The sequence below is a fragment of the Balaenoptera musculus genome, chromosome 11, assembly GCF_009873245.2.
Source record: "Balaenoptera musculus isolate JJ_BM4_2016_0621 chromosome 11, mBalMus1.pri.v3, whole genome shotgun sequence".
Classification (NCBI taxonomy): Eukaryota; Metazoa; Chordata; class Mammalia; order Artiodactyla; family Balaenopteridae; genus Balaenoptera; species Balaenoptera musculus.
Genome location: NC_045795.1, coordinates 2,052,761 through 2,193,869, shown reverse-complemented (window position 1 = coordinate 2,193,869; position 141,109 = coordinate 2,052,761). Strand labels below are relative to the sequence as shown.

The 141,109-nt window shown below is 48.0% G+C and overlaps 5 protein-coding genes and 2 long non-coding RNA genes across 15 annotated transcripts; 4 read left to right on the top strand and 3 right to left on the bottom strand.

Annotated features, from left to right (window-relative positions):
• The first annotated feature begins 17,790 nt into the window (after nt 1-17,790).
• Nucleotides 17,791-20,859, top strand: LOC118903431 (tubulin beta-2B chain). 2 transcript variants are annotated; one of them, XM_036868541.1, is made up of 4 exons: nt 17,791-17,973; nt 18,722-18,830; nt 19,088-19,198; nt 19,540-20,859. In XM_036868541.1, the coding sequence occupies exons 1-4, from the start codon at nt 17,917-17,919 to the stop codon at nt 20,598-20,600; spliced, it is 1,338 nt and encodes a 445-aa protein (XP_036724436.1). In that variant the 5' UTR covers nt 17,791-17,916; the 3' UTR covers nt 20,601-20,859. The 2 variants fall into 2 exon arrangements, with proteins under 2 accessions (XP_036724436.1, XP_036724437.1); XM_036868542.1 differs by lacking the exon at nt 19,088-19,198.
• A 26,192-nt stretch (nt 20,860-47,051) lies between these two features.
• Nucleotides 47,052-48,138, top strand: LOC118903432 (tubulin beta-4B chain-like). The gene is made up of 2 exons (XM_036868544.1): nt 47,052-47,425; nt 47,757-48,138. Exons 1-2 carry the CDS (start codon nt 47,224-47,226, stop codon nt 47,873-47,875), a joined length of 321 nt encoding a protein of 106 aa, XP_036724439.1. The 5' UTR covers nt 47,052-47,223; the 3' UTR covers nt 47,876-48,138.
• An 8,704-nt stretch (nt 48,139-56,842) lies between these two features.
• LOC118903942 lies at nt 56,843-59,545 on the bottom strand. The gene is made up of 3 exons (XR_005021904.1): nt 59,115-59,545; nt 58,794-58,933; nt 56,843-58,297 (listed from the first exon to the last, which is right to left on the bottom strand). It is a non-coding gene; the product is annotated as an uncharacterized LOC118903942 (long non-coding RNA).
• A 316-nt stretch (nt 59,546-59,861) lies between these two features.
• TUBB2A (tubulin beta 2A class IIa) lies at nt 59,862-64,121 on the top strand. Of its 2 annotated transcripts, XM_036870703.1 has the most exons (4): nt 59,862-60,007; nt 61,534-61,642; nt 61,970-62,080; nt 62,805-64,121. In XM_036870703.1, exons 1-4 carry the CDS (start codon nt 59,951-59,953, stop codon nt 63,863-63,865), a joined length of 1,338 nt encoding a protein of 445 aa, XP_036726598.1. In that variant the 5' UTR covers nt 59,862-59,950; the 3' UTR covers nt 63,866-64,121. The 2 variants fall into 2 exon arrangements, with proteins under 2 accessions (XP_036726598.1, XP_036726599.1); XM_036870704.1 differs by lacking the exon at nt 61,970-62,080 and having other exon boundaries at nt 62,805-64,118.
• A 481-nt stretch (nt 64,122-64,602) lies between these two features.
• Nucleotides 64,603-90,725, bottom strand: BPHL (biphenyl hydrolase like). 3 transcript variants are annotated; one of them, XM_036870706.1, is made up of 8 exons: nt 90,549-90,681; nt 89,677-90,033; nt 84,699-84,802; nt 82,195-82,361; nt 80,704-80,857; nt 76,272-76,403; nt 73,084-73,207; nt 64,603-64,959 (listed from the first exon to the last, which is right to left on the bottom strand). In XM_036870706.1, exons 2-8 carry the CDS (start codon nt 89,694-89,696, stop codon nt 64,836-64,838), a joined length of 825 nt encoding a protein of 274 aa, XP_036726601.1. In that variant the 5' UTR covers nt 89,697-90,033; nt 90,549-90,681; the 3' UTR covers nt 64,603-64,835. The 3 variants fall into 3 exon arrangements, with proteins under 3 accessions (XP_036726601.1, XP_036726600.1, XP_036726602.1); XM_036870705.1 differs by lacking the exon at nt 89,677-90,033 and having other exon boundaries at nt 90,549-90,713; XM_036870707.1 differs by lacking the exons at nt 76,272-76,403; nt 89,677-90,033 and having other exon boundaries at nt 90,549-90,725.
• A 188-nt stretch (nt 90,726-90,913) lies between these two features.
• Nucleotides 90,914-98,880, top strand: LOC118904500. Its single transcript, XR_005022004.1, has 2 exons — nt 90,914-91,040; nt 98,500-98,880. It is a non-coding gene; the product is annotated as an uncharacterized LOC118904500 (long non-coding RNA).
• Nucleotides 98,881-100,896: 2,016 nt separating this feature from the next.
• Nucleotides 100,897-138,252, bottom strand: RIPK1 (receptor interacting serine/threonine kinase 1). Of its 5 annotated transcripts, XM_036868383.1 has the most exons (12): nt 137,939-138,252; nt 137,371-137,572; nt 126,265-126,487; nt 125,312-125,468; nt 122,868-123,005; nt 120,470-120,695; nt 118,353-118,502; nt 113,422-113,498; nt 107,254-107,344; nt 105,808-106,371; nt 104,435-104,587; nt 100,897-102,440 (listed from the first exon to the last, which is right to left on the bottom strand). In XM_036868383.1, the coding sequence occupies exons 3-12, from the start codon at nt 126,414-126,416 to the stop codon at nt 102,154-102,156; spliced, it is 1,995 nt and encodes a 664-aa protein (XP_036724278.1). In that variant the 5' UTR covers nt 126,417-126,487; nt 137,371-137,572; nt 137,939-138,252; the 3' UTR covers nt 100,897-102,153. The 5 variants fall into 5 exon arrangements, with proteins under 5 accessions (XP_036724278.1, XP_036724277.1, XP_036724280.1 ...); XM_036868382.1 differs by lacking the exon at nt 137,371-137,572; XM_036868385.1 differs by lacking the exon at nt 137,371-137,572 and having other exon boundaries at nt 138,112-138,251.
• Between the last annotated feature and the right edge of the window lie 2,857 nt (nt 138,253-141,109).

The following is a 141,109-nucleotide window of genomic DNA, read 5'->3' as shown; positions in this document are numbered from 1 at the left end:
GTGCCTAGAGACCTCTAACTTTACAAGGGTCCCCCAGGAAGCCTGCCCCCCACCCCCGTTGTCTCCCCCCTCGGAACGCGGCCCCTGATTTGTAGGTGTTCAGGCATCTCCCTCTCACACCTGCGTCTCCCTCTCACACCTGCGTCTCCCTCTCACACCTGCGTCCCCCTCTCACACCTGCGTCCCCCCTCACACCTGCGTCCCCCCCTCACACCTGCGTCCCCCCCTCACACCTGCACCTCCCCCTCACACCTGCGTCTCCCCCTCACACCTGCATCTCCCCCTCACACCTGCGTCCGCCTCTCACACCTGCGTCTCCCTCATCAGCAAATCCTACTAGCTCTGTGCGTCACCTCCGCCGTCGCCTGCTGTCTGGACTCAGGCGCTAACCTTCTAAATGGTCCCCCTGCCCCACCCTCATCCCCTTACCATCTATTCTCAACGTGACAGAGTGAGTCCTTTAAAGTGGCTTTCCTCTTACCTCATTTTTGAAATAGGAGGATTAGATTCTCCAACCAAAATTGCCTAATATGAGCAGTCTGTTTCCAGGGAAGTCTTCCAGAATGTTCCCCTTCCTGGGGGCTATCAGAACCGTTCCTATTTCTTTTTTAATTTCCCCTGTCAGTCCTCGAATCCTCCAAAAGCTATATGCCCAGTGCGTCCACCTCTTCCCTGGTCTTCCCCGCCCAGTCTCCACAAGTGCAGACAAAATATTTGTGCTGGCAGCAGCTGTCCCAGAGCTTTCCTTAGCTCGCAAAAGAAACCCCTGCCCAAGTCCTGATGTCATCAGGCTCTGGCACCAAAGGAAAATTAGATATTCCTATCAGTTTGCTCCAGAGGGAAACAAACCTTAAAGTGGGCAGACACAAGTTGTCACTGTGATCACAGAATCATCCGCCCTGAGATTTTTCTGTAACTCTTTGAAAGATGTCAATACAGTTTGTTTATCAACTACGCTTCAGTACAGCCCCGCCTGCCCCCACCCCCGAGGTTAACCTGCTCAGCGCCGGCCGCAGACCGGCCTCCCACGCCCTCACTCCACGCCGGACTCGGCAGGAGCCCCAATTCCACCCTAGGACGGAGCAGGTCTGGTCCTTGCCTCTGACTGACCCATGAGCGACGAATAAAAAGGTTCCCCCCAGTCCGGCTGGCCAGGGGAGCAGCCACGTGGGTGCCCACAGTCCCCGGGAAGGACGACACAAGCCCAGGATTTAGGGGAGCAAAGCAGGAAAGGGGGTTCCAACAAGGGGCGTGGCCGTGTGTCCTCACGCCACTGACCCCTGCTTCTCCCAGAAGCTTCTAGGGCGCACGGAGCTGGGGGAAGAGCATTTCATCTTGACCCCCAGGCAGACACCAGACGATAATTAACAATGGGGGGGTGGGTGCAGGGCCGCACTGTGCGGGGAGCTGGGGGCCAGGTTAGTCCGGGCAGGGCGCCGGGCCTGATGGGGGACAATCAGGCGGACAGGGAGAAGCTTGTGAGCCAGGCCGGGGAGCGTGTGTCCTGCAGGCAGAGAAGCCCAGCCGGCGGGAGGGGGTCATGAGTGGGAGACCCTCACGACGATCCTGTGAGGTGGGTGTTGTGACTCGAGTTTTCAAACAAGGGAATGAAGCCCAGGATAGACAAGAGGCCCAGAAGGCACTTGGTCACTGCGGGCGGAGCATGGCCTCTATGGGCACCACCGGGGCCCCCTCCCCCGTCAGGGGGCGGGGCTGAACGCCGCGGGGAGCCAGGGTGGAGGGGGTGCACAGGCTGCGGGGTGTCGGGGTGGGGGGCTGCTCCACGCCGCCCTCCCACGGCAGCTCCCACAGCTGGACATCTGCTGTGGCCCTGAAGGCGGACAGCGACGCTGGGGCCGTGTCACCAACGTCAGTGGGACCTGCTGTCTCTCCTCCCGGACCTCAGAATTCCCCACAATCCCGGTGTTTCCTATTTCAGTGAAGTAAGTGTTGGTCTCAATGTGATTTTACTTTGTGACTCAGCACTTTTCAGATAAGCAAAGTCACACACCTAGAGGGGGACCCTTTTCACGGATGGCGTGTACCCCCTGGGGCGGGGAAATGTGGTCGTCGTGCGTGTGACTGTGTTGGGGGGGGTGACCTGAAGGCTCCGGGGCGCAGGTGGGGTCGGTGGCACTATGAGACTCGCAAGGAAGCAGAGACACAGCTGCCGGCGGAAGATGGAGCTTAATCCCTATGCCCAGCGCCGGGCCCGCCTCTGGGCGCAGCCCCTGAGGCTTTCGCAGAATCCTCGCCCACACTTCAGAGCTGAGCCCGCCATCAGCAGACACGGAGGACAGGGAACAAAAGCCTGCGTGTGTGCGCGTGTGTGCGTGCGTGTGTGCGCGCGTGTGTGTGTGCGTGTGTGTGTCTCCTGCTGAAAGGATCATGTGATGCAGGAATCCATCCGCAGAGGCCCTGCCGTGGGAGGGGCCGATGGGACTGGCTGCTCGGCACGTTGGGGGGTGTCTCAAGAATGTCAAAGCCCCTTCCCCGCCTTGGTGCCCGGACGCTGCGTGAGTCACGGCCCGTGGGCCAGCCCCTCGGCCCCGAGCCCCCTCCTAGTGTGTAGACGGGTCTGCTCTTGGCACAAAGGAGACCTCCTTTGCCCGGAACATGGCTGCTGGGCGGGTCCGTTTCTGGTGTTTTCTTCCTGGCCCTGAAGACGAGCCCAGCGACCCAATAAAGGAAGACGCGGCCCATGAAAGCAGCTGTATTTCAAGGAGAGCGGGGAGCAAGCCAAGGGAAAAAATGAAAAGATCCAGAGACAAAACGCCCATTCACGGGTTCACTCGGCAAACATTTACTGAGGCCATCTGTGCTCCAGGCCCCGCGCTGAGTGCCGGGGGCACAAAGATGCCCTTGAGCGCGCGCCCCGCCCCCGGCTGCCCACCCCGCTCCCCGGGCCGCGAGCAGAGGGAGGGCGGCACCCCTCCATCCACGCACCGCGTCGCAGGGCCGGGAGCGCGGGTGTGTGAACGCGCATCGCACCGGGATGAATGGACCTCACAGTGAGGGGCGCAGACGCATCCAGCGCCGCTGGATTCCTGGTGCCACGGGTCAGGACCGCGGTACTGTCTGGGGCGAGGGACGGAGGCCACCAAGGGGCTCTGGAAGGTGTGCAGTGTCCGCTAGGACAGCCGTGGAGCCGTGCGCTGTGCTCTGAGCACTTTCTGAATCTATCCTTGAATAGCTTAAGAATCTGTGTGTCTCTACAGATGTTTGTGTACTGACTCAGAGAGCAGGAGGCCTTTAAAGGCAGCTGTTCTACATACTACCTTTGCGCAGAACCAGATCTAAACGGTACTGGTCCCTTCCGTATTCACCCCAGACTTCATCAGTCTCCACCAAAAAGGTCTTTATCTCAGTCCATAAAATGCAGCAATTAAGCCCATTGATCCTAATGATGGCCCCTGGCTTGCACAGAGGTGAGTTCCCAAGCAGTTTTTCACTTATTCATGCATATGTTTATCCTACAAACAATTATTGAACGACTACTTTGTGCCAGGCACCAGGGGAACAAAAAAAAAAAAAAATGAGGAAGACAAAGCTCTTTCTAGAGAAAGAAATGGAAAAGCAAATAGCTACAATGCAGCTCAGTAAGGGCTGGGCTAAAAGTAAGCAGAGTGACTTGGGCGGTTCACCCAGCGCAGACTGAGCCCTTAGGAGGGCTTCCTGGAAGAGGTGGAGTGGAGTGGGAGGATGCAGAGGAGTCAGATGGACCAGGTGGGAGGCCTGGGCTGGGCACAGGCACCAAGGGGGGGAAAGTGCAGGGCGCTCAGAAGGTGGGGTCAGCACTGAGGACACAGCTGGGGGCATAGGACAGAGCGGGCTCAGAGCCTGTTAAATGGATAGGGAGAGAGATGAGCTGAGAAAGGGCAGCGAGACAGAGGAAAAGGGAGGATTAAATTCAGCCAGATCCCCCCAATGAAAAGCCTCATCTGAGCATCCGGACACCCACTTAGAGTGGTGACCTTGCCTTAAAACGGGAGGACATTCCGACACAGGCTACAACACAGAGGAACCTTGAGGACATGGTGCTCCAGTGAATAAGCCAGACACAAAAGGACAAATACTTGATGGTTCCACTTCTATGAGGTCCCTAGAGGGGTCAGACTGAGAGAGACAGAAAGTAGATGGTGGGGCAGGGCCCCATGAGCGAGAGGAATGGGGAGTTAGGGTTTAATGGGGACAGAGTTTCGGTTTTGCAAGATGAAAAGAGTTCTGTGGATGGACAGTGGTGATGGTTGCACAACAGTGTGAATGCACTTGATACTACATACCTGTGTGCTTCAACATGGTTAAGACGGTAAATTTTACGTTATGTGTGTTTTACTGATATTAATTTTTTTTTAAAAAAAGGGTGACCCTAGCTCAGAAGGTCAAATACAGTCACACGATGTATTTAACCAAGTCTCATCACCCTAAGAAGCCTCCACACACACTGCTGCCCAAACTATACCAGGTCCTCTTGACACAGCCTGGGACCTGGGACCCTTTGCTGCAGTGCTTGCACCTGAACAAACACCTCCTAAAGCACCAAAATACAAAGACACTATAAGGGATGAAAAATGCCCAGCATGCCCAGCTGGGGCAAATTATGAACAACAAGGCCAAAACCCAGCTGCCACTTCTGAGGTGCCGGGAGCAAAAGCAGGGTCCTGCGCATGCCCCCTGCACACGGCGTCACCAGAGGGGTGGGCAGTCCACCTAAGCTACACCTCTGATCCGCCCCATCTGCAGCCCATTTAAGGGACCAGCCTGCCCTCCTCAGGGAGCAAGCAAGGGCACCTGCTACTTGTTTTCGCTCCCTCGTGCTGCAGAGTCCTAATAAAGCCTTGCCTGGAGTTCTCCTCTGGCCTCTTACAGATTTCTATTGATTAAAGAGTCCAGGGCATCCCTGGTGGCACAGTGGTTAAGAATCTGCCTGCTAATGCAGGGGACACGGGTTCGAGCCCTGGTCCGGGAAGATCCCTCATGCTGCGCAGCAACTAAGCCCGTGCGCCACAACTACTGAGCCCGCGCTCTTGAGCCCGCGTGCCACAACTACTGAAGCCCGCGTGCCTAGAGCCCGTGCTCCGCCACAAGAGAAGCCACCGCAATGAGAAGCCCGCGCACCACAACAAAGAGTAGCCCCTCTCTCAGCAACTAGAGAAAACCTGCGTGCAGCAGCGAAGACCCAATGCAGCCAAAAATTAAATAAATGAATTAAAAAAAAAAAAAAAAGAGTCCAAGGACTCAGGTTGGTAACACTCCGAGAATCCAGAGCAAATCACAAATTGTTACTAACGTTGCAGTTCTCCTGTAAACTTCTGCATCAACTTCACTTCCAAGGGCCCCACTGGGTCAGTCGCCCCCTTTCTGGGCACTGCTCTCTGGAAGCTGCTGCTAAGAGCACCTCCCCCCCCAGCAAGGCTTCCCAGCCCAGAAGTACCGCTGTTCAGCCATCGCCCACTGCTTGCCCAGGCCTGCCCTCCCGCCATCACCAGCCCCACAGCGAGCCCACCTGAAGCCTCAGCACCAGGCTGCGGAGGCCAAGGCTGAAGAGCCACCTCCTTGCCCACAGGATTCCAGGCGTGAAGTCTGTGCTTTGCCCACTTCCACCTCGCAACTCCTTGTACTTTCCTTCCAGTTGCAGCACGGCGGTGCGATTCCGGGTCCCAGTTCTGACGCTGGGTTCTTCCCAACCATTTTGGCACAAGGTCCTATGCCCTCCCATCCCCTCATCTACCGGTGACAGTCGTTCCCAAGTCGTTCCCCCCACTTGGCGCTGGGGCCCGCTGCCTGAGCCTCACGTCCACACGTCAGCAACCCGGGGGAGCGTCCGTATTCCCTAGTTTCTCCGTTTAGGTCGCAGTTTGAGCCCAAACTGGACGTTCTTCCCACTCTGCTCTCCCGCTTCGTCTGTGCGACCTGGGCTCCCCTTGGTGGCGTCTTTAAGGCTTCGCTCCAGGTTCAAGAGGACGTCACCACACGTCTAACTGCGTCACCGGCTCCCTGACCCGCGCTTCTCCTGTATCCCGGCCCTGGCCTCCGCACGGCCCAGTCCAGCGACAAGAGCGACAGCAACGCAACCCCTGTGCTCGACGGGCCCGCACCCGCCTGCGGCCCTCCAGGGACCTGCAGGATGGCCGCTGAGGCTGCGGGGCGAGCGCCCCGCCCTCCGAGACCATCCCTCCTGCGCAGACACCGCGGACACCCTGCAGCCCGTGGAGGAAGGAGCCCGGGGGGGGGGGGGCGGGGAGCCGCAGGCCTGCAGCTGCCCCTCTCACCGCTCAGACCCGCGTGGGGCTCGAGGCAAGGAGAACCAGGCTTACCTGCCAGCTTCACAGAGCCCCGTGGGCTCTGGAGACTCTCACAGCTGCTACAGGCCTCAGCTAAGGGGCCGCAGACGGCGGGGGTCTTCAGTGAATCGCCGTCTCGCGGCTAAAATGAAAACCCTCCACGGGGGTCACGGAGCTCCCCACGCCCAGCCTCCCACCCCCCTGCACCCCACCCCGTCTGCCGCTCACGCACACTTTCCCAGACAAGGCCCCTCCCTGGCACCCTGGCCGACACCGCGGTGGGCTCCTGGCGTGCTCGCCCAGCAGACGTGGAGCCTGGGGCCACGCGGAGTCCCTCTCCCAGGAGTTTGATTGGGGCCCTAGGGAGATTCAGTCTCCCCTTCTCTCTCTCTCTCCCTCTCTCTCTCCCCCCCTCTCTCTCTCTCTCTGTCTCTCTCTCTCTCTCTCCCCCTGTGGCTGGTCTGTAGCAAAAAGGCTTCAAGGTGACAACGGAAAGTAGGTTCACCTTTGCCTTCGGCCTAACAGTCACCTTCGTGATGACCCTGTAATGACTAAAGATGCCAATTTTTAGGCGGAGAGTTTGCTTCCTTGTTTTTTATTTTTTTTTCCAACAAAATCCCAGACTCAATCGCTTGTTTTCTCACACCAGGATCTATAATCATTCAGAGAGAAACAGAACAGGGGTAGGGGGGTGGGAGGAGATTGGAGGATGGGTTAGTGTCGTTACCGCGAGTGTCAGCGTGACGCACCTGACCGCACCTCGTCTCACAAGCCGTCCCAGACTCACTGTCACCAGGTGTCTGCAACCTTTAATTACCCATCTGACCACACACTTGATTTAACAGAGAAAAGAAAGGCTTGGAGAAGCATAAAAACAGGATGAACAAAACCAATGAGGGCAAGGAAATAAGGAAGAAAAAACATCAAAAACCAAGAACCATACTTTTCTAACTTGACAACTTCGGCTGCAGCTTAGCTCCAGGAGGGCAGGGGTTTCTGCCCGATTCATTCACTGCTGTCTTTCTGGGCCTAGAACAGGGCCTGACACACGGCAAATATTTGTTGGATGAATTCGGTGGCCTCTAAGTCCACTTTAAAGGATCAAGCTGGGTGTGCCAGCTGCAAGACAGCACCTCCAGAGGCCAAGACCCTGGCCCTGACCCCACCATGGGGGTCCCAGCTCACCCTCGGGAGGAGGCCAGAGCCGTCCCGCTCTCCCCTCCCCGGGAAAGGCCCACCAGGCCCTTTCCTCTGCCCACCTGGGGAAAACGTCAGAACCGGAGTGGCTTTGGGAAGCAAGCTCTGTTTCCTCACCCTCACCCTCCACTGTGACATAACCCACTCTCCCCTGTCCTTCTGGTCATGAAAAAAGCTGGGCCTGAGAAGTCTGTGCACCTTTCAAGTGGCAGAGTGCTAACCCGCTCGGGAACACACCTAATTTCAATCGGTTTCCAGGATGAAGGCAGCGACTAGGACAAAGGAACAGGCCCCTGTGGTCATTCCAGATCATCTGATTCCCAAGTGAGGAAATTGTTACGATGCAAAGGTGGGCACCTCACTACACTTCAAAGTACAATGAGGTTTTTTCTTTCTCCCTCTTAAGGTACCTTGACAACAATTCTGAACTTTAAAAATATTTGTTAAAGGTATTTCATTTTCATCATATTTTCATAATGTTTAAAGTAATTTGCCAACTACTTGAATTGTGGTAACCAAAATAAAACAGGTACTGCTGTAGGCGGCGGCATCTGCAGAGTCTTCTTCATTTGTGGCTCAGAGGGCACAACTTCAGGTCAGCCTGGGAAAATAAAAAATTCAATACAAAAGAGAACAATAGAAATGGGTTTGAAGCACAGGGATGTTTCCAGCAGCCCGTTCATCGTCACGACGAGGGTCTGGGAGACGCCTGACAGTCGTCCTGTGAGCAGCCACGAGACAAGGTCACCTCTGGAGCCTGAAGACATTCCTGAATCTTGCAAAAGGTGGAGGCAAGCAGTGCAGGGCTCTGGGATGGGAGGAGGGCGGGGGAGGCTGCCTGAGGTCAGAACAGAGCACTGAGGGCCTGGGATTCTAGAGCCGGGCTCTGCAGGGCCTCCCCCCATGTGAGAGCCTGCTCCGAGGGGGCAGTGTTCCCTAGGCCTGGAGGGGGAGCCCGGTGGGAGCAAGGGGTGGGAGACGGCGCAGAGGCCGGAAGCCACCCACGGTGAGGAGGTGTCCAAGCGGACCCCGTGGGCACCCTCCGTCCTCCAGTTGAAAGCCGGGGTTCTCTGAGGCCAGCCTCACCTGTGACATCATCACTGTCAAAGGGAAGAGGTTTCTGGGTTTACTGATGATGGCTCCTGGAGCCCGTGGCAGAGGCAAATTTGTTCCAGAAACTGCATATGATCCCCTTGGCCCATCCGCAGATCATTTGGGGCGTATCTCTTCCCTAAGAGAAGAGAAATCCAGAGCTGTGGGTACCGCGTCCTCGTGGGTGTGAGCAGAGCAGCGGGGAGAAGGGGATTTCTCTCCGGAAGTCACACGTTTGACTGCCTCAATTTCTGTCCTCAGTTGGCATATTTCCCCTCCACTCCAGCGAGAACAGCGGGCCAGCTATCACCTGCTTCCCCCACGAGGGTCAGCCTGGGGTTTTGTGAGATCTCTCTGCTGCCATTCTGCATTCAGTGTGTCTTCTTCCTCTGCTTGTAAGGTTTCACTTCCTCTGCAGCCGGCGGCTTCTGCGTTTCTTTTCCCATTTATACCAGTCGTGAAGCAGCTGCGTTTTCAGAACCCTGTATGGTATTTCTTTTGAGAGAGGTCATTACAGATCTCTGCTTTGTGCTGCAAGGTTTTTTCTTTCATTTTCCAGCAGAATTTCGGCCAAATGTCAGTCCGACTGACCTCTCAGCAGTCAGCTTATGTTGGAAACAAAGGATTTAGCAAAGATTTGTCTGTGAGCTCTTCATCTTCCTCCTTCTCTGGTTTCTTTAAAAATAATGTCACTCCAGTGATTGGCCTGTGCTTCCACTGCAAAATGCAATGATTTAAAACTTCAATTTCCTTTTCTCTGCAAGCGAGCCTCCTCACACATCTTTCTAAGAGTTTCCACGTAATTTTATTAGTTCACTGAGCTCAGAGCATTTCTCATTCCTCCATCGCTGCTCCGCGCTGCTCTTAAATTTAGTCATTTTCTTCGTAAGCCTGGTGGACCTTAGACTTCATCTTTGCTAATTTAGCTTCATTACAGCATTTTGCTGGGGAGGGCCTCTGTGAGTTTTACAGAATTCCTCATAAAAACTGTGTTATTTCCATAGAATTTTGACTTCCCAATAGCTTGTCCTGTTTCTTTCCATGGCATTTATCCTTAGTCATCAAAATAAGAAGCGGATTTTCTACTGCAATCTGGTTCCTTTCTTCAAGGCCCCGGCGTGTCTCTAAGCCCACTCACCTCCTCAGACAGACTCTTATTTTGCATCCTGAGTTCTTCAAGAGATACCTTTGTTGCTTTGATCTTCTCTCTAAAATCTTACAATTTGTTGAGAATTTTATATTTTCATGGGACATTTTTCAATGTCTGGGCATCTGTTGTTCCATCACTTGAAATCTTCTACTCTTTGTAGCAGAGAAGCTTCCAGAATAAACTGGCAAACAACCAATTCCCTGTAAGGAGGTAATAATTCCAATTTACAGGGAACTTGATGATGATCCGGCAGCCTCAGGTCCTTGGCCAGGGTCACTACCAGCATCTTGGAAGAGCATTTCCACAGAACTCCTCAACTGAAGGGCTTCTGTATCTGTTTCTGGGCTATATTCAGAGATACCATTATCTCTTAGGTCACGTGCTTTCAAACAGTCAAACTTTCTAACATTTATTTCTATTTCTACATTCTCTGGATCCTTTTTTTTTTTTTCTTTCCAAAATGACTCACAGAAACTACATTTCCTCAGTTCTTCTACGTTCAAAAATATTTATTTGTTACCTTTAAAATTAAAAGGCAATGTAACTGGATATACAAATATTTGGGCACACTTTCCTTGAAAATTTTATAGGAATTGTTCTATCATCTTCTAGTATTGAATATTGTTTTAGAAAAGTCTGGACAACTGTGATTTTTTTTTCCACCTGTATAAATGACTTGGTCTCTTTTCTGTCTCTAACCTGCTTCCGTGTGGGTTGGAAATAGCTGGGTTCTCTGGTTGCCATATATTCGGGGTATTTTCTTTACTGGAGGAATATTTACTGTTTGCCTGCACTTAGTTTCAGACAATGGGGGCGATATAAAGGCTAATAAGGCATGGCTCCTGCCATCAACAGAGGCCTCGATGGGATGAACTCTAATCTCACGCAGAGGTGTTGAGGTGGGACAGGCAGCCTTTGCAGTGTGGGAAGAAACTGTGAGAACTCCTCTTTATACTTATTTCCCATAAAAATAAAGAAATGATACTTTAGTTAATGTTCCCAATAATGCTGGCGCCTCGCAGGACCCTGCATCCTGTGGTTACGTGTTGTGAATCATTCCCTGGAAAGGAGGAAACAACGATGGGTTTACCAACACGTTATCTAGATTTTGTTCCCCTGACCCTCACAACTGGGCAAGGGAGGGGCTCAAAACACTACAACAAAGAAATTGCAAAGTGAAGATGATATTAGTGATGCAAACATATAAACAAATAAGATCGCAGAGCTGACACTCTGCTCCTTCCATGGGCTCTTAGTCAAGCCCATTGCCAGGTAAGAAAACCATGAGGACCTCAAGTCTGGCGAGATGTTCGCCAGAATAAAATTAAAAGTTATACAAAAGTGTATTTGAGAGGTTGATTAACTTCTGATATCATTCACAGTACAACTCATACTAAGTATATGGTACCTTGAGATACAGGCTCATAAAAATAAGTATAGGGTACTTCGCTGGTGGCGCAGTGGTTGAGAATCCACCTGCCAATGCAGGGGACACGGGTTTGAGCCCTGATCCAGGAAGATCACATGCCGTGGAGCAGCTAAGTCCATGTGCCACAACTACTGAGCCAGCGCTCTAGAGCCCGCGTGCCACAAGTACTGAGCCCACGCGCCTAGAGCCCATGCTCTGCAACAAGAGAAGCCATGGCAATCACCGCAACGAAGAGTAGCCCCTGCTCCCTGCAACTAGAGAAAAGCCTGCGTGCAGCAACAAAGACCCAATGCAGCCAAAAATAAATAAAATAAATGTTTACAATAAATAAATATATACAATTTTGGATAAATAAATATACATATACAGTATTGGGCAATATGCATTCTCAACTCTTTTTTTAATGGGTGGAGGTGTGCAATGAAAAAGCCCAGTGATCACTGCTTTAATTCAACAAATGCAAAACTGGCATTAACCACGTGAAGAAGCCTCTGGCGGAGCAGAGCATCTTCAGTTCGTTGTTCCTGGCAACAGGGGGACGAATCACAGATAGCTGAGCTGCAGCATGAAGAACAACTGAAATGTCACCGGATGAAGAAGAGGAGAGGGTAACTCCAGGTCGATGGCACAGCATGAGCAGAGACGCAGAGGCTGAGAGAACACGTCCTGAAAGGAGATGGGCGGGCAGGTCCAAGCCTCCTGGGATGTACTGTAGAGGCAGAGGATGCAGGTGACCCAGGGATGGCAGATCACCCGGGCTGGAGCAGCCTGAACTCTGCGCTAAGACTGTGGACCACAGGGAGTCCGTGGAGACGAATGAACAAGGAGAGCCAGGAGCCAACAGTACTGAGATGCCTGACACCACTTTCGGGGCAGAAGGAGGAGCAATAAATGATGAAATTGACACTGGTTTTTAAAGTATCTATCTATTGTCTATCTATGTATCTATCATCTATGTATCTATCTATGTTTCTGTCTATCAATCATTGAGAAACTTGGGGCACCATATTAGCATCAAGACAAAAAAGGTGCTACTAGAGGGGCTTCCCTGGTGGCGCAGTGGTTGAGAATCTGCCTGCCAATGCAGGGAACACGGGTTCGAGCCCTGGTCTGGGAAGATCCCACATGCCGCGGAGCGGCTAGGCCCGTGAGCCACAACTACTGAGCCTGTACGTCTGGAGCCTGTGCTCCGCAACAAGAGGCCGCGACAGTGAGAGGCCTGCGCACCGCGATGAAGAGTGGCCCCCGCTTGCCACAAATAGAGAAAGCCCTCTCACAGAAACGAAGACGCAACACAGCCAAAAATAAATTAATTAATTAATTAATTTAAAAAAAAAAGGTGCCACTAGATATTTCATAGATAGTGAGGAACTAATTCTTTATTTTTAATTGTGGTAAAATGCACATAAACATAAAATTTTCCATCTCAACCATTTTTACACACACAGGTCAGTGGCGTTAAGTTCATTCACGTTGTCGTGCAATCATCACCACCATCCTCTCCGGAACACTTTTCATCTTGCAAAACTGAAACTCTGTCCCCATTACTTACTCCGCATCCCCTCCCCCAGCCCCTGGCCCCCACCATCCTGCTGTCTCTATGAATCTGACTACTCTAGGTACCTTGTATACATGAAATTATACAGTATTTGTCTTTTCATAACTAGCTTATTTCACTGAGCATAATATCTTCAGGGTTCATCCATGTTGTACCAGGTGTCAGAATTTCCTTCCTTTTTAAGGCTGAAGAGTATTCCATGTATGTGTAGACCACACTTGGTTTTTTTGTACATTCGTCTATTGCTGAACACTTAGGGTTACTTCCACTGTGGGCTATTGTGAATAACGCTGCTGTGGACAGGGGTGTACAAATATCTCTTCGAAATTCTGCTTTCAATTCTTCAGGAGATATGTGATAAACCAAATCTTTTGATACGTTTCCTCTCCAGTGGTTATTTTGAAAGAGGTAGAGGGTTCTCCCAGAGGTACTCTTAATGCATTATTTTCTTGAAAATGTACCATGAATATGTGGTGGCCACTAAAAAGGAGGCTGGACACGTCAAGCCAAGAGCTCCTGCTCAGAAGGTGACCTGTTTCTGCAGTGAAGACATCGTTAATGGAGACCAGACATCTAAATCCAAGAGGCCAAGGGTGTTAACTCTATGTATTTGTGTGCATCTATCTGAATACATGTTTTAATTCTATTTAAGTGGCAAGCAAAGGTCTGGGGCAAATGGTGAGCTGCCTGGATCCCCATGAGCACCAGTGGCTGGTGGACTGGTTTCTACTGGGGGGTCGGGGAGTGGCAGCCCCACAGTCACATCAATACTACAGCGATCTGGGCTGAAACTTGAAATGGCTCCCCTCATACCTTCTGTGTGTAGCATTCATTTCATAAGGAGTTTATTTCTACGTTTGTTGATTTCATGGGCTGCACCTGTCAATCTTAGTATGCTATAGTGTTCCCATTCAAGGGTGGTTTCTACTCTGCTTCTATTTTCCGCCCAGTCTGACTCTGTGTCACGAGATGCCGTTCACCTAGGATTCACAGAGCCCGCATCCTCTGGCCTGCCCTCCCCCAGCCCAAGAATCTTACAAATCCCTGATAGTGTAGGGGAGGGGAGGCCGCTTATAAAAGGGAAGCTGTGCCCGGGAAAGCCGGGGTCCGACTCCCTCTGCCGATCTGTAGGACAAAGAAGGCAAAGCTCTTCGGTGAAAGCTCAGCGCTCTCAGTCTGGACTGAGGCCATTTTAACCCAGATTCAGTCACCGGCCATGGGAAAACAGCCAGCCTCACGGCGGAACAAAAGTAAATGTCGCCGCACACCCTGCATTCACGGCCTCGGAATTTTCTCTGCTCATCTTCGTCTTTTGTTACCTGGGCCTTCTGGTCCCCATAGAGCCCCACGACTGCGGAAGGACAAGGGCTTGAGGCTCCCACCCAGGCAGCCCTTTGATTAAAGAGCCCCCGGGGCAGCTCTGCCGGGAGCTGCTGGCTTCTCATGGGGGGAGGGAAGGCCCGGGAGGAAACGGGGGACAGTGGGACATCAACAGGGGGAGTGACAAAGCTGAGAAAGCACATGTCTCGGCGAGTCCCGTGAACCCCCCTCCACCACCCCCTCCCCGCAGTCACAAGACAGGGCTGGACCCCTTCCTAGGCCCAATTCTCTGGGCATTTGACTCCTTTGCATAAATGTTAGGGTTGGTAGCTTTCCAATATTTCTAGCTGGAGAGCATTGAGACGAGTAAAAAAGGAAATAATGATGGATTTGCAGTCTCTTTCTTTCGATTCCTCTTCATTCATTGGCTAAGTGTCGGTTGCCTAGGAAACCGCGTGCATCTCGGCTGCAGAGTCTGCTGGCAGGCTACCGGGCCTGTGAGCTGTGTATTAAGTGGTGAATGCAAGCAGGCAGTGGGAAAATCCGAAAGCTACAAGTCTTGCAATTTCAGTGTGTGTAAAAACATATATCTTGCTTGAAGAAAACAACGCTTTAAAACTTTACTACCAAATCAGCTATGTAATGTCCCCTTTCTATCAGACTTCAATTAATTAACACAAGCCTGTGGCCACTTAAGAGATAAATGCAAAATCACTTGAGAATGTGCCCTTGAAAATACTCTGAAAAGTGTGAGAGCAACTGGGATTTTAATAGCTTAGGGGGAATCTTACTCACCTCAGCCACACAATGCTATTCATAAAATAAAGGTTGGATTTTATTTTACATGTGTAGTTTCTACAATGGTCTCAGGAAGGGAAAATTTAGAAATATTAGTGCATCATTAAAGTTAATAGCATGTAAGTGACGATGAAATATACTGTTCTGACGCCTTCATGTCTGATGTACAACGACCGAGATGGAGAGGAATTGTGTGTAATACACAGACAAAAAGAAATGCTTGGATGCTGGAGGACCCAACTGAGAGCGATTTGGTTTTTTCTTTGAAAGCCCTTCACCGGCCTCTTCTCTGAGAGCTACGCAGAATAAGGGTGATAAGGGTTGGCAGGTAAACTGAAAACTTCGGGGAAAGATTTGGCTGTCATCAACACATCCTTCCGACGCAAACCCAGCTCCTTGCGAAAATTAAAATGCGCAGTATCATACATCCAAGTTGGGGAGGGGCCGTGGAACGGTTAACGAGAATGCCCGCTCGGTAGAGGCGGGGATGCGGGACAGTGCCGGCAAGTGGTCGGAAATGACGGCAGGCCTTGAGCCGAAAGTGCTGAGTCCTCAAGGGCATTCAGGCTTTCGGAAGGATGAGTTCCAGCCTCGCCTTATCCTAAGCCCCTTCCCAAAAAGAAACCCTGGAGGAAAGGGTCCTTTTATCCACATAATCTTGAACACGCGTTTCCACGCCGGGCACTCCGCGGAAATCTGGCGGTGAAACGAGAGCTGAGAAATAAACCGTTAGGTGCGGGAGCTGGTGGGGCTCAAGGTGCCGGGCGAGGAGCTCATCCCCGGGAGCGCTGCCCTCGGCGCCCGGGCGGGGCTCTAGCCGCTTGGCGCGCGTCCACACCCGCAGCGTGTGTGCGGCCCTCGCTTGGGTCCTTCCCGCGCGGCTCGGTCCCACCCGAGCCGCCACCCCCAGGTCCGATGCTGACACCAGGCACAGCCCTCTCTGCCTGGACGCGGTCCCCTTGCCCAGGGCTGGGAGCCGGGAAGCGGGATTCCGACCTGAGTCCTGTCTTTAACTTGCTGTGTGACCTCGGGCATCACTCGCCCTGGACGCTTCTGCATCTGTGGGAGCTGGATTAGTAACTCGGGGCCAGGCCCCAGGTCCTTGGAGCCCCGCAAGCGGGCATGTGGACCGACCTTCCGCCCCTCTGCCCCCCGCGCCACCCCTCCCAACCCTGGCTCCGGCCGCCGCGTCTGGGGACCTCTGTCCCGAGCTGCAGTCGGGCACAAGGGGTGTTTGGGGGCGGCTGGGCTTTTGTTCTCTCTGTCTCTCTTTGTGCGCAGGGATTGGGTTGAAAGCCCCCCTTCCACCCGCAGCGGGAAGGGAGGCGATGACAGCTTGCTGATACTTCTGGGAGGCTCTCACTCAACAGCTGCGGGCTCCGCTCCGCCGCGGGAACCCGGGTCATTCGGGCCCTCGCGCCTGAGGATGAAAAGGGGTCACGTCACCTCGCAGAAGACCCGTCAAGGGTCAGGGTGGAGGAGGGGAAGCTTCACCCCCGGAATTGCAGGAGCCAGGTTCCAGCGCTCGCTCTCTCTCTCTCTCTCTCTCTCTCTCTCTCTCACACACACACACACACACACACTCACACACACACGAAAACTAACAAAGAGATCAGCTCCTTCTTGGCCTCTGTAGAAATTGTGGGTTTGAAGGAGTGTCTGGGCTGCGCGTCTGCGCACGCGCGCGGAAAGCGCCTCGGGGTCTCGGGTGACCTCTACCTCGCGGTGCCGCAGTTTTCAGGCGTGTCCCTCACCCACAGCAGCAGCAAGAAGGCTGGGGACCTCGGGGCCGCCTCGGGGTCCGGCGCCTGATGGATGACGAGAATGTTAGCGGTGGGGCGGGCGATGACCTCCCTTGGAACCCATCCCCTTTCTGGACAATAGATGGACTGAACCCAGTGCTTTTTAAATGCTCAGCTCTGGGAGGGCAGCCCACGCATTTTCCAGCTCTTTGTTCTGCCGCAGCCCCGCCCCCGAACCGCACCCTCTTCTGACCGCTGGACAGTCCAGCCCGCGCGGCCGGCCACACCCACCCCATCCACTCCCGAGGAGCAAAAGTCGACCCGCGGGGTGGGGGGGTCCTGGGTACCAGCCGGGGAGCTGTGGACTCTTGGAGAGGGTCGCGCAGGGCGGAGGAGGCGCGGAGGTCGCCCCACCCCTGGATGCTGCCGCCACAGAGAAGGGGCCCTTGGCAGAGACAAAAGAGAGGATGCGCGGATGCTGGGGGGCGGGGCGGAGGGCACCCTGGGGCTCTTGGGTCTTAGGTGTCCAAGGTCACCGCCTTCAGACCCCAACAAACTGATCACACAGGACTTTCTCCTGGGGCAGCCTGTCCTCTCCCAAGACTCTGTGCGACCGAGGTTCGGCCGCAGGACAGCCGTTGGCCTCTAAGGGCTGGGGAAAGGGGCAGTGGTCTCACCAGGGAGGGTGGCTTAGGGGTCTCCGGCCCTGGGCGGAGGAGGGCCGCAACCCTCGCTGGTAGCGAAACCTGCGCCACCCCGCCACCCCTGACACCTGCCAGCACCCGGGGCACAGCGCTCTCCTTTCCGGCGCACCTGACAGCCTCTCCACGGGCTCCAGTCCCCTGGCTCCCCCCCGTTCAGTGCCAGCTCTCCCCCCAGACACCCGGCCTGCCACCCTGGTCGCCCTCGCGTCGCCGCCCTCCGCCCTCGGTTCCTCCACCCACCCCGCAGTCGCAGTGCCCAGCTTTTCCACATCCCCCCCCATCCTAGACAATGCGCACGCCCCCATCCTACCCCCCGCAGCCCCCGTGCCTCGCCCGGTCCGCAAGCCTGTGCTGATTGGCCGCGGGCCCGTGGTCCAGCCCCTTGGACGGTCCCTGGGGCCCGGAGCATTACGTCAGCGGGGCCTGGAGAGCGCCAGCCCGAAGGGGACTGGGGTGCTCGGGCTGGGGGCGCGGCCTGCGCGGGGCGCCCCACCCTCCTCGCATAAAAGGCCGAGCCCGCTGGGCGGACGCTCTCAGCCGGCTGGTTCCCGAGCGCGTTCCCGGTGACCCCGCAGTGGGTGTGTAGGCGGACGGACAGACTGACCAGACGCCGACCGGGGCCAGAAGAAGCGAGCCGGCACCATGCGCGAGATCGTGCACATCCAGGCGGGCCAGTGCGGCAACCAGATCGGCGCCAAGGTGGGCGCGGCGCCCGGGTGGGGTCGGGGTGGGGACGGGGACGCCGGCCTAGCGCCCCTCGGGGCTGCGGGCGCGAGCGTGGTCCTGAGCAGGCCCGCGGCTCGCCAAGTGCAGTTCTTCCCGGCTGCTTTGGGCCGCAGAGCGGGACGTGGGCCCGAGGCGACTTTCGGGGGGGATGGGGAGGAACCTCTCAACTTTCTGCTGTAACTCGTTTGGAATCCCGGTCCCTCGGCCCCCCTTTCCTCCCAGCTCTTCTCCTAGCCCGGCACGCGGGCCTGGAGAGCGCGGCGGTGTGTCCGCCGGGCTGTGTGCGCGGCTTTGCGGGCGGGGCCCCGACGCCAGGAGAATCGATTTGACGCGCTCGAACCCGAGTCGAGCTGCGGGGGGAGGGGCGGAGAGCGAGCTTCCCGAGGTCTCTGGACGTGCTTTGAACCTAAAACCCCCCTCCTTCAGCCCCCTCCGGGCCCTGTTCCCTGGCCCGCCCCCTCGGCGCCGCTGGGGTCCCTGCGCGCCCGCCCCTCCCCGCCAGACCCCCGCCTCCTGCCGCGAGCAGCTGTTCGCCCGGGAAACGCCCAGTTTCAGCTCCGTGACATTGCAAAATGCAAAAGCCCTGCGGCTGTGCAGGTCCCGCTGCCCTAAAGCTCCTGAGAGGTTGGGTTATCGGAACTGAGTCGGGGCGTTTCCCTGTGAGTCACGGCCTCTCTGAGGGGTGGGGCGAGGCTAAATGCAAGGTTTTTCTGTGTCTCAGTTTTGGGAGGTCATCAGCGATGAGCATGGGATCGACCCCACCGGCAGTTACCATGGAGACAGTGACCTGCAACTGGAGAGAATCAACGTGTACTACAATGAAGCCACTGGTGATTGCCTTTACCCCTTCCCCTCTCCCCCGGGGACTTACCCCGGGCGTGTGGCCCCAGGGGAGGGTAGACTAGCGGATTTAGGATTCCCATCTTTCCCTGAGGTTTTCCCGCGGGCGCCCCTTTGAGAATCCTGTCATCCTATGTCCTTCTTTGTTTGGGGGAAACAAGCAGCGCCTGCAAAAAGGAAGCTGGTACCAGGCCCTCCTCTCCCAAGCTCCCTGCCTGCAGGTCTGAGTCCTGCTCTGTCCCCGCAGGTAACAAATATGTGCCTCGGGCCATCCTGGTGGATCTGGAGCCGGGCACCATGGACTCGGTCAGGTCTGGACCCTTCGGCCAGATCTTCAGGCCCGACAACTTCGTGTTTGGTGAGTGACTGCCATGGCTGATGGCCTGGGAGGCTCATTTTACGCTGGGCAGCTCAGGGTGGAGGGGTGTGACCGCCTTAGAGAACGTATAGAGTTGTGTGTTGATTTTGTCTCAATATAACCTAAAACAAAATGCCGTTCAACCTCTAATAGCCAGGTCCCTAACCCTCCTTATTTATAATTATGTCCATGACCAAATATTTTAATGTCTGGCCATTTTAACGACAACCTGAAATAATCTTCTCGGAACACTGACTCCCTGAACTCTATTAAAGGGTTTAGGGGAAAAAGGAATTGAAGGCAGTCATCAGGGTCTTATGAAGACTCTTTCCCTCCGGCAGGCCAGAGCGGTGCCGGCAACAACTGGGCCAAGGGCCACTACACGGAGGGCGCGGAGCTGGTGGACTCGGTCCTGGACGTGGTCCGGAAGGAGTCGGAGAGCTGTGACTGTCTGCAGGGCTTCCAGCTGACCCACTCGCTGGGGGGCGGCACCGGCTCCGGGATGGGTACCCTCCTCATCAGCAAGATCCGCGAGGAGTACCCCGACCGCATCATGAACACCTTCAGCGTGATGCCCTCGCCCAAGGTGTCGGACACGGTGGTGGAGCCCTACAACGCCACGCTGTCCGTGCACCAGCTCGTGGAGAACACGGACGAGACCTACTGCATCGACAACGAGGCGCTGTACGACATCTGCTTCCGCACCCTGAAGCTGACCACGCCCACCTACGGGGACCTCAACCACCTGGTGTCGGCCACCATGAGCGGGGTCACCACGTGCCTGCGCTTCCCGGGCCAGCTGAACGCCGACCTGCGCAAGCTGGCCGTGAACATGGTGCCCTTCCCGCGCCTGCACTTCTTCATGCCCGGCTTCGCGCCGCTGACCAGCCGGGGCAGCCAGCAGTACCGCGCGCTGACGGTGCCCGAGCTCACGCAGCAGATGTTCGACTCCAAGAACATGATGGCCGCCTGCGACCCGCGCCACGGCCGCTACCTGACCGTGGCCGCCATCTTCCGGGGCCGCATGTCCATGAAGGAGGTGGACGAGCAGATGCTCAACGTCCAGAACAAGAACAGCAGCTACTTCGTGGAGTGGATCCCCAACAACGTGAAGACGGCCGTGTGCGACATCCCGCCGCGCGGCCTCAAGATGTCGGCCACCTTCATCGGCAACAGCACGGCCATCCAGGAGCTGTTCAAGCGCATCTCGGAGCAGTTCACGGCCATGTTCCGCCGCAAGGCCTTCCTGCACTGGTACACGGGCGAGGGCATGGACGAGATGGAGTTCACCGAGGCCGAGAGCAACATGAATGACCTGGTGTCCGAGTACCAGCAGTACCAGGACGCCACGGCCGACGAGCAGGGGGAGTTTGAGGAGGAGGAGGGCGAGGACGAGGCCTGAGCCCCGAGCGCGGCTGGACGTGGCTGGAGGCCGCGTGGCTGGAGGCCGGGAGGAGAGCGAGGGGGAGGGGGGCTCGCGGAAGGAGAGAAGCATGGGCTGGGGTCACTGCGGCGGGGCGCTGGTTCTCTTCACTGTTGCCCGTCCGTTTTTTTGTTTTTTTTCTTTTTGTAATATTGATGACATCCATGTAACACCTGAGATCTTTCTGAACTACTGTTGTAATGGCTAAAATCACATAAACGTTTGTGTCCTGATGGTGTCCTCTTTTCTGTCTCCTTCTCTTTATTAGCAATTTAAATGGCACTTTCAGAACACATTATATTGAATCCTTCCTTCAGAAAAGCGAAGGGATGGGTAAAATCTCACATGAATTTACTGTTCAGTGTGGTAAAACTGAACCAACCACAATCATACCCAATTTAAGAGGGGAGAGCAATCCGAATTTGAAGATGCCTTCAAGTAAATATGTTATGAGTTGAGAGATGCTTGCTTGAAAGCACACTGACTATTCTCATGGAGAAACCCTACTATACCTTTATTTCCTCTACAAAAAAAAATTTGGGGGGGATAGTTACGACATGCGCACAGCACAGAATTCTAAAGCATAGAGAGTGGAAAGAAAGGCTCTCTTCCTCCTGTGTCTCTTGATGCATTTTCTTCCCCGGATGGCAAGCATTCTTATATTGTTATCTTTCTTGCGTCCTTGCAGAAATATTCCATGAGTCTTGAAACCTATTTAGATTACTCCCTTTTTCTTTCTTCACACGTTATGATACCAATACTGTTCTGCTGCCTTTTTTCACTAAACAGTGTATCTTTAAAATACAGAGCGGCCGCCTCCTTTAAATGGATACATAGTATCCATTATGTAGCTGTGCTGTATTTTATTTAACCAGTTCCCTACCAATGGACATGTAGGTTGCTTATACTTTTATCTTATAGTGCCACAGTGAGTAAGTTTGTGCATATATCATTGTATGAAGTTCTCTAAGTGGAATATTCTGTCAAAGGTTATATGATACTGTGACATTTTAAGTTAATGAAATCCCCTGTGCTTAGGAATCACCATAGATTTATAAATTGTTAATAGACTAAAATTCTCAAGCAACCTTTCTCCCAGCAATTATGTTTATACTACATTACAAACTATTTGCACATTAACTACCTTTGAATTTATATGAAATTATAAATTCTGGATTATTGGAGAATTTTACTTTTAATAGGTAAGCCACTATAATTTTCAGTTTATTGTGTTCTTACCATGCAGCTTTGGAATTTGGGATTTGAACCCAACCCTGCCTCTAGACTTGAACTCAATCACCAAAGAAGCTGTGGGATTTTAACAAGTGACTTTCAGTAAAGATTATATGCTTCTGTGGGATCAGTTATACTTTGTCAAAATGTGCCAATGTTCTGCCTTAATCCAGGCTAGTCAGTTTCTCATTTTGGGAAGAGAAGAGTGGAGTGTAGGTAATAAACAAATGTGCAAAACATATTTACGCACCCCTCTAGGAAGAAAAACACACCAAGGAAACTGTAGGCTTATGGTTTTTCTCTAATTTTTAGACAAATTCAAAATTAGAGAAAATATTACTTTAAATCTGACCCTGTGTTTATTTCATTCTACTTGGTTCTATTCCTACTTAAGTGTTTTTTATTTTTTTAAAGAAGAAAAAGAAGGAGGAGGAGGAGGAGGAAGATGAGAAGGAGAAAGATGAGGGGTGAAGAGGCTGGAGTATGAAAACAGTTTCAAAGAAAAAGTGTGAGCAGTGTCATTCTAAATAGTGTGAAAATAAGCTCATTCTACCAAATGCCCCCCAAATGGAAATGAGCAGCAGTTCACCTTCTGAATATTATACATCATAAAAACTAGACCCAGTGATGGGGAGGGTCAAAAGGGTCAGGAACCAGTGGATTCTGCTTTAATTTTCTACATTTAACAATGAACAGGCAGGTGCATTTCCTGCTGAGCTAGTGTAAAGCTTCCAACAACCTCGCTGAAGGGGAACATGGGTTTGAAGAGCTCTGATCACTTGGGGCAGCTGCCAGGGCCCCCTGGATCCGCCCTTGGCCATGTCTTCCCACGACCTGTCAGACACATGATGGGTAACTTTGGAGGCGAGAGGGAATCCTGCCAGGTGCCTCTTGGCATCCTGTAAGTGTCCTGCTTCTCTTTCCACCTTGTGAGAAAAGAGCGGACAGGAGGCACCCAGCAGGCCAGCCTGCCAGCCCGTCGGCACACCCACACACACACGCTGCCAGGGCTCGCTTCTGCATGACTGGAACAGGGCTGCCAGACCAACCCGTCAAGCAGACGCTCCAGGGCGAAGCTTTAAAAGCCAAGTTGTATAAAGTGATTTGAAATGCACACTTAGGAAAACACTGCAACAGTAGGAAAATGCACAGAACAACAGCTGAATTACGAGATACTTTTTGAAACTGTTACTTTCGTTTGTCACGTTAGCATCGTGTGCCGGGATTTAGTAGTGGGGGTGACGGTGATGGTGTGTGTTTTCGACACCATTTCTACAAAGGAATTCTTCCAGTCCTCCCTGAGGTGCCACCAGGAGGACATTCACTTCTGGTCAGGCATGGTACCCAAATTACAAGATCCACTGGGATGTGATGCAGGATTCTGAGGCTGGGGTTAGGGAGGGTGAGCTGGAGTCACCCCAAGCGTCTGAGAAGGAACGGGAACCCCAACGTTCTCCAGATTTGCCTGCACCTCTGCCTCAGCCCTAAGCTGATGACCTAAGCTGAGCTCCCATTTCATCACTAACAGTGTGTTAGATTAATAGACATTTGAGCTAAAAGTAACCTGAAGAGGTCATCTAGTTGGACTTCCTTATTTTGTAAGTAAGGAGATGGAGGGTCAGAGAATTTTGTCTCAGTTCACAGAACTTTCTGTACAAATCAGATTTTGGACTCTGTTCTTTTCTCTGTAGCCACACCTCCCAGGTCCTGTTGTTTACAAGGCCACACGAGGATTGTGAAGGAGGGAAAGAGAAATGTCCTGGCTTCAAGGAAAAACCCAAAGGTGTCCCTGGGTCCACACTCATCCTTCCCACATGGGCTGGGCACAGGGTCGAGCGTTTTGTCTCTGACGGGGTCAGTGGCAGGCAACGCTGAATCTCCTGATGCTGAAACACCACACATATGTCCTACTGCAATTATGGCTGCAAGAAGAATACTCCATCGGGGGTACTTATTGTGAAAATGAGTGGGAAGTTCATGACTATTCCTTGGAGTACCACCTTTTACACACCCTCATTTTAGTTGTGACTTGCGTACTACACAACACTACTTGACAACTATTATAATGCTGATTTATTTCCAGTGTGTAAGAGAAATTCTCTTCCAAGGTCATCCTTTTCTAAATGGCTCAAAGTTGAGCCATTTACTTGAAAAGACTCATTCATACCTGTGTTTCTTAAAGGCTTTTCCCCCTACCTCCCTGACCCTTCGTGCTTTTCTTAAGGCATGCTTGCCGACACGTACCCAGAGAAGCTTAGTTTGGTGCAGTCTATTTCACTCAAAATGCTGCATAGTCATTTTTTATTTTTCTATTAACTGAGATATGATTCACATGACACAAAATTCACCATTTAAAAGAGTACAAGTCAGTGGGTTTTAGTATATTCACAGAGTTGTGCAAGTATCACCACTGTGTGATTCTGGAACATTTTCGTCACCCATCACCCACGTGCCGTCCCTCCCTGTTCCCCTCTCCCTCCAACCCCTGGCAGCCACGAATCTGTCTCTACAAACTTGTCTTTTCTGGACATTTCATATACACGGAGTCATACAACATGTGGTCTTTTGTGTCTGGCTTTTTAAATTTAGCATAATGTTTTCAAGGGTCATCCCTGTTGTAGCAGGTGTCAGTACTTCATGACATTTTACGGATGAATAATATTCCACTGTGTGCATATGCCACCTTCTGTTTATCCATCCATCAATTGATGGACATTTAGGTTGCTTCCACTTTTTAGCTATTAAGAATAATACTGGGGCTTCCCTGGTGGCGCAGTGGTTGAGAATCTGCCTGCCAATGCAGGGGACACGGGTTCGAGCCCTGGTCTGGGAAGATCCCACATGCCACGGAGCAACTAGGCCCGTGAGCCACAACTACTGAGCCTGCGCGTCTGGAGCCTGTGCTCTGCAACAAGAGAGGCCGCGACAGTGAGAGGCCCGCGCACCGCGATGAAGAGTGGCCCCCGCTTGCCACAACTAGAGAAAGCCCTCGCACAGAAACGAAGACCCAACACAGCCATAAATAAATAAATAAATAAATAAACAAAGTAAACAATGCGTTTAAAAAAAATTTTTTTTTAAAAAAGAATAATACTGCTATGAACATTCATGCACACTTTTTTTGTGTATGTGTTTTTCATTTCTCCTGGGTATATACCCAGGAGTGGAATTGCTGGGTCACGTGGTATAAATTTATAGCCCTAGTGACTCCACCTAGGGATGTAGATGCCTTCAAATTTGCCCAGGCGGCCAAGGTGGAACAGAGATCCGATGAGCCTTAGGGTTTTCGTACTTGTGCATCTGTATAGAGTCTTAGAAACAGAGGGAACTGTAGAGATGGCACATGACTCCAGCAGCTCATAAATCAGGAAACTAAGGCTCCAAGTAAGCAATGTCCTCAGGTCACTCTGTCCAGTTGAGGCTGACGTTCAGCTCCTAGCAACAGTGGCTTAGAGTTATTTTTTTCCTCTAACTTAAAACAGTCTAGAGACACCCAGTCCAGGCCCTTAGCGCTACAATATCCTCTTTATTCTCTACCCGTTGCTGCCACTGGCTTTCAACCTCGAGTTCTCCTTGGGCTGCAGGATGGCTGCGGCAGCTCTGGTCATGGTGTCTGGGTTCTTGGCAAGAAGCGGGAAGGAGGAGGGTAAAGAGGCACCTTCTGGCTGAGTAAGCCACTTTAAAGACTTGTGCCAGGAGCCCCCTCCATGGTCTCTGCCTGCATTTCACTGGCCACGTTCTTTTTGCGGGGGGTGCAGAGAGAAGTAGCCTTTTAGATGCGCACACATTATCCCCCTGCCCCCGCCACCAGCTCAGAGGTTCTTTTGGGAAGGAAGAAGTGGAGAATGGACACTGGATGGGTAACCAGAAGTTTCTCCCATAATCAGAGGGCAGCTAAGGAGTGACATTAACCCCGATCTCTTAGCTCCTGCTGCAGGGCTCTCTGCAGACGTGAGTTTGCAAAGTGTTTCATGCCAGGAGTTCCCATTTTCTAAAACAGGGAGCTGAAGACTGAATCAAAGAAGATTCTTGATTCAAATTCCTGGATCGAAATGTTTACTCCTCTTACTTCCGGACCTTCCTAACTTTTAGTCAACTGATGACAGCACCTACCCATGGCTTCTAGGAAAATTCCTTTCAATGATCCGTAGTGCAGTGGTCATGTCAGCTTGCACCGATTGTGAACATTTGTTTGGCCAAAGCAATGGGATTTTTTTTCATGAATGTGTTCAATGTGACCTGCACACCTGGTCACTGAGGAGAATGAACCAAGGCGACTTTGGTGAATTGGGTGGGAGGAGAGGGTACAGGGCATACACAGGGCATGAGCGGCTGGGGGCCACCTGGGTCACGGGGACAGCCTGCCCAGGAGGACGCTGGTAGATGCCAGGGAACAATGCAAGTCAGTGTGCTGGAGGGCCAGCTGGGGCGGGGAATCTGTGGGACAGCAACTTCCAGACGCAGCGGAGACCCCGGGGGGACAGCTGAGAGGGACGAGCCTTCAGAGGCTAAGACGGGAAGATTCAAGCCTTGAGAAGGTCAGATCCTTCAAAGATAATGCTCTGAAGAGCAAACTATACCGCAGTGAGCCAGAATCAAGACAAGCAGCTGTTCAGCTTCTACTTTCTTTTAGATCTCTGGGCGGACAGGCATGATTTTAGGGTCTCGTTTACAGGAAAGGGGCAGGGAATCAACACTTACCAAGTGCCGACCGCGTGCCGGGAATGTTACTGTGGAGACCATAGTGTAGAGAGGACACAGCTCTCAGTCACGTCATTTATTAACTCTGGGATCTTAATGAGTCACTTCACCTCTGTAAATTCCTTTATAAAACAGAGTTCTTACCTTACTTGTACGGAGGGTTAAAGGGCATTAAGCTATGTGTAGTGATAAGAAAGTGATAACATGCAGGGTTTATTGAACATGTAGGTTACATGTTTGTCTCATTTCATCCTCTCAGAGATACTGTACAGTTTAGGTGCTTTTCACTGTGTCCAAAATCAATTCAAAATTTACTTACAAAAGGGGTAAGGTTGGGAGATTGTTGGCTCACATAACTTAAAAGTCCAGGGGCAGACCTTTCTGGCTGTCTCATGGCTGCATCTGGAGCCTCTAAATAAGTTCTCAGAACGTCGTCCTTCTCTGTTGCTCTCCTGGCTCCGCAGTTTTCTGTTGGGCTTCATGCTGAGGCAGGGTCTCCCCACCTGGTGGCTACGTTAGGTTCATTCCACCCTATTCCTAGAGACTCAGAGAAAAGAAGAACCCAGACTGGCCAGACAGATGTTGTGCGCCCATCCCTGGATCGGTCATGTGGTCAGAGAAAAGCAATGCTGGTTGACTAGCCTGGACTTCCTGTCCTCCTGTGAGGTGGGCGAGGACGGGCCACGTGCCCAGCAGTCTCTTCCTTCCTTAGGGAACTGAGCGTTCCTGATAGAACTCGGGTTAAGTGACTCGCCCCCAAAGCATTCAGCTCTAAGTGGAGGACCCGTGTATAAATCCCAGGGTTTTCTGACTCCAAAGTGCGTGATGTTATATATAGTTTTAAGAGATTAAAAACTAAGAAAAACAGATTTATCCACAATATTTACCAATTCAGGTCACTTCATCTTTGTGGGTGGATCATATTGCCTTCTGCCTGAAAAACTTCCTTTACGTTTCTTGTAGTGCAGACCTGCTGGCCATGAATCTCTCGGCTTTTGTTTGGCTGAGAAAGGTATTTTGCCTCATTTTTCAAAGATATTTTCACTGGATATAGGATTCTAGGTGGACAACTTGTTTTCTGTCAGCACTTTAAAGACATAATTCTATGGTCTCCTAATTTGTGCTGTATGAGATATCACCAATAATTATCAACCTTGTTTCCCTGTATGTAATGTTTTATTTTTCTGTCTAGCTGCTTTTAAGATGCTCTCAAGATAATCACTATTTTCCAGCAGTTTTTTTTTTTAATTATTTAATTATTTATTTATTTTATTTATGGCTGTGTTAGGTCTTCGTTTCTGTGCGAGGGCTTTCTCTAGTTGCGGCAAGTGGGGACCACTCTTCATCGCGGTGCGTGGGCCTTTCACTGTTGCGGCCTCTCTTGTTGGGGAGCACAGGCTCCAGACGCGCAGGCTCAGTAATTGCGGCTCACAGGCCTAGTTGCTCCACGGCACGTGGGATCCTCCCAGACCAGGGCTCGAACCCGTGTCCCCTGCATTGGCAGGCAGATTCTCAACCACTGCGCCACCAGGGAAGCCCTTTCCAGCAGTTTTAAGGTGATGTGCCTTGGGTTGCTTTCCTCTTTATTCTACTTGGGGTTTCTTGAGCTTCCTGAATCTGTGAGCTTGTAGTTTCATCAAATTCATAAAATTTTCTACCATAATTTCTTCAAATATTTTTCCATCCCCCTACTTTATTCTGAGATTCCAATTGCATGCATTTTAGACTTCTTTTTTTTTAAATTTATTTATTTTATTTATTTTATTTTTGGCTGTGTTGGGTCTTCATTGCTGCACGTGGGCTTTCTCTAATTGCAGCGAGCGGGGGCTACTCTTTGTTACATTGTGTGGGCTTCTCATTGCGGTGGCTTCTCTTGTTGTGGAGCATAGGCTCCAGGTGCACGGGCTTCAGTAGTTGTGGCGCATGGGCTCCAGTAGTTGTGGCACACGGGCTCCGTAGTTGTGGCTCATGGGCTCTAGAGTGCAGGCTCAGTAGTTGTGACGCACGGGCTTAGTTGCTCCACGGCACGTGGGATCTTCCCGGACCAGGGCTCGAACCCATGTCCCCTGCATTGGCAGGTGGATTCTTAACCACTGCGCCACCAGGGAAGCCCCATTTTAGACTTCTTGACATAGTCTCACACTTTACTGATAATCTGCTCATTTTTTGTTCAGTCTTTTCTCTGTGCTTCAAGTTTTGACTGCTGTACCTTCAATTCACTGTTCTCTGCTGTTAATCTCATACAAGTATTTTTCATCTCAGATATTATTTAGTTTCTAGAAGTTCTATCTGTGTCTTCTAAAAATTTTCCATTTCTCTCCTCTTCACGCTCACGTTTCCTCTACTTTCTTGAGTGTCTGGAGCATACAATACACTAACTGCTTTATGGTCCTTGTCTGGCATTTCATCATCTTTGTCATTTCCAGATCTATTGCTATAATTGATCCTTCTCGCGGTCATGGGCCATATTTTCCCGCTTCTTTGTATCTTTTGATTGGATGCCAGACATTGTGAGTTTCATGTTGTTGACTGCTGGATTTTGTTATGGTCCTTTAAATGTTATGGGACTCTGTTCTGGCACACAGTTTCGTGACTTGAAATCAAATGGGTCCTTTGGAAACATGCTTCTAAGCTTTACTAGGGTAAATCCAAAGTGGTCTTTGGTCCAGGGATAATTTAACCCCACTATTACAGCAACGCCCACGCATGATGAGGTGCTTCCAATCCAGCTAACAGGAACACAAATCATGCCCAGCCCTGCGTGAGCTCTAGGAACTGTTTGGTGTACTGCTTTCCAGCAGTTTTTCCCCTGTTCCTGAGTAGTAGTCTCCGACCTTGCACGTGCACGTTTGTTCTCAGCCAAAGACACGAGAGGCCCTCTCTGCAGACCCCCAGAGCTCTCTCTGTGACGCTCCTTCCTCTTCTGTTTTCTGCCTTGTGCCCCTGCCTGACTTGGGCCCTCTGAATTCTGATGTCTCGGTCCTCAACTCACTGAGACCACCGAACCCTGTTTGGGTTCCACCTCCCCCCGTCCCCACTGCAGCCTGGAAGCTGCCTCCAAACCGTCAGCTGGGGCAAAATCACGTGCCAACTTCATCTCCCGTGCCTCTGCGGCCAGTCACTGATTGCCTGGTGTCCAACATCTTGAGAACCATTGTTTCACATATTTTGCCCAGGTTTTTAGTTGTTTCAGTCAGGAGAGTAATCCAATTCCTGTTGCCCCATCTTGGCTTGAAAGTAGAATTCCTCTCTTCATTTCCTTTTGATTAAAATGGTGTTGGTTTTTTTTTCCCCTTCCAACTACTAATTCTCTTACGGCAGTATCTGTCCTGTGTATTTACTCTTGTATTCCTTTTAGTTTGGACTTCATTTATGATTTTTCTTTCTTTTTACTTTTTTTCTCACTTCTTTCACCTATTTAGAAATACTTTTTTTCCAAGAATCTCATTTCAGAGTTTTTGTAACTTTAATGCATTTTTCTTTCATATCTGTTATCCTTTGCTTGATTTTTTTTTTTTTTTTTTTTTTTAGATAATTTGAAATTTTAGGTTACAGCTTTCATCCATTTGAATCTGTTGTGTTTTTGGCATACTTTCATTATTTGTAGAGATATTATTCTGCTTATAATTCTTCTTGCTTTTATTAATAATTTTGAATGGGATTTGAGCACGATTTTTGTCTGTTGCCCTTTTTAAAGCGAAATGGGTTTTCCTGTAGTTTTAGGCGTAAAAGAAAGGCCAGGATAGTTTAAAGAGCTGCATGGCTCTATTGCTCCCCCTTGTGTTGTTTTCAGAAAGTGATTTTTTTTTTTTTTTTTTTTTTTTTTTAACCAGCTTACTTTCTGAGATCTGCTTCAATCAGTCTCCCTCCCTCATTTTTACCAGGATCTTTTCTTCCCTTTGATGCTGTTAATCCCATCTTCCATATTATGGACTCTGCTTCCAGCAGCTTTTCTTACTATAAGGCTAGTTCTGAAAGGGAGATTTGATTTTTTAGTTTGATTAGGGTCAGTTTCTTGGCCTGTTTTTGATGGGGGCGGTGATGGAAGATGGTTGATGGAGACTCAAAGCCGTGACCCCGCCACCGTCTTCCAAGGACCCTGGGATCCAGTCATTTCTGAAGTCTCGCTTTCGATCGTCACGCTTCTATTTCATCAACCATTTACTTCGACAAATAATCTTTGGGCACCTGCCGTGTGCGTGACACTGTGCTAAGGATACAGATAGGAATAAGCACACTCCAGCCTTCAAGGAGTTTCCACGCCGCTGGGGAGACAAACAGAAGCACAATTAAGTGCAACCAGGCCGCGGTAGCTGCTGTAAAGATGCCATGGAAACACGGAGAAGGCATCAGTGCACCCTCATTGGCTTGAAATCAGGCCAATTTCCATAGAAAAGCAACATTTACATCCCCCCAAACTGGAAGGTCTAATGTGACTCACATATTAATGAGAATCAGGGCTCTCGTAGGAGACGACGGGCTGGTTTAAACGATAGCTCTTGAAACAGCCAAGCTGTTATTATAGAAAATGTGGCTGTATAATTAGTGGTTTCCTGCACAGAGCTGCGTGCTTCTCCCCATCACCATGAGCCTGGCCTCCCTCGTCTTTGATTTGTTTTCCTCTTCCCCCAGCAATCCTGACAGGTGTCTGGGAAGAAGCAGGGTGGCCGTGCTTGGTGTAGATGCTATCTCCTGCTCCTGGTGGCAGACACCCCAGACTGTAGCTTTCCGTCCGTCCTTCTGCGGAAAGGAGTCCGGCATTGAGTCCACCTGCATTCCTGACCCGTGACGAGCCTCCCCAGCCCAGCCCCTCCCATCACCCCGGGGAGGCCCGCAGGCTGGCTCCTTGGCTGGCATTTCACACAATCGTACCCCTTTGTTTGGATATTTCTCAGAAAAAGCCAGTGGGTGGATGTGAGTGCTGGCACAGGATGAGGGCAGGCTGCCGTCCGCCCAGCTTCCGCCCAGAGCAGTCTTTGTGGGCAGATCTTCATTACACGGCACCAATGTGCGTGTCTTGCTTCTATTCATAAGAGTGAATTTTTTGGGTTGTTTTTGGTTTTTTTAGTGTTGAATCTGGTATTCAGTTATGCAAAGGTTGAGTGAGAGATTTTAAGGAGACGTAGAAGATGTGGTTATGCTTGGGAACCAGCAGCACCTCCATGTGCAATGTCTTCCTAGAGACCCAGGAGCTCAGAAGCAAGCGCTGAGGCCAGGAGGCGGGAGAAAGATGGTGTCAGCAAGGCCTTCCCCTGTGTCAGCCTCAGCAACAGCACCCAGGAGGGGAGCCCACTGAGGGCAAGCACCGCCCAAAGCTTTCGACCAAAAGAGGAGGAGGAGGAGGAGGACCGGAGTCTGGGAGAGAAGGGGTCGGCGGCCCCCCGGCCGCCCCTCCGCCAGCTGCCTTAGCTCACGGCCAGGCCTTGAGGAGGTCACTGCAGGGCCAGGCTGCTCCTGGCCTCTAGGGGTTCAGCGACACCCCGACTCCTCGTCCAGGTGAGGAGTTCCCTTTGCCAGATAAAGTCCCTAAGATGAGGTTACAGACTTCCTGGAGGAAATTAGAAATTCTAGGGCTTGGAAGCAAAGGACTTCCAAGCTCCAGGAGTCTCGTCCTGACTCAGTCGTCTCCCACATGGGCTCCCCTCCCACCTCCCCTTCCTGACTTTGACGCTGTCTGAGATGGTCGCCAGCCGGACAGACTCGGTCATTCGGGCCGCCGTGGACCTGGGACGGAGCTCCTCTCTCTCTCTCACCCCCGCCCCGGTGGTTCCGTTCTGTCCCCTCAGTTACCCCTAGACCACTGAGGTGAAGGCACCTCCACTTGGGGGCTTCTTGGACAAAGCCTTCAGGGGCCTCTCTCCTGGAGGTCTCAGGCCCTGGCCTGGCACTCCTCCCCCACCCCTGCCCACGTCTCCCGTCCTGTCCAGCCGTCCTCGCTCACAGCTGATTGTCTATGATAGTTGTGTGCTTCATTGAGGTCTATGTGTCCCAGGGACATGGGCCAGACTTGGGCCAGATCACACTGCAGACTGTGGGACTCAGGGGGCTCCTCGGTTCCTGGGAACATGTCTGCCCACAGTGGCATGGATGACCAGCTTCCTTTCACGTCCTCGCTTTCTTCACCCACTTTTAGACCGTTCACTACGTCTCTGGCTCCTCTGAGCCTTTAGCGTGTATGCCCAGCAGGAAGTGACAAGAAATCTTGTGCTCTCAGAGCATCAGGCAGCTCTGCCACCAGGGCCCAGATGCAAGCAGGTGTCATTCCACTTACAAGCTGCGGGAACTGGGCAAGTACTTAATGCCTCCGGGCTTTCGTTTCTGCGCCTACGAAATAGGAACGGTTGTTATGCCTGCCCCGTGGGTCAGATACAGACGCAGCCCCTAGAACAGCGCTTGGTACACGGCAGCACTTGATATTACTATCAGTGGTCATTGTTGTTGCTGACAGCATTCAAGGTGGTGAGGAGAACTGTCACCTTCTGGAAGCCCTGGCCATCTCTCAGGAGGCACGGCTGGCACCCAGGTCAGCGAGCAGAAGCTGGTGACACCGCGCACTGAGCCAGGAGGGGAGCGTGGAAACACTCTGGACGCTCCCCAAGTGTGACGCTGAACCATACGGAATCGCTGGGGTCCGGGGAGAAAACCCCAGATTTCTGTTAATGTGACCCCACGTGTGTCTTGAGCAGCGGGGTCTCCCAGGCTCTCCTGACGACTCATCACAGGACAGGAGCAAGAGTGTCTGCGTCCCCAGGGGCTCCTCAAACTTTAACCTGCCGGCTCTTCCCTGGGGATCTCGTTAAAATGCAGATTCTGACTCAGTCCGTCTGGGGCGGAGCCTGAAATCCTACATTTCTAACCTGCGCCCAGGGACGCACTGTTGCCCCACCAGCCAGGGAGGGGCAGGGCCCCTGGATGATGTCGGTGGGTGTTGAGTTCTAGCTGCAGAGATCCCAGAATAAATGTTTTCCTTGCAGCATTAGCATATTAAAAACAAGATAAGACAAGTGCGTAGCAGAGTCTCTAACACCCGTGTCACATTTCCACACCTCACCTGCTTGAAGGGGTCACAGTCTACCCATTTTGCTGCCAGCGCACGAAGCCTATTCAAAAGGATGCTTTTCTTCCCTTTCCTCACTGACCATTCACTGCACAGACATTTACTGAGAGAGGCTGGGCTACCGAGTGTGGGAAAATGTCTCAGTCATTCAGCATCCACACCTTTTTGCTGAACCGCATTTTGGTGTAAGTGCTCTGCCACCTGGCAGGGACTCCTGCCTGTGGAGATGCCTGTGGATGTGACCTGCTTCCAGGCCCTTCGCCCTGGTTGCCCTGCCCAGGCTAGAGACTGCTGAGGACTGGAAATGCTCCAGGGGCCTGTGCATCATCCAGGGAGGTGACCTTTCACAGCCCAGATGTTGGGACAGCATCCATAAACCTGTCCTGACTGACACCAAGCAGGCAGAGGTGGGGACAGGACCGACAGCCCGTCACATGTACAGAAAGAGAGCTGGCCAGGGCCTTAGCTCTGCTTCCCCCTGGAAACCCCTCAGATTTGGATATAATGAGATGAAAAGGGAATTCAGATGCTCCGCAGCTTCTAAAACTAGTTCTGTCTTGCTTCACCGAATGTTTGGAGCAGCTAATCTTTCCTGATTTTGGCAGCTTTGTAACCATTTCACTTTTATGCCCCTGAATTGCTAAAAATCACTTCTTTCTTTTTATGAGAAAAGGGTTTTGGAAAATATTTTATTTGCTTGCTCTTCTCTTGAGACCCTCCATTCACAACCTCCACACCCATTCAAAAACCACACACGTGGAAACACAAAAGACCCCAAAGAGCCAAAACAATCTTGAGAAAGAATGAAGCTGGAAGAATCGTGCTCCCTGACTTCAGACTACACTACAAAGCTACAGTAATCAAAACAGTATGGTACTGGCACAAAAACAGACACATAGATCAATGCAACAGGATAGAGAGCCCAGAAGTAAACCCACACACTTATGGTCAATTAATCTACAAAAAAGGAGGCAAGAATATACAATGGAGAAAAGACAGCCTCTTCAATAAGTGGTGCTGGGAAAACTGGACAGCTATATGTAAAAGAATGAATTTAGAACATTCTCTAACACCACAGACAAAAATAAACTCAAAATGGATTAAAGACCTAAATATAAGATCAGAAATCATAAAACTCCTAGTAGAAAACATAGGCAGAACACTCTGATATAAATAACAGCAATATTTTTTTGGATCTGTCTCCTAAAGGGAAGAAAATAAAAGCAAAAATAAACAAATGGGACCTAATTAAACTTAAAAGCTTTTGCACATGAAAGGAAACCACAGACAAAATGAAGACAACCTACTGAATGGGAGAAAACATTCGCAAATGATATGACTAATAAAGGGTTAATATCCAACATATATAAACAGCTCATACAACTTAACATCAAAAAATCAAACAACTCGATTAAAAAATGGGCAGAAGACCGGAACAGACATTTTTCCAAAAAGGACATTCAGATGGCCAACAGACCATGAAAAGATGCTCAACATCATTAATCATCAGGGAAATGCAAATCAAAACCACAATGAGATATCACCTCCCACTGATGATGTCTCATGATGTCAGAATGGCTATCATCAAAAAGAACACAAATAACAAATGTTGGCAAGGATGTGGGGAAAAGGGAACGCTTGTACATTGTTGGTGGGAATGTAAATTGGTGCAGTCACTGTGGAAACAGTATGAGGTTTCTCAAAAAACTAAAAATAGAACAACCATTTGACCGAGCAATTCCACTCCTGGGTATAGATCTGAAAAACAAAAACTTTAATTTGAAAAGATACATGCACCCCAATGTTCACAGCAGCATTATCTACAATTGCCAAGAAATGGAAGCAACCTAAGTATCCATCAATAGTTGAATGGATAAAGAAGATGTGGGGTGTGTACACACACGCACGTGCACGCACACACACACACACACACACACACACACACAATGGAATACTACTCAGCCATGAAAAAGAATGAAACTTTGCCATTTGCATTACCCTCTGCCAAAAGTATCAAGAAACATAAACAAATAAGTGTGGCTGTGTGCCAATAAAACTTAACTTATAGCACCTTTTTTGTAATAAACTTTCTGTAAATGACTGCTGACTTCTGCTCTGTTACATTAAAATCCATTGGTCTATCCTGCACTTGGAATGGATGATTTTGACCATGCAGATGCCCTGAAAGGGTTTTAGGGACTCCCAGGGGGTCACTAGATCACACTTTGAGAACTACTGCTCTAATATTCTTGTTACACAAGGTAATAAGTTTCTTAAGATGAAAGCTACTTTCAGTTGGACCTTCTGTTTCTTGCAGCCAAAAGCATCTTCGCTGATAAACTCCAACTACCTGTAACCAACTACCTGGGCACTCCATGGTCCAGTCATGTTGACACATACAATTAACTGTCACAACGGGACCAGGAGGATAAGTCAGCACGAACTCTCTCCTGGGGGACGATAGGGGATGTGTGTACGCGAAAGGTGTGAGCGTGGGTAGATGACAGTGAAGGGGGAGAGCAAGACCCCCTCTCTGGGATGCTCTGGCATCACATATACCGGCTCTAACGCGGAACCAGCCTCAGGGAGGAGAGGGGAGGGTGAAACCCCCAGTTGACAGAGGGTCTTCTGAATTGACAAAGATTAACCTACATTGACTAAGTTGAGGTTGTCTTTTCTGCCAAACAGAGTCGGGGGCTCTTGAGATAGAAACTAAGGTTGATTTTAGAAAATTTAGGAAACTTTAAAAAATTTTAATAAACATGTTTTTAGTTTATGTGCTAAAAATTCATCTTCTCTAACAATGGACATCATCAAATTCAAAAATTTTGCCAACCTGATGAAAAATGATCTCACTCTCATTTTATTTATATTTCCTAATTATCAGTGAGGATAAGCACCATTCGTATGTCACTGGAGGCATTATTTTTTTTTAATTTATTTATTTTAATTTATTTATTTTTGGCTGTGTTGGGTCTTCGTTTCTGTGCGAGGGCTTTCTCTAGTTGCGGCAAGCGGGGGCCACTCTTCATCGCGGTGCGCGGCCCTCTCACTATCGCGGCCTCTCTTGTTGCGAAGCATAGGCTCCAGACGTGCAGGCTCAGTAATTGTGGCTCACGGGCCTAGCCGCTCCGCGGCATGTGGGATCTTCCCAGACCAGGGCTCGAACCCGTGTCCCCTGCATTGGCAGGCAGATTCTCAACCACTGCGCCACCAGGGAAGCCCGGAGGCATTGTTTTTGAATCCACTACAGTGCTTTTGAATTCTGTGCAATTAATGTTCACAAAATAGGATACTCGAGGATCTGAAGATGAACCCATGGGCACAGAAATGGGTGCTGCTATTTTTACCTTTAAATTGAGTAGATTTACAGTTTGTCCAACATTAAGTAGACTGCTTACGGGATGAACTCTTCTAGTTCAAGCTGACCTCTGTCTTTGCGTGTGTGCCTGCTCACCATGGACATTGAACTTTGTTCCAACACGCACCCCTCCCCGCCCACCTTCCTGCTCCCTCCGTCAGCACCTGCTGGAGCCAAGGCCACGGCATGAGGCTGTGTTCAGGATTCTGCTACTTCCAAAGCCTCTCTTCTCTTCCCCAACATTCTAATAAGAGCAACATGCACTTCTCTAAATCTAGATTCCACGTGGACTGAGGCAAATCATTCTCCACGCTGTGCTATTTCTTCTCTATATCAAACAGCTTCCATTTGCTTGCCTGCGGGGGTCATACTCATTTATAAGTTACTTTTATTAAAAACAAAATGCTACACGGGATAAAGAAGGCTGCCTCAAGTCTCACCACTCTAACGCCAAGAGTTTCTTTTTTTTTTTTTTTTTAATTTTAGCGTCTAATCCTTTCTCAACAACAGACTTTTACATGTTGATAATGTTGTATCATTACCTAAGTATTTCCCTTGTAAGCACTGGACATCCATCTGCTATGTTTAGTCTACAAACATGATAAATCATAAAAACAATGGTATTACAAATTTGCATAATCCTTGGCTGTTTGTAGAATTCAAATATTGTCACATCTCTTTATTTTCCTTTTTTCATTTATTTATTTTTCATTTACTTATGTATTCATGTGTTTATTCAACAAATTATTTATGGTGCTGGGCAATGGGGGTTAAGACAGACACTGTCCCTGCCCTTAAGAACCTCACAGTCTGGGAGGGGAGACAGACACCATCGTGTGATTTCCATGCATTTACCCATTGGAGCCAGGCATTCATGTTATATTTGCACAAGCATCAAAATAGAGAATATCTGTTTTTTAAATGATTTGCTGTTCACATACAAGTGGCCAGAGAAGTGGCTCTCCTGTGTGTGTTTCAGCTGATGGAGTTATTTCCTCAAGGTTATAATAAAAGCAGAACCACGAAAGGGACCTGAAGGCTCGCCATCCACTCTTGGGGTTTAATCTCCAGACACCACTCCACCCCTCTTACTGCAGCAGGACGGCCAGTCAGATAAAAATGCTCTTTTCAATGAGAAAGACAATTAAGCACTGAATATGTGAGAACAAGAAAAAGCGAGATAAAAATAGAACACACCAGCCGGCTTTGTGAGACATATTTCTAACGGGTGGATTTGAATGTAGCTTTCTCACCGGAGTCCATCCTTTCTGGACTCTTCCACATTAATAAGGAGGAAGTCGGCAAGACAGTTAAGAAACTACCACTTATTCTAGAGTTTAACTCTAGGCCCGTTATGAGGAAAACTGTTTCACGTCTCAGGCCTAGAACTAATCATTAACCTTTGAAAAAAACTTATTTAAAAAATAAAACTTAAAACCTACAAGCTGAAAGAAGAGCAGCCAACCCTAACCCTAGTAAGCCTTTCTTTAATTTCAACCGTTATTAATGTTTTGCCCACTTTGTGGCCCTGGCTTGTGTGTATATTTTTTGCTGAATTATTTGAACACAGATTACAGACATCACAACACTCCCCCTAAAGTGTCAGAGCACACGTCCTGAGGACAAAGACACCCTCTCCCACGACCGCCGTGCTGTCACCACACCCAGGAAGCGTGTCACTAGCTCACAGGCCCACCTAATACCCAGCTGCGCTGCCCAGGCGTCGTGTGCCGGCTGGAACTGGCTGCCGGCCCTGCCGCCTGGGCGCTGAGCCCCGTCTCCACCCTGCCCACTGCCTTCCAGAACCAAAAGCCCGACTTGGGCATGAGACTGTCCAGAGACGTGCCAGGCACCTTCGCCCAGCAGCTCAGACCCCCGATGCGGACGCCTCCCCACGCCCGCATCAACGAGGCCACGTCCCGACCCTGGGGGCCACCCGTGGCCGAGCGGATGGGCCACCCTGACGCGGCCCGCACTGCAGCTGTGCAGGCGTATTTCAAGTGGCAAGTGAAGATGTTAATCGTGCATCACAGGACCGGACACAGACGTTCCGACTGGTGCCTGCGCAAAACGCTGCCGAGAAAAACGGCTCTCAGCAGCAACGCCCGGGGGCTCACATTTCACTAATATTTATGTCAGAAGAGAGGCGCTCGTAACAGCAAATGCGTTTCAGCTTCGTAGAAAAGGGAAAGGAAATGCTCTGGACGGAGGAAGATCAAACCGCTGAAGGCGGGAGGGAGGGGCTGCCCCATTCTCCTGTTCCTCGCCTATCTCCTCCCTCCCCAAGCCTGTCCCAGTATCAGGGCAGGGGGTCAAATTCCTGAGGTCCCAGTGGCCACCTGCAAGGGCCATCACAGGGCAAGCACGATGACAAAGACTCAGCGCCAGGATGACCGGCCCCGTGGCACAGACACTTGCTGGCCCTGGTCCCTGTCCTGTCACTTGCAGGTCAGGGCAGGATGAGGGCCTTGCAGAGCCGCTGCCCGCTGCCCGAGGGGAAGAGGTCCTGGGGTCAAGGGCACAGGCTCTCTGGAGTAAGGAGTTCTCACGGCTGTGGCGCCAGCAAAGGGAGCCTGCTGTGAAGACAGAAAGCCTGAGGGGAAGGGAAAGGCAGGGAGCGAATAAAAATAGAAACAGGCTCACTGCTCCGACAGGCGAGACGCTCAATGAATGTGGTCCTTCAGTGAGCAGAAGTATCTTGCTGGAAATTTAATCCCACCGGCAAGCTTTGGGCTTTCTGTTTTTGCCCACAGTAACGCCCTAACAAAGGGCTGCAGTGCCGCTGATGCAGGAAGAGAGGGAAAGAGTGGACACTGGATGGACCACCCCCCTTCCTTTCATGCAGACGGTCCTGCGGCTGTGCGGTGGTTACCTAGGAAACAGCGTGGATGTGAAACTCCAGGAAATGCGTGGTCAGGCGGCAGGAGATGCAATTGATTTTTTTTTTTTTTTTTTTGCTGGCATCGTGTGATGCCAGGCCATTTTCTTAACCCCTCTGCACCAGTTTCCTCATGTCCGAGGAGGAGATCAGATCTACCTTGTGTGTGTGCGAGTGTGCATGAGCACGTGCGTGTGTAAAGCGCCTCAGCCGGCTGGCGGACACAGGAGGAGCTCAGTGTGGATTTTTTCCTTTCTATGCCCACTCGCCAGGCACCACTGAATAACTGGGATACAGATCTGATAGAGAAACAGCTTAGGTGATACACGTGAAGAGAGGCACTGTGGACTGGGGCTTGCCCTCTGCACCGCTGGGGACCTTTTGCCACCATACGAAGGAGCGTGACTAACCTGATGGGTGACAGGCTGCTGGTCCAGCTGACATCACGCTGACAGCCAGACAAGACAGCGAGTCACTGGACCAACGAGCTGCCGACCACCAGCCCTAGTGAGGTGGCCCAGGACACAGAGCCCCAGAGGGACTGGCCCTGGACAAAACGCACTCAGCCAACCCTCAAACCCGTGCTTAACAATAAGTGCTTTGTCTTAACCCATCAAATTTGAGGGCAGTTAGTTACAGAGCAAAAGATAGCAGAGAAAATCACCATTATTAGGGCTTTCTTCCCGAGATGACCATATTCCCCAGAATACCCTTGCCAACACCCTGCTCCCTACGCCGGGCTGCCAGCATGCTGAGAGCCAAGGAGAAGCCTGGGGGGTTCAGAATTCAGCAGTAAATACTCACCACGTCCCCTGAATAAATGAGGGCCAACTACAAAGTCGGGGGGGGGGCACGGCGTCCACACAGAAGACTGCCCTCACACTTCTGACAGCTACAAGTTTGAGGGGTTCCCCAAACCACCCTCAGTCTCAATAATCTGCCAGAAGGACTCATAGAACTCACTGAAAGCTGTTCTACTCCTGCTTATGGTTTATTACAGGGAAAGCACATGGGTTAAAATCAGCCGAGGGAGGAGAAACATGGGAGGTATCCAGGAGTGCCCAACAGAGGGCCAAGGGCCCAGTGGTCCTCTCCCCGTGGGGACACGGACACATGAAGCCCCTGCCATCGCCCACAAGGTCGATGACCTGAGCCTGTGAGCCCGGAGTTCCTACTGGGGCTGGACCACCTCCCGGCCTACCCAGCAGCCTCTTGCCCCAGCTCCTCCTGGACGCTGAGGCCTTTGGTCTCTAGTTCCTGGGAGGTCTCACCTGGTACCGTGTGGCCCAGAGCCCCAACTGCAAGTCACTCCTTAGACGGTCAGTGGCCAAAGCCCCCCAAGCAAACAGCACACTCCTATCAGGCAGGACATTCCAGGGGCCTGGAACTCACCTCCCAGCAGCCAAGGGAAGAGACCAGACCTCTCCTGGGTAAGATTAATTCTTCACCACACAGGCCACCCCTGGCTTTTGGCCAAGGCTCTCTTACAGCAAAGCAGTCAGCTTTGAGCATCTAGACTTGATATAGTATTTATCAGACTGAGCAATAGGAAACAACGCACCGATTTATCCTACAAGGCCAGTACATATATTTCCGTCTTTTTGTACTAAGTTAGATTACTCTTTTCCCCTCGTGATAAACCTGTACAGAACTATGCGGCATAAAAATTAGCTGATGGTTGGGTAAACCCAGTTCTTCCCCAAGCCAGTCATTTCAGTACGTCCTGAATAGGCTTTAACTCCATTTCTCATTATATTTGATCACCAACATCAGTATTATCATCAGACTTGTTTACATAAGGTGGTTGAGTCTCACCAACAAGGCCAGCGTCACCCCGTATCACAGTGTGGCGGCCTGACAAACGAGAGTCAAAAGATCACGCTTCATCCGAGTCCCACTGAGTCATCAACGATGGGCTCGGGGCATCATCACACCCTAAGATGCTCCCTGGGTGATGCCACTCAGTCCTGCAGGCTTCCGCTCGACCATTCAGGTTCCAGAAGCAAGCGTGGTGTCAGCAACAGACAGCCCCACACCCTCTCAGGCAGCCGGGGTACCCGGGCTAAGCGACCCCACCATCTCGTGCTCCGAGTCTCTCTCAAGGCACCAACATAGACGCTGCATTTCCTTCACTGCACAAACCATTTACTTACTCATTCCTTTATCCTCAGCTCCCGTTCCTCCTTCTCCACATTTATCATTTTATTTTTAACAGACTTGTCCACCTCTGTTTGGAAAGGGTGCTAGGCTCAGCCTCCGTGTTGGGTTGGCAGCAGCAACGGTAGTCTGGCAAGCCCCCCCTTCAGTCCCCCCATCCTTTCTCCTAGGGGAGGGTTACGAGGTCCAGAAGGAGTGGGCTTTCTTGACCGCCAGGCAATACAGCTGCATTCACTGTTAACCCCGGTTTTGCCAGATAAGATCAAGGCACAACCCACTCCCTCTGGCCCTTAGGAATTCTGACATAAAGATGGGAGGGTACAGTGAGAGTTTCTTGCTTAGGCATCAACCTTACTACTGGCCAGTGGTTGCTGCCCTGGTCCCAGGACCACTGCATCCAGAAAAAGGAAGTTGAGGTGATGTGGGCAAGGGTTGTACAGTAATATCAGCATCCCTCCCACCTGTACCCCAGATGCCACAGAAAACTGGAGGAACCTCCCCGGTGGACCCTCCATGGCCCCCTTCATGTTGAGTGTGAGCACACATTCACAGAGGTGTGTAAGCCGGCCCTCCTTGCCTGAATCATTGCCTGTTCCAGTGATCTACCCAACTATTTCTTAGGATGAGAGTGGGGTCCTCGATCTAAAGAAATGGGGCTCCATGGCCCGAATTGGTACAATACCTTCTATTCCAGTCCTTTTACAGTATTTTGTACAATTGCCTCTTCCACCAGGCATGCAAAACCTAACTCAGAGTGTCTACTACCATGGGGGGGGGGGAGGCGGCAGCCCCACCTGACGGCTGTGGGCATTACCCTCCCCTGGAGCAGCCTCTGTCCCGCGTGCACAGACTGCACAGCTGGCATTTTGTGCCTCAGAAGAGTATGTCTAGATTCAGCCCATCTCCACATGGCTGTGGCACCCACACGTCCACTGAGCTCATGGGCCCACGGGGCCGCCTTAAGGATGGCCACCTGCCCGTCCCAACCTCTCCCGATCCCCGACAGGGGATCTTCTCATGCGCAGCGAGCATGCCCTACACTGATGTATCCCTCAAACTCCCAGAGTGACTTCCACAGGGCTGTGCCCCCTGCGGGCGGCCCTTTAACAGGCCAGGCTCTGCTGCCTGTCCGCCTGACCCTAGGGCCAGGCCATTGGCCACAAGCCCTGAGTCATTAAAAGCCCAAACACAGAGGCAAACAGCTCGCATTCCAGGCCACTGAGCTGACTGTTGTCTTCCTCCCGCAGTTAGAGCGCAGCTCTCCAGACGGGATGCTGTGCTTTCGCTGCAGAGCTGCCAGCCACAGACCAAGCAGCCCGTTGCCGGTCAGGAGAGCTGGTGACAGGGCAAAGCAGGCGGCTCCAGAGTCAGTCCCGGCGGAGATGCCCTCTCCTCCTTGTGTCCCGTCAGCACCCTTTCCCGTACAAACCAGTTCCAACCACTACGGGACGCTCTTCGCACGCCCCTCGCTAGAGAGCATTTCTCCGACGTCACCCAAGACATTACGGGTCTTTCAGGTTCCAAGGTCATCTTACGTCCTTCAGCCATCAGGGCAGTTTCAAGTAATGTCCAATAGCAGGCTAGGAATGATCTTTGCAATGGAAATTTTCCGGAATTCTCCAGTGGGAATCCCAGTGGTCACTGCCAGGCGGGATTCACAGGCTTCTGCCATAAGCCCCCGTCTGCACCCCACTCGGGTCACTGTACAGATAATCTCTCCGTACTTCGCCCTGGTCACATGAGCAAGCTGGGAGCTTCAGGCAATCTCGGTGACTACCGCTTAGCTGTCGAATCAACAGTAATAAAGCTGGGGGTGGCTTTACCTGCCTCCTGTTTTATAATACTAGGTAGGGGAGGCATTCCCCAGTCAGACACAACATCTGTCCCCATGAAACATTCAGGTAAAGGACACACAACCACTTCACAGAGTCTGCTGGAACATTTCAGTTTTCATCCAAACTTTCACCTCAGTCCCACCGACTCTTTTCTCCCTGTATCCTCCGAATCTAACTGTAGCTTTGGCAGCAGAGTGCACGGGGCCCCCGTGTCAAGGATCCCCCAAAGCATCTCCTCCACCCCCCGAACCTTCCGCCCCCTCACAGGCACACACCCTGGGCCCCCAGCTCGGGGCAAGGGGGCGGATTGTCCAAGGGACCTGGGCTCTTAGCCAGCCTGTGCCTTGATTAGACTACGGGGCCGTCACCTCATGAAATTCTTGGTCAGCTGTCTCATTGTCATCTGTGCCTTCCAGCTTTTAAAATTCCTCCAAACCAGGGTGAACGAAGCAGATTTAAGGCCCTTCAATGTGGAGGAACCAGCAGAGGCTCCCATGGGCCCATCTGACTTCTGAGAGTGCTGCAGTAAGACCTTTATTCTGATCCCATCGACGTCTGCTTAACTTATCCAATAGTAACCGCTCACAGATTTGAACCCCACTGGGACCGGCTCTGACTTTCCCCTTTGTCTTGTCCCCATTATCTTGCAGATCTCAGCCATCTGTGTCTTTGGCTTCACTATCCCATTTGGTGGCAGCCCTGAGTTAGCTCAGAGCAGCCTGAATCCAAGCGTGGCTCAGCCTCAAGATCCATCCTCACACCCCACTTTCACTTTGGTTGTTGCAGAGAACAACACGCAGGGACGGGTACTCATTCGCTTGTTCTTTGTTACTCCGCATTTTCTCGCGCGTCCAGTGAGCTAACTACTCAGGGGCTGGAGCCATCACGTGACTTTCACCTCCGAGAACTAAGTGCAGCACAGCTCCAGTTCTACACCTCAGCTGACCTGTGGTCCCCGAGGAACCACAAGTTCATCACTCTCCACCCCGTCATCCGCCCTCTTCTTGAGCCATACGTTTCCGCGAGTCAGGGTCACATGAGCAAATGCCACTTCTGACACCAACTGTGAAGCATCTGGGCCAACTGTGAGGTTACAGGGAACGGTCTCCAAGACTGTTCTTGCTTCTGAGACCAACTGCAAGGTCAAAGGTCCCCAAGGGCACCCTTAGGTTTGATAATTCACTAGGAGGACTCAGAACTTTACCGAAAGCTGTTAGACTCACAGCTACAGTTCTGTTTTGTTTTCACAGGGAAAGGGCACAGACTAAAAGCAGCCAAGGGAAGAATGCAAAGGGCTGAGTCCAGAGACGAACCGAACACAGGGTTTCTGCTGTCCTTCCATGAAGTCAGGACACGTCACCTCCCTGCATCCACGTGTGACATTGTGCACGGAGTATTGCCAGCCTGGGGCGCTCGCCTGAAGCTCCCTGTTCAGAGTTTCTCTTGGGCTTCAGGGGCGTGTTTGTGGACATCCCAGCCCACACACCAAACCCCACCACTCCCTCTCCCCACACGGCCTCCCCTTGGTCCTAGAGGTGCACACGGCAGGCATCTTTTTTGTACTAAGTTTCAATAACCTGCCCTCAGGAAGACCCTGGGAGAGAGGCTCATCTCTGTGCTAGAAGTGGGCTTGGAGCAGACTGGGCAGGAAATTCAGACATCCTAGGATGTGGAACATGGTGCAGGGTCTGGTGGATATGACCTCTTGGTTCTACAAACGTCTCCCATGGGGCAGGGCAGGGCCAAAACAGGGAAGATCATGCCTGCGGTTGGATTAGATCCTGTTACTAGCGAATCTTACTGGCCCTTATCAAATCTTTAACCAGACTGCTTTCTTTCATCACCATAACTGTACTATTACCTCTGATTTCAGCTTTCAGGCACTAGATGATCCAAAAGCTATCTGTGGCTATCTTCACGGAACAGAAGCATGCTACAGCTACAAGTCTACATGCAGAATCCTGGCTGCAGAAAGAAGCTCTGACCTTCCTTCCTTGCCAGGTTCTCAAGAAGCCTTAGAACAAGAGGCTAAGGGATTGGGAGGGCTCTCAAAAGGCCTGACCTCTGCAGATCGCGTGCGGACATGTGTGTCTGGAGCTGCTGCCGGTGGGCCACGCAGCCAGTTTGCCAGACCCTCTACGCTTTCCTCCTCTGCTTCAGGAAGCGACCAGCACCGTGGACAGTCTTACCGAGGACACACATCACCACGAGAGAACTCCAGGAACTCAGTGAACGGTCCCCAACAGCTGTCTGCCATTGGACATGGTCCGGGCTGCCCAAAGGGGCCCTGGGGCAGAGGCCAGGAGTAACGGCTGTGCATGCAATCCCATAAATGTCTACGCCGCCGCCCGAAATATTTACCGCAAACCGAGAAATCCATCAAATTGCCACTGTCACTCTCACTCTGCCATTTAAATATGCTTCAGGCCCAACATCTCAGAGCCTTCTCAACCAGCTCCCTTCCAACTTCAAATTGTGTTTTTACTCCCTAATTTAACCTGTAATATTTTTTAAAAATAATGTTCCTAAGCATACCTCTTGTGAAACCCCTGGTCTCTAAGACCCTCTAACACCTGCCAGTCTGGAAACGTGCTCAGCAGATGGTAACAGCTGGTCCTTCAGGGCCACCAAGAACCTGGAAGCCCACCCAGCCCTGACAACTAACCGAACCCACGTCAACCTCACACTGTTATTCATCCCTAGTAGCGTTTAACTACAGATTTTGTCTGTATAAAACAACAGGGGCAACGACCAGGTGTTCACAAGTGCCCACCTCTTACCAAACTTCAGTCAGTCCCGCCTCCACGGCCCCCAGGCTGAAGCAAGCACACAGGTGAACGCTGTACCTGTAACGGTCAGGCTGAGAGTCTGCCGACGACAGAATGCTCTCCCGGCTGCAGCAAAAGCTGATTTCACATCTGCTTGTCCCACCCTCTCTCCCTCCCCGCCCACAAAGTTCCCGCTAGCCCTGTTCACCCCTCCCTACCAGAAAAAAGCCCATTCCCTTCCACTCTGGATGCTCGCACACTTCTGAGATCAGAGCATTCTCCCGACGGTAACAGTCTTTTCGATGAAAGCTGCTCCAGCTCTAAGTCTGAATGTGTTCTACTTGACAGTAGGGTCCCAGCTCTGGCCACTGCCCCCAGGGGCAACCCGTCCATCAGCTGGATGCCGACACTCAGCCCTGCCTGGGGGTGACGGCCTCCGCAGCCCCCGCGGCTGTGCCCACGCTCCTCCTTCAGGGCTCCTCCCAGCTTTTCAGCCTGTCGCCATAATATGGCTGATGCTGGGCGGGTTCCTGAGCCCCTCGGCAGCAGCTGCCGCAGGATCAGGGGCGGCAGCTATTGGTCTGTCTGGGGCTCCTCGACTGTCTGACCACAATGCCGCTGTTCCAAGGACAGGAGGGGAAGAAGAGGGCCATCTTTACTGATACTTCGGATGCCAGGCCATCACGCGGTTTTCTTTATTTCCAGTTTTGGGAGGTCATCAGCGATGAGCATGGGATCGACCCCACGGGCAGTTACCATGGAGACAGTGACCTGCAGCTGGAGAGAATCAACGTGTACTACAATGAAGCTGCCGGTGATTATTGGAAGCTTTCCTGCCCCCTCACCTTGCTTTCTGTTCTGCGGCAGACGCAATGTATTAGGAACATGCAAATGACAAAGAAAGGCTTCCTGCATGCATTTTTAACTGCTCAGAAACACACTTCAGAGTTCCTGAAGCCTCCTGCATGTTTGTCGTGACGAGGCAGGCCATTATCTCCCTTTGTAGAGCAGAAACCGCCTCTAATCTCCTACTTTTGTCTCATGCTGGAATTTTCCCTGCTGAATTCTGCCGTGAAGGGCCCAGAGGGCAGGGCACTGTGATTCCTTTGCCTACCGCAGGTCTGAGTCCTGCTCTGTCCCCGCAGGTAACAAATATGTGCCTCGGGCCATCCTGGTGGATCTGGAGCCGGGCACCATGGACTCGGTCAGGTCTGGACCCTTCGGCCAGATCTTCAGGCCCGACAACTTCGTGTTCGGTATGTAGCGTGGTCCCCGGGCACTGGCTCGGGGGGCCCACTTCCTCCTAAGCCCCGTGGAGGTCACAGCTGTCACTGCTGAGTGCCCTGCTGGAGGCTGCGTGTCCACAGAGGCCCTGAGTCCTGGCCTAACTGCCCCCGGTCCACGGGCTGTCGCTCCTCTGGCCCCTCTCCGCACAGCTCAAAGGACGGGGTCCGCCTGCCGCAGGGCTGCCGCAGCCGTCCCACGGCAGAGCAGCCCGGGGAGGGCAGAGAACAGGGAGCAAAGGGAAGCTTCCAACGGCAGCTCCCAGGTGACCGGTCACCTCAGAGGACCAGTGACAACAGGCGAGCATTTCCTGAAGCAAAGGCCAAAGGCACAGGTTACGAGCAGCTGAGACAGCTGCTTGGAGCGGCCTCTTCTGATCACGGGCGCCCCACCCTGCCTGTTCTTTGTAGCTGATTTAAGTATTTTAAATACTGAACGCAGGCCTGAGCAAACTGGCCGTGAACACGGGGCCCTTCCCCCAGAACCAGGCCCAGGCCCAGCCAGTAATGACGCGTCCTTCCCCTACGATCCCAGCACTACCAGCAGAGCGGCAGGAAGGGTGACATGGTCTTTGCAGCTCCACAAAGGACCAGGACAGCTTCACGTGAATCACCAGAGTGAGGCGGCTGCCCGGAAGCTGACGTGGTCAGAGCAGCGCTGGTTTCAGCTCTCAGCTGGGAGCCACCCGACCAGTTCCGGGTCCAGTGTCCCCCCCACCCGACCCCAGACCGTAAAGGACTCAGATTCCTGTTTCGTGGGGGTCCAGGAAGAGCCTGGAGATGTTCAGCTAGTGAAGAGAGCACCTGGGGAGCATGAAAATTGCAGGAACTGAAAACTGCAAGTATCTGCAAAGTATGGAGAAGACAGCGTCACCCGCTAAGGGGCCCAACCGGGACCCCGGGCTACACGGCCTGTGTCGCTAGACGGGGGTACCTCCTCATGAACATCTCCATAGCCGACTGTCCTTCCCAGACCCCCTTCTGCGTGTCCTGCCTGTAACACCCCTCTGGAAGGACGGTCAGTCAAGGACAGACTGGAGGCTAAATAGCCCCGCCTCCCTGACTCGGGGGGCGACTCAGTGATGGGGTCTCTTACGGACCCCAGTGTGGAAGGCTGCTTCCTTCCTTCCTTTCCCTGCTCCGTCCCCACTGCCCTCCTGGGCTTCCTGGGATCAGCCCCCTAACAAACTTCCACTTAAATCCTTGTCTCAGGCCCAGAAATAAATCCAACCACCTACTGTCAATCTTCGACAAAGGAGGCAAGAATATACAACGGAGCAAAGACAGTCTCTTCAGCAAGTGGTGATGGGAAAACGGGACAGCCGTGTGTAAATCAATGAAGTTAGAACACACCCTCTCAACATACAGAACAATAAACTCGAAATGGCTTAAAGACTTAAACACAGACATGACACCATAAAACCCCTAGAAGAGACCATAGGCAAAACATTCTCTGACATAAACCGTAGCAATGTTTTCTTAGGTCAGTCTCCCAAGGCAATAGAAATAAAAGCAAAAATAAACAAATGGGACCTAATCAAACTTAAAAGCAAAGGAAACCGTAAACAAAATGAAAAGACAACCTACAGACTGGGAAAAAATACATGCAAATAATGCAACTGACGAGGGGTTAATTTCCAAAATACATAAACAGCTCACACAGCTCAATATCAAAAAAAGAACAGATAACTCAATCAAAAAATGAGAAGACCTGAGGACTTCCCTGGTGGCACAGTGGTTAAGAATCCGCCTGCCAATGCAGGGGACACGGGTTCGAGCCCTGGTCCGGGAAGGTCCCACATGCCATGGAGCAACTAAGCCCATGCGCCACGACTACTGAGCCTGCGCTCTAGAGCCCATGCTCTAGAGCCCACGAGCCACAACTACTGAGCCCATGTGCCACAACTACTGAAGCCCACACGCCTAGAGCCCATGCTCCACAGCCAAAAAAAAAAAAATGAGAAGACCTAAACAGACATTTCTCCAAAGAAGGTATACAGATGGCCAACAAACACATGAGAATATGCTCAATATCGCTAATTATTAGAGAAATGCAAATCAAAACTAAAATGAGGTATCACCTCACACTGGTCAGAACGGCCATCATTAAAAAGTCTGCAAATAATAAATGCTGGAGACGGTGTGGAGAAAAGGGAACCCTCTTGCACTGTTGGTGGGGATGTAAATTGGTACAGCCACGATAGAGAACAGTATGGAGGTTCCTCACAAAGCTAAAAACAGAGTTACCATATAGTCCAGCAATTCAACTCCTGGGCATATATCCGGAAAAGACAAAAACTCTAATCCGAAAGGATACATGTACCCTAATGTTCACAGCAGCAGTATTTACAGTAGCCAAGATATAAAAGCAACTTAAATGTCCATCGATAGATGAATGGATAAAGAAGATGTGGTATATATATATATATATATATATATATACACACACACACACACACACACACACACAATGAAATATTACTCAGCCATAAAAAAGAATGAAATTCTGCCATTTGCAGCAACATGGATGGACCTAGAGTATATTATACTAAGTGAAGTAAGTCAGACAGAGAAAGACAAATACTATATGATATCACTTATATGTGGAATCTAAAAAATAATACAAATGAATTTATTTACAAAACAGAAACACACTCACAGACATAGAAAACAAACTTATGGTTTCCAGAAGGGAAAGAGGGAGGGGGAGGGATAAATTAGGAGCTTGGGATTAACATATACACACTACTATATATAAAACAGATAAGCAACAAGGATTTCCTGTATAGCACAGGGAACTATATTCAACATCTTGTAATAACGTATAATGGAAAAGAATCTGAAAAATATATATATATAAGACTGAATCACTTTGCTGTTCACCTGAAACACAATACTGTAAATCAACTATACTTCAATAAAATAAAATACTTAAAAAGAGCATTTTATAATTAAAATTAATAAAGTAAAATCCTTGTTTCAGGCCAGGGGCACTGACCTCAGACCAAAGGGGAGGCAGTGGTGCACTTTTCTAGTGCACCGTGTGTAACACACTGCCGCAAGCCCGATGGCGGGACCCTCATAATAAACTTACGGCGTCTGGCGGGGCGCAGTGGCTCCTCTGCTGGGGGCCATGCACAGCCGACCTTCCGGGCTGCCCCATCTGCAGCTCGGGTCCCTCAGCACCTCTCAGGTGGTTAACAGAATCCAGTTGCTCGCAATCTGGGGTCTGAGGCCCCTGCTGGCTTCCTGGCGGTCGGCCAGAGGCCGTGCTCAGCTCCTAGAGGTGCCTGCCGACACCAGCACGTGGCCCACGACACGGCAGCCTCACCTTCAAGGCCACCAGGAGAGGATCTCCGCTGCACTGAAACTCCGACGGCTTCTGCCACCAGCTGGAGCAAATTCTCCCTTAAAGGGCTCACGTGATTAGTGAAGGCTCGCCCACGTAATCTCCCTATTTTAAGGTCAACTGATTTGGGGCCTGAATTACACCTGCAGAATCCCTTCACACTGCACTGAGATTAGCGTTTGATTGAATAACTGGGAAAAGGTGTGTGTACCCTGGGGCTGGTGAACTTTGGGGCTTCAAGTTCTGCCTACCATGAATGGACAGCTTGGGGACTGAAACAAACATGGTTCCTGGAACCTCGGTTCCGACAATCTGGATCTGTGTTCATGAAGGACGTGATTTTTCTACTTAGTAGCTGTAGGGCTTTGAGCAAGTATTTTAATCTCTCTGAGCCTTAGTCCTGTTCAGGAAGCTGCTCCAGAACAGGCTTTGTGGCTTCTTGTCAGGAATTCTGCACAGGGGACCAAGATAGGCTAGTTTTGGAATATCTTTTACTGTTTGAATATTTGATTTTCAGGTCCCTTTGACCACAGAAGTCTATGCCTCTATGTGATCACTCTTGGAAGAGTTAATATACTTGCTCATCAGAATAAGGCCTTAACGGATTGGTATTAAATTATCTTCTTGGTACAGATTTTCATGAGGGGTTGGAGCCTGTGTGCTCAAGTTGGGGGAAGAGCAGCCAGAGGTGGGAAAAAATGAAAAAGGCAGCTGAGCCGCCCTTACAATCTCCCTTAGGACTGGCTCCAATTCAGGAGTTTAAATTTGCCAGTGCAGGAAGTTAGGATGGAAACTTCTGTCTTAGGCTAGACTCGGAGCAGCAGCCCCTCAGGGAGAGGCCCCACTCGAACTTACCCCTGTGCTTCCTGCTTCCCTTGTCTTGCCTTCACATCGCCTCCTTCCAGCCCAGCAGCAAGGCCGGAGAGCAGGTCTGGGCCCACGTTAAAACTGCTCATTAACACCGGTCAGCCTCGACAGCTCACCTGTGCACCCGCTCCCAACCCTCAGGGCCGCTGTGCGCCCTCTCTCTTCCCCTGCTCACCTGCGCCCCAGCCTCGGCTTCCTTCCTCCGACCTCAGTCCTGGGATCTCAGGGGGACCCAAACTCGCATGAATTACAAAACTATGCAACCAGTGAAATTAGAACACTCCTTACCGCCATACACAAAAATAAACTCAAAATGGATTAAAGACCTAAATGTAAGACCAGACACTGTAAAACTCTTAGAGGAAAACATAGGCAGAACACTCTATGACATAAATCACCACAAGGTCCTTTTTGACCCACCTCCTAGAGTAACGGAAATGAAAACAAAAATAAACAAATGAGACCTAATGAAACTTAAAAGCTTTTGCACAGCAAAGAAAACCATAAACAAGATGAAAAGACAACCCTGAGAATGGGAGAAAATATTTGCAAATGAAGCAACTGACAAAGGATTAACCTCCAAAATATACAAGCAGCTCATGCAGCTCAATATCAAAAAAACAAACAACCCAATCCAAAAATGGGCAGAAGACCTAAGCAGACATTTCTCCAAAGAAGATACACAGATTGCCAACAAACACATGAAAGGATGCTCAACATCACTAATCATTAGAGAAATGCAAATCAAAACTACAATGAGGTATCACCTCACACCACTCAGAATGGCCATCATCAAAAAATCTACAAGCAATAAATGCTGGAGAGGGTGTGGAGAAGAGGGAACCCTCTTGCACTGTTGGTGGCAATGTAAATTGATACAGCCACTATGGAGAACAGTATGGAGGTTCCTTAAAAAACTAAAAATGGAACTACCATACAACCCAGCAATCCCACTACTGGGCATGTACCCTGAGAAAACCATAATTCAAAAAGGGTCATGTACCACAATGTTCATTGCAGCTGTATTTACAATAGCCAGGACATGGAAGCAACCTAAGTGTCCATCAACAGATGAATGGATAAAGAAGATGTGGCACATATATACAATGGAATATTACTCAGCCATAAAAATAAATGAAATTGAGTTATTTGTAGTGAGGTGGATGGACCTAGAGTCTGTCATACAGAGTGAAGTAAGTCAGAAAGATAAAAACAAATACCGTATGCTAACACATATATATGGAATCTAAAAAAAACAAAAAAGGTAATGAAGAACCTAGGGGCAGGACAGGAACAAAGACACAGACGTAGAGAACGGACTTGAGGACATGGGGGAGGGAAGGATACGCTGGGACGAAGTAAGAGAGTGGCATGGACATATATACATTATCAAATGTAAAACAGATAGCTAGTGGGAAGCAGCCGCATAGCACAGGGAGATCAGCTCGGTGCTTTGTGACCACCTAGAGAGGTGGGATAGGGAGGGTGGGAGGGAGACACAAGAGGGAGGGGATATGGGAATATATGTATATGTATAGCTGATTCACTTTGTTATACAGCAGAAACTAACACACCATTGTAAAGCAATTATACTCCAATAAAGATGTTAAAAAAAAAACCCCACAAAACTATGCAACTGTAAGAGTCACCTGCAATCTGCACGGTACACACGTATTCCACGAGTTAACAAAAATTTGACTGTGAAACACCCAGTACACAGAAGTGTCTGGTTGCACATTACTTCTCTATCCTGTAATTCACCAAATCTCTCCCTGCTTCACCCAAAGCAAGCAAGCGGTCCTCGGCCATGCGCCCCCTGCCGGCCAGTGAGGGGAAGTGACTGGTCCAAGACCTCTGGTTTCCTCCCAGGCAAAGTGCACACCCGTGCCTCCCACCCTCCCTCTCAGAATTCACAGCTCTGTTCGAGCTCTCTCAGGGCATCCCTTTCCTATACAATGCGTCTCTATCTTCTTTAATCTCCGTCTTCCTTCTAGTTATCAACAAATTTTAAATTATTCCTTTATATCCAGACAATGATACTAATTGTGAAGGATGGATGATCCAGTTGAAGGGCTTTCTAGGTCCAAGTTTAAGGGCTGTGTACATCTAAGATACTCCTGCTTCTGAAGGCACCGCCCACATCATATCAAAAGTATTTAAATTTCCATTTTGTAAAATTTTTACTTTATTATAATTTATATGTTATGATATAAAAGTTAAGTTGCATTTGACTAATTGATGTGTTTCATTTAATTAAACATTAATTTAACTATTGCAGGTTTCTTTTCATATTTTGGAGTTGTCACCTCCACCCCCCATCTTCTTAGGTCCTGAAAACTAGCAAGGGCTATGCTTACAGGGCCCAGTGGTAAACTGGCTTTGCTGATAAGATTAAAAAAGTAGACCTAACAAATATTTCTTCTAATTAAGAAAAACAAGAGAACATTGGCAGCAAGTTACACAAGCATCAGACTACGAGTGTTCAACAAAATCTGGTATAATCAAACAATAAATTTAACAAAATTAATCCGCCCCGTATTTGAAATGATGCCTATTACTGTTTTTGTACCACATGACAACTAGGCATAGATAGTAACTGATGATAAACAAGTAGTATTTCTTCACAGTCAAATCAAGTATGTCTGGGACTTAGTTGGCAAACAAAGGAGGGAACTGTGAACAGGAAAACAATTTGGGGGTTTCTCTGAAGACTCCTGGCCGCACAAGTGAGGAGGTCCCGGAGACTGTATTTTTCCAGAACTTCAGTGCTCGAAGGTCCGATAAACACTCTTAAAACGTACCTCAATATGATTTTACAGTTAAAGAAGGCACTGCGTATTTCAAGTGCATCTTCCCTGGCGGATTTTACAAGTTTGGTGGTAGGTGGCTGCTCGCCCCTCTGCAAAGACTATTCTAGAGAAAGCTGTGCAGACCATGTGGTGGGGGCGGGGAGCCTTGTGTTACAGGTGAAAAGCCTGGCAGTTGGGACGGGGCACGGGTGAGCCAGGGAGCGCCCGGAGAGCAGAGGGCAGTGACGGAGGGAAGAGGACCGCAGCAGCCTGGCCGGCTGCCCAGTGCCTACTTGCTGCTCGCCCTGCACACTCCCAGCAGAAGACAGGGTTACGAGGCTCTGCAGGACTTGCTGCCTTTCCCACCTCGGAGAGGGGAATGCTGACGTCAGTCTTTTCCGTAATCTCTGTTTGCCTTGAAAGTGAAACAGAGCAAACCCTGGGCTCTGGAGCTTCCGAGAAAATGACCAGCACCCTTTCTGTGCCCAGCTTGGCCCCATGGCCATCAGCACGGCTGGCCTCACCAAAAGTCTCTGGCAACTCAGATTTTGGTGTGAAGAAAGCCTGCATTCAGAAAACAGGTGGCGAGGGAGCCAGAAAGTTGGAACGTAGTGGGGAACAGGCTCTCTCGGGTTTCATGCCTCCTGCAGGGGCTGGTCCAGTCCGTGCCCTGCCCTCGGGGTGCCTGTGCTCAGAACTGCCCTGCACGGTGCAGGGACGCCCACTGACCTGCAGACCCTCAGGGTTTGGGGGTGGGGAGGAACATCCAAATGGGGCCTCAGCTCCCCGCTTAGGAGTTCTGCAGCTCGTCATTCCCACAACACCTTTCCTTGCTGTGCACAGCCTCGTGGACTAGGGGCCAGGATTGTAACATGGAAGTGTGTGCACTGTATTACGAGGCACAGAGGAGGGCACATCGTGGAGAGAGTGACATTGGCGTTGAGCCCTGATTTATGGAGAAGAGCTCCCTGGAAGGAGGGAAGGAAACAGTGACGCCAACTGCAATAGCTAAGATTGCTATAACACTTACCGTGGGTCAGGGGGTCTTCTAGGCGCTTTCCCACATCAATTCACTCAGTCCTCGAAACAACCCCAGGAAACAGGTACTGTTACTATTCCGCTTTACAGATGAGGCAATAGAGGCACAGAGAGGTTAAGTAACTTGCCCTAGGTCACACAGCTAATAAGTGGCAGAGTCAGGATTTGCACCCACTCCATCCATCCAGGGCCTGTGCTCTTAACCACTCAGGGAATGTGGGGTGGGCTGAATAGGGGAAATTCACTCCAGTCCTGTGAACAGCCTTGGCCATGGGAAGCAGAGTTTGCTCAGAGAATTTGGTATGGTCCAGGTTCTCTAGGTTACGGGGAAAATGGTAGCAGTTGGGAAAAGGTTACACATATTTGAGAATTTGTGAGATTATGTCTCATTTAAGTCATAGCATAAGAATAACAGTATTTTTCATTCTTAATGTCCAAGGCAAAAATGATTGAAACCATGTTTTAAAGGAACAAACAAAAACATCTAAATAACCCACGACAGGGGAAAAAAAGGAAAATGTCAAACACGAACAGTGAAAAAAATACATCTAGAGGAGTGTGGAAAGACATACTTGTGTTCTTTAGTATTTTATAAATTTTCTAATTTTGTATTCAGAAAATATGTATACATGAAATGTGTTCTTACCACAATAAAAATATATATGTATATACAATGTATGTGTATATTACACACACAGTATACTATATATTTTTTTCAATTATGAAAGGTGCAGATTGACAATTCTAGTAAAAATAATTCATACTGGGACATGAAACATTCCAGAAGGTAGCTGAGAAACATTACATATATTTACTCAAAATTATTATTGTCCGGGGCAAAAATTTATAAACTTTGGTGGAGCTGACATCTTCAAAGTAAATTAAACTGGAGTTCAGTTTAAAAAGGAAGTTCCTTTTTAAAAAGGAAGCACCTCAAATGCTTCAAGCAAAATTCCTCCATCTTCATAAAGAGATGCTTTTATTAAAAACCTGAAAATGTGTGCAAACGGTCAAGGGAGCAGGCAAGGCTATTTTAGATGTTTCAGGGGAAAGAGAGATCGAGGTGCCTCATCCCTTGGGCCTTCTCTGAGGGCACCAACAAATAGGGTGTGGCTGTTCCAGGATAATGGATACAATTTTATTGCTGAGATGGTTCTTGGGTTTTCATTATTCTACAGAGGAAGCTGATGTTCTCAGAATTTCGGGACCCCAGCTAATATATTTCAACTAGATCCCATCCGTCACTTAGCAACGCATCAACCAACGGTAATTACCACCGTCACAGTACCAGGCATTCAGAGGGCACTTTCACTAAGAGGCTCTCAGCGAAGGCAGGAGAGGGGGAAGGGCAGGCAGAGCCCTTTAGTAAGACACAGGCCTAGCCTTCCACAGGGAACTCACACCTTCCCTCTCCAGTCTGAATTTTGTCATCGTCACCCCAAAGTGCCTTCGGGGTGAGAGTGGCCCAAACGCGCTCGATGACATCAGGCCCAAAGCAGGAAATGACCCACGGTAGGTGGATGTTGGCTCACCTCCCCCATCACCCTGCCCAACAGCCAGAAGAGCTGCTCCTTTTAGACACAAAGAGGAGTGGGGAACAACCCCCTTCTCCCCAGACCTCGTCAAAGCCTAACCCAGGGAAGGGAGGTTCCGTGGGCCCCATTTCCTGCTGTTGTCTGCACAGGTGCCGTGTGCCCATGTGGTGGTGTTTGGGACACGCATGTGGCAGAGGAGGGCAGGTCAGAGTCCTCGGGTGAGTCACCTTAGGTCGGGCAAGCACTTGCCCGCGCTTCTCTGATTATACAGGAACAGATGTGGGGCGGGCGCCGGGGAGGAAGCAGGCCGGGTGCACACTGGGTGGCAGTGAGGCAGCCTTTGCTGCCAGGGATCCCCAGGGGCCCGGGCCTGCTGGAATCAACTCTGTCACTTAATATGAACTGGGCATTTAGCGAATAAGCGTCTCTCATCTTCACAACGTAACAAAACCCATTTCCATGTTTCGGTTACAGTAACAGAGGCTGAGAGCTTAGGTGACCTGCTTAACGACCCAACCAGGACACAGAGAAGTGGACACCCTCCACGCGTAGAGAGATGCCCACCTGTTAGGGTCCCCTTGTCCCCAGTACCATCCCTTTCAGGTCTCATCTTCGGCTTCTACTTGGCCCCAAATCCCCACCTTGAATGAAACAACGAAGGCCAAGACGCAGGAATCTCCAGAAAATCTTTGTGGAACCGTGTAATCACAGAGTTACCTGGAGCAGAGCTGCTCCCTCGAGAGGTTCTGGAAGGCTCCAGCTGGTCGTGAAGAGCCCAGGGAATGGAAGCTGGGGGTAGCGGTGGTGAGAAGGTGCAGCCAAGCCCTAGGCATGGGGGTACAGCATCAGTGGGGTGGGCTGAGCTGTGGGAGCCCAGCGGCACCGGGAGGGAGCAAGGAGGAGAGAGCCTAGGAGATCCGCCCCCATCCCGGGAGGGGGCACCAGGCACCTGCCTGCCTGCGGAGGGACCCCGAGGACTGGCTTCCCGAAGCAGGCGTGATGAAAGCTGTGACTTTGCCCACCAGTAACATGACAAATGGGCTTAATATGTATAAGGACAGCATCACCTTGGGTTTTATGGGGGCATTTCTGCTCCATAAACTTGACCCGCTTTCATATAGAGCTTCTCGTTTCCTACTCACAAAGCTGTCTGCAGGGCACCTATAATTATCATTTTATAGCTGGAGAAACTGGCCTCAGAGAGGAAAAGAGAGAAAGAAGCAATCCCTGGTCTCCGCTCCCTGGCCACCTGTTCAGGATGGTTCCTAGGGATAATTACGGTTGGATCTTACCTCACCCTGACTAAGCCTTTGAAACTCACCTGGGCTTTCTCTTTGTAGAAGGAAGCTAGATGCCTTCACTTTGTGGCATTGTGGCTTTGTGGCTTTGTGGCTGGTGGCTGGTCAACTCTTTGAGCCTCCTTTTCCAAGCCGTGAACTTGGGATGGTAATAATGTTTACTCTAGAACAGCAGAAATAGAATGTGAGCCACGTAGGTAATTTAAAATTTTCTAGTCGTCACTGTGAGTCTGGCAGTCATTTAAAAAATTTAACAGAAGCAAGTGAAATTAATTTCAAAAATATATCCAAGATATTCTTTTGATAAGTAATCACTATACAAAATTAGTAATGGAATATTTTACATTCTTTAAACTTCGTGAGTCCATGAAAACGCATGAGTATTTTACACGAAAGCACATCTCAGTTCAGACTCCCAGGGTTCAGGTGTTGAGTGGCCACATGCGGCTGGTGGCCTGGAGCTGGAGGTCGAGCCCCATACGGTGGCTGTGGGCACGAGGGGACATAACTCGTGGAAGGCACGTGCTCGGGCTGCCGCCGGCCTGCCGCGCTCGCTGGCACACCCAGGCGCGCACGCGGAATCGTGCACATTTAAGTGGCCTGTGCGAGGACCCAGGACCCACAGCACACGCGAGACAGGCCAGGTGCCCAGGCACTTCTCCCGGCCCCTCCCCCACCGACCGCCTTCCACACGTGGGCAGAGGCGGAGGGCGCCCACCCGCCATCTCCGGCCTCCCCGAAGACAGCCGCCCTCGGCCCCCACCGGGACCCCCATCCTCCCCGCCCCGCACCCCCTCCCGGCGGTTGCACCCGCCGCCATTCCCACCCCGAAAAGAAGGAGATCGAGGCCGCGGGCCCGGGACCCTGCCCGGGAGGCAGGAAACCTAGGGACGCCGCAAACACCGCGGAAAGGCTGGGCTGCCCACCTCGGGCACCCGGCGCAGCCCACCCCGGCCCGAACCTCGCGCCGCGCCCCGGCTCCCCCTCGCGGTGCCGCAGTCCCCTCGCCCCTCCGCGTCGCCCCCGCGCCCCGCCCGCTGACGTCACCGCGCGGGGGGCGGGGCCCCCCCTATAAAAGGCGCGGCTGGAGGGGCGACGGCAGGTCTCTGCGCTCGAGTCCGCCGCTCCGTGCCGCGCACAGCGTAAGGCCCGCGCCTCCACCCGCTCCGCAGCCGGCACCATGCGCGAGATCGTGCACATCCAGGCGGGCCAGTGCGGCAACCAGATCGGCGCCAAGGTGCGCGCCGGGGCGGGGGCGGCGGGTCCCCAGGGTGAAGACCGAGGAGGGGCCGGGGAGCGGTGGCGGGTCCCCGGGGTGAAGACCGAGGAGGGGTCGGGGAGGGGTGGCGGGTCCCCAGGGTGCGCGCGAGGGGCCGGGGAGGGGTGACGGGTCCCCAGGGTGCGAGCCAGGGCCCGGGAGGGGCCGGGGAGGGGTGGCGGGTCCCCAGGGTGAAGACTGAGGAGGGGTCGGGGAGGGGTGGCGGGTCCCCAGGGTGCGCGCGAGGGGCCGGGTAGGGGTGGCGGGTCCGCAGGGTGCGCGCCAGGGCCCGGGAGGGGCCGGGTAGGGGGCGGCGGGTCCCCAGGGTGAAGACCGAGGAGGGGTCGGGGAGAGGTGGCGGGTCCCCAGGGTGCGAGCCAGGGCCCGGGAGGGGGCCGCCGCCCTGGGTGGCGCGTTCTCGGCGCGGGGCGGGGCCCAGGAACCACAGAACCTGCCGCGGTGCGCGCTGCGACGCAGCTGTGTGTGTTTAATCAAGGCCCCTTTGAAATTTCCTCGGACCCGGCCCTTCTGAGGGACGCGGTTGGTATTTCCCTGGTAGACTAGCCTCTGAGATTTGGATAGGGCCTATTGGTCATGATAATCCAGTGGCCTCATATGGAATTTAATTTGTATATTTTGTCTGTAGTTTGAATGAAAAAATGCAGTGTCATTGGGTGACAGATATTATGGAGACTTCTCGTGGGTCCGACAGACAGGGATGTTAGATCCCTTAATGCGAGCACCAGCTAGACAGAATGACGTATAACGTCGGAGTCTGATTCCCGCCTGCGCGGCGGCAGGTGGCCGTCCTGGGCTGTGACTGTCGCCCGCAGTGGGCGAGGCGCCACGGGCATGGTGCATGGGTATGGGCGGGCGCCTGCACGAGGACGTGGTCTCTTTCAGAACCGCCATATTGCCCCCCCAGCCCCGCCACCCCCTTTCCTGCTGCAAATTCACAATGCAGCCCGCGCCCCCACCGTGGCCAGCTCCAGCCACTGCCCCCCGCGTGCTCCTGCCCGCGCTACCCCACCATTCCGCTGCTGCAGTCAGTGGCCGGAGGGCAGTAGGATGTCAGCGCCTAACACTGCGCCGCTTGGAGAGCTGGGTCGGGTTTGTGCCAGGAAACAGTGATCCCTGCAGGCAGCCGCAGGGCGGGGTCCACCTGTCCTGGGTCCTGCCAGGACCCGTCCATCAGCTGGGATGCCGACACTCAGCCCTGCCTGGGGGTGACAGCCTCCGCAGCCCCCGCGGCTGTGCCCACGCTCCTCCTTCAGGGCTCCTCCCAGCTTTTCAGCCTGTCGCCATAATATGGCTGATGCTGGGCGGGTTCCTGAGCCCCTCGGCAGCAGCTGCCGCAGGATCAGGGGCGGCAGCTATTGGTCTGTCTGGGGCTCCTCGACTGTCTGACCACAATGCCGCTGTTCCAAGGACAGGAGGGGAAGAAGAGGGCCATCTTTACTGATACTTCGGATGCCAGGCCATCACGCGGTTTTCTTTATTTCCAGTTTTGGGAGGTCATCAGCGATGAGCATGGGATCGACCCCACGGGCAGTTACCATGGAGACAGTGACCTGCAGCTGGAGAGAATCAACGTGTACTACAATGAAGCTGCCGGTGATTATTGGAAGCTTTCCTGCCCCCTCACCTTGCTTTCTGTTCTGCGGCAGACGCAATGTATTAGGAACATGCAAATGACAAAGGCTTCCTGCATGCATTTTTAACTGCTCAGAAACACACTTCAGAGTTCCTGAAGTCTCCTGCATGTTTGTCATGATGAGGCAGGCCATTATCTCCCTTTGTAGAGCAGAAACCGCCTCTAATCTCCTACTTTTGTCTCATGCTGGAATTTTCCCTGCTGAATTCTGCCGTGAAGGGCCCAGAGGGCAGGGCACTGTGATTCCTTTGCCTACCGCAGGTCTGAGTCCTGCTCTGTCCCCGCAGGTAACAAATATGTGCCTCGGGCCATCCTGGTGGATCTGGAGCCGGGCACCATGGACTCGGTCAGGTCTGGACCCTTCGGCCAGATCTTCAGGCCCGACAACTTCGTGTTCGGTATGTAGCGTGGTCCCCGGGCACTGGCTCGGGGGGCCCACTTCCTCCTAAGCCCCGTGGAGGTCACAGCTGTCACTGCTGAGTGCCCTGCTGGAGGCTGCGTGTCCACAGAGGCCCTGAGTCCTGGCCTAACTGCCCCCGGTCCACGGGCTGTCGCTCCTCTGGCCCCTCTCCGCACAGCTCAAAGGACGGGGTCCGCCTGCCGCAGGGCTGCCGCAGCCGTCCCACGGCAGAGCAGCCCGGGGAGGGCAGAGAACAGGGAGCAAAGGGAAGCTTCCAACAGCAGCTCCCAGGTGACCGGTCACCTCAGAGGACCAGTGACAACAGGCGAGCATTTCCTGAAGCAAAGGTCAAAGGCACAGTTTACGAGCAGCTGAGACAGCTGCTTGGAGCGGCCTCTTCTGATCACGGGCGCCCCACCCTGCCTGTTCCTTGTAGCTGATTTAAGTATTTACAGAAGGTTCTTCGTTCTTAATTTTAAACCAGTTGGGTTTTGTTAAACCATTGTCTTAATTAAGTGCCTCATACGAACTAACCTTTTTGCTTTATTAGATCTCCAGTGTTTTTGAGGGTCACTGGCATATAGAAAAATTGTTTGTAGGTAGAAAGGGTTTCTAAAAGAGAAGAATCTGTCATCTCTAAATCTAGTCCAGAGTCAAAATGACAGAATCTGGAATTCCTTGCTTAAGTTTTCGTGTCTGATATTCTCTTTTCCCTCCGGCAGGCCAGAGCGGTGCCGGCAACAACTGGGCCAAGGGCCACTACACGGAGGGCGCGGAGCTGGTGGACTCGGTCCTGGACGTGGTCCGGAAGGAGTCGGAGAGCTGTGACTGTCTGCAGGGCTTCCAGCTGACCCACTCGCTGGGGGGCGGCACCGGCTCCGGGATGGGTACCCTCCTCATCAGCAAGATCCGCGAGGAGTACCCCGACCGCATCATGAACACCTTCAGCGTGATGCCCTCGCCCAAGGTGTCGGACACGGTGGTGGAGCCCTACAACGCCACGCTGTCCGTGCACCAGCTCGTGGAGAACACGGACGAGACCTACTCCATTGACAACGAGGCGCTGTACGACATCTGCTTCCGCACCCTGAAGCTGACCACGCCCACCTACGGGGACCTCAACCACCTGGTGTCGGCCACCATGAGCGGGGTCACCACGTGCCTGCGCTTCCCGGGCCAGCTGAACGCCGACCTGCGCAAGCTGGCCGTGAACATGGTGCCCTTCCCGCGCCTGCACTTCTTCATGCCCGGCTTCGCGCCGCTGACCAGCCGGGGCAGCCAGCAGTACCGCGCGCTGACGGTGCCCGAGCTCACACAGCAGATGTTCGACTCCAAGAACATGATGGCCGCCTGCGACCCGCGCCACGGCCGCTACCTGACCGTGGCCGCCATCTTCCGGGGCCGCATGTCCATGAAGGAGGTGGACGAGCAGATGCTCAACGTCCAGAACAAGAACAGCAGCTACTTCGTGGAGTGGATCCCCAACAACGTGAAGACGGCCGTGTGCGACATCCCGCCGCGCGGCCTCAAGATGTCGGCCACCTTCATCGGCAACAGCACGGCCATCCAGGAGCTGTTCAAGCGCATCTCGGAGCAGTTCACGGCCATGTTCCGCCGCAAGGCCTTCCTGCACTGGTACACGGGCGAGGGCATGGACGAGATGGAGTTCACCGAGGCCGAGAGCAACATGAACGACCTGGTGTCCGAGTACCAGCAGTACCAGGACGCCACGGCCGACGAGCAGGGGGAGTTTGAGGAGGAGGAGGGCGAGGACGAGGCCTGAGCCCCGAGTGCGGCTGGACGCGGAGGCCGCGTGGCTGGAGGCCGGGAGGAGAGCGAGGGGGAGGCCTGAGAACTTCTGAAATAAGTCGTGCATCCTTAGTTAACTTCTGTTGTCCTCAATCAAGCATGGTCTATTTGTATACTATGGTGCTCAGTTTTGCCTCTGTCAGAAATTCACACTGTTGATGTAGTAACACGGAACTCCTCTGGAAATTGCAGTATTGTCTAAGATATCTATACTAATAAAAAAGCATGTGTCCAGATCCCGTGGTCTCTTAATTTTTATTGCAAACAATTTTTATTCTTTCACTAAATGTTTCCCAAGTGTTTCCAGGTTTAGTAATTTTAAGAAAACAGGATTTCTACTTTCATGTTTTTAATTAATAGCCTTTCTGCTCTTTTAGTAAAGAGAGACAAAAAGGCATATTTTTAGCTTCACTGGCCCAAAGTATTCAAGGAAAGGAACCCAGGTGTGTGGAGGTGGATAGAGATCTGGGGACAAAGCAGACCTTCCTCCCTGGTTTGCTGTGGTTCCAGCAACCCCGTGAACGTGTGGAATCCAGGGCCCCGGGCGAGGACTGTCTTCAGCTTAGCCACTTCTCTGTGAACATTGTGATGAATACAAAGACCAGTGCACGCTTGCACCTCTTAGATAAAAGGCACCGCATAAATTCAACTCATCTTGGAGGAGCGGTCGTGAACACAAATGCTTCACTGAACGTTTACCTGAAAGTAAAGTAAATCATGATAGCAATTTATTTTTTAAGACAATGGTAGAAATTCACAACAACATTGAAAAATCAGGTTTAATTTTTGTAGCTATGGAAGCTAGAGGATGCTTATAATATGTCATTATTGCTGTTGGATTAGGAGCAGTTTGTGAGGAGGCACGGGGAGCCTGGGAAGGCAGGTGAACTGGGGGGTGACCCGCAGGCGGGTTTCAAAGGCAGCACCAGGCTCAAGCCCCAGGCTCAGGATTCACAGGTCCCGTGTCCTCGGGGACACCGCCACTGTAGGAAGTCTTCCGCTAACTTGTTGAATTCATCTGCAAAACGTAAATGCAGGTTGTGCTTGCCTTCTGGCATCAGATGCAACCTAAGAAAAAAAAGATTATGATTAATGGCACATCACTTAAAAACCCGTTACCCTCCCTACCGTTTCATGAAAACCTCAAGTGAGAAACTGCCGTGTTTTATTTTTTTTTCCATCACCTCTATTAGGAAGAAAGTGTAAGGTACATCTTATGGATGGTCCCAGAATAGAGACTTAACAGTGACAGAGCACACACGCTGTGCTTGGAACTGAATCAGGTAAGAAAGAGTTTGACTGCAAACCTGACTGAGAGTGGGAGATGTGATTGGTGGTTACCTAAGGAAAAAAATCTTTTTAATAACATTGGTCTTGAGAGAGAGGGTTGGAAAGATGATAAAAAGATGAAGTGTCCAGAATCCACTGGATTGGAGCTTCTTGGAATATCTGTGTAGTGGGAAAACCCAAATCAGCATTCACAGCCCCCGCAGGCCTGCTGTTCAAGGTTCCAAATCACCCCATCACTTTGGAGGACTGAGCAGGCCTGCGTACAAGCCACCAGACGAAGGGCAAGTAAATGTCCCTGAGGCTTGTGAGGGTGGCAGGGGCCTGCGTCACCCGCCCTCGGTCCTGCAGCCATCACGACACCTCACCATCCTCGAGAGGCTTCTTCCTTTCCACAGGGCTTTGGTCAAACGTGGCTGGTCTGCAGTTTCTTTAATAGAGGCAGACTTCTGAGTTACACATTTTATTTATTGGCTATAAAAGTGCAGACAATAAGTTTTAAACAAATTAAAGGTTCTGGGATATAAGCACAAGTCTGAGTTGTTCTGTCCCCAGTAACACGTTAAAAGGACTACACTGGGGCAAAATGCCAGTCACCGCATTTCCTGCTTCTCTGCTTTCCACGGGGTGGGGAGCTGAGAGCTCTAGGGACCTCCGTGAACGTTAGGGAGGACGCATGGCTGGAGGGAGCCTGGAACAGAGCTGTCCTGGGCGATGCTGGGCCTCCCGCACCCAACCACACGGGGGTGGGGGGGGTGGTGAGGGAACCCAGACTATCAAGATCACGGGCTTGAAAGGAGGATCTGTTGCTGGCATCTTTCTGAGGCCCCGGGGAAGGTTAATAATGCCATTAACAATAACCAGGGCATTTCCAAGTCAATGTTAATGCTATTCAGGAAAGAAGTATGAGCTGCACCACCCCAGAGAAAGGACCAGCTGCCCTCCAGAGGGACGGGGCTCACAGGGACAGTCACGGCCTCTGTTCTCAGGAGACAGAAAAGAACCAACTGCCGAGGATGCTGGCAGTCACAGAAGGGCATGTCTGGGATACCTTGCACCTTCCACCGTGGACCAAGCAGAGACCCACCCTGCCAAACCTGCAAGTCCTCCTGTGTGGGGAGCCGACCCACTCCTATTATTTGTTCAGACACCCAAGAAGGAAGGAGAGACACCAGCTGCGAATCCCATCTTTTTAGCCTCAGTGCTGTGTTCTCCCAGTAGTAATCTCAGTCTCAGGAAATAAAAACTGGGCCCCTCGTTAAAAATATGGGAGCCCTGTTCTGAGGCATCTACATTCAGAACTGCACTGGACTAAGGATGGGCAGACAGAGGGACGGACAGACAGATGGACAAATGAGGGTATGAATAAAAGAGCTCTGCTCCTTGATAGCTGCTGGGGTCATTTCGGGGTCCTCAACACAGCCTTCCCTGAGGTCTGACACAGGGGTCACTACCCCTGACACGTGCTCCTCTCGGGACAGCACTGCCCCGGACAGGTGTAAGTACGGGGCTGCCAGGGCAGCGTGGCCGCCGCTGCTGACCCAGACTCTCACCCACTGAACAAAGGATCGAATCACACGCTCGTGGAGAGCGGGGTTCCAACAATCACACTTTCCAGGAAAACGAGCAGGCAATTCCCCGGCGCCAGACACACGGCTCAGCTGGAGAGGATGGACCCCTAGGGGGCAGATGCTGGATCCTATTTGCTGGGGCAGGTGCCTCACTGCATTTGGCACCTTTAGAAAAAGAAATGTGATTCTGGACCTTTTGAGGAATTAGAGTCCCTCTAGTCTCCCTCCACCTCTCCTGGACGGTCCTTGGACGACGCTCCCTACGTGCGAGTGGGCGAAGGAGAAACAGGCTAAAGGCGCTGGCTAAGATGGGGGCAGGACAAGCCAGTCACACCAACGTAGGCTCTTAACCAGCAAGCGACAGCATCTCCCTAAACCGCCGCTGCTCACCTGGAAAGTGGCGACAGTAACAGTGTCCACCCCACAGGGTTATTCTGAAGATGAAATTATCTCCGGGCACACAGTAGACACTTAACACACGTTTGCTATTCGCCCATTATCCTATCTGTATTGTGCTTCACAATGTGCGAAAGTCGTTATGAAGGTTCCAGTTATGTACAGCATATCAACAAAATGCTCCAACTAGGAGACAATTTATTTACGTTTGCTGGCGACCACAATCGACTGCAATTGGAAAGTTCTTACCTTAAAGAGATTTTAGACCTAAATGTAAGGCCAGACACTGTAAAACTCTTAGAGGAAAACATAGGTAGGACACTCTATGACATAAATCACAGCAAGATCCTTTTGACCCACCTCCTAGAGAAATGGAAATGAAAACAAAAATAAATAAATGGGACCTAATGAAACTTAAAAGCTTTTGCACAGCAAAGGAAACCATAAACAAGATGAAAAGACAACCCTCAGAATGGGAGAAAATATTTGCAAATGAAGCAACTGACAAAGGGTTAATCTCCAAAATATACAAGCAGCTCATGCAGCTCAATATAATAAAAACAAACCACCCAATCCAAAAATGGGCAGAAGACCTAAATAGACATTTCTCCAAAGAAGATATACAGATTGCCAACAAACACATGAAAGGATGCTCAACATCACTAATCATTAGAGAAATGCAAATCAAAACTACAATGAGGTATCACCTCACACCACTCAGAATGGCCATCATCAAAAAATCTACAAACAAATGCTGGAGAGGGTGTGGAGAAAAGGGAACCCTCTTGCACTGTTGGTGGGAATGTAAATTGATACAGCCACTATGGAGAACAGTATGGAGGTTCCTTAAAAAGCTAAAACTAGAATTACCATACGACCCAGCAATCCTGCTACTGGGCATACACCCTGAGAAAACCATAATTCAAAAAGAGTCGTGTACCACAATGTTCATTGCAGCACTATTTACATTAGTCAGGACAGGGAAGCAACCTAAGTGTCCATCGACAGATGAATGGATAAAGAAGATGTGGCACATATATACAATGGAATATTACTCAGCCATAAAAAGGAACGAAATGGAGTTATCAGTAGTGAGGTGGATGGACCTAGAGTCTGTCATACAGAGTGAAGTAAGTCAGAAAGAGAAAAACAAATACCAGATGCTAATGCATATATATGGAATCTAAAATAAAAATGGCTCTGATGAACCTAGGGGCAGGACAGGAATAAAGACGCAAACATAGAGAACGAACTTGAGGACACGGGGAGGGGAAAGGGAAGCTGGGACGAAGTGAGAGAGTGGCACGGACATATGTACACTACCAAATGTAAAATAGATAGCTAGTGGGAAGCAGCCGCATAGCACAGGGAGATCAGCTCGGTGCTTTGTGACCACCTAGAGGGGTGGGATAGGGAGGGTGGGAGGGAGACACAAGAGGGAGGGGATATGGGGATATATGTATACGTATAGCTGATTCACTTTGTTATACAGCAGAAACTAACACACCATTGTAAAGCAATGATACTCCAATAAAGATGTTAAAAAAAGATTTTAGAAAATGTCACGGGTGAGATTTGTCTAGAAAGGATGAGCCCCCCCTTCCCCCCACTGTGAGACACCAGGACCCGGCTCTGTAAGGATGAGGCTGGTCCTGTTTGGAGGTAATCCCGGAACCTGGCCCTAAAGGGGGTCGCGAGCTGCCTGCAGTCAGAGAGGAGGAACTAGAAACAGCAGCTGAGGGGGGGGTGGGAAGGGCCATCCGGGCAGCTGAGGGGGGTGCGCCCCCATCCTTCGGTGTCCGCCGGGCCCCCTCTCCACGGAACCGGAACGAACCTGCTGCCAGCACAAGCCCTTTTCACTTCACGCCCGCAGGGGCACCCCACCCCCCGCCGCCCACCTTGGCGGTCTGGGGCCATCTTCCCACCGCTGGCCAGACCGGACAAGGCCAGGAAGCTGCAGAGCGAGGCCCCTCCTCCCTCCTGTGATCAGGCAGAGGCCAGCACCTGACCCACGACCTGGGCAGCCCAGGCACCCTTAGCGCTACCACCGCCAGGCCAAGGCCTCTGAGGAAGCTCCCGCCAGCTGCCCTCCGCCAGGGTCGGGTTTATGCGTCAACTTGGCTGAGCCACAGGTGCCCAGACATTTGGTCAGACATGATTCTGGGTGTGTCTGTGAGGGTGTTTCGGGATGAGATTCACACCTGAATCAGCAGACTGAGCACAGCAGACTGCCCTCCCCACGGGGGTGGGCCTCATCCCATCAGTTGAAGGCCCGAATAGCACAAAAGGCTGACCCTCCCCTGAGCAGGAGGAACTCCTCCCGCCTGTCTTCAAACTGGGACACGGGCTTTTTCCTGCCTTCAGACTCGAACGGAAACGTCAGCTCTTTCTGGTTCTCAGGTCTTCAGAGTCAGACTGAACCGCACCATGAGCTCTCCTGGGCCTCCAGCTGCTGCCTGCAGATCTTGGACTTCTCAGCCTCTGTAGCGGCACGAGCCTATGCCTTACTCCTGGAGGAAATCCATCCTCTCTCTCTCTAGATATATTACACGTACACATGCTGGCTTGCTCGCTGCTAACAAGGTATCAAGAAGGGGCCGTGTGGCCTCAGAAAGGTGAGTAATTGGAAGAGCAGGAAGAGACATCCAAGTTGTGACCGGAAGGCTGGGTGGCCTTGGCCAGGCAAGGAAGGGGCAAAGGGTACAGAAGGACTCGAGGCAAGGCGCTGGTCACGTGTAGCTGGGTCTGAAACCCAGATCCTGATCTCTGCTGGGCCCCCAATTCCTGAGATCTGAGCACCTCCTCAGAAACATACTGTTATGGGCTGAGCCATGTCCCCCAATTCACATGCTGAAGTCCTAACCCCAGTACCTCAGAGTGTGACCTTGCTTGGATATCAGGTCTTTAAAGAGGTATCATGTTAAAATGAGGTCACACAGGTGGGCCCTAATCTAATCTGACTGGTGTCCTTATGAGAAGAGATCAGGGCACAGACACCCACACAGAGGGATGACCGTGTGAGGACACAGGGAGAAGGTGGCATCTGCACACCAAGGAGAGAGGCCTCAGGACAGACCAACCCCCTGACACCTTGATCTTGGACGTCCAGCCTCCAGACTGTGAGGGACTAAATGTCCGTAGTTTCAGCCGCCCAGCGTGCGGTCTCTGTCACAGCAGCCGGAGCTGACGACCACGCACAGCGAGCACTCCGTGTCTCCACTATAGCGCGGTGGTCACATCCTCCGGGAAGGCCCACCCTCTCCTGAGCCAGCTCGGCCCCTCTGCTTCCACGGGCCCGTCCACTCCAGCCCCAAAGGGTCCGAAGGGTGCAGGCTCTGCTCGGCGCAAACTGTGACAGCAAGCCGGGCGGCCCCGAGGACCAGGCGTGCCCGGCAACAGGAGGCGCTCAAGCAGAGGCTGGTTAGCCAGGCAGGCGACGGTGTCAGTGCCGTGCGATCCAGGAGGGAGGGCTGGCCGAGTGGGCGATGCCCGGAGCGGGCAGGGCCTGCTCCCCATCACCGCTGTAATCACAGCGACCACTATCTTATGCTTTGTATCTGGGACTTCTGCAGAAGAGTTTGTTAGGAGGAAGGGCTCAACTGCCTAAAAACAAAACCTAAAATCACTGAACTTGAGTGATCTCTGAGGCCTCTTTGTCTCCAGGAGATGCTGTGATTCTTCTCCAGCAAAGAGAACAGAGAGAGACAAATTGTCACAGGCAGGAAGTGGGCCTGCTGAACGCCCACCCTTCATTCGGCCCCCTTCTAGGAGAGAAAGGCATTTGTTTCATACCTGATTATCTATTTGTAGTACAATCTTTGAGGCGACAGACTTGTGCCTTTAATTCTTTAATTATAAATGTACCTGGCAAGGAAATGAAACCCCAAGTTCGTCGGAAGCACCCTGCACTTGGAGTTGGAGTTGCTCCCCTGGGGTCAGAAGGCCTGTGCACACAGTCGGAGGGGGACCTTGGTGCTCAAGGAATCAACCCTCTTTTTGTGGGTCCAGAATTAACCACCGTGTTTTAGGTTCATGTCCAACATAAAGGGCTCTTCTGGCAGAGGAAGGGAGCAAGTTTAACACTTTACTCTGAACTCATTTTTTCCAAAGAATCCTGCTCTAAGAAAATGACCTTCCATAAGAGAGTGTACTGAAACCATTAACATCTGAATGGCAAGGGAATATTTTTCTCCCATATTGATGTATTCTGTTGCTAGGAGATGGGTCTGGAACAGAATTCCTAAATTAAACTATCTTGCAGACTTTCACTGAACCTGGCTCTCTAAGGGAACACACTGCATTTATCATGAGCATCAGTGTGCAAAAACCTGTCATTTCTGAAGCTAGAAGACAATTAACCAGGTCAGAAAGTATATAATACAGGCATCTTACCATCATATTAAAATAAGAGTATGTTTATGAGAGACAGCTGTGCTGTGGGGGAAAGCACCATATTAGGAGGAAAAAACCCTAGGATTTGTCATTTACTAGCCATGCAACCTTGGAAGATGACTTAACACGTCTCAGCCTTGATTTTCTGATCTGTAAATTGGGACAAAGTCTTTTTCCGTAAGGTTGTTGTGAAGTATATACAATTAGATATCATATGTGAAATGCCTTTTAAAATATAAAATGCTATTTGGACATAGGAATTAGACAGGTTTATAGTAATGCTATTTTACTGCAGAATAAGAAGCATGTCTCCCACATTTAAAAATTCTCTGAGACACTTGTTAAAATCTATCATGGAATAAACAGCATGATTAGGAGGCAGAGGAACTGTTTCTGAGCCTACTTTCCCCGCTGGACTGTGGGAGCTCTCAGCTCAGGGGCCACTCCGGACCTGCCAGGCAGTGCTGGCCTGCAGTGGGCACTGGGATCGGCTCGTGGAGGGGTCGGGGGGGGGGGAGGGGGAACGTTCTTAGGTCACTAACAAAGCCCGCTTCCAAAGAATTCTACACCATTCCAAAGATGTCCTGAGGAATGACAGCATCTCTGGAATTCATACACAGTCTCTGAAGGGACCAAGGCTCACTTGGGTGTTTATTTTCCAGTAGGTTTGCTTAAGAAAAACAAACCCAGGCCACCACCTCCTGGTCGCACCTCATTTTTTCCCTTCAGGATGTGCGTCACTGCATATCAAGGAAATGCTCAGCTTGCTCAACATGGGATTTTCATCTTGATATAAGCACCAGCAGAAGCTGGCTCCTGTGTCAGCCAAAGTATTTAAATTATAAATTTCTGCTCCACATAAAAACAAATGGGATTGAAGAACAGAATTTCTGCTGACACGTCTTATTAGGTTCTCTGGCGTCCCCAGGTTGGCTGGCAGAAACAGGGCTGCACAGACAAGGAACGTTGTCTCTGCCATTTAATCGAATGGGCCACCAACACAGCTGGCTTGGCAGACGCTGCTGTTTTGTGATTCTGAATAACAGGTTCTCCTCTGATGTGTACATATTTAAGGCTTAAATAACACAAAAAGTTTACAACATAATTTTAAGTGGGAAAAAAGAAGGAATCAGAGTTGAATATAGAATATGATTTTATCTATGTTAAAAAAAATACTAGAAAGGAGTAGTACACCAAAATGCTACTAATGGAGGTATTTAAATGGATGGTAAGCAACAGGCGATTTGCTTTCTTCTTTTGATTTTACAAACTTTCTTTACTGGGTAAGTAGTGCTTTCATAACGAAAGTTCCCAAATGATAGGTGACTGTTTAGGTTGATGTGCTGCAGCCCTCAGAGCCCCTGCCCTCAGATTCCAGGGCTCCTTGGCCCCGTTCCCTAAATACAGCAGGACTGTTGGTTCACACGGGCAAAATGGGGTGGGATGCACCTGAAAAACCCAACCCTCATGCTTCTTCTCTTCCTACAGCTTCTCCCGTTTACCTCCCAAGCCTCCAGGGCAGAGTGCTGGCTCACGCTGAACTCACCGTGACCCCTTCACGTGTTTGTGTATGAAGTCGGCATGGAAGCTCGGGACCAGAGGATCCTTCTCACCGTGCACGATTAGCGTGGGGCACCGAACCAGGGGCAGCAGGTGCCGACAGATGTTACCTGAAAGACACGGAGACTCTGCTTTCCCGTGACCCTCCTCGGGGTGGGGAGGAGCAGAGCGCGGGCAAGCGGGGCACCCCCCCACCCCGCCCCCGGCCCTTAGCATCCGTCTCTACGAGACCGGCCTGGATGAGTCGGGGTCTGAGTGCCTTCCAGCTCTAACATTCTTTGGGTTTCCTTTCTGTTTCTCTCCTGGCTTTTTTCTTTTAAGCTCTACTAGTGAACAAGCACTCTTGCCTGATTTAAATTCATAATTCATGGAAAACAGTAGTTAAAACAAACAAAAACCCTACAAGTCTTTATATTACGTGGGGCAGTTCCATTTGCCAAACGATGGTAGACGCTTGGTATCTGAAAAGCTCCTCCCTTGAAATAGTGTCTTCAGTGGGGCCCTCTGGCCCTCAAGACTGTGTCCCTCATGGTGAAGCTACAACTGCAGCTGTGCAGAAGCTGCTGTCCACCCCTCCCGCCCGACACCCCTGACAGAGGCCCTCACCCTGACGAGTGACAGCATTTCCAAGGCTCACATGGCACAAGTCAGGCTCCACTTCCCGTCCTGCCATTTCCTGCGGGGGAAATCTTGGGGGTGCCCTAACTCCATGAGTTTTTTGGCCTCTCTCGGTTAATCAGGGACCATCATACATCCCTGGGATGGCTGTACCGCTAAGAGGAGGTGTCCTGCTCCCAGCAGGCACCCCAGAGCTACCCCGTCCTCCCCAGCTGCCCTGAGAAAGCCGGGGTCTCCGGGTGCTGTCCAGGCAGCGGCTCCTCCCTCCTCGTGGGTGGGGGTCACCGCCTGCTGGCCCCGGGGTGGCCGCACCTGCCACTGAGCAGCCCCGTGGCGATTAACGCCAGTGTTCCCGAGCCCACCCCGCGTGTCAGGAGCCGGCCCAGTGACTCAGCACCCGTGAGACACAGGAGATGCAGGCTTTAACTCATACAGTAGATACAACCGCTTGTAAATCAAGTATGTTTACAATAGTAGTGATAACTTTTTATTAAGCACTCACCCTGTAGTTGGTACTGTATCAAAGCCGACCTCACATGATATAACCTCACATATAATAATATATATAAAACCTCACATATATATAACCTCACATATAATAATATATATACAACCTCACATATAATACATATAAAGCCTCATGTATATAACCTCACGTATAATATATAAAACCTCACATATAATAAAACATGAAACCTAACATATATAACCTCACATAGAATATATATATAAAACCTCACGTATGCAATCTCACATAGTATATAAAACCTCATATATATAACCTCACATAGTATATAAAACCTCACATACTTTATATACACGTGTGTATATATAAAAACACCTCACCTCACACATATAATCCTCACAGCAGCTTCCTGGGTAGTTCCCAGTATCTCCAGTTCACAGACCCAGAACTGCTGCTCAGAGAGGCTAAGTGATCTGCCTGAACCCACTCAAACAGCAGCCACGTGGCAAAGCCAGAATCCAGCCCTGGGCCTGACTCCAAATCTGGCGACGAATCCCTAAGCTGAACTGAGCAGCCATAGCCTTGAGCACAAGAAAAGGGCTCCTGTCAAAGGAGTCGGTACTGAAGCGAGATGAGAAGTTTGTTAACAGCCTTGCTGTAAGACGATTCATACGTTTCCAGATTCTCTGCATCATGACACTGTCTCCCTCACTCTCTCTCTAACAGACTGCATCTTTTAGAGTTTTAGGTTACAGCAGGACCGAGCGGGAGGCAGAGCGCTCCCACGTACCCCCGGCCACACACATGCACAACCTCCTCCATCGTCGACACCCCGTCAGACGCTTCTCACAACAGATGAACCTGCACTGATGCGCCGTCACCCCCCTGAGCCCGGGGTTTTCCACGGGCACACACTCTTGGACACATTTGGTGGGTCTGGACAAATGCATAATGACGTGGATGCAATGATGATATTATACAGAGCATTTTCACTGTCCTAAAATTCCTCTGTGTGGCTACTCTAAGATGTGTACAGTGGGATCTCGTTGTTGTCTGGCCCATCTTTTATTCGGGTTGTTTTCTTATTGTTCAGTTTTAAGAGTTTTTTGTACATCTGGATACAAGTCCTTTAGCAAATATTTTCTCCCAGTCTGTAGTTGTCTTTTCATTCTCCCTGAAATACATTTCAAGGACCTGTTGCTATGGGTGGATACTGCATTTGAACAGGATATACTTGCTGTTTTGAACTTAAACCAAAAAAGTAACATTTCCAAATGTCCTTCTCATTATGAAAGTTTTGACAGATGACTCATTCTGGAAATGATTACTGAATAGACCAAACTGGTACCTGAATCACAACAATTTTGTAACTGAATGTGCTTCAAGATTAGATCTTACCTAGTCTCGATTCTTTTAGCAATTAGAAAAGTGAGAGACTACAAATGTAAATAGCTATAAAAAATAGACTTTAATTCAGAATTTCTCTTCAGAATGTCAATTCTTCCTGTTATTGGAAATCATGTTAATTTTTCAGATAAAGACAGGAAGACATCTGTCACAGCTAAAGTGACACAACTTAGCTCTGAACTTGGGAAAGGACTGAATACTTTCTTCCTCATACTAATTCTTCTGGGGCTGAAGGTGATGACAGAGAGTCCCTCCTTTTCTGTCCTAGTAACAGAGGATGTAGTGGGGTGACACCTCTAAATGTGAAAAAGAGAAAATCTGGTGTCTGTTGCAGCTTTCTGTTTTCTAATTACCCACCCTGGAATTAGAAAATGAAGAGTATCTGAGGCTTCTGGAGAATGATTTTGCCATCATACACACGAAGGACTGGAAGGAAAAAGAACAGTCTGCTATGAGAGACTCAACAATGTGACCCTTTGTACACATGGTCTGTCTCTGGTGCAAGGCGGGTCTATCACACAAGAACTCGCATTGTACACGATCACCAGCACCCTCTGTTCACACATCAGTGTGGAAGGACAGTGGGCGAGCGCATTAATCCCCGAGGAATCCTCGAGCATCTGGGGGACTCAAGCAGCCTCTCTAATGAGCAAAGGGACCGTTAAATAGCTTGTGTAACCTACCATCTGGAAGATGCTTAAACTGCTTTATGCCATCCACCCACTTTTCACAGGTTCTGGCAAAGTAGTCGAACCCATAGAGGGCTTCCAGAGGCTTTCTTGTTCTCTCACTCCATTTAGACACGTCTCGGATACCTGAAAGACAGATGCGTGGGCAAGAATGGGTTTAGTCTCAGACTAGAGTTCATCTGTAAATACTCCAAGCGCAGTGCACTCAGAGCCGCGGCACTGGCTGCCCTGCCAGCCGGGAGCGCTCCCCCGGTCTCCACGTGGCTCACGCTGGCTTCGCCCAGGTCGGCCAGGCCTTCCCCGACCCCGTGTCCGTCACTCTGCTCAGCGCTGGTCACTTTCAGTGGCTTCTGTGTCCGTGCTGAGTGCCAAGTGCTGGGTCCCCACCAAGATGTGAGCTCTGCGTGTGGGGTTTTGCTTTGTTTTGTCCCCCACTGTGGCCCTTGGGCACAAAAGAGGGACCAGCAGATTCTTACCAAGTGAATGAAATTAGATCTAAAATTAATGCTTTCTGTTAAAGGTGTAAGATAAAAGCAGACATTCCCCTAATTAGGGTCATGTGAGTGAAAATGACATTATTTATAACAGGAGTTTTTTCTGAACTGCATTTATGTACGTTGAGAAATGCACACACATTCATTCTAATTTCTGCCACTGAAGGCACATGGGTGTAACTACTAACTACAAACTATATTACAGATGACTCTCTGTTAGGAAAGGAAATAATGGCTAAAAGCCACCTTTAAAGTGAACTGCCGTCTGAGGCAGGCTGACCCTGATAGAGACAGTGCCTGCCTTTCTCTCGCTCACTCTTCTGAACCCGCAGACGGACGCCCAGGGTGGAGTCCAGAGGCTGAGGACGCTGAACTGCTCCGCACAAAACTGAGAAGACTCCGGACGGGGTCGGGGGCAGGGTTGGTGGGGAGATGCAGAGAAGAAGCCTGAAAATGAAGAGGTGGCAGGAGACCTGGGAAGAAGGAAGAGGAGAGAGGAGCTGGCACGACGGCATGAAGACAGCCCGTGAGAAGTGCCCCACAGACGGCTCTGCCCTTGGCCGTGTAGCAGACCACACCCTCGGGAAGGCCCTCTTGCAGTGGAACAACTAGCTCTTTCATAATATATAATTTTTGTTGCACTGCTGGAGTTTGCAGTAACTGATGGAAACTAGAGTGTGTGTGTGTGTTGTGTGTGTGTGTCTGTGTGTAAGAGAACCCTGAAAACAGAGCGAAGAGTGGTAAGACCACTCAAAGGCAGGGTTGCTTCGGGGGAAAGTGACTGTTGGTTGGGGGAGGGTGGACACGGCTGAACCTGAGATGGAAATGGCCCCAACCTGGTACCATCCATAGTTGCCAAGAGCAGCAAACGGACATCCTCTCTGAAGGAAAGTGTTCTCAACTTATGCTGTCTTTTTGTTTGTTTTCAGATTAAGAGTAAGCAAATATCCACTCCTCATCAAAGATCACAAGGCAATCAGAATCTTTGAAAGATAACGAAACAACTAGAAAATTGGAAGAGAAAGCTTAAGAAATTATGCAGAGCCCTACACACAGAGACACGGAGATGAATAGAAATGGGGAGACGGAAATGCTCGGTCTACAAAGTTCAATCAGTCCCCAAAGGAGGAGGGACGGAGGGGGTAGATGGAGGAGGGGGAGGGAGAGGAGGGGGATTCACTGTCAGAGGGAATCAGCAGGTGACAATGTTTCTCAGAACTGATAAAAGAATCCAGACAAAAGTTAAATGTAGCCCAAATAGGAAAAACAAAAAGAAATCCAACACGGGGCAGTAAAACAGCAGTGCACCAAAGAAAAAGAGAAAATCTGAAAAAGAGCCAGAGATAAGACATATCACTCCAAAGGAAGGAAAGTCAGACCCACAACAGCAGGTAAGGAAGGCAGAAGACACCAGAATAGCAGAGAAGATACGTTTCCATTTCTATTTCTGTACTTAGCCAAACCATGTTTCAAGAGTGAGCGTGAAACAAACATTTTCAAGTAAAAGCTGAGTTGACTCTTACCAGACCTGCCCTTAAAGAACTTCTGAAGAACAACTTCAGGGAAAAGAGAGAGGGCCTTAGAAGGGACATGTGAGAAGGAAGGAGGAAAGGTGAGCAAAGAGCCAGACGCGTCGGCAAATGTAAGAGCAGCTCAATGTTACAGGTCATTTGTACCTCAACTAAAAACTCACCAAGGCAATGAGAAAATAAAACATTGTACCATTTCCTCACATTAAAATTAAATAGTCCTGTCCAGAAAGAAAGCAAAAAGACAAGTCACACACTGGTAACACAACTACTAACACAATGGTTAACCAGCAAGGAGTTGGTAATCAGGTTACTAAAAACCAAAAAACAAAGCAACACTGCAAATCAGTAACACCGTGCCCGTAACAGAAGTGCTCTCTGCTTGCGCTGGGTGGGGTCTCCTGGTGCTGGCTCTGCTGTTACACTTCATAACACGCACCCGTGAAACATGCTGTGCTATTTACATCTATCATATATTACACAATAAAAATTTAAAAACCAGTAAAAAGACACGAATAGGTAAAATGCAAAAGAAGAAACCGCAGTGGTGCATAAACACATGAAAAGATTCTCAGTTTCATTAGTAACAGGAAAATGCAAATTAAGACCCCCGATGAAATACCGTCTTACACCCATCTGGCCCGAATCAAGAACTCTGATAGTTCCGAGTTCCTGCTGAGGATGTGCGCTGAGGGGGTGGGAGCCACCTGAAAGTGGCCCATCAGCAAGCACGGCGCAGCTAGCCCAGCACGGGCGTCCTCCCCAGGCAGGTCTGCTCACACGCTGAGGACGCACCCGAGCACGCTCACAGCAACACCAGGGGGAAAGAGGGGGGGGAGAAGTGCAACAGGCGTGCCCAGCAGAACGCCACACGGCACCGTCACGAACGAGCCTCAGAAACGGCGTTCTAAGAGAACCGTGTGTAAAACGGGAGTCACAGAAAACGCCACATAGTACGGAGGAACCCTGCTTAGCTCCAAAACAAAGAAAACTAAGTTATGTGTCGCTTAGGGACATGAACGTGCGTGACGACAGTGCCTTCAAGACGGCACACGGATGGACGACTCAGGCCGGAAGCAGCGCGTGGCCAGCAGCGACTGACCTCGTGCTCCTCGGCGGGTCCGTTCACGCCGCAGGTGTTGCCTTATATGGGTCAAATATTATGCGGTTGAACTAAAAGTTCAGCTATGAAATAATCAAAATAAAAATATTATCTATTATATGTTCGATATCGTATTTGATTTATAGAGATGCTATACACATATGCATTATTTATGTAAAATTAAATATATAAAATATTTGTTTTATAAATATACATTATGTTTTATAGTATATATCCTATTACACTATTACATAAGATATATATTAAAATACATATTTTAAAGTGTATCTCATAACATATTTAAGGAGGAGCAGAAGTAAACGATGGGACGTCTGCCTCAGCGAGGAGACCTTCCCGAGGAGGGTTTTGTTTTTTAGTTCTGCTAACAAACATGCTGACAAACTGGGGAAACGGAGGCTCAGGAGCGGCGACGCAAGAGGGAAGCCACGGGGCGGCAGGGTGTCATCACCCGCACGCCTGCTGTCACCTCCTGGAGAGAAGCAGAGGGGCGAAGGCTGCAGCCAGGAAAGTGGGGGAAGCCTAAGTCACTTGCACTTTTCGCCCCAGGGACCCCCAGATCTCAGTGCGCCCTCCTCTCATCCTGCGAGCCCAGTGGTCTCAATTCGGGCAGCTTGCTGGGGGCTAAGCAACTCCTGAGTTGCCAACTGGAATGCCATGACTGGGTGCCCGGTGGGTGAGGTGGCCACCAGTACAGGCCCTGGGTAGCAACCCCAGGCTGGAGGGGACCACCCCTCTCGGTCCCCAGCAACCACAGCGCTGGTCTCCTCTGTCAGAGCCTCAGCCTTACACCAACAGGCAGTGGGCCAGGTCTGCCCACGGGCTGCACTCTGCCAGCCCCTGTTCCCCCCGTCTCTAAAAATCCTCAGAGATAAGCTTGAAGGACAACCTTAAAAAGTGTGAATAGCACAACAATTCTTTATCAAAGTATGAGGGTTCACGTTTGAATACAATGTTCCCTTCCACACTCACGGTACTTGAAATGAGCCTGTAAATAACACTTCATGTCAACCCCCTCCTTCCTTGAGGGTCACTACCACAGTAGGAAATGTAAATACGAACTTTACTTATTAGCCTTTTCCTGACTCATAAAAAGAGTCACTTCTGGAAATAGGAAACTTTAAAATACAGACTAGTTAAATTGCATTACTCTCCTGAGAACTCACCGCCTTCCCACATTATAGCCGAGGAAACGGATGAGACATGACTTGTCAACTCACATCAAAACAAGGCCTGAGAAAGGTTGGGGGAGGGGACGCTGCTCTCCAGGTGGAGGGACTTACCCTGATAAATCTCCTCGTCCTGGTCGGTCACGTAGGCGTTGGCCCCCCAGATCACCATCTTGTTGATGTAGGACGGGTATCTTGCAGCTGCAATGAGGGCTGTTATCCCACCATCACTCCACCCCAGCAAAGAGACCTTCTTAAACTTCAGCATCTGTGACAAATACCACGAAATGCACAGCACAGGTTATGGCTCCTCGCTGCTGAGAGAACTTGATGATCGTCCAGTATCAGAATCAACACAGCTGTGGTGTGTGGAGTGTCAATTGGCCATTAAAGAAAAATCCTAGAGTCCACCATTTGATGACATAAACGTTTCTCTCAATTAGTTGTGGTGCAAATATGATTGTCATAAAAACCTAAGTACATAGTATTGTTTTGAATGATGAGGGGACTACATCTTACGGTTGGATAAAGTCTCAAGGAACCGGAAACAGTGGAGATCAGCTGTACTTGGACGTGACAACGTGTGTGCGTCCATGCAGGTCTGAGCGAAGACTTTGAGGACAGGTATGCAGATCAGAGAGGGAAACGGGAGAGTCACTGCATCTGGTAAAGCCACTGACTGCAACTATGGGAAGAAGTGGCTACAGGAAGGCTGGGAAAGAATGATGGTGGTTACACTGGTCTTCGGGTGGATCAGCCAGGCTCCGAGAATGTGTTTGACGGGGAAGATGAGCATCTGGGAGATGCTGCCGAGAAGTAAAAACTGAATGGTTGGGGAAATTTAAAGACGTAACAAATATCAGTCCAAGACACCTGCTGATAGGACTCTGAATTGGTGTGACTACTATGGATAATACTTTGGCACTATCTTGTAGAATGAACATCTGCATCTCCCATCACCCAGCAAGTCATCTCCTAAATGTGCATGGAGCTCTCACACACGTGTACCAGGACAGGTCCAGGAAGTCCACACCAGCACTGTCTGCAATAGCAAAACATGAGCGCCACAACGTCCATGCACAGCACAATGTTCACTGCACTTCCGTGTATAATTGCGTGCATGCGAGCGCGCACACACACACACACACACACCCCCCACACACGGCAACTTAGAAATTATTTAGCTACCATCAGAAGAGAGGGGAATTAAGACACAGTGTATCCATACAACAGAACACTAAGTGCCTATTATAAAACTGAAGTAAATTTGTATTTATTGGCATGGAAGTATCTCCTTGATCAACTGTTCAATGAACAGTAAGCTGGAAAATCATTAGGTATAGTAGGATGCCATCAATACAGAATTGTGTGCTTACACATGTAATAAGATTGCCCAGAAAGGCAGAGCCTCAAAGTCTTGGTAGCAGTACCTCTAAATAGTTAGATTGTTTGATATATCTGTTTTCCTCCTTATACCCATCTGAACTCTGAATTCTCTATAGGAGTCACGTGGTATTACCCTTGAAGAAACAACAAACAAAAGCAAAACAAATGAAGACAGGGCCAGCCACCCTCCTCCTCTGGGCTCTTGCCTAAGAGACCCACCTTCATCAAATCAACAGCATCTTTTGCATCCCTTTCAAAAAATTCTACTGGGAAGTCTCGATCTGGGGGTCTGGAATGTCCATACCCTCGGGGATCCCAGGCGACCACCGTGAAGAGCTTCTTATTCAGGTTCTCAATCTGAGGTCCAAAATCAGTCTCTCCACTTCCTGAAAGCAGTCACTTGGTTACACTCCAGTAAATGTTTTCATTGTTTCAAACACGCTACATCAAAAGCAGAAACAACTACAATCTTAAAGTAACTAGTTTCTACTCAAAGTTAGACCTCAGCTGTAACCAGCAAAGCAGCTTCCTTTCCTGCTGGAGTTCAGACCTACCCCCCCACCTCCCCCTAGTGGCTACTCTGAGAAGGACAGAGGCCCTGATTTTTCATTTGGTCCTGTATTATTTCAGCACGTTTGATCTCTCTTCAGCTTAATCGTGCTTTTTATTAAAAAAAAAAAAAAAAAATTCATGAAACTGCATAGAGATAAACTTACTGATACAACATGCTTCTGGGTTATTTTTTCTTTCTTTTTTTAAAAAATGACTGTTACAAATGAGAGAGATCTTAATAATATGTGTAGACACATTAATGAGATTTGATCCTAGTTATTCAAAGCAGAATTCTAAAATCCCAGATGTCTTTTACTAAGCTAATGTGAATAGCCCTGAAGGTTTCATTTTCTGGTTATAACTAGAAACCAGAAAATTAAACTAAAACACTGAAATGAGGGGGGAGGGAAGGGTGTGGAGGGAAGAAATCAAACTAGTTTGTTTCATGACAACCGTATGAACCAGCGTTATGTTAGCAAGTAGAACCACGTTCTCAGGCCGGCGGCGGACTTGACCGGCAGCGCCCAGCCTGCCCACACGGTCACGGCCACTGTGTGCACAGGCAGGGTGGTCTTGTGTGGTCCACACAGGGTGGAAGGCCAGACTCCCAAGGAGCCCAGTCCAGGGGCAAGTCAGCGTCTCATTTCTAAGCTCTGCTTGATTTCTGGGGACTCACAGCTCAGGTCACAAATGGATACTAAACATCTTGCTTAATAAACTGGCAATTATTAGAAAATGTCTTTCAAGATGCTGTAGGATCATTTAATGTCATCAAGGATGATGATGTCACTCTTCCTGACAAGATACACCTTCCTCAACATCAGGTAGATCATCCAGAAAACCCAAGCTGAAAACATAACTGGATTTCCAGCACAAGTCTACTGCTCTGACATCTGAGGCTTCTCTCATGATCCCTGAACTGGAGGGTCTTCCAGGGAACTGCGCTGAAAGAGGGGCAGGAGGTGAGAAGGTGGGAAAAGGCAACAGTGTAACTCAAGACCAATTTCAGAAACAATAATACCTGGCACACAGGTATACATTTGAAGACCAGTGCAAAGACCACTTGAATACTAAAACCTTAATGAAATTACTTTAAGGAATAGTTACCAATATATGATACCTGAGAAGGAAACCCATCAACACTGGTTGCCCGTGGGTAGGGGAACTGGGTGCTGGGGGACAGTAGTTTAGGGGAGAAACTTGCTGTTCGATTTTTGAATCAGGTTAATGTTTTACACAAGCAAAAACTGAACTGCCAAAAGCTTTTTATACCTGGATAATGACAGCAATACTGAAACAATGGCAAACTGTTCATTGCTTTAGCTCTACATCAGCCATTGGAGTAAATATGGTCCTCCATTACAACAGCTCGAGGGAAAAAGAGACTAAATACTATCTGGACAGAGACGCCTCAATGGCTACAAGAGTGCCACTATCAGCTGAGGCTACATCGAGTGGAACCATCATGTGACCGAAAAATTTTAGCATTTTACTTTTAAGAGAAAGAAGCAAATCATAAGGAAATATATACTGGGATTACTTAACTAAATTAAAAATAAAACAACACTGAAACCCTTAAAACCAAATTTGAGATGCTCTGGGATCACTGGAAATTCCCCCCTCCGAACTTTCTACATCTAAACTACTCATCTGTAAGAGGAGATCGCAATCCACCTGGCTTTACCACACTCCGTTCACGCCAAACCAATTCTGACGTTCAAAAAGGCTTTAAGCCCAGTTTTGTTCTTAGCTCTGATCTTAGCTGAACATATAGTCAAGCACAGCAGGGCAATCAGTCCAACTTTTAGCAGCAGAAGTCTCACATCCTGGAACCCCTCAATTCCGGGCAAACTAGGCCGCTGGTCACCCACTCACCTCCTTCCTTCACCCATCCCTTCTTCCCACACTGCTTTCCTTGACCCGTCATCCCCCTAAGCTGTAAGCAACTACACAGTGTTGGACTTGCATGGGAGAAAACTGGGTATTTAAAGGAATAAAAACTGCATAAAGTAGAAAGGTATCTTTCTACATCACCTAAAACTGACTGTAGCAAATACTACTTAAAGCATCTCAGCAAAGCACTGAAGTTAATCATCAAGCTTGGGCATCTAGGATTGTGAAGGCAGCACAGGGGACACAGCATGCAGAGCACTCGGTAAAAACCTCCAGACCCAACATTCCCGGAAGCAGCAGGACCGCGTGCTCTCCGCCTCCAGTCCGCAGACAGTGCAGGTGGACGCCGTTCACAGCCACTTTGGCGGAGGTCACAGACGAGCTGGAAGAGAAAAGCCCCAGCCCCAGAGGAAAACTACTGAGCAGCACAAATGTGAGGACAAAGCCACGCTTTTATACATGAATCAGCTGCAGTACCCTCCCCAGGTCCCTCGGATTACTTTGATACGTGCTTCAGTTTTCCAGACCTAAAAAGGGACCAGTTTGTTTCCTCCCCGCCACGCTGCAGATCTGGGCTGCGTCTTCATGTCTGAACATCCTACAGCACCAGCTCAGGGCTCATCCCACAGAGGCACCGAGAGGCCTGCTGAAGTCAACGGCCACACAGGCCACCCTACAGGCCCACGCTGGGGTGCCAAGGTGCAGGCTGACACGGGAGCCCCTGCAGTGGAATGCCAGGTGGGCACCGGCACAGACCCTGGAGCCACCCGTCTGGGCCTCAGCAGGTCCAGAGGAGGCACCCGGACCTTCGGCTGCGTTGGTGGCATTCCCAAGGATGAGGCTGGTCTCAGGGTCCACAGGGAAGGCCCTGAGCCCGAGGCTGTCCTGTAGGCATCTGGCCTCTCCATTCTCCAGCCAGCCACATGAGGGCCCTGGTCAGGAATGCCCGTCTGCACCAATGTGGCCAGACTGGTTTTAAGATGTTGAAATGTTTCTGCGTTGACTGTTAAATAGGCAGGTCCATATCAAAGCGCCGCCCCCAGCCCTCCCTGGCCCAAGACCTCCCACACTGCAGCATCTAACCGCGTGCCACCCCAGGGGCTCTGCCCTGGGGAGCCTCAACTGCCCTCGCAGAAGCTCCAGGATGACAACGTGAGGATGCACACCGACACAGCACATACGGGGCCCTGCATCAGGCCCTGGGAGCCTCCCACCAACTCCCCAGATGGCTGGGGGACACGCAGAAGGGACGTGAAGGCATGCCAGGACAGATGCTGGAACAAATGTGCCGAACACAGGCACATCGAGTCCTAACACACAACTTCTGGAAAAACATGACAGACCTGAGTGGTGGTAAGGCCTGACATAACTACTGATACGAGCTCATTATCTAGAGAAACATCACAGGAGGAGCAGTAAAAGCACCACGGAGCCATGGTCGTGTCCCACAGAACCTGCTGTTACTTGTTATTAACGCCCTGCTCCTGGGACAGCTCCAGAATCAAGGTAAAGGCGAATAATGCTCCACTGATAGAGTCGCTTCAGGAAACGACGGTTTACTGACACGTCCCCTGCTCCTGGGACAGCTCCAGAATCAAGGTAAAGGCGAATAATGCTCCACTGATAGAGTCGCTTCAGGAAACGACGGTTTACTGACACGTCCGGCGTCGAGAGACAGAGGCGTCTGCACACCCTCAGGGAGGGGAGAGGCCGTCAGACGCCTGCGTTCAGCACGGGAAACGAGGCAGCTCCCCAGACAGACACAGACGCCCAGCGCTCGCTCAGCTCAGCTAAGGGAGACTGCGCCCCTCTATCACTCCTCGTGCCCTCAAGGTTCTCGAGGGGCCCCCTTCCCAGCAGTGTGAAGGACATGCTTGGAGAGGCATTTTGCGCAGTGAAGAGGTCATGTGTAACGAGGCCCCCCCATCTCTCTCGAGGTCCGAGCCACTGGGTTTCACAACCAGGGGCTGCTGGCTCTCAGGCCTGCACCCCTCCCGGGCCGGGAGCTGCCCAGGGCCTGGCTCACACGGGCTCCCCTTTCGTGGCCAGCCCGAAGTCTCTCCAGCCCAAAGCTTCGGACTTCCCTCTGTGCTCTGCCGTATCGGTGTTTTGATTCCCCATTCCAAATTTCTTTTCTTCTCATTATCCCCATCCCACATTCTTCTGGCTGCCTAAGAATACAGAGATAAAACCTGGCAGTCTAGAATTGGGCGTGATGGGAGCTCAATGGCAGGAAAGGGTTACTAAGGCGCAGGACTTTGAAGGTGGCTTCAGAGAGACGGAGAGATTCTAGCAGGCTTGGGTGGAGGTACCTGGAGCAGACTGAAAAAGCAGCATTTGAGATGAACCTCCAAGATGGGTACAACTCTGAAGAAAGAATGCAGTGGGGAGGGTGCTTGTAGAAGAAGAAATGGCATGACCAAAGGCCCAGGGGTTGGGGGCACATGTGGGGACCAGGCAAGCTCAGCCTGGCAAGAGCACGGGGGCAGAGAGGGAGCAAACGTTGGGGCCAAATGGTGAAGGGGTTTGCAGCCAGGCTATCGGGGCAGGAAATGTGCCTGGCGTTTTGTCACCAACACCCTGTCTGTCGTCACACCTGAGGGACCTGCCATTATCCCACCAGCCTACCCCTGGGATTAATGGAGGCTCCCAAAACCTTGCATCCATCTCCAGGTTGGGGAAACAGGACAGAGAACTGTTCATGTACAAAAGCAAATCAATTTCAAACATAAGAAAAAAGTTTTATTTTTAAAAATAATAGTTATTGAATGATCTTCCACATAAATATACTTGAAAGGAGTGTTGCATTTTCCCTCCAGCTTATCAAAGGGCTCTCAGATGACAGGCCTCCGATAACACTGTTAAAAGAACGCTGAGACAAAAGCAGGCTGCAGAGGCCAGGCCTTGGAATGGCCCTGACATGTGCTCATCACTTTGAACCCCATTCAAGACACCAAATTTTCCAAACTCTCAGGTAGGAAAAAGGATAGATAGAAAACTTCAGAAAACTTAAAGAACAAAAATGAACCCCTTTCTCTTGGGCTGTCAATTTCTCCCTCCCATTAATCACCTCTCTAACCCAGGTGTTCTTAAGCAGGTGTGTTCATTAGAATCACCTGTGGAGTTAAAAATGCACCTGCCTGAGACAGTCCTGGGAGACCCACTCAGTAATTCTGGGGTACAGCCCTGGCATGTGCTTTCTAAAACACCGGAACTCTGCCGTATTATTCACTCGTTCACGTATATCCTGACCCCCTACTTTGGGCTGGGTGCTCCATGTTGCCTGGGAGTTGGCAGGGAAGACAGTTCAATCTGCAACCAGCAGTTCTACGCACTTTGCCAAGTATGAGGACAGGAGACACTGGGATGCACGCAGCACACAACACGTTCACCACACCTTCAGCAACACCTACACAGCTACACGCTCGGCCCCTTCGTATGAGAGCGTTTCCTGCCCCCACTATACCAGGGGGACTCAAACTTAGATTTGAATCATCTGGCAAACCTTCAAATCTCCAGATGCCCAAGCTGCATTAAATCAAAATCTCTGGGCTGGGACCCAGGCAGCTGTATTTTTTTAATTCTCCAAGAGACTCCAATAGACAACCGAGGCTGAGAAAGATTGTACTGAGTTAATTTCTTACAGGAGAGAAAAATCCTGTCTCCTTTTTTAAAAACAGCCTGCAGGAAGGCCTGCTCAGCCAGAAGAGCCCAGATCCCGCCTCACTTTTGTCCTCGAATCCCTCCTCCTGGGAGGCCGGACAAGCAAGTTCGTGGAAGGGAAGGGGGTCAGGAGCGATACAACAGCAGGTACTTCCTGATGAGGGGGCTGAGCTGCCCCCCACCCCCCCCATCCCCCCGTCAAAGAGGGAGGATTCCTGTAGGGCAGGCGAGAATGTAACCATTTGGGGCAAAGAATTAAACTAGAACTAACATAGTTTAATTATTAAACTAGATAATGTCCTCTGATAAGAGCTTACTTATCTCATTCATTTTGCTATGTGATGCATATTAGACTCAACCTAATTTTACCGCTGAGGATTAGAGCTTAGGTAACTGGCCCCAGTCACTCTGCTGGTAACTTGCAAAGCCAAAATGAGCACCTGAATGTCGACACCTGGAATGTCCACTTTGCTTAGAAATAAAAATGGGGGCCACTGAATAAGTCCTACATATTCTCTGTACCTTGTATGTTCAGCTTCTTTTGTATGTTCAGTTTCTTGTATGTTCTTGTATGTATGTCTTGTATGTATGTTCTTGTATGTTCTTGTATGTTCAGTTTCTTTTGTACATTTTTTCCAAAGTAACCATTAGCTACAATAAAGCATTAGCAACGCCCAGGGCTTGGATTAACATGAATTTTGAGGACTCATTTTTACATCTTTTATACACTGTGTTATTATTTAGATATTCATATTTGTATTATTACTAATTGTAACTACTAATTACTTAATTCCTATTACGTGCCAGGCCTTTTACCCTCATTGTCTCAAACCCTCAGAACAATTCTGCAAGGCACGAGGCTTAGCGAGGGTAAAGAACTAGCTCCTGTTGATGCTTTTTCTGTAACCTCACGGCTGAAGAGAGTCCCCAGCGGGGCTCGGCACCGGGGCCACATTCACCCTGACTGCTGGACAGAAGGTGAGGGCAGGCGCCAGCGGACGGCGGCTCTCTGATGCTCAGACAGAGCAGCCCCAGGTTGAACCGGAAAACATCTCTCTTCAGGCAGGCTGTTAGGGTCTGTAAAGTTATAACATTGTAAATGCACGTAACGCACAATTTCAGGTGGAAAAGGCTTTCCTGACCAGGCCCTGGGATAAACCACTTTGCAGATTATGAAATACAGAGAGTCAGAGTTCCAAACAGCAGACTTACAGAGAAGGTTTTGGAACGCAACTCAATTGTAGGTTAGGCGCCAGCTGTTCCGAAGCAAAGGTCTTACAGGAGTGCTTTTACCTACTTAACACGGGACTGCCTTCTTGTTTCCGGATTAACCAATACCACTACTTGTTTTCCCCATTACAGGTCATATCAATTTGCAACTGCATTTATAAAACGGCAGTTGAAAATCCAGAGAAACGTGTTTTTCAGAGATATTTTAGGAGGAATGATTTGCACTGCTAAGTGGATGGGGCCTTCTTGCAACCATTTAATAACCTATTGTAACCGATATTGGTGCCATCACAGGAACCCCATTTCAATCCCTTTCTGCAAATGGGACACTGGATAAATGGGCATTTTTCAACGTTGACTTACAGAGCTGCAGACATTGACATATTTTTCCATCTGTATCAAAACAGTTCTGAAAATCGTTAAAGCGGGTCAGATCTTTCCTTTCTCCTTCCAAATGAGAAGCTTCCCAACAGGTGAAGTTCTGAAGGCAGGTATCTTCCTAGTCATGAGTGGAACTGACCCAGCACCAGCTGGCGGGGGGAGTGTCTGTGCGCGCGCGTGCGGGTGTGCAGGCAGGTACGCAGGAAATAAAGTAAAGCAAGCTTCACGCCGCTCCAACCACATGTCCTGCGTTCTCTCCCTCGAGACCGACGGCACCCACTTTTAAGACTGTGGGTCAGAGACGGATCCAGTTTTCTTGCTGCTGCCGTATCTCAAAGCCTGTGCGGGAGGGCGTGTCACAAGAGGGAAAGGCAGATTCTTGGGCGTCTCCACAACCTGCGCCCTCAGCACCTCGGGGAGCCATCTCCCCGCTTCCCGAGGTGATTCTTCTGCACGTTAAAGCTCGAGGCGGGCAAGCGGGGCGAAGGACACCCAGGGCCTTGGGGCCCGCGACTCCGAGAGCTGATGGGGCGCAGGCACTGCCAGGCTGGCCTGACAGGAGCGCGCGCGAGCACTGCCCGCAGGCGTGAAGGGCTGCGCGGAACGCGGGCCCGGAGTGAGGGTCTCCCACCGCCGGACCCTCGCCGCTCCAGGCTCCGCACCTCGGCCGAGCGCAGCGCCCCGCCGCCCGCGCTCCCTCGGCCGCGCCCGGGTCACGGGTTAAAGGGCAAGGGGCCGGCGAGGCCATCACCACGCGCGTCCCCAGCCCGGCCCCTGGCCAGCGGCTCCCCTCACGCCGCCCCGAGCGCGCGGACAACGACGCGGGGGCTCCCGGTGGGGAGCGGCGCCATTACCTGAACGCAGCCACGGGCTCGGCCAGGGGAACGTGGCTCCCGGGCTTCAGCGTGGAGAGGAGGAGCCGCAGCCGCCGCGCGCCCCACCTGCCCTGCGCCGCCACCGCCGCCATGGTCACTGGTCGCGCTCGCGCCGGAAGCGCGCATGCGGCGGCTCTCCCGGCCACCCTGAGCCCGCCCCACCGCGCCGCCCCGAGCACGCATGCGCCGGGCCCGTCGGCATCCCTGAGCCCGCACCCGCCCAACCGCCTCGAGCACGCATGCGCCGGGCCCACAGGCAGCCATCGCTGCTCGGAACCCGGCCTGGACCCTTGGCCCGAACGCCCTGGCTTCTCGCTGGTCCCTGATAGGAACTGGGCTCGCGATCCCCGGAGGCGCCGGCACAGAGCGTCTTCCCTGGGTACCAGCTCTGGCTCAGCGGTGACCGGCGTCTCGCCCTCACGGAGGGGTGGGCCCGGGGCCGCCGGCCTGGCTGCTGACGGGGATGATGGGGTTGGTTTATTTTCTTCCCACCGCCTCACACCCACTAGGATCCCCGTTCTCAGAAATCCCAGAAATTAATGAGTGTCGGCGAGGGCGTGGAGAGTGGTGCGGGGAGGGGGGGGGCTCGAAAATTAAATTAGAGCTTCCGTTCGATCCTGCAGTCAAGCAGGGGCTCGGGTACCTGCGCTCCGCTTCCCAGCGTTACTCGCGGGAGCCGAGGGGGAGGAGCCGCAGGTGTGGATGGTGGTTGGTGGATGATGGAGACGTGAGACGTGTACCCGTGTAAGGGGACACTGTCCAACTCCAGGAGGGAGGACGTCCCCGCACGCGGCACCACACGGGGGAACCTCGAGGGCATCATGCTCAGTCACAAAAGGACCAACAGTGTGTGAGTCCAGGTGTGTGAGGTCCCTGCAGCCCTCAGGTTCAGAGACGGAAAGTAGGACTGTGGGTATCAGGGGCTGGGGGAGGGGGAGTTAGTGTCTAATGGGTCAGAGTCTCAGTTTTGCAAGAAGAAAGGACTTCTGGAGAGGATGGTGCTGATGACAGCACAACGATGTGAATGTCCTTAACGCCACAGCCTGTACCCTTTTTTTTTTTAAACATCTTTATTGGAGTATAATTGCTTTACAATGGTGTGTTAGTTACTGCTGTATAACAAAGTGAATCAGCTATACGTATACATACATCCCCATATACTCTCCCTATCCCACCCCTCTAGGTGGTCACAAAGCACCGAGCTGATCTCCCTGTGCTATGCGGCTGCTCCCCACTAGCTATCTGTTTTACATTTGGTAGTGTATATATGTCCATGCCACTCTCTCACTGCATCCCAGTGTATCCTTCCCCCTCCTCATGTCCTCAAGTCCATTCTCTACGTCTGCGTCTTTATTCCCATCCTGCCCCTAGGTTCATCAGAACCTTTTTTTTTTTTTTTAGATTCCATGTATATGCGTTAGCATTCGGCATTTGTTTTTCTCTTTCTGACTTACTTCACTCTGTATGACAGACTCTAGGTCCATCCACCTCACTACAAATAACTCAAAATTTCGTTTCTTTTTATGGCTGAGTAATATTCCACTGTATCTATGTGCCACATCTTCTTTATCCATTCATCTAGCAATGGACACTTAGGTTGTTTCCATGTCCTGGCTATTGTAAATAGAGCTGCAAGGAACACTTTGGTACATGACTCATTTTTGAATTATGGTTGTCTCTGGATATGTGCCCAGTAGTGGGATTGCTGGGTCATATGGTAGTTCTATTTTTAGTTTTATAAGGAACCTCCATACTGTTCTCCATAGTGGTTGTACCAATTTACATTCCCACCAACAGTGTAGGAGGGTTCCCTTTTCTCCACACCCTCTCCAGCATTTATTGTTTGTAGATTTTTTGATGATGGCCATTCTGACTGGTGTGAGGTGATACCTCACTGTAGTTTTGATTCGCATTTCTCTAATGATTAGTGATGTTGAGCATCCTTTCATGTGTTTGTTGGCAATCTGTATATCTTCTTTGGAGAAATTTCTATTTAGGTCTTCTGCCCATTTTTGGATTGGGTGGTTTGTTTTTATCATATTGAGCTGCATGAGCTGCTTGTATATTTTGGAGATTAATCCTTTGTCAGTTGCTTCATTTGCAAATATTTTCTCCCATTCTGAGGGTTGTCTTTTCATATTTTTTATGATTTCCTTTGCTATGCAAAAGCTTTTGAGTTTCATTAGGTCCCACTTGTTTATTTTTGCTTTTATTTCCATTTCTCTAGGAGGTGGGTCAAAAAGGATCTTGCTGTGATGTATGTCATAGAGTGTTCTGCCTATGTTTTCCTCTAAGAGTTTTATAGTGTCTGGCCTTACATTTAGGTCATTAATCCATTTTGAGTTTATTTTTGTGTATGGTGTTAGGGAGTGTTCTAATTTCATTCTTTTACATGTAGCTGTCCAGTTTTCCCAGCACCACTTATTGAAGAGGCTGTCTTTTCTCCCTTGTATAGTCTTGCCTCTTTTATCAAAGATAAGGTGACCATATGTGCATGGGTTTATCTCTGGGCTTTCTATCCTGGTCCATTGATCTATATTTCTGCTTTTGTGCCAGTGCCATACTGTCTTGATTACTGTAGTTGTGTAGTATAGTCTGAAGTCAGGGAGCCTGATTCCTCCAGCTCTGTTTTTCTTTCTCGAGATTGCTTTCGCTATTTGGGGTCTTTCGTGTTTCCATACAAATTGTGAGATTTTTTATTCTAGTTCTGTGAAGAATGCCATTGGTAGTTTGATAGGGATTGCATTGAATCTATAGATTGCTTTGGGTAGTATAGTTATTTTCACAATGTTGATTCTTCCAATCCAAGAACATGGTATATCTCTCCATCTGTTTGTATCATCTTTAATTTCGTTGATCAGTGTCTTATAGTTTTCTGCATACAGGCCTTTTGTCTCGTTAGGTAGGTTTATTCCTAGGTATTTTATTCTTTTTGTTGCTATGGTAAATGGGAGTGTTTCCTTAATTTCTCTTTCAGATTTTTCATCATTAGTGTATAGGAATGCAAGGGATTTCTGTGCATTAATTTTGTATTCTGCTACTCTAACAAATTCATTGATTAGCTCTAGTAGTTTTCTGGTAGCATCTTTAGGATTCTCTATGTATAGTATCATGTCATCTGCAAAGAGTGACAAGTTTTACTTTTTTTTTTCCGATTTGGATTCCTTTTCTTTTTCTTCTCTGATTGCTGTGGCTAAAACTTCCAAAACTATGTTAAGTAATAGTGGTGAGAGTGGGCAACCTTGTCTTGTTCCTGATCTTAGAGGAAATGGTTTCAGTTTTTCACCATTGAGAACGATGTTGGCTGTGCGTTTGTCATATATGGCCTTTATTATGTTGAGGTAGGTTCCCTCTATGCCTGCTTGCTGCAGGGTTTTTATCATAAATGGGTAGTGAATTTTGTCAAAAGTTTTTTCTGCATGTATTGAGATGATCATATGGTTTTTATCCTTCAGTTTGTTAATATGGTGTATCACATTGATTTGCATATACTGAAGAATCCTTGCATTCCTGGGATAAATCCCACCTGATCATGGTGTATGATCCTTTTAATGTGCTGTTGGATTCTGCTTGCTAGTATTTTGTTGAGGATTTTTGCATTTTCATCAGAGATATTGGCCTGTAATTTTCTTTTTTTGTGACATCTTTGTCTGGTTTTGGTATCAGGGTGATGGTGGCCTTGTAGAATGAGTTAGAGAGTGTTCCTCCCTCTGCTATATTTTGGAAGACTTTGAGAAGGGTAGGTGTTGGCTCTTCTCTAAATGTTTGGTAGAATTCGCCTGTGAAGCCATCTGGTCCTGGGCTTTTGTTTGTTGGAAGATTTTTGATCACAGTTTCAATTTCAGTGCTTGTGATTGGTCTGTTGATATTTTCTGTTTCTTCCTGGTTCAGTCTCGGAAGGTTGTGCTTTTCTAAGAATTTTTCCATTTCTCCCAGGTTGTCCATTTTATTGGCATAGAGTTGCTTGTAGTAATCTCTCATACTCCTCTGTACTTCTGCAGTGTCAGTTGTTACTTCTCCTTTTTCATTTCTAATTCTATTGATCTGAGTCTTCTCCCTTTTTTTCTTGATGAGTCTGGCTAATGGTTTATCAATTTTGTTTTTCTTCTCAAAGAACCAGCTTTTAGTTTTATTGATCTTTGCTATTGTTTCCTTCATTTCGTTTTCATTTATTTCTGATCTGATTTTTATCATTTCTTTCCTTCTGCTAACTTTGGGTTTTTTGTGTTCTTCTTTCTCTAATTGCCTTATGTCTAAGGTTAGGGTGTTTATTTGAGATGTTTCTTGTTTCTTGAGGTAGGCTTGTATTGCTATAAACTTCCCTCTTAGAACTGCTTTTGTTGCATCCCATAGGTTTTGGGTTGTCGTGTTTTCATTGTCATTTGTTTCTAGGCATTTTTTGATTTCCTCTGATTTCTTCAGTGATCTCTTGGTTAGTTAGTAGCATATTGTTTAGCCTCCATGCGCTTGTATTTTTTACAGATTTTTTCCTGTAATTGATATCTAGTCTCACAGCACTGTGGTCGGAAAAGATACTTGATACGATTTCAATTTTCTTAAATTTACCAAGGCTTGATTTGTGTCCCAAGATATGGTCTATCCTGGAGAATGTTCCATGAGCACTTGAGAAGCAAGTGTAATCTGTTGTTTTTGGATGGAATGTCCTATAAATATCAGTTAAGTCCATCTTGTTTAATGTATCATTTATAGCTTGTGTTTCCTTAATTATTTTCATTTTGGATGATCTGTCTGTTGGTGAAAGTGGGATGTTAAACTCCCCTACTATTATTGTGTTAGTGTCAATTTCCTCTTTTATGGCTGTTACCATTTGCCTTATGTATTGAGGTACTCCTATGTTGGGTGCATAAATATTTACAATTGTTATATCTTCTTGGATTGATCCCTTGATCATTATGTAGTGTCCTTCTTTGTCTCTTGTAATAGTCTTTGTTTTAAAGTCTATTTTGTCTGATATAAGAATTACTACTCCAGCTTTCTTTTGATTTCCACTTTTGCATGGGATATCTTTTTCCATCCCCTCACTTTCAGTCTGTATGTGTCCCTAGGTCTGAAGTGGGTCTCTTGTAGACAGCATATACGCAGGTCTTGTTTTTGTATCCATTCAGCCAATCTGTGTCTTTTGGTTGGAGCATTTAATCCATTTACATTTAAGGTAATTATCGATAGGTATGTTCCTATTACCATTTTCTTAATTGTTTTGGGTTTGTTATTGTAAGTATTCTCCTTCTCTTGTGTTTCCTGCCTAGAGAAGTTCCTTTAGCATTTGTTGTAAAGCTGGTTTGTTGGTGCTGAATTCTCTTAACTTTTGCCAACCTGTAAAGGTTTTAATTTCTCCATCAAATCTGAATGAGTTCCTTGCTGAGTAGAGTAATCTTGGTTGTAGGTTTTTCCCTTTCATCACTTCAAATATGCCCTGCCACTCCCTTCTGGCTTGCAGAGTTTCTGCTGAAAAATCAGCTGTTAACCTTATGGGGATTCCCATGTATGTTATTTGTTACTTTTCCTTTGCTGCTTTTAATATTTTTTCTTTGTATTTAATTTTTGATAGTTTGATTAATATGTGTCTAGGCATGTTTCTGTTTGGGTTTATCCGGTATGGGACTGTCTGTGCTTCCTGGACTTGATTGACTATTTCCTTTCCCATGTTAGGGACGTTTTCGACTATAATCTCTTCAAATATTTTCTCAGACCCTTTCTTTTTCTCTTCTTCTGGGACCCCTGTAATTCGAATGTTGGTGCGTTTAATGTTGTCCCAGAGGTCTCTGAGACTGTCCTCAATTCTTTTCATTCTTTTTTCTTTATTCTGCTCCCTGGCAGTTATTTCTACCATTTTATCTTCCAGCTCACTTATCTGTTCTTCTGCCTCAGTTATTCTGCTATTGATTCCTTCTAGAGTATTTTTAATTTCAGTTTTTGTGTTGTTCATTACTGTTTGTTTTCTCTTTAGTTCTTCTAGATCCTTGTTAAATGTTTCTTATATTTTCTCCATTCTGTTTCTGAGATTTTGGATCATCTTTACTATCATTACTCTGAATTCTTTTTCAGGTAGGTTGCCTATTTCATCTTCATTTATTTGGTCTTGTAAGTTTTTACCTTGCTCCTTTGTCTGTAACATATTTTTTTGATGGGTGGTGCTGTATTCCAGTCTTACTGGTTGTTTGGCCTGAGAGGTCCAGCACTGGAGTTTGCAGGCAGTTGGATAGAGCCGGGTCTTGGTGCTGAGATGAGGACCTCCGGCAGGCCTCACTCTGATTAATATTCCCTGGGGTCTGAGGTTCTCTGCTAGTCCAGCAGTTTGGACTTGGACCTCCCACCACAGGAGCTTGGGCCCAACCTCCAGCCTGGGAACCAAGATCCTGCAAGCTTCATGGTGCGGTAAAAAAAAAAAAAAGAAAGAAAGAAAGAAAAAAGGAGCAGTACAATATCAAAGAATAAAAAACAAAATAAAATTAGAAAGATAAAAAAATATATTAGGGGGGCTTCCCTGGTGGCGCAGTGGTTAAGAATCCGCCTGCCAGTGCAGGGGACGTGTGTTCGAGCCGTGGTCTGGGAAGATCCCACATGCTGTGGAGCAACTAAGCCCATGTGCCACAACTACTGAGCCTGCGCTCTAGAGCCCGTGAGCCACAACTACTGAGACCATGTGCCACAACTACTGAGCCTGCTCTCTAGAGCCCGCAAGGCACAACTACTGAAGCCTGCGTGCCTAGAGCCCGTGCTCCGCAAGAAGAGAACCACCGCAATGAGAGGCCTGCACACTGCAACGAAGAGTAGCCCCCACTCGCCGCAAGTAGAGAAAGCCTGTGTGCAGCAACAAAGACCCAACGCAGCCAAAAATAAAAATAAATTAAAATATATATATATTAGGAAAAATAAAACTATAATTGAAACAACCACAACAAGGTAAAATAAAACCACAACAGAAAAAAGAAAAAAAAAGGGGGGCGGGGAACAAGCCAAAAGGAGAGAATAGTGAAGTATAAAGAATAAAATAAAATTAGAAAAATAAAAGATTTATTAGGAAAAATAAAAATATAAAAGAATTAACAACAATGAATCAACAAGGTAAAACCGAACTCCAGTCGAAAAGAGGAAAAAAGAAAAAGAAAAAAAAGCCTTGGCTATGGGGGTGGAGTTTAGGCGGGGCGGGGGTGGGGGGAGGGGGGAACTTAGGCAGGGGTGGGGTTTAGGGTGGGGCGGGACCTAGGCGGGTGGGGGTGGTGCCGTTTGAGCGTGGGGTGGGGCCTAGGCGGGGCGACGTTCAAGCGTGGGGCGGGGCCTCTGCTCAGGACCTGCGCAGAAGGGGAGAGGCAGCAGGTGGAAGGGAGGGCCTCTGGAGGGCGGAGTTCGGGGTTTGGAGGTAAGGCCCTGCGAGAGGGTGTGTGGGTGGGGTTTAGGCCCAGCGCGTTGGAGGGGTTCTCCGAGTGTAGAGGTAGGGCCCTGGGCGGGGGTTGTAGGGGCGGGGCCTGGGCTCTGCGGGGCAGGAGGGAGGCTCGGAGGGCAGAGGATTAGGCCCGGGAACCCAACAGGCTCCCCGGGGCGTAAGTGGACAGGGAAAGCGCTGGCGGCGTTCCCTCCCGTTCCTCCACGCCCCTCCCGCACCGTCTCCCCCAGGGTCTCCCCCGTCATAGCCGCTGGACCCCTAACCGTGGGTGGGTCCGCTGGGCGTAGGAACTCCTCCCCTCCCCCAGCCGCCCCCAGGGGTGCGGGTCGGAGGTCGGGCCTTTACTTGTGCTCCCCCTTCCCTCCCTCCCACTGCCTCACGACCCGCGCGGCTGGAGGGGGCCTCGGTGGGCAGAGGATCAGGCCCGGGATCCCAGCAGGCTACAGGCTGTACACGTAAAGATGAAGATGAAGATGGCAAATTTTAGGTGTATTTCACCACTATTGAATTTTTCTTCTTCTTCAGACCAATTCAAGCTTTAAAGGTTATAAACATTATCTGCAATCGAAGATTCAATAGGGAAAAAAACAACTACCCTTTAATTCTGGCTACTCTCCTGCCCTACCTGAACTGCAGATACTTGGCACGTTCGTGGCTGCTGCTTAGCCGTGGCTTGAATCGGAGATTCCAGCCGCTTCCGTGCACGCCACGTTACTTCTCCTCCCGGAGGCCCTGCCACTGTCATAGTCCTGCAGGCACAGTGCTTCTAGGTGCTACAGCCATGGAAAGTTCTGTTACCTGCAGTGTCCTCACTGGCCCATTGGAGTTTCTTGAGCAGTAAAGGCAGGTTTGGCTTAAATATGGATTATGCTAAAATATTTATGTTCTTTCAACATAAAGCTATCACATCAATTTCCTGCATAGAAAGAAAGAGAAATATGTAATATTCCAGCTACTATTGTTTGACTTTCAGAATCTTGGGTGGGGTCAACATTTCCTTATGTTTTCCTGATTGGGATTGATTGGGATCTCTTGTCGGAGATGATCAGGGTTAAGAATAATTGTACAATTTTAACACCAGTTATCCTACTGGTCAGCAGAAATGGTAGTGCTGAGGGTTTAGCCTATTGGTGTAACAATTTTTAAGTACACACTTGAGAAGTAGCTCTGTGTATAACACTATTGTGCAGTTTAAAAAATAACTACTGTTTCTTAGAGTCACAGATGTAGAAAACAATCTTATGGTTACCGGGGGAAAACGGGGGGAAGGATAAATCAGGAGATTGGGATGGACATATATACACCACTATATGTAAAATAGATAACTAATAAGGACCTACTCTATAGCACAGGGAACTCTACTCAATACTCTATAATGGCCTATGGGAAAAGAATCTTAAAAAGAGTGGATGTATGTGTATGTATAACTGATTCACTTTGCTGTACACCTGAAACTAATACACTGTAAATTAACTATACAATAAAAATTAATTTAAAAAATAACTACTATTTTTGTGCCAGGCACCTTGTGATGCATTATCTTATTTTAATCCTCACATCAACCTTATGTACTACTGCCCTATTTATAGATGAGGAAACTGAGGCTAAGAGAGGTTAGGAAGCAGGCCCCAGGTACACAGCCAGAGCAGCAGAGGGGAATTTAAGCCTGCTTGATTTCAGAACCCTGTACCTGGATTATACCATAGAACTAATCCTTCAGTGATTTCCTTGTAATCAGATGCTTCTAAAACCTTGACCATATAAAGACCTATTTTTATTTACATGATTATTGTAATTAGAAAAACTTTAAAAAATAAACAACACACATTAAAATGTACATCAAAATACTATTTAAAATGTTTTGTGAGAAATAACTCCTTTTCTTGTTGCTGAAGATCTAACTTCATATTATGGACCCGAAGCAAAGATCATGACCATAGCATGAAGTGGAGACTCTTCCTGAGCAGGATGTGTGATCTGGAAGGGAGTCTTATTTACCGGTATCAACCTTAGGGTCTGAATACCTTTTTCGGAGCCAAGATGGATAGTCGTATTTCTAATGTCGTAGTCTGTGTCGTCTCATTTAATTGGTTTCTGCCCAAGACTAGTGTTTTTGTGGTGCTTGGGCCTTGTATTGAAACTCCTCAGATATAAATTTGGCCCTTTTCAGCCCAGTGTTTAGAGAGTGGAGGCTGAAGGAAGGGCCTCTGAGCCAGGTGTGAAGGACAGCAGTGCCGCAGCCTCTCGGATCAGTGGGTTTTCATCGTGAAAGTCAAAATGCAATGTCAAGAAGCTCCACTTTCATCACCAGCTTCCCCTCTCCTGCCAGTAGCAGGGGTGGAAAGGAAATGCCAACCCACGTGGTAAAGCCACAGTGGAGAATCTCAAACTGTTTCATTTATACAAACACATGGCTTATATTTGAGGTACAAAATTTTATTTTAAAAAGTCCATTAAAGATATCTTCTGCTTTTTGCCTCTGAACATTGATCATGCAACCTCTTTGGAATTTAGAGAATTTAGAAGAGAGGTACAAGCGATGCATTTAGAAAAGAAATCATCCAGCCCCCTCCAGCAAGCCTGGGACTATTTGCCCCTCCAGTTTTCCTTTTGGGCTATGTGATCCAGTGCTGTGTAGCAACGAAGTAGTGAGCCTGGATATGTGTGGGTAGGAAAACAGGTTCACTACTTTATAGCAGTGCTGTCTTCAACTAGGGCAGTTTTGCCCCTCCAGGGAACACCTGGCAATGTCCAGAGACACTGCTGTTTGTCACAACTAGGGATGGGAGGAGGGGGAGAAGAGCACTATTGGAGAGGCCAGCGTTGCTTCCAAATGCCCTACAATGCACGGGACAGCCCTCCACACAAAGAGCTATCTGGCCCAAGATGCCAGTAGTGCCAAGGCTGAGAAATTTTGCTTTACAGTACCACTTCAGTGGTGTGTGTGTGTGTGTGTGTGTGTGTGTGTGTGTGTGTGTGTGTGTATCTGCTGGGACTGGAGGAGATTTAGAATCAGAGCCAACAATACTGTTATGAACCCACCAAACGCTGGGATCTGTTCTGGCAGCCAGATGACCTTACCGCACCCTGAGCGCCTCCCTCCCGGGAGGGCTGAGCACACTGGCACACCTGCTCTGCCGGGCAGAGGGCGGGCAGTGATGCTGGGTGGCCTGGTCACGTCAGTCTCCTAGCCCTCGAGTGCCTTCACTCCTTCCTGGTTTCAGGTGGGCTTTGAGAGGCTGACTGCTACAGGCACAAGGAGCAGGCGCGGAACCGGTCCTTGCACAGCCCAGCTCACAGGAAAAAATGAAGCTATTGCTACAGCACCCCGGGGTAAACTGAGGAAGCTGCTCAACACTGATCCGCCCTGAGGCTCCAGTCGTCGCCGGGGTGACGCGGTCAGTACTCCCAGCACGCCTGCTCCTTCTTCAGGGCACGCAGGTTGGAAAAGGTACCTGAAGTGTCAGAATGCTAGGGAAGAACCTTCGTACTCGTCAGAATTAGTAGCAATTCTGCGCAACGACAGCCGGGGAAAGTCTGCTATTTTTGTTCTCTATTTCCCCCCCTTGTTTGTACTCCTTAAAATCGCTTCCGTTAATTTACAGAGTGCAGACGGCATATAATTCCTGAAGCCTGTAGTGACTGATACAGAATTTGATCCTGACGTTAAGAGACCCTGTAATTTTGGAATGAACTGTGGTTGTGATACAAAAAAATCCCATTTGACGAGAACGCAGCATTTTACAGCGCTTCGATTATAACAGGAGCCTATGTAGAGAAGACAGTGCAGAATTAGGAAGCTGATTTAGTTTATATTCTCTGAATTTTTTTGTTTTTTCCTTGATCAAGCAAAATTTCAAGAAACTGAATGAACAGCATCACTGAAGGTTATGGAATAATCTGAAAGAAAATGATCTCCCTTAAATCTCTCTCCCTTTCAAAACACTATTAGGCTTCTTTTTTGATTGGACCTTGGCCATGAATAGGTCTTCCTGTGTAGTGGGTTGTTTGCTGTAGATTTCTTTTCCCATCCTGCAGCTATGAAAGGCAGGAAATGATTTTTACGCACAGGACCCACATCAGTGAGGAAAGAATTCTGAACCTTCTGAGGCAGCAGGCTTTCGGTGGGTCGCTCACCGAGTGAGGAGATGGCCTCATGCTGCAGGAGCCCCTGTGGGCTTAGTTCTGGCTCATGCATATCAAGCAGTTCAGCAGGTCTACCCTGGAACACTCGTAGAGCGCATAGGCCAGCCTTCCCACGGTGGCCCCCTTGCTGCCTTCCCTCATCAGCCACTTCTGGAGCATCTGGTAAACCTTTTCTTTCAGTCCATCTCGCTCATAGTCATGGTCAATTTCATCAATCTGAGATTGAGAGAAGCCCAGCTTACGGGCAAAGTTTTTCCAGTGCTTGCCCAGATTTTCTCTGACTGGGTCCAGGTGTCTATCAGTCAGACTAGTGGTATTATCTGCCAAATAGAAAAGAGAAGAAGACATCAAGCTATGGCCATTTGAACATCTAGCTTCAAAGGCCTGTATAAAGTGAAGAGTACCAGGAGACGGTGACAAAGATAACTTCTTCTTGCTACAGTTGTGGGCTCATCGGTTGATACTTTACCTGTCTGCCAGCCCATGTGGAGGAACCTCTTCCCCCCCGGGAGGTGCAGGTCTGAGGCACGGCCCGAGGCTTAGAGAGCAAAACACCCCTCTGGCTACTAGGCTGTTCTGTACAACCTGAGCCACAGCCCTTGTTTATATCACACACTCCTGATGTAAAGGGGGAAGACACCATTTTTGTTCCTTTTGGGCATTTTCCGCTTACATCTGGCCAGAGTTAAGGTCATTCAACTCAGGATACCCTTCACCCAACAGTTTGCTTTCCTCTTACTTAATCAAGGAAACTGAGACCACCGACTGTGAGCTGGTTTGATTACACTGCCTTCCCTTGTCTTTTAATGGATGAGGTATTTTTGGACTTATCCCTCCCCTACCCCAAGTGCTGTCCTCTTTCCTCCTACAGCCGTAACCTCTCTCTTTCTACTTGTTCCTTCCTCTCAGGCCTTCGTAAAAATAATAAAATGAAGCAAAATAAAAGTATAAAACCACCAAAACACCACAAACAAACCCACTTCCTTGATCGTCGTCTGCCCTCAGTAAGCTGAATATGAGGAAGAAGACACCTCATTTTCCCCCAACTCCCCACAGCGCAGCTTCTGCCATCACCACGGGACGTCAGGCGTCCAAAATTCTGTCAACGCTTTGCCAGGAGAGGGACCCTGGGTTTCATCAGATTCTCAAAGGTACCCTTGTCACCCCCAAAATTAGGAACATCCGCTCTAGTATTTTAAAGGCTAGCCTTCAAATGGGTTAGACCAGGGATTGTCAAACTATGGCCCATGGGCCAAATCCAGCCCGCTGCTTGTTTTTGTAAACAAAGTTTTATTAGAACACAGCGACGCCCATTCGTGTACATACTGTCTGCGGCTGCTACTGTACTACAGCGTCAGCTGAGCGGCTGCCGCAGAGACCTCAGGACCAGTGAAGCCTAGAACATTTACTACCTGGCCCTTGATTTAAAAAAATTGCCCATCCTAGGGTTAATTAGAAAGCTGCGTTCTTAAATCACATTGCTTTGGCCTCATGACTGCTTTTCCCAGGTTGTGTTTTGGGACTAATGTTATGAGGCTGCATAGTGGAACCCCATAAGAGAAAGCCCTCTTATTTTTATTATGCATGTGCAGTTGAGGGCATAGTCTTCTATCTTTTACAGAATCCCTCTTTCTTTTTTTTTTTTTTTTTTTAAGACTGTTGCTTTTTTTTTTTTTTTTTTAATTTTTATTTATTTATTTATTTATTTATGGCTGTGTTGGGTCTTCGTTTCTGTGCGAGGGCTTTCTCCAGTTGCGGCAAGCGGGGGCCACTCTTCATCGCGGTGCGCGGGCCTCTCACTATCGCGGCCTCTCCTGTTGGGGAGCACAGGCTCCAGACGCGCAGGCTCAGTAGTTGTGGCTCATGGGCCCAGTTGCTCCGCGGCATGTGGGATCCTCCCAGACCAGGGCTCGAACCCGTGTCCCCTGCATTGGCAGGCAGACTCTCAACCACTGCGCCACCAGGGAAGCCCCCAGAATCCCTCTTGATGAGGACCTGAGGGAGCTACTGCTGCTAGGTCTAGGTACTAATACTGATGCGATGATGATGATGGTGTGTTCAACACTTGTATGTCTTACTATGTGCCAGGCAGTGTACTAAGCTCTTTATTCATACTGACTTGTTTAACTTTCACAGCAAATCCATGAATGAGATATTCTAATTATCTCCACAGTAAACATAAATAAGTTACAAAGCAATTACATGGAAATTACAGAGCTATTTTAGAGAGGAAAGATAGGGCACTTTCACGGAGAATAATCAGAGGTAAGACAGTTCAAGGTTACTATAGATGGGCCCTTCAAGGGCATCTTACCGAAGATATCTTGGTACTTAGAAGCTGGGCCTTCTTTCAAGTTCATGTGCGTGCTGTCCAGTACCACTGAACTCATTCCGCCAATCTCCATATAATTATTGTTTCCAATCTGAATGCCAGAACTGTTGTATATGCTATATTTTAAAGACTCATCTGATTAGAGAGAAACACACAGGTAAGTACATCTAGACTGAAAGCAAAAGAAAAAAGTACTACATGGTAAAGGGGCAGGGCTTTACTCCAAATGCTTAAGTTAAATTATTTATCCTGCGCCACCCTTTGAAATTTTCTTCTTTAAAAGGTGGCTGAATCATCTCACATCCATTAGGATGGCAACTATCAAAAGTACAGAAAATAACAAGTGTTGGCAAAGTTGTGGAGCAATTGGAACCCCTATGCACTGCTGGTGGAAATATAAAATGGTACAGCCACTGTGGTAACCAGTATGGTGGTGCCTCAAAAAATTAAAAATAGAATTACTATACAATCCAGCAATTCTACTGGGTATATACCCCAAAGAACTGAAAGCAGGGTCTCAATCAGGTATTTATACACCCGTGTTCATAGCATTATTCATAATAGCCAAAAAGTGGAAGGCACCCAAGTGTCCAACAGCAGATGGATAAATAAAATGTGGTCCATCCATACAATGGAATACTATTCAGCCTTAAAAAAGAAGGAAATTCTGACGCAGGCTGTAACATGGGTGGACCTTGAGGACACTGTGCTCAGTGAATAACCCAGTCACGAAAGGACAAATAGCATAGGATTCCACTTATATGAGGTCCCTAGAGTCATCAAATTCATAGAGACAGAAAGTAGAAGGTTGATTGCCAGGGGCTGGGAGGAAGGAGAATGGGGAGTTACTGTCTGATGGGTACAGTTTCAGTTTAGGAAGAAGAAAGAGTTCTGGAGATGGATGGTGGTGATGGGTGCCCAACAACGTGGCTTTCATCACCAGTGGTAGTCTTTGGCCTATATGAGATAAAAAAATGGAAATATCCAAGATTTCTTTCTTACCTTCAGAAAACAGCAAGCAAGCGAGAGACTACAAGCAGATACCTTCACTTACATCAGAGATTGGACACAGTGGAGCTACTGAGATGCGGGTTAGAGTGGAAGATGCCTGCTAGATGCAAGGACCTGTGGCCCGACGCTTGCGGGCGGCTGCACTGACTTCTCCCCAGACCAAGAGCCTAGGCCAGGTGGTCTGATGGAGACTTATTCCGAGAAGGCAAGGTGTGTCTGTCTGGTGGCTGAAGACCCCAAACAGCTTGTCCTTTGTTCGCTTATAGTCTACAACAGAGCTAATGGCTGCTTTATTTTCAGGAAAAGTTAAAAAATAGAACAGTGTGACTGAAAGGCCTGTTTACCTCTTGATGGCAAGGAGCTGAATGGAATGGTGGGTGTGTTTCCCAGTAGGTTGGTCTCAGGCACTGGCGTTTTATACAGGCTTGGCATGTGGCCTGGATTTGGCCCATACCAAACTCCTGGACCTGCGGTTCTCAGGTCCACTGGACTTGCTCCAAAACCGAGTGGGGTACACAATCCATTTCTCCAGGAGAGTAACTGGGGTTGGCTGGTTAGCCCTGTTGGTTGCTGTACCGCATTACCATGACTGGCTGCACCGGAGTAAGCAAGGCCTTTTAGCCCTGGGTTCTGAGCATTCTCAGAAGGTCTCTGCTGTGCAAAAGGGTCATGGGAGACCCTCCGTCTCCTCTCTTCCTGTCTACTGTCAGCCACGTTGCGCCCGGGCTGCCCTCCGGTGTGCCCGTCCATGCGGCTGCCGTACAGATGGTAGTTGGCCTCCTCCTGGAGTTTACTGTGCAGTCGGAGGTCCTGCTGCTGCTGCTCTGGGGCAGGAGCGAACCAGGAGTCCTCCACAGGGCCCAGCCCGAAGCCCCGTGAACTGTGCAGCGAACTGGGCTGTTCTGTGGCTGAAACGAAATGAATCGGCGTCGGGAAGAGTTTCATGAAACATGAAGAAGTAAAAACCTGAGCACAGTCATGAATCTGTACCTTGGAGTAACACACTGAAAACTCTGAGAACAAATAAAAAGCGTTTACTAGGTGGTTTTCCTCCTGTGAGTTACACAGGTAGTAAGCAGTCGTCCCTGCCTGGCAGTGTGAGAGCACGAGAGAAGTTATAACCAAGCAGCAGAAAGGTGGGTGTTGTAGGAATGACCAAGGAAGAAAGGGACTTGTGCTGGAGCAGGGGGGGGTGCCTCCTTGTTGTGACGCAGGGCTGGAAAATAAGAATGGCAGCAGTTCTGTGCTAAGCACTTGCGTGGATTCTTTTATTCTTTAAAAGCCCTATAAGAGTAGGAGCACTTATTATCACAACGATGGATGAGGCTTACAAGAAGTCAAGTAATTTGCCCCAGAGCAGGCAGCTGATAAGCGGCTTCAGTGTCTTACACTCTGCTTCCCCTTCTGTTAAATGAACAAAGTATCCCTGCTTGAATCTGAGGCCAACCCCCCTGCGTGTACTCTGGACCCAGTCATCCCCGACCTTCTCAAGGGCTTTGCTCCCACATATGTTCCTGTCTTTTTCCTGAGCTGTCACTTCCTCCCTATCAGATATATTAGGCCTCTTGTGTTCAGGATACTTTATGATTTTGGTGAACATGTTGTTACCTAATATTTCAAATATATGTACCTTAACTCCGAATATATTAGAAAGTCCTTTAAGCCAGCTGTTAAATTTTATAGCTTCTTCTGTTTCTCATAGAGTTGTAAATAGCATTTTAGACAGTACAGTGAGTGAATGAGCAAACAAATAAATGAATAAATAGATTTTCAATCACAGTATAAGTTACCTGAATTTGACCTGCTTGGAGGTATTGCTACACAATCAATTTGGAGAGACTTCATTCTCTTTACAATTTCATTTTGGCCCGGATACTCTTTCTAGAATTAAGAGCATAAAGACATACTTTAGTAAACAGCAGAAAATATTGGGTTGGCCAAAAAGTTCCAGAAAATTGTTGTAAGGAAGAACGAATCTTTCAAAAGGTTGAAATTTCACATAGCTCTTACGAGCAGTAAACACTTCTTTAAGAAAATAAACTTTTTTCCCTAAATAGCCAGAACAATCTTAAAAAAGAACAAAGTTGGAGGGCTCACACTTCCTGATTTCAAAAGTCACTACATAGCTACAGTAATCAAAACAGTGTGGTATTGGCCTAAGGAAAGACATACAGACCAATGGAATATAATGAACCCAGAAATAAACCCTTGCATATATGGCCAGTTGATTTTTTATTTTTATTTTTTAATTATTTATTTATTTACTTTTGCCACACAGCATGCGGGATCCTATTTCCCCAACCAGAGATCGAACCCTTGCCCCCTACAGTGGAAGCACCAAGTCTTAACCACTGGACCGCCAGGGAAGTCCCTGGCCAATTGATTTTTGACAAGGGGGCCACGACCATTCAATGGGGGAACACTGGTATCTACATGTGAAAGAATGAAGTTAGATCCTTACCTTTCAACATATACAAACATATATAAAAATTACCTCAAATGGATCAAAGACCTAAGCTTGACTAAAACTATATAACTATAAGAAGAAAACATAGGGGAAAAGCTTCATGACATTGGATTTCACAATGATTTCTCGGATATAACACCAAAAGCACAGGCAACAAAATAAAAATAGGTAACTGGACTACATCAAAATTAAAACCTTCTGTACATCAAAGGACACTGTCAAGAGAGAGAACAGACAACCCACAGAGTAGGGAAAAATTTTTGTAAATCACATAAATATAAGGGATGAATATCCAGATTATATAAAGAATTCCTATAATTCAACAACAAAAAACAAACAACCCAGTTGAAAACAGGCAAAGGACTTGAATAGATATTTCTCCAAAGAAGACATACAGATGGCCAAGAAGCACATGAAAAGATGCTCAACATCATTACTCAAAGAGAAATGCAAATCAAAATCACCATCCATTAGAACGGCTATTATCAAAACAAAACAAAACAAAACCCAGAAAATGAAAAGTGTTAGTGAGAAGGTAGAGAAATTGGAACCCTTGTGAGTTGATGGTGGGACTATAAAATGGTGTAGATGTTATGGAAAACAGTTTGATGGTTCCTCAAATGTTTAATGTATAATTATCATACAATCCAGCAATTCCACTCCTAGGTATATACCCAAAATAATTAAAAGCGGAGACTCAAAAAGATACTTGTATACCAATGTTCATAGCAGCATTATTCATTATAGACAAAAGGTGGAAACAACTCAAGTATCCATCAAAGATGAATGAATAATCAAAATGTGACATATACGTACAATGGAATATTATTCAGCCTTAAAAAGGAATGAAGTTCTGATACATGCTACAAAATGTTTTCAAGGATGAACCTTGAAAACATTATGCTAGGGGAAATATGCTAGACACAAAAAGACAAATTGTATGATCCCACGTCTATGAGGCACCTAGAATAGTCAAATTCGTAGAGACAGAAAATAGAATAGAGGTTACCAGGGGCTGGGGAGAGGGAGGAATGGGGAGTTGTTGCTTGGGATACAGAGCTTCTGTTTGGGATAATAAAAATGGAAATGGATACTGGTCGTGGTAGTACAACATTGTGAGTATAGTTAATGCCACTGAATTGTATACTTAAAAATTGGTTAAGATGGTAAATTTTATGTTATGTATATTTTACTACAATTAAAAACAAAGATAAAACTTCTTCCCTTATAAAAATAATAATACTCATTATAAAAGATATAGAAAATGTATAGAATTATCTTTAAATAGAAACCTACACTCAAGTGAAAAAATTAACATTTTCTATTTCCTACAAGTTTTTTCCCCTGGTCATATTTGCACTATGCTCTTAACAGAGTGCCTGCTACATAGGTAGATGATCAAAAATATTCAGAATCAACATATGAATGATTTAGGGGAGAATGACACAGGATATTAACTATGTGTACAGTTTGTAGCATTTTGTATCTTGCTTTTTACTTAACACATAAGCATTTTTATGTTATTTTTTTTTCTTTAATTGGAGTATAATTGCTTTACAATGTTGTGTTAGTTTCTGCTGTACAACGAAGTGAATGAGCTATATGTATACCTATATCCCCTCCCTCTTGGACCTCCCTCTCGCCCCCCATCCCACCCATCGAGGTCGTCACAAAGCACCAAGCTGAGCTTCCTGTGCTATACAGCAGGTTCCTACTAGCTATCTAATTTACACATGGTAGTGTATATATGTCAATCCAGATCTCCCAATTCGTCCCACCCTCCCCTTCCCACCTTGTGTCCACATGTCCATTGTCTACGTCTACGTCTCTATTCCTATCCTGGAACTAGGTTCATCTGTACCATTTTTCTAGATTCCACATATAAGTGATATTATACAGTATTTGTTTCTCTCTTTCTGACTTACTTCACTCTGTCCCTAGGTCTATCCACATGTCTACAAAAGGCACTATTTCATTCCTTTTTATGGCTGAGTGATATTCCATTGTATATATGTGCCACATCTTCTTTATCCATTCATCTGGTGATGGAGACTTAGGTTGTTTCCATGTCCTGGCTATTGTAAATAGTGCTGCAATGAACACTGGGGTACATGTGTCCTTTTGAATTATGGTTTTCTCAGGGTATATGCCCAGTAGTGGGATTGCTGGGTCGTATGGTAGTTCTGTTTTCAGTTTTTTAAGGAACCTCCGTACTGTTCTCCATAGTGGCTGTATCAATTTACATTCCCACCAACAGTGCAAGAGGGTTCCCTTTTCTCCACACCCTCTCCAGCACTTATTGTTTGTAGATTTTTTGATGACCATTCTGACCGTGAGGTGATACCTCATTGTAATTTTGATTTGCATTTCTCTAATAATTAGTGATGTTGAGCATCTTTTCATGTGCCTCTTGGCCATCTGTATGTCTTCCTTTGAGAGATGTCTATTTAGTTCTTCCACCCATTTTTTTTTTCCACCCATTTTTTAATTGGCTTGTTTGTTTTGTAAAAGCAATTGTTTTCTTTTTACAGTTATTTCTTATTAGCCAAAATATATAAATACAAACTTCTTTTAAAAGATTCAAACTGCTGAATTACACAGAGCAACACTTTAATGTCGTTCCTTCCAACCCCCTCTCTTCCATTTTCAGAGGTAATCCTTATCTGGAGTATGTTGTGGACCTTTTATTCTCTCTAGGCATTTGCATATGTATTCTGGAAATATACAAATATTTATACATATGTGTGTGTATATATATATTTACATATTTGTGTATTTCCAAATTTTAACTCTCACAAAGGTGCAAAAATCTCCTGAAGCTAAATCTTTGAGCATACATGTGAGTAGGATAGATTACTAAGAGCAGAACTGCAGCAAAAGTTATGTGCTTTTAAAAGTGTGATAGATGCTTCACCGTTCAATAAACTTCAACTTTCACTTTTACCAATACTACATGAGATTGTGTTATTCTGCATCTTCACAAACACTTGATATTATCAACCTTTCAAAACTGTTGTCAATCCAATGGATGAAAAATTATAATCAATTCACTTTGCTTTTCTGTTAGTGAGACCATATATCTTTTTCAACCTTTATTGTCCATTGATGGATTCAGCTTGTTTATATTTTACTCAGGATTTTCACATCTACATTGTTAAGTGAAATTGTTCTGTAAGTTTCCTTTCTTGTATCTTCTTTTCAGGTTTGGGAATCAAGGTTATGCTAGTCTCATAAAATGAGTTTAGGAACGTTCCCTCTTCTCTATTATCTCGACAAGTTGTATACAATTGGGGTAATTTCTTCATTGAATATTTGATAGAAATTGCTGCTGAAGCTATCTGGTTGTGGAATTTTATTGCAGGACTGATTCAATCTCTTTTAACAGTTATGGGAATATTCAGGTTTTCCATCTCTATTTGAGCCAGTTTTGCTAAATTACACAGTTGACCCCTGAACAACATGGGAGTTAGGCGTGCTCACCCCTCTCACAGTCGAAAATCCAAGTATAATTTTACAGTTGGCCCTCTGTATTCGTGGTTCCACATCATGAATTTGACCAAGTAAAGATCATGTAGTACGTATTTACTGAGAAAAATCTGTGTATAAGTGGACCCATGGAGTTCAAACCTGTGTTGTTCAAGGGTCAACATACTTAAAGCTGTTATTGCCTTCTTGGTGAAACGAAACTTTTATCGTTATGAATTATTCCTGATTGCTGTGGTAATGCTTTTTTCCTTAGTGACTATCTTTCCTGATGTCCTTTTGATTACTTTCTTGGTTTGCATTGGATACCTCTCTTTTATAGTGTAGGTATCCCTCCAAAGTCTGGCAATTGTTGTTTTTTTAAAAAATATTTTAACATCTTTATTGGAGTATAATTGCTTTACAATGGTGTGTTAGTTTCTGCTTTATAACAAAGTGAGTCAGTTATACATATACATACGTCCCCATATCTCTTCCCTCTTGTGTCTCCCTCCCTCCCACCCTCCCTATCCCACCCCTCTAGGTGGTCACAAAGCACCGAGCGGATCTCCCTGTGCTATGCGGCTGCTTCCCACTAGCTATCTATTTTACGTTTGGTAGCGTGTATATGTCCATGCGACTCTCTCACTTTCTCCCAGCTTACCCTTCCCCCTCCCCATATCCTCAAGTCCATTCTCTAGTAGGTCTGCGTCTTTATTCCCATCTTGCCCCTAGGTTCTTCATGACCATTTTTTTTTTTAGATTCCATATATATGTGTTAGCATATGGTATTCGTTTTTCTCTTTCTGACTTACTTCACTCTGTATGACAGACTCTAGGTCCATCCACCTCACTACAAATAACTCAGTTTCATTTCTTTTCATGGCTGAGTAATATTCCATTGTATATATATATGCCACATCTTCTTTATCCATTCATCTGTCAATGGACACTTAGGTTGCTTCCATGTCCTGGCTATTGTAAATAGAGCTGCAATGAACATGGTGGTACATGACTCTTTTAGAATTATGGTTTTCTCAGGGTATATGCCCAGTAGTGGGATTGCTGGGTAGTATGGTCGTTCTAGTTTTAGTTTTTAAGGAACCTCCATACTGTTCTCCGTAGTGGCTGTATCAATTTACACTCCCACCAACAGTGCAGGAGGGTCCCCTCTTCTCCACATCCCCTCCAGCATTTATTGTTTGTAGGTTTTCTGATGGTGGATAGTCTTGCAATTCTTGACTATCTGACTGTGTGTGTGTGTGTGTATCTTAAAATCTCTGTCTGCCTGCCTCTTTTATTTACTGTTGTCTCCCTTTCATGATTATAGCACCATGTTGCTGTAAGACTTAAGACAACAGCTTGTTTCCTGAGTGTGTGAGGAGGGGAGGTCTCTGCTCCTCTTGGTTGGTTAGTTGGCAACAGTCTCTGACATACCTCTCTGATCCCAGGCACCAAACTCACTGCTTCGGCCCTGGGCACATGCTGCCCCCATCTGCTGCTTTAGCACAAGACGTGAGTGGGGAGGAGCCAACTGTTAAAACTGACACCACCGTGGCTCCCAAATGAGAACGCCTACCAACGTCCTGTGTGACCACCCACTTCTTCTACACATTGACCCGAGACTTCTTCCTCCATGACTTCTTGAGTATTCTGTTTGGGTCAGCCTTTTAAAACTTTTTTCCTGTTTTATGTCTCAACAGATATAATTCTGTTGGCTTTTTATCTTTCAAGAATTCCTCAAAATGACTGATCCACCTATGGTACTTTCCATCCTGTTCCAGTAATGCTGTGCTTTTGTTTTCATATTGGTAGATATATTTTCTCTCATTTCATTAGTTTTGACAGAGGAACGGGTCTGGTATGCTAACTTGATGATATCTGCATAAAACTACCTATTTTGTTTTTTGTGGTTACCAAGCTAGCTTACTTCAAATCTCAGTAATAAAGTATAATGCTTTGGTTTTCATGACTGACAAAATATATGTTTCAATATGTTAGCATTTTGAGCAGCTGCTATGTTACCTACCTTTAAACTCTTCACATCCTCTTCTACATGTCCTTCTAATTGATTTAAATAAAACGGCTTAAATTTCTCTTCAATGCCTATATATAAAAAAAATAGTACTTTAAATTTCTTAAGTATTTTCTAAAATAAAATTAAAATATTACCAATCTATTATCTTTGAATTACTTACCGTAATCTGTGGGCAAAGCAGGGAAATATAAATTTAAATGCCAAATCACTGACCTTCATAAAGAGACTAACAAGACTAACTATTACACAGGCAGAACAAAGGATAGGATATCACTGGAAACCCAGGGCTCCTGCCTAATAACAGGCAGTTTCTCTGGCTGCAGCACAGAGCCCTACCTAATACAAGTTAATTTCCAAATGAAAAAAGATGGGTGGACTCCTTGTTTCTGTCCCTTTGGCATCTGAGTTACTATAGGATGGAATACTCAGAATAAGGATCTGGTATAAAGTTAGAGCTGTTAGCCTTAAAAGAAAAATGTAACTTCCATTTTTGGGAAGATGGAATAGACATACTTTTCCTTACTTCTCCCACTAAGTATGACAAGAACCCCTATATATTATATATAAAACAAACATAAGGAGACTCTGAAAGGAGGAGAGACAAAGTCAGGCTAGCTAGGGACTTTGGGATCTGAGGAAAGACATGGCAGTGAGCTTACTGGATTTTTTTTTTTTCTTTTGCTGCACAGATCTCAGACTTGGACCTGAAGAAGCTGGAAACCCAACAAAAAAGCCCAACAAAAGCCTGTTCTTTCTGGCCAGAGGGCTAAGCAAGGGGCAGCCTAGCAAGACAGAGTGCTTAGTCAGTATCCACTCTCCAGCCAAATGCCACAGAAAAATCGTGACTCCATCCCCCACCCCCACCAGCAAAGACTGAGAGGGGAGTTGAGACTCCCGACCCCAGAAGACACTGACGGGGTGCTCCAACACCCGACCAGGGTCATGTCAGAGAAGGCCGAACAGAAGGCCAGAACTTTCCTTCCAGTCAGGTGGTAATGAGCCCCTCCACTCCTGTGGTGTCGGTGGACAACAAGGGGAGACTGAACTTGCATCCTCACCTTGCAGTAATAAGATGCTCCTTCCCCATCCCAATGGGGAACTATGAGAAGAGGCCTTGGGTGAGTCGGGACTTTCGCCTCCATTGCAGTGTCCATGGAGACCATGTGGACTCCACTGAAACCCTCACCCCTGACCAGTAGTAATGAAAAGCCTCCCACTTCAGGTGTCAACAGGGCCAAGTGGGGAAACTGACTTCCTTCCACCTGGTGCTAACAAGGTAGCAGTCACCCTTTCTTTGTCAAAGCCATGTCAGAAAAGGCCAGCTAAAAACAGAAGGCTTCACTGTAAGAAAATGTACAAGTTTCAATAGAAAAATCATTCATCATACTAAGACCCAGTAAGGTCACAAACTGAATGACAAAAGACAACTAACAGATGCCAACATCAAGATGACAGAGACATTAGGATTACACATCAAAGATTTTTAAACAGCCATGATAAAAATGCTTCAAGAAGCAATTATGAACATGCTTGAAACAAATGAAAAAATAGAAAGCGTCAACAAAGAAATAGAAGATATGAAAGAAATTTCAGTGAAATTTTAGAACTGGAAAATAAAATAAGCCAAATAAAAAGCTCAGTGGATGAACTTTACAGCAGAATGGAGGAGAAAGAGGAAAGTCAGTGAAATGGAAGACAGAACAATAAAAATGAATGGAAATTCTAGCCAGTGCGATAAAGCAAGAAAAGGAAATAAAAACCAAACAGATCACAAAGGAAGAAATGAAAATGTCCCTGTTTGGAAATGACATGAAAATCTAAAAAAATCTCCAAAAAAACTCCTAGAACCAATTAGTGAGTTTGACAAGGTCACAGGATATAAGATTAACATACAAAAAATCAACTCTATTTCTATATTCTAGCAATGAACAAATGGACACCTAAGTTAAAAATACAAACTACTTATAATTGCTAAAAATAAAAAAGGAAATAGATATATAGGACTTGTATGCTGAAAACTATACAACACTGATAAAAGAAATCAAAGACAATCTAAATAAATGGAGAGACGTATTGTGTTCATGGATTAGAAGACTCAATATAGTAAAGATGTCAATTCTCCCCAAATGGATACACAGGTTTAACACAATTCCTATCAAAATCCCAGTAAGATTTTTTTTTTTTTTAGATATAGACAAGATTTTTCAAAATTTTATATGGAAAGACAGGAACTAAAGTCGTTAAAATAACTTTTTAAATGAAGAAAAAAGTGGGAGAAATCGGTCTGTCCAATTTCAAGAACTTATGTCACTAGAGTAATTAAGACCATAGGTACTGGAGTAGGGATAGATGCATAGATTAATGGACCAGAACAGAGAACCCAGAAATAGACCCACACAAATATCCCAACTGATTTCTGACAAAGGACAAAAAACAATGCAAGGGAAGAAAGGCAGCCTTTCAACAAATGGCGTTGGAATGAGGCAAAAAGAAAAAAAAAAAAAAAGCGAACTTCAACCTAAGTCTCACACCTTATACAAAAATTAACTCGAAATGGATCATGGCACTTTCCCAATAAGACATAAATCAAATAACTGGCAAGAAAGACAACCAATATTTAGTTCTGTGTTATCATTCTTATGTTAGCAATAATAAATTTTCCTTGACAATAAAAAAAAAAAAAAAACTGAAAAAAACTTAACACAAACTTAAATGTAAAACTGTAAGAATTTCAGAACAAAACAGAAAAAAATATTTGGGATCTAACCCTGACAGTGTCCTTAGACTTGACACCAAAAGTATAATACATAAAAGGAAAAATTAATGAATGAGTCTTCATCAAAATAAAAAACTTTTACTCTGTGAAAGACCCTGCTAAGAGGATGAAAAAAACCAAGCTATGGATTGGGAGAAAATATCTGAAAACCACATGTCCAAGAAAGGAATACTATATAGAATATAGAAAGAACACTCTAAATTCAACAGTGAAAAAACAAAATCCAATTAGAAAATGGGCAAAAGACATAGAGCAACATTTTTCACCAAGGAAGATACACAGATGGCAAATAAGCACATTAAAAGATATTCACCAACATTAGCTATTAGAGAAATGCAAATTAAAACCACAATGAGATATCACTACATACCTATCAGAGTGGCTAAAATTAAAAAATAGCAACACCAAATGCTGGTAAGGATGCAGAGAAACCGGTGAGAATATAAAATGGTACAGCCACTCTGGAAAACAGTTTGGCAGTTTTGTTTTGCTTTTTTTTGTTGTTGTTGTTGTTGCTGGCATGCGTGATCTTGTTTTTTGGGTTTTTTTTGGCCGTGCCACGTGGCTTGTGGGATCTTAGTTCCCCGACCAGGGACTGAACCTGGGCCTTTGGCAGTGAGAGCACAGAGTCCTAACCACTGGACCGCCAGGGAATTCCCAGTTTGGCGGTTTCTTTAAAAAAAAAAAAACAAAACCCTAAACATGAACCTACCATATGACCTAGTTATTTCACTCCTGGGTATTTATTCCAGAGAAACAAAGACTTATATTCACACAAAAACCTGCAACATGAATATTTACAGCAGCTTTACTCCTATGAAAGAGCAACAGGAGGCACCCTTGTGGTGATGGAAAGGTTCTGTACCTGACTGTGTCAGTGTCAATATCCCAGTGGTAATGCAGTCCTGCAGTCTGGCCAGATGTTATCAGTGGGGGAAACTAGGTAAAGGGTACATGGGATATCTGTGTTATTTCTTATAACTGCATGTAAATCTACAATTACCTTAAAATAAGAATTTTAGTTTAAAAAAGTGAAAAAGGCATGAGCGAAGAAACCAAGCCAGGATAAGATTCAGCAAATAAGAAAACAGGCAACTAAATCAATCACCCCTCTAACCCTTTGGTGGGAGTGGTAGGTGGGGCTTCAATTCTGTTTTCTCATAGCAGAAATATGAGAGCAAAATCCTTTGTAGGCTCCTAGGTTCCTTCCTGCTATTTATTTTTTCCTCACCTGATTTTCTTATTTCCTCTGCCCCTTTCCTCTGATTTTCTTCTTTCCTCTGCCTCTAGGACTTTAGCAAGATGCTAGGTAACACAGGGGAATGAGAAGAGCTACAAGGATGTGACACGTCCACGTCCCTTTCCTTCTCCTTCTATTATTGGCCCAATCCAAATGACAAAATCACATTTCCAGAGATGCCAGCTTCACAAGGGAAGGGAAATGAAATAAAAGAAGCTAAGAAATAAGAAGGCCTGCGGAAGCAACCCATTCAGCAGATGAATGGACAGACAAAATGTGGTCTACATACCATGGAGTACCACTCGGCAGTGAAAAGGGAGGAGATTCTGACACAGGCTACAACATGGATGAACCCTGAAGATACTGTGCACAGTGAAATAAGCCAGTCACAAAAGGACAAATACTGTACGATTCCACTTAAATGAGGTACCTAGAGTAGCCAAATTCAGAGAGACAGAATGTAGAATGATGGTTGCCAGGGGCTGGGGGAGAGGAGATGGGGGGTTATTGTTTAATAGATACAGTTTCAGTTGGGGAAGATGAAAAAGCTTTGGAGACGGATCGTGGTGATGGGTGCAAACATTGTGAATGTACTTAATGTCGCTGAACTGTACACCTGAAAATGGTTAAAATGGTAAATTATGTGTCACGTATATTCTAACACAATTTTTAAAAAGTTAATTATGGGAAAAAAAAACCCACAAAGAAACAAGAGGACCTTATATGCCTTCATGCTCTGGGGAGGGAGGACAACTTTTCATTGAACAAAGTGTTTGGAATCTAGAAAATCAGTTTGAAATCACAAGTGGAACTCAGTTTTCTAAAGACTCGAAGCAACTTCCTGTCAGCATCTCACTAGGAAGATCACCACGTGGGAGACCGCGCAGTCATGGACGATGCTCTCACCGGCAAACGTCGGCCGATCGTCTGGATCCACCGCCCAGCACTGCTTCATGATGCTGATAGCCTCCCGCGGGCAGTGCTCAGCGAGGTCCTCCACATCTGGCCTGTCCCCAGATTTAACGCGCATTATCACCTGCTGCTCACAGATAGCGTCTACGAAACAAAGAGGAGCGTAAGTTGAGCTTTCAGGTCCTGCTCCTCTCAGGCAGGGAGGTGACAGAACTCGGACAAAGCCACTGATCTCTCTCTGCCTAGGGTACGCTTTCAGTACAGCTGACGCATCCAGTAGGGGCAGAAGGGCCCTGTGACAACGAGCTGATGAATTCCACTGCAGAGAAGATCAAACAGCATTTTAGTTTCTGCAGATGAAAGACAGAATTCACAGCAAAGCTGACTCCTCGTAGAACAAATGGAATATGTGAATGAAGCCAATGCCACACTCCAGATTTTCATACAAAGACAAATACGGGACAGCGCTTGCCTTGAAGGAGGCTCAGTTTAATAAGAGTGACTTAAAATGTAGAGTGATGATGGCTATTTGAGAAGTAAGTACAAAGGGTTCTGGTAACAGGGTCATGACTAGAAGGTCAGAGAAGGCATCGTTGAGTCCAGAAAAATAAGCAGGAATTATCCAGGTAAAGAATCGGGAAGGAGGATTCAGAGAGGAGGATTCCAGGCTAAGAAAGCAGGATATGAATAGATTGGAAGTTGCAGAAATCATGATGCATCCCAGAAATTATGAATAGTTCAGTGTAACTGGGCATATTGACTAAAGGAAGTGAGGGAAGGAATAAGGTTAGAGAGAGAAACAAAAGCCAAATCAGGAAGGACCCTGTACTCCATATTGAGGAATCTGAACTTTACCCTGAATGTCAAGGGTGCCTTGGCAGGATTTTAAACAGATGAGTGAGACGGTCTGATTTGCTTTTTAGGACGAGCAGTTTGGCTGTAGTGTGAATGGCGGGCAGCACGAGGAGACTGCCATAGAAATACAGAGGGTTTGACCTAGTGAGGGCCCTGTGGGGAATGGGGAGAAGCGGATGTACCTTGAATCAGATATACCTTGAGTTCACAGTTGTTGTTTTTCTGTTTTTTGTTTTTTTTCCCAGCCACGCCACGCGGCTTACAGAATCTTAGTTACCCGACCAGGGATTAAACCTGGGCCTTCAGCAGTGAAAGTGAGGAGTCCTAACCACTGGACCGCCAGGGAAGTCCCGAATTCATCGGTTTTGGTGTCTGACTGGATGCGGGAGATGAGGGGCAAGGTTGAGTCTGGGATGACTAAAATTTCTGGTTGGGCAGCTCGGCTGGTGGCTGGTGATGCCGTTTTCTGAACATAGAGCAAAGCTGAACGAGCTACTAGGGCAGCATGGAGAAGATGGATTTGTTTTGGGGGATGCTGCTTTGGGGTTCCCCTGGTACGTGGACTGGGTCTGACTAATAGACAAGCGGATATCCAGGCCAGGGCTGGAGATGTGGGAGGCGTCAGCAAAGAGGTGATCATTGAACCATGGGAGCTGATAATCACCCAGGAAGAATGGGCAGGAGAACGTCCATTAGTTTAGATACTTAACACACTGAAGAATGGCTAATCTGTTCTCCTGCACAAACCATGACTTTCTCATCTTTATATTCTCAATTCTGAGTAAAGTCCCACAGTAAGTACTGAAAAGAAACAATTTCTGAATGAAGGATTAGGGGACGAATGAAAGTATGGAGTGTATGCCCTGAAAGGGTTAACCCCTCATAAGCAGAAGCAGGCAAGCTTTCCTGTCTGGGAGGAATTATGGAATGTTACAGCACCTCCCAAGCTTAGATGTGTTATAAAGGCTCCTATCTGTCCTACGATCCCTGATTCCTAAACTGAGATGACTCATTCTTTCAACAAACACTTCCGGAGCGCCTCCTAGGTTCCAGGCACTGTGTGTGTAGATACTGGGGAAACAGCAGTGAATGGGTCAGATGCGGTCCTGGCCCTTGTGGAGCTTAAGAGTCCAGTCGGTCAGACAGACATTAAATGAACAAACAATGATACACCTTAACTGACTTCACTGAAGGCCCATATTCCATTGAACAACTTTGATCAGTACCCAAATCCCACTCCTCTATAACTGCCTTACTTTCATACGGCTCCTTATTGGCAAAGATGGCCCAGAGCACTATGGCGAAGCTGAACACGTCCGACTTCTCCGAGGGCCTCGAGCTGACGTCGTTCAGGTGCTCGGGGGCCGTGTAGTGGAGGCTGCCACCGTCCTTTGTGGTGCTGTTCCCTCTCCTCTGCGCAGTAAGCTCCTCTCTCATCAGCTCACTCCACGTCTTAAGGGAGGCAAAGCCAAGGTCAGCTATCTGCAAGGGAGCAAACCCACAGGATTGTTCTGTGAAGGCTGCAAGCAAATCAGGTTTGCCTTCAAATCTGGGGCTTCTTTAGTAGATGTGAGGTACAGTAACATTTCCAGAAATGGTTGCACTAGGTAAGTTTAAAACAGCTACTTCTGAACAGACTAGTAGAAACTGTATGTCCTCAGCCATCTGGAAAATCTCCCTTAAGAAATGTCTGTGCGTCAGGTTCAAGCCATGGTCCGGGAAGATCCCACATGCTGTGGAGCAACTAAGCCCGTGCGCCACAACTACTGAGCCCACGTGCCTAGAGCCCGTGCTCCGCAGCAAGAGAAGCCACCGCAATGAGAAGCCCACGCACCACAACGAAGAGTAGCCCCTGCTCGCCGCAACCAGAGAAAGCCCGCGCGCAGCAACGAAAATCAAACACAGCCCAAAAATAAATAATTAAATAAACAAATTTATTAAAAAAAAAAAGAAATGTCTGTGTGAAATTCTGGTATCTCAATTCTTACGCAATAAAACCTGGGGGCGGGGGGTAAAGGGGTGAGAAAAGCAGAAGATGTTTCTGAGATGAACACAACGAAACATGTTCATTCTAATTCCTCATTTATTCTGCATATATTTTTCAACTATTTCTGAGGTTAGGAAAAAACAGGTACTTTCTTCTCAGCAGATGTGTATAGCAGATGGTACTGCATCTTCTATTTTTCCAGATGGTGCCCAGAAGCCCAAGGATGCGAATTTCCGAGGAGCCCAAAGACAGACTGAGGATGAGGACCGCAGCGCTACCTGTGCTGAGCTGGGAGCCTGAACCTGCGACGGGATGCGAAGGAGGGACAGACGGACAAAAGGCAGAGGAAAAACACCAGGGCCACACACAGAACCAAGAGGGAGGTGGCAGGGCAAAACGACAGAACACTACAGTTAAGAAATCAGAGGTGACAGTTCCACTTTTGCCTCAAGGAACCCAAGCATTTGGGGATGATTTCTGGCATGTGATTATCTAAAATCCTCAAATTCTAACCCAGAACATAACAGATAAGTTACTAATGTAAAGAAGAACCTTCGGGGCTTCCCTGGTGGCGCAGCAGTTGAGAGTCTGCCTGCCGATGCACGGGACACGGGTTCGGGCCCTGGTCTGGGAAGATCCCACATGCCGCGGAGCAACTGGGCCCGTGAGTCACAGCTACTGAGCCTGCGCTCTAGAGCCCGCGAGCCACAACTACTGAGCCTGCGCGTCTGGAGCCTGTGCTCCGCAACAGGAGAGGCCGCGACAGTGAGAGGCCCGCGCACCGCGATGAAGAGTGGCCCCCGCTTGCCGCAACTAGAGAAAGCCCTCGCACAGAAACGAAGACCCAGCACAGCCAAAAATAAATATAAAAAAAAAAAAAAAAAAAAGAACTGGGAGGATATCACACTCATTAAAAAAAAAAAAAAAAAAAAAAAAAAGAAGAACCTTCTTTTAAAGACACAGGAATAAAAACCCCCGTCCAGGACTAGAACAGAGTGTGAGAAGCAGAATCTTCTGGTAAAGGGATGCCTGTGCAAGCAGTTCCCAAGTCCTCCCCCAGATGCCACTTCCCCTCTCAGACGCTTGCGCTTGGATTCCTGCCGCCAATGCCAACTAGATGTGACGTTCCGCCTAGTGAGTGCATGCTCTTGAGGGAGCAAAAGAAAGACCCTTTGCCTTCTTCCTTTTACTACAGTGGAAAGAGAGTTTTCAACAGGAAACTGAGTTTGAAAAAGGAGATGATGGGACTTCCCTGGTGGTCCAGCGGGTAAGACTCCACGCTCTCAATGCAGGGGGCCCAGGTTCGATCCCTCGTCGGGGAACTAGATCCCATGTGCCGCAACTAAGAGCTCAAATGCCTCAACTAAAGATCCCGCTCACGGCAAGGAAGATCCCGCATGTCACGGGTACAGCCAAATAAATAAGTAAATAAATAAATACTAAAAATAAAAAAGGAGATGAAAGTAAATGAATAAATAAAAAATACCAACTCCATCAAATCTGCATCTTGCTTTTCCTTCCTTGGTAGAGCTTTCTGGCACCACCATTACCAGTTATGAGCTGAGCCAGCTCTTCTTTTAGCATGTATCATGGCCAAAAATGGATTTACAGTGGACAAGTAAAACTAAAATTACCCCAATCCTCCAGAAGCCTTGACTATGGTTTACCTTAACGTGAAAGTCACCATCCATGAGGATATTTTCAGGCTTGAGGTCCTTGTGTATTACACCTTCTCTGTGTAAGTAGCACATTCCTTCAATGGTCTCCATAATTATCCTTCCTTTCACAGAGAGAGGGATACTGATCTAAAACGAGTGATAGGAAGCCCGTGAATGGAAAGGTAATCAAAGAGGCCAAAGCAACCGTTTCTTTCAAGAGTGGTGGGGTCTGAACCTGAGGACAGAGAGACCAGGTTTCCTTCTACCAGGCCCTGCAGCACTGCTGTCATTGCAAAACAACCTGCCCTTTACGAGAGATTTCATCCCACGTGCTGAGGGTGTTCACGCTGTGCTTTGTCAGTGTGCAAATGAAACTTCCACACCAACCTGGTAATATGCAAAAATGCTACAAAATTGAGCTCCTTGAGAACGAAACTATATTATTATTATTATTATTATTATTATTATTATTATTATTATTATTTACTTAAGATGTGTCCCGACTACCTTGCATGGTGCCTGTAATATTTGTTGAATGAATGCATATATATACAAAAAACACAAATATTCTCAATGGCGTACTAATATGATGTGCTACTATATATTAACTATGTAAACAATGTCATAAAATGTATGTATGAAATAAGGTTAAGAGAAAAAAAATACAAGGGAATGTGCTCACATTGATCAAAAACATGTAAAGATTAATCTACGAGATGACATGATGTGGTTAAAACAATGCTAAAGTGAATTTAACATCTGTTTGGTGATTTGGTATCAGATACGTCAAGGCTTTGTAGATTCTCGGGTCACTCTCACTTAAAATTGTATTCTAGTTATGTGAATATCAATGTTAATATAGACAATTTCAGTTTCTATTAAACAGTTTTGCTTAACATTGAAGAACACGAACTCTCACTCTGTGTGTGTGTGTCTGTGTGTGTGTATGTATGCAGTTCCTAGTTTACAAATAGGCTGTTTCCTAAAAACTTATGTGTATGTTAATTGTTGATAAACAGGGAAAAAATTTAAATGATGGAAGTTAGATTCCCAAGTCAGTCCCACAAAACACCTTAAGTCATAAAGTGGCTGCACTACAGTATTAGTAGCCTGATCACCACATACAAAAAAAACCAAAGCCAGAGATTCTGCCTTTTTCCTTGGTACACCTTTGGACTTGGGAAAAAATTCTGAGCACGCCAAGTAGATCCCCTTTCTTTCCCTCTTTCTGTTTGTCTCCCTTATATCCTCCCGAATTTCTTCTTGAGCCCCCACGGGTGCACCTTATCTTAGCCTGATCCGTCCCACAGAATGTCTCTTGTCCCAAACGATTTATCTCCCAATCAAAATGCCTACTTGCTTCACGGATCATATCTCGTTTGGGGAAGAAGAGAAGTCTGATCAAATTACAATACAACCGGTAAGCGACTATCGTTTACCCTTCCCCGCAACTATCTGTGAGAGATTTGTCCGACTGAAAAAGAACTGAAGAACTGACATGGCTTCAGGCGGCTGGGTGGTGGGGAGGGGAGAAGACGGGAAGAGGGGGGATATCTGCATAAGGACAGTCATAGCTTCCCCGTGGGCACTCTCTACTGTGCCCACCCCAGTTCTTTGCGTTCCCCACACCGGCCAGGCTCTAGTTCCTTCGCTCGTGCCCTTCCCTCTGCCTGGAACGCTGACTTACTCCCTAGTTCTCTGCTTCAAACCCTCTGCTTGTCCGTCACACTCCTGCTCCAGCCTCCTCCTTCTGGAATCCCTTCCCATCCATCCCACGCTGGGGAGAGAGCCCCTCTTCTGTGTTCCCACAGCTCGTTAGGAGCGTGTCTATCAAAACACCACCACAGCAGACTGTTCACTTCCTGCCCCGTTCCTTGTCTGTGTCACATTTGCTACTGCTTCCTGAGCAAAGAGCACAAGGCCTTCCTCCTAACAGGTACGTACACTTTTAAAACTGCTTTAAAGTTATCTGTCTTTGGTAAGCAGTATTAACCTTCCTGTTCTAAGCCTTCCTTGCCCAGTGTTGTTATTCTAATGTTCTATATTTAACCTATAAGTTTCTTCAATGGCATCGAAATGCAATCACTAATAGTCCATCTTCAGTCATTTATAGTGTACATCTTTTCATCAATCAATATTTAATTGTAATCCATTATGCACGCACCCCACATCAGACCACGTGCTTCGTGAAGACAGTGCCTGCCTCTGAACTGTGGATCTGAGAGTGGCTGACAAAAGCCGCCTACAACACTGAGACCTGGAGATGACCCTCCGAGAGAGGGATGGACACCTGCCTGTAGGCACTGAGAGGAGGGCGAGCCCACCTTCTGGGCATGGAAAGTCAAGGAAGATTTAATGAGGGCCTGACTTGAGAAAATCCCAAACATCCAGCCATTCACAAAGGATTCTTGTGCACCAAGGAGCTGGCAGGGCACGCTCTCGGGCCTGGGTACCTGGGCCTTGAGCACGTGCATGAGGTCGCCCTTCTCCAGGTACTCCATCACCAGCGAGTAGTTCCCGTCCTCCATGATGACGCCCAGCAGCTGGACCACGCGGCTGTGCCGCAGCCTGTGCATCACCCTGCCCTCCTCCAGGAGGGCCTCGCTGTACCTGGGGAGGGAAGGGGGTTCAGACGGACAGAGGCAGCCCCTGCCCCCTTCCCGCCCCCAGAAACGCTGTGGCTTGGTACGCCTTGGAGTATCACCGCACACGCTCTGTGATCCCTTGTGTATGTGCTGGTCTCTACCAGACACAGACCACAAGCTCCGGAAGGCGAAGCGGTTTCTCGTTCACTCTATATTCCTCCTTCCCAGTGACCGGCAGCGAGTGCTCAAGAAATGTTACGTGGATGAACGAATCAACGCAAAGTATCAATACATGAACAGCAGCAGCGAAATGCGGCCGGAAAAAAGGACTGTGCTGGACAGTGTAATAAAAAACGCAGTCTCTCTCATAACCACTCTGGCGAGAACAGAGGGAAGTAAAACGATGCCACCAACTGCCTTAGAGAGAGGGTTCCTGGAACCTCTAATTCATGAACCAGCGTTCTGTTCCTGTACTTAGGGCTGGTCCTCACCAACACTGTGAAGCAAGGGCATCCATCCGTCTTCCCTGCTCCCTCCCATTCCCTTTCCATGGGCCCCTGCGTTGCCCTGGGTCTTCTTCCCTTTCTCTTTTTCCTCCTCTTCAGTTTTCTTCCTTTATTTGCCAGCTCTGAGCTCTTCCCTAGCCAGCCTCTGAACCCTCATCAGCGATTCAAGGATGTTAATATCCACCCTTCGGGGTTATCTGACATAAAGCCCGGGTGCTGACCCGTGCACCCCATCTGTCTCATTCTAAAGCCGGTGCTGCCAGTATCCACGTCCTGGCCGGTCACGTGGCCCATCTGCCTCTGTCCCCAACTCACTCGGCGCGCCTGGGGCCCGTGTACACCTTCTTCAGCACCACGAGCCCATGGGATCTGTGTAAACACAGAGACACCTTCCCGAAGCCCCCGCCGTCCAGATCCTTCTGCAGCAGGAAGTCAGCGGAGTTCATCTTAATGTCATCCAAGGACATGTCTGGTTTCCTTCTGAGTGCTCAGAATGCCCAAAAAATACACAACTTTTTATTCCCCTCAGAGCTGTGCCCTGTGAAGAAAATAAGAGGACACGTCAGTGCAGAAAAATCATTATTCAAAAAATATATGTTTAAAAAAAAAAATGTATATATATATATATATATATATATATATATGTAGGGGCTTCCCTGGTGGTGCAGTGGTTGAGAATCTGCCTGCCAATGCAGGGGACACGGGTTCGAGCCCTGGTCTGGGAAGATCCCACATGCCGCGGAGCAACTGGGCCCGTGAGCCACAACTACTGAGCCTGCGCGTCTGGAGCCTGTGCTCCCAACAAGAGAGGCCACGATAGTGAGAGGCCCGCGCACCGCGATGAAGAGTGGCCCCCACTTGCCGCAACTAGAGAAAGCCCTCGCACAGAAAGGAAGACCCAACACAGCCATAAATAATAAATAAATTAATTTAAAAAAAAAAAGACAAAACTGTAGTTCCCAGAGGCTCTCATTAAAAAAAAAAAAATATATATATATATATATGTAACGTTCCACCAGGCGCTTGGTGTGCCTTTATTTTTTGAAGATAGATTTATAGTCTCTAAGATGAAAGTTTTTCATGTTTCCAGGAATCACAGAAAACCACAATCTTTCTTCCTTAGACTTTCATTTCTAGCAACGTGAAAGACTAAAAACTCTGTTACAAAGGACCCGTATACATTGGCTAACATAATACAAACATCCATTCAAGTGCATAGCTAGGCTCAGCAGAAAGGAAAAGAACTCCAGGGACGGAAAACAAACAGCGTGTGGGGCAGGGGTCACGTGATGGCTGCTGTGGGCTGAACGTCCGTGTGCCCCCCAGATCCGTGTGCCCCCCAGATTTGTATGTTGAAGCCCGAGTTCCGACAGTATTAGGAGGTGGGGCCTTTGGGAGGTGATTAGGCCACGAAGGAGGCCTCATGAACGACATCAGTCATCCATGAGGCCTTACAAAAAGACAGGAGAGAGCTTGCTTCCTCTCCTCTCTCCGCACCCATCCCCCTTTCTCTCCACCATGTGAGAGTACAATGAGAGGATGGCTGGCCATCTGCAAACCAGGAAGCAGGCCCTCACTAGACACTGGATCTGCTGGTGCTTTGACCTTGGACTTCCAGCCTCCAGAACCATGAGAAATAAATGTCTGTTTAAGCCGCCTGGTCTATGGTAATTTGTTACAGCAGCCGAGCTAAGAATTGGCCCTGTGGGGCACCACCAACGTCAACATCCAAAGGTCAGGGTTTAAAACCCAGCCAGAGACAGGAGCTGAGGTCAGGACATGCAAGAAAAGAGGGTTGGAGCAAAGACTCCGCCCTTAACATGGCACTTCTCAATCTGCTACCCTACCCCACAATGAAAGGATGGACTACAAAAAAAGCAGTCCACTAGCAAAGGAACTTGTTTGTCTTAGACTGAGCTTGGGGTATAAAAAAAAGTCTCCATGTGAATTCGTAACCTTGGGCTTGTCTTCAAATAGATTTGAGCTTTAAATTTACACTCCTCTTACCTCTTATGGCCAGGATCCCCCAAATTAAGAACTTTTATGTAGAAAGTGGTCACAGGCTGATGACATCCCTGGGTTATAAGGTTAAAGCAAAACAAAACACCCCCAAGGCAGACCAGACAGGATTCCCACAAATAAAGCCTAACTTAACATGAGCTCCCTTTCCAAAATTATAAAACACCGGAAAAAAAAAGTCCACCATGAGCCAAACCCAGCATATACAACAAACAGCAGTATTAGGCACCAACTGTTCAGGTAATTAAACTACTGAATATCCTTAGAAATAAACAGGTTTAAAGTAATTATGAACAAAAGAAAAGGAATTTGAAGAATACAAAGAGAACAATGCACTATCTAAAAAGAGTCGGAAGATATGGAAAGGACGAAGATTGAAGACTTTGAACGCAGGGCCAGAAAGTGCACAATACGTGTAATCTCAAAACACAGCTATATGCTTCATCTTTCTTTCCTTCTTCCTTCATTCAGTTTTCCCAAACTGAAATGAAGAATAAAAATTCTCGGGGACCAACATGTGACACCAGTACACACCCACCGGAGCACCCAGAATTAAAAAGGCCACCACCACGTGCCAGTGAGCCGGAATTCTCACACGCTGTTGGTGGGAACACAAAATGGTACAATCACCTGAGAAAAGGTCTGGCAGTTTCTTATAAAACTAAACATATACCTACACTATGACCAAGCAATTCCAAGCCCAAGGGAAATGTAAACATATGTCCCCAAAGACCTGTACAATGCTCGTAGCAGCTTTATTCATGACCGTCCAAAACTGGAAACAGTTGTCCATCAGTAGGAGAATGGGTCAAAAAAAAACCCTGTGGTGTATTCACAGATAGACTACTACTCAGCAATAAAAAGCAATGACCTCATACACACAACAATATGGAAGAGTACCAAAAACATTATGCTAAGGTAGAGAAGGTACCAAAGGATCCATAGTGTATAACTTCATTTACATGAAGTTTTAGAACAGTCAGACTCATCTGTGGTGGAAACCGGTTGCCCAGGGACGGGGTGAGGGACCTTTCTGGGGTGAAAGTAATGTTCTACCATCTCAGTGGGGGTTTGGGTTACACAAGCAAAATCATCTGTCAACACCCAACAAATGTACACTGAAGAACCGCAGGCAAATTTTACATCTAGAAAAATCTGTAAACATGCTGAACTTGTTAGCGGTATGCATGCTGAAATATTTATGGGTAAGTGTACTGATATCTGCAATTTACCTTGCAGACAGATAGCCCGGTGGACACACAGAGGGATAAGTATATGGATAATTATATGATAGAGCAAGCAGAGTAAAATGATATAGATACTGCATATATGAGAGTTCACTGTAAAATGTTTAATTTTACTTTTTTGTTTATACATATTTAATTTTCATTTTTTTCCCATACACCCCTCACCCATTTGTCCTAATAGTACATTTGTCAAAACTAAGAAACTAACATTGGTATGTCACCATTAACTAAACGCTCTACTTTTTTCTGATTTCACCAGTTTTTTTTACTAATTTCCTTTTTTGCTCCAGGATCCAATCCAGGATACCACACTGCACTTTGTAGCTCTTGATTTTTTATTGTTTTTTGTTTTTTTTTTTTACCTTGTGATCCCTTCACCCATTTCTCCCACCCACACCAACTCCCTTCCTCTAGTAACCACCAATCTGTTGTATCTATGAGCTTGTTTGTTTCTTTAAATTTAAGATTCCACATACACATGAGATCATGCAGTATTTGTTTCTCTGTCTGACTTATCTCACTCAGCATAATGCCCTCGAGGTCCTTCCATGTTGTTGCAAATGGCAAGATTTCATTCTTTTTATGGCTGAGTAATATTCCATTGTATGTAGACCACATCTTCTTTATCCATTCAACCATCGATGGACACTTAGGTTGTTTCCATACCTTGGCTATTATAAATAGTGCTGCAATGAACATAGGGATGCATATATCCTTTTAAGTGAGTGTTTTCATGTTCTTCAGATAAATACCCAAGAGTGGAATTGCTGGATCATATGGTAGTTCTATGCTTCATTTTTTGAGGACGGTCTATACTGTTTTCCATAGTGGCTGCACCAATCTACATTCCCAACAACAACGCACGAGTTCCCTTTTCTCCATATCCTCGCCAAAAGTTATTTTTCTTTTTGATAATAGCCACTCTAAAGGTGTGAGGTGGTATCTCATTGTGATTTTGATCTGCACTTCCCTGATGATTATGATGTTGAGCATCTTTTCACGTGTCTCTTTACCATCTGGATGTCTTCTCAAGAAAAATGTCTATTCAAGGACTTCCCTGGTGGGGCAGTGGCTAAGACACCGAGCTCCCAATGCAGGGGGCCCGGGTTCGATCCCTGGTCAGGGAACTAGATCCCACATGCATGCCGCAACTGAGGTCGCATGCCACAACTAAGGAGCCTGGGTGCCACAACTAAGAAGCCGGTGAGCCGCAACTGAGGTGCCAGCCTGCCACAACTAAGACCCAGTGCAACCAAGTAAATAAATAAATAAATAAATATATTCTTAAAAAGTCTATTCAGATATTCTGCCCATTTTTTAAACAGATTTTTTTGTTGTTGTTATTGAGTTGTGTGAGTTCTTTATATATTTTTTGTTAATAACCCCTTAACAGCTACATGATTTGCAAATATTTTTTTCCATTCAGTAGGCTCCCTTTTTATCTTGTTGATGGTTTTCTTTGATGTCCAGAAGCTTTTTAGTTTGATAGTCCCACTTGCTTAGTTTTGCTTTTGTTGCTTTTACTTTTGATGTCAAATTTGAAAAATCATCACCAAGACCAATGTCAAGGAGCTTACTGCCTATGTTTTCTTCTAGGAGATTTACGGTTTCAGGTTTTGCATTCAAATCTTCAATCCATCTTGAGTTAATTATTGTGTATGGTGTAAAACAGTGATCCAGTCTTTAGCATGTGGCTGTCCAATTTTCTCAGCACCATTTATTGAAGACACAGTCCTTTCCCCATTTTTAGCCTAGCCTACCTAAAATGTGCTGAAAACACTTACATTAGCCTACAGTTGGGCAAACTCATCTAACAAAAAGCCTGTTGTATAATAAAGTGTTGAATATCTCTTGTAATTTACTGAATACTGTACTGAAAGTGAAAAACAGAATAGCTGTATGGGTACAGAATGGTTGTAAGTGTATTGGCTATTTATCCTCATGATTGCATGGCTGACTGGGAGCTGCAGCTCCCTGCTGCTGCCCAGCATCATAAGAGAATTTCATACCACATATCGCTAGCCTGGGAAAAGATAAAAATTCGAAGTACGATTTCTACTTAAAGCCTATTGCTTTGGACCATCATAAAGTTAAAAAATTATAAGTCAAACCGTCATAAGTTGTGGACCATCTGTATTCTTGGCTCTTTTATAAGTTAATTGATCATTTACTGTGTGGGTTTATTTCTGGGCTGTCTATTCTGTTCCACTGATGTATATGTGTGTTTATGCTGGTGCTATACTGTTTTTTTTAAATATATACATAAATTTATTTATTTATTTGTTGGTTTTTGCTTTTGGCTGCATTGGGTCTTCATTGCTGCACGCGGGCTTTCTCTAGTGGTGAGCGAGGGCTACTCTTCATTGCAGTGCGTGGGCTTCTCATTGCAGTGGCTTCTCGTTGCGGAGCACGGGCTCTAGGCACATGGGCTTCAGTAGTTGTGGCACGCGGGCTTTCTCTAGTGGTGAGCGAGGGCTACTCTTCATTGCAGTGCGTGGGCTTCTCATTGCAGTGGCTTCTCGTTGCGGAGCACGGGCTCTAGGCACATGGGCTTCAGTAGTTGTGGCATGCGGGCTCAGTAGTTGTGGCTCCCGGATTCTAGAGCGCAGGCTCAGTCCTTGTGGAGCACGGGCTGAGTTGCTCCGCAGCATGTGAGATCTTGGTGGACCACGGCTCGAACCCATGTCCCCTGCACTGGCAGGTGGATACTTAACCACTGCGCCACCAGGGAAGTCCCTGCTATACTGTTTTGATTACTATAACTTTGTAATACAGTTTGGGAAGTGTAGTATCTCCAGCTTTGTTCTTTCTCAAAATTGCTTTGATGACTTGGGGTCTTTTGTGTTTCCATGCAAATTTTAGGATTATCTGTTCAATTTCTATGAAAAATGTCATTGGAATTTTTACAGGAACTGCACTGAATCTGTGGTATGGACATTTTAACAATATTAATTCTCTGAATTCATGAGCATGGAATATTTCCATTTATTTGTGTCTTCTTCAATTTCTTTCCTTAATATCTTGAAGTTTTCAGTATACAAGTCTTTCACCTCCCTGGTTAAATTTATTCCTAGACATTTTACTCTTTTTGATGCAATTATAAATGGGACTGTTTTCTTAATTTCTCTAATAGCTCATTATTAGTATATAGAAATGCAAAATATTTTTGTATACTGATTTTGTATCCTACAACATTGTTGAAATTGTTCATTAAACAGTGTTTTGATGGAGTCTTCAGTTTTCTATGCAAAATATCATGCCACCTGCAAACAGTGACAGCTTTATTGCTTTCTTTCCAATTGGTATGCCTTTTCTTCTTCTTGCCTTATGGTTCTGGCTAGGACTTCCAATACTAAGTTAAATAAAAGTGGCAAGAGTGGGCATCCTTGTCTTATAACTGATTCTGTTTTTTTTTTTGGTTTGGCCGCACCTTGCATGCAGCTTGTGGGATCTTAGTTCCCGGACCAGGGATTGTACCCTGGCCCTCAGCAGTGAGAGCACAGAGTCCTAACCACTGGACCGCCAGGGAATTCCTGTCTTGTTTCTGATCTTAGAGGAAAAGCTTTCAGTTTTTCACTGTTGAGTATGATGTTAGCTGCAGGTGTAACATCTTTTTAACTTTGCACTTTGAAATTTTTCTTAATGAAATGTTGGGGGCAGGAAGTTGTTTGTTTCAAAGTACCTGAAGGGGTTTCTGAAAATGCCTAGGCCGACAGCAACCCTGTGCAGTGGCTGCTGCAGTCTGGCTCAGGCAACCAAACTTCTACACCCTTTACAAAGGTTTCGGTGGGCCCTGCCCCGCCAACAAAGCTCACATATCAGCACGGAAGATATGCTATGAACCATTTTCCCGTAACAGGAGACATTTCCAAGCAAGAGGAAGTACCCTCTGGAAAGAAGCACATCTGTGGGGCAGAGACAGGGGTTGGGGGAGGCTGCCCAGATAAAGGGCATAAAGATGGAGGGGACAGGGGTGAGTCAGGGACTGAAGGTGAGGTACCAGAAGCCATCATGATGGTGCAAAGAGCACAGGCTTTTCTCCCGTATGAACTCCAGCTCTAATTTATCAGCCCTGTGTCTTGGGTAACTTACATAAGCCTCAATTTCCTCATTTGCAAAAGGAATAATGCTGACTGCCTCACAAGACTGGTAAGGATTATGTGAGAAAAAATATGCGAAAACACATTTGTTGCCTGCTTTACGGTTCTGGCTATGATTGGCCCACCGAGCCATACGCTTCCACGTTCATCCTGTTTCCCAAGCTTTCAGAACACGAGCGTGCAGCTGGGATCACTCTTCTCGGCAGCTCTCTACTGACCAGTCCTTGTGAGGGTGGGGTGGGGGGAGACACAGTTATCTGTCCCACTCTCCCCTACAAGTCCTCTGAGGGCACATTCTTCTGGCTAGAAGCTGTTCCTGCTTCGGGTCTCAGAAACGTCATTTCCTCAGGAAAGCCAACCCACATCTTCCCATTAGATATTCTCACAGCACCCAGTACTTCCCCTTTGAAACAGGACAGCTATAATTTGGGAGTTATTTCAATTAAGCTCACAGAAGGCAGGAAACTGTCTGTCTCATGCACTGTCTACAGTGTCCAGCACAGAACCTGACATATGGCAGTTGGTCATTAAATACATATTTTTTTTAATAAAAGAACTATTTAATCATCCAAAAATAAAGAATATAGTTAAATGAATTACAGCACATTCATAAGATGTAATATTATACAACCAATACATTAACAGGTAGATGGCTAAGCTATACATATAGGTACATGTACAGGAAAAAAGACACAGCGAAAGACACCAAAATGTTAGCAAGGATATCTGGATGGTCGGGTGATTTCTACTTCTTCTTTACACTTCTACTTCATTTTCCAAATTTTCTGCAATAAACATGAATTACCTTTAAAATAAAATTTATTTTTTAAAAGGGAATAATTCCTTCACTCAGTAGTTCTTTATTCTAAGGAATCAAATCAGAGATACTGATACAGAGTATGTACAGGGATGTTCCCGGTAACACTAGGTAAAACAGCAAAAGCACATAAAACAACTGACAGGTACAGGATAAGGGAGAATAAGTTATGACCCATTCACACTATGAAATACATCTAGCAGTTTTCAAAAATGATGTTATGTGTGAATGTTTAGTAACATTAAAAAAGGCTCACAGACAGAGTCAAGAATCAGGAAGGAATTATAACCATGCCCTGAAATATGCCCATGGAGTATCAAGATTCAGCTCTCTCCTTCAGCCCAGGTCTTGTCTCCTCAGAGCTGCCAAGACCAACTAGGACCTGCGGTGCCTCCTGCACGGGGGACGGAGCTCAGGGGAGGGGAGCCAGCACACGGGTCGGGTCGGCTGCACTTTGTGAGGCTGGCGCCTGACCCCAGCTGGTTCTCCTCAGTCTGCGGTTTGCTGGTTGAGTCTGGTCTTACTTAACCTTCTGCACCTTTTGCATGGTTTCCAATGATTTCTTTTGTTTTTACTGTTTCCCTCCCTATTTCTCCATGAATGATTCAACTTTATAAGCACTGAATCTTTCAGGAAGGACTTGTGAGTAACTTAGATACCCAAGAGTCACAAAAACACTGAATGTAGGCAGGTAGAAAACCACATTATAAAGTCATGTTACAGAGTAGTTAATGAAGGCACACTAGCCTGTTATATCGTCTTATGATTAATCTCAACAAAGAATGTAACTGTATCTATTTTAATGGAATTTATTGTTTTCTGTATATTTAATTCAGTGACTTAGGGAAGCAAATCTTTTCCATTGAACTTAACTGAAAATCCCAAGAAACTTCACAAATTATCCTCTAAGGCAGGGTAAGTCTATATATCAAAATATCCATATCTACATTCAATTTTGTTAGTCAATTATACCTCAGTAAAACTGGGGGAAAATGCAAATTATTAACAATATGTAATACCAAAAAAACAGGCAAAACTCATCTACAGTATTAACAGTCAAGACAGTAGTTCCTATTAGGTGGAAGCAGGAGGCTGTGAATCAGAGAAAGCGCAGGGGCTTCAGGAGTGATGGCAATGTCTCATTTCTTCTTAATGTTCACTTTGTGATACTTAATACAGCTGAACAGTTATGACTTGTGTACTTTTCTGTGTTATGTTACACCTCAATAAACAATTTTTTTAAAACTTTAAAGAATATTCGTATTTACCTTTAAGTGGTAGGGGACTGTTTTTTCAGTTTTTCGATGATAACCATACATAATGAGTCTGACAGAAAACGCCGGCTGCCGACCTATCACTGCCCCCCTTTTCCCTGCTAACAGAACTCTGTTTTTACTCAGGTATCCAATGGGGATTTCTCAAGGTTCTTTGATTATAACTGCTTGATACTTTGCCCCAGATAAACAAGAGCTCTGAGCAAGGAAGATCTAAATGATGGGCAAGAGAGAAGACCGGAAGAGTTCAACCCAGCGTTATCATGTACGTTAGCACATTATGACCCTCTGAAGTACCAATTTACATCGTTCCAATTTACAAATAAAGAAACTAAAATCTGGAGTTTAATGATTCACCTAAAGTAGCAGATCCTGGAACTCAGCCTTTACCTCTTCACGCAAACTTCCGCTATCAGCTCACTAACACATGCTACTTCTCTAGAGAGCAACCAATAATGTCTTTGTTAAAATCAGATGCAAAGACTTCATCTTACAATTGCTCACCTATACTAAATAGGTATGCGACAGTCAGAAACATAAGGAACGTACAGACTAAATTTAAAAAACATATGAAACTAAGTGGTTCGAAATCAATATTCTACAGGTTAACTAACACGATCATTTTTGCCAGAGTATAATATCCAACCAAAGCATGGGATGCTCTGTGTTTTTTCCAAATTACCAGATCATACCGGTGGTATTAACATGTGGATTAATAATCACCCAATAGTAATTTGCGATTTTGGAAACTGCTATTTAGGGATTTTTTTTCTTAATTCTCATTAATAGTCACAATCCTGAAAGTACAATATAGCTCTGGTGTTCAATATAGCTCAGACAGAGGAAAATGAAAGTTAATTGTTACTGCTGTTTTATCAGTAATAATAATGATGATGATGATATACCCCCAAATATTTTAAGCAAGCTTAGTCTTCACCTTTTGTGTTTAGAAGGGCTGCAGTTTTCCAAATTTATAATAGACTATAATTTCCTCCCTGCTCTTGCACCTACCTGATGGTTACAAAATGCAGATCAAGTAAGAAGTCACTCTGCGCTCCAAAGCTCACTCCTGCCTTGATTTCTTCAGGTGTAAATCAGGGGAGAAGTAATAGTGGTCTAAAGACCAAAGGACTTCTGGGAAGTTGGTTGAATATAACAGCCTCGGGCTTTGTCCAAGATACACGAGCAAGGAAGAGCCAAACGATCAGCAGACAAAGAAATGAACAACCAACACTCCCTTTGTGGGGTTTTGTCCGATGCTTAGGAAAAAAGGATGTAACTTATCCTCTTCAAAACTCTCAAGAAACCAAGAACAAGCCTAATGAAGAACAGAAATGTATGTGTGTAGCCAGGACATGGAAGCAACCTAAGTGTCCCTTGACAGATGAATAGATAAAGAAAATGTGGCACATATATACAATGGAATATTACTCAGACATAGAAAGGAACGAAATTGAGTTATTTGTAGTGAGGTGGATGGACCTAGAGTCTGTCATACAAAGAGAAGTTAAGTCAGAAAGAGGAAAATAAATACCGTATGCTAACACATAGATATGGAATCTAAAAAAAAGGTTCTGAAGAACCTAGGGGCAGGACAGGAATAAAGACGCAGAAATAGAGAATGGACCTGAGGACACAGGGAGGGGGAAGGGTAAGCTGGGACGAAGTGAGAGAGTGGCATGGACATATATACACTACCAAATGTAAAACAGATAGCTAGTGGGAAGCAGCCGCGTAGCACAGGGAGATCAGCTCTGTGCTCTGTGACCACCTAGAGGGGTGGGAGGGAGACGCAAGAGGGAGGGGATATAGGAATATATGTATATGTATACCTGATTCACTCTGTTATACAGCAGAAACTAACACACCATTGTAAAGCAATTATACTCCAATAAAGATGTTAAAAACAAAACCAAAACCTCTCAAGAGATTATGAACATTTCGTAAAAGCACACGCCACTGACCACCGAACAGAAGACGCCTCCTAGGGTGACAGCATCCTCCCCTTCGTCGCCGTTAACCCTTCTTTCCCACTTGCCAGCACACGTCTAAGACGACGCGGAAACACTTCTGACTGCTTCGCAATTCGCGGCGACCCCAGCCCCCCAGTCAAAGACCCTTCCGAAGGGCGGGGGAGGAGGCCCGGCCTGGGACGCCTGCGTAACCCTGTTGCGGCGAGAGCACGCACCGCCGAGGCTTAAGGGCACCGCAAGGAAAACCCACCATCCCCACCAAAATAGCGGTGACCACGTGACAGTCCATTCCTACGTCACGCCGTTATCGCGCCCGAGGCAGGTGTCCGCCCTGTCCGGACAGACCGAAACCCCCGGCCAGAGAGGAGCCCGGCTGGGCGGCAGACAGTCAGCAGTTCTGCGCCCGCCTTCCCGGAACGCCGCGGACCGCGCCCACCGCCTGACCTCCGGGAGCGCCGTCGCCCGCCCACCGCCCGCGCGCCGGAAACGGAAGCCCCGCCCCTGGTCGGAGGCCGACCCGCGAGACTGCCCGCGGCCCCGCTTCCCCGCGCAGCCGTACCGAAGGATTCGCTTTCGTTTCCGCGGGAAACTTCCCGAGGCCCGAGGCCGGGTGAGGGAGGAGGCGGCGGGGGCAGCCCGGAGTAGCTCCGACGCCCGGCAGCCTCGCCGGCGCGGGGCTGGGGTGGGAGCCGAGCCTGTCGGGGGGTCGCCGGGGCGGAGCAGTCAGCTCACCGCGCCCGGCTCCGCGGGCCTGCCGTCCGCCGCGTGCAGTCCAGCGGGTCGGCGCGCTCCGGCTCCCCTTGGAGTTGGCCGCGGGACCCCGCGCTCCGGGAGGCCCGTCCGGTGTCCACGTCGCCTGCGCGCCGACTGAAGGAGCTCGGCCGGCGGGGGGCGTGGACTGCTCGCTCCGCCTCCGCGCCCGCTCCTGCCCGGGAGGAGGACGACGAGAGTGCCCGCCCCGCGCCCGGCGGGGCCTCCTGGCCGCTTTTTAAATCCCAGAGGATCGCGGCTTTGCTGTGTTTCTGAGCGGGGTTGGGAGGCCAAGAGAAGAGAGTTAGTGCGCCGAGTCATAGAAACCACTCACGGAAACCTCCCAGGCGGGACAGGCAGCGCGGGAGGCACTGGGTTGCTTACCCGGGGGATTGTGAGCCTTGCGGGTCAGCAGCGCTGGAACCTTAGACAGGTAGCTACCAGTCTCTCATCTCCTTCACCTGTAAAGTGGGGATAATCTGCTCTGTGGGGCTGTGGAGGAAGAAACTGGGTACTTATTTTGCAGCCCTATACAAAGGTGACTGGGAAGTCTCAAGCAAAATGGGAAATGTTTGCTATAGTGTTAGGTTAAAAAGCTAATTATAGGGCTTCCCTGGTGGCGCAGTGTTTGAGACTCTGCCTGCCAATGCAGGGCACACGGGTTCGAGCCCTGGTCTGGGAAGATCCCACATGCCGCAGAGCAAATGGGCCCGTGAGCCACAACTACTGAGCCTGCGCGTCTGGAGCCTGTGCTCCGCAACAAGAGAGGCTGCGACAGTGAGAGGCCCACGCACCGCGATGAAGAGTGGCCCCCGCTTGCCGCAACTAGAGAAAGTCCTCGCACAGAAACGAAGACTCAACACACCCAAAAATAAATAAGTTAAAAAAAAAAGCTAATTATATTCACAGCGTGATTATATACTGTAAAAAGATACATACATCAAGAGAATGAGATGCCACAAGATGAAAATATTTGCAAAAGGCATATCTGATAAAACAGTTATCCAAAATATACTAAAAGTGCAAGAAAAGGAAAAACGCAGTTGAAAATGGGCAAAAGATCTCAACGGACACCTCACCATACAGACTGCAAATAAGTATATGAAAAGATGCTCAATATTATAGGGTATTAGGAAATTGTAAATTTGAAAAACCAATGAGATACCACTACATACTGTTGATCTAAAATAAATTGACTGCCAACTATTTCTCCAGCAAAAACAGGTTTATTATGAAAAGAATTACAATTTGGGGGCTACCACCACGGGAACCTGCATGCAAGTCCCCAGCAAAAATGGAAAGGAGGACACTTTTATGCGGGGAAAGGAAGTTGGGAGGGATATAGTAAAAAACAAAAACCAAAAAAAACAGTCCATTGCTTTTCATTGGCTGAGTTGTTGCCAGGAAAGAAAAGGTCTCTCCTATTGTTGCAGGGTGTGAGACTTCCCCCTCCCGCTTTATGATCTCCTGACTCTCTTTCATTGAGGTTTCTGTTCTTTTTTGTTTGTGTGTTTTTTACATTTCCCCCTTTTGATCAAAATCTTTCTCTGAAAGCACCTGATCAAGCATGAGGATTTTTTTTGGTGTCAGTGGCTTTTTGTACCTCAGTGCCAGGGAGGACCTTTCCTGTGTACAGTCTCACATCAGAGGGAAAAGGCAGATTTCAAACCTACTGAGGTTACATTTGAGTATCGAGGAGTAGCAGAGAGAACTGTGAGGCACTTTTCATCTAAAGTTCATATGTTACCAAGATCAGAGACACTGGAGATCATCTGAACATGTCATCATCAAAGGTTTGGTGACAAACTCCAACAGGCCTGGAATGGATATTTTGGGAAAGATGTCTCATCAGATGTTATCTGCTTCAATTCTGGGAAATCTTGACTTTCAGGTCACCAGATGATGTGCAGGTCTAGTCAGGGTTTGGCACTTTCTTTAAGTGTGTCATGTGAATCCAAGAGTCAATTCCTTGTAGTTTGGTGGCACAAGGGTTGGTTTAGCAGTACTTGATAGGGGCCTTTCCAGCAAGGTTGAGGAGAGTTTTTCTGGAGGTATTTACTCCAGTAGATGAAATCTCCAGGTTGCAAGGTGTGATTCTTTTTTTTTGTTTTTTTTTTAAATTGTTACTCTTTTTTTTTTTTTTTTTAATTATTTATTTATTTATGGCTGTGTTGGGTCTTCGTTTCTGTGCGAGGGCTTTCTCTAGTTGCGGCAAGTGGGAACCACTCTTCATCACGGTGCATGGGCCTCTCACTATCGCGGCCTCTCTTGTTGCGGAGCACAGGCTCCAGATGCGCAGGCTCAGTAATTGTGGCTCACAGGCGCAGTTGCTCCGTGGCATTTGGGATCTTCCCAGACCAGGGCTCGAACCCGTGTCCCCTGCATTGGCAGGCAGATTCTCAACCACTGCGCCACCAGGGAAGCCCGCAAGGTGTGATTCTTAAAGTCTTCATTTTCTGAGAGACACTGAAAAGATTGCTCTACCAAAATACAGTTATTCTTAATTGAAGTAATTAGGCCTTTACAATATTGAAATATCTCTCCTTTTGTTAAGTCTGGGTCAGAAGAGACAGGAGTGAAGTGCATTGGGTGTCCTGTGACCATCTCAAAGGGTGAGAGTTTATGAATTTAAAAAGGGATAGATCGGTAATTCCCTGGTGGTCCAGTGGTTAGGACTCCATGCTTTCACTGCTGAGGGCGTGGGTTCAACCCCTGGTAGGGGAACTAAGATCCTGCAAGCTGTGGGTGTGGCCAAAAAATAAAAATAAAGTAAATAAAAAGGAATAGATCTAAGATTCAGAAGGACCAATGGCAGTGCTTTTGACCAAAGTATTTGGAGGGCCTCTGTACATTTTGCCAGTTGAGTCTTCTTTTTTTTTTTTTAATTTATTTATTTTATTATTTATTTTTGGCTACGTTGGGTCTTTGTTGCTGCGTGCTGCTTTCTCTAGTTGGCGGCGAGCGGGGGCTACTCTTCATT

Bases quoted from the DNA above. Each gene is read 5' to 3' on its own strand.
- LOC118903431 (XM_036868541.1), top strand. From the start codon at position 17,917: ATGCGCGAGATCGTGCACATCCAGGCGGGCCAGTGCGGCAACCAGATC. The intron at 17,974-18,721 runs GTGGGCGCGGCG...TCTGTGTCTCAG, and splicing joins GCAACCAGATCGGCGCCAAG to TTTTGGGAGGTCATCAGCGA. The intron at 18,831-19,087 runs GTGATTGCCTTT...CTGTCCCCGCAG, and splicing joins GTACTACAATGAAGCCACTG to GTAACAAATATGTGCCTCGG.
- LOC118903432 (XM_036868544.1), top strand. From the start codon at position 47,224: ATGCCGCTGTTCCAAGGACAGGAGGGGAAGAAGAGGGCCATCTTTACT. The intron at 47,426-47,756 runs GTGATTATTGGA...CTGTCCCCGCAG, and splicing joins GTACTACAATGAAGCTGCCG to GTAACAAATATGTGCCTCGG.
- TUBB2A (XM_036870703.1), top strand. From the start codon at position 59,951: ATGCGCGAGATCGTGCACATCCAGGCGGGCCAGTGCGGCAACCAGATC. The intron at 60,008-61,533 runs GTGCGCGCCGGG...CTTTATTTCCAG, and splicing joins GCAACCAGATCGGCGCCAAG to TTTTGGGAGGTCATCAGCGA. The intron at 62,081-62,804 runs GTATGTAGCGTG...TCCCTCCGGCAG, and splicing joins GCCCGACAACTTCGTGTTCG to GCCAGAGCGGTGCCGGCAAC.
- BPHL (XM_036870705.1), bottom strand. From the start codon at position 90,661: ATGGCGGCGGTGGCGGCGCAGGGCAGGTGGGGCGCGCGGCGGCTGCGG. The intron at 80,858-82,194 runs GTGGGTCTCTTA...TATTTGTCACAG, and splicing joins ATGCTGTTGATTTGATGAAG to ATGCTGAAGTTTAAGAAGGT. The intron at 64,960-73,083 runs GTGAGTTCAGCG...TTTTTTTCTTAG, and splicing joins AAACACGTGAAGGGGTCACG to GTTGCATCTGATGCCAGAAG.
- RIPK1 (XM_036868383.1), bottom strand. From the start codon at position 126,416: ATGTCCTTGGATGACATTAAGATGAACTCCGCTGACTTCCTGCTGCAG. The intron at 113,499-118,352 runs GTGAGAGCATCG...TTTTATATATAG, and splicing joins CGATCGGCCGACGTTTGCCG to GCATTGAAGAGAAATTTAAG. The intron at 107,345-113,421 runs GTAGGTAACATA...TCTTAATTCTAG, and splicing joins AGGATGTGAAGAGTTTAAAG to AAAGAGTATCCGGGCCAAAA.